Source organism: Dendrobates tinctorius, unplaced genomic scaffold, assembly GCF_039654945.1.
Source record: "Dendrobates tinctorius isolate UK_male_01 unplaced genomic scaffold, ASM3965494v1 ptg000213l, whole genome shotgun sequence".
NCBI lineage: Eukaryota > Metazoa > Chordata > Amphibia > Anura > Dendrobatidae > Dendrobates > Dendrobates tinctorius.
In genome coordinates this window covers 7,275,463-7,403,590 of record NW_027361880.1, presented here as the reverse complement: position 1 = coordinate 7,403,590, position 128,128 = coordinate 7,275,463, and the positions used below count along the sequence as shown (strand labels likewise).

At 44.3% G+C, this 128,128-nt stretch overlaps 2 protein-coding genes across 7 annotated transcripts; one reads left to right on the top strand and one right to left on the bottom strand.

The window, feature by feature from the left end:
• Positions 1-13,504: 13,504 nt before the first annotated feature.
• SF3A1 (splicing factor 3a subunit 1) lies at positions 13,505-61,124 on the bottom strand. Of its 2 annotated transcripts, none has more exons than XM_073554816.1 (16): positions 60,894-61,124; positions 52,776-52,891; positions 52,438-52,639; positions 50,143-50,400; positions 31,483-31,557; positions 29,381-29,531; positions 24,351-24,544; positions 18,790-18,907; positions 18,508-18,693; positions 17,751-17,872; positions 16,458-16,751; positions 15,433-15,643; positions 14,494-14,648; positions 14,242-14,343; positions 14,061-14,132; positions 13,505-13,886 (listed from the first exon to the last, which is right to left on the bottom strand). In XM_073554816.1, exons 1-16 carry the CDS (start codon positions 60,945-60,947, stop codon positions 13,785-13,787), a joined length of 2,412 nt encoding a protein of 803 aa, XP_073410917.1. In that variant the 5' UTR covers positions 60,948-61,124; the 3' UTR covers positions 13,505-13,784. The 2 variants fall into 2 exon arrangements, with proteins under 2 accessions (XP_073410917.1, XP_073410916.1); XM_073554815.1 differs by having other exon boundaries at positions 52,776-52,894; positions 60,894-61,121.
• Positions 61,125-61,314: 190 nt separating this feature from the next.
• On the top strand, positions 61,315-123,221 carry CCDC157 (coiled-coil domain containing 157). Of its 5 annotated transcripts, XM_073554819.1 has the most exons (12): positions 61,315-61,466; positions 64,942-65,194; positions 66,732-66,983; positions 68,091-68,253; positions 69,209-69,803; positions 69,874-69,951; positions 86,959-87,146; positions 93,351-93,527; positions 93,693-93,855; positions 109,788-109,927; positions 120,838-120,935; positions 122,717-123,221. In XM_073554819.1, the coding sequence occupies exons 3-12, from the start codon at positions 66,736-66,738 to the stop codon at positions 122,916-122,918; spliced, it is 2,052 nt and encodes a 683-aa protein (XP_073410920.1). In that variant the 5' UTR covers positions 61,315-61,466; positions 64,942-65,194; positions 66,732-66,735; the 3' UTR covers positions 122,919-123,221. The 5 variants fall into 5 exon arrangements, with proteins under 5 accessions (XP_073410920.1, XP_073410919.1, XP_073410921.1 ...); XM_073554818.1 differs by lacking the exon at positions 64,942-65,194; XM_073554817.1 differs by lacking the exons at positions 61,315-61,466; positions 64,942-65,194 and having other exon boundaries at positions 65,210-66,983.
• Positions 123,222-128,128: the final 4,907 nt, after the last annotated feature.

Sequence of the window (128,128 nt, the reverse complement as noted above, 5' to 3'; positions counted from 1 at the left end):
GGGCCCGGGACTGAGGGAGAAGGCTGGCTGTGCCCTATGGATGGGGTGGGCCGTGTGCCATACACACTGTTAGGATGCCACTTGTGTCCTAAGCCCAGCGGCCGTCATGTGCCTACAGTGATGTGCAGACTGAGGTAACCCCGACTGGCCTTGCGCTGATGACACCCAATTATACGCTTCTTCTCCTGACATCACGCCAGCCTTTCTAGAAAACACTGGCGCTTGTCTAAACGCTGTGTCTAATATCATGTCCTCACTATATCTGAAACTGAACCTGTCAAAGACTGAACTCCTGGTGTTTCCTCCCTCTACTAATGTACCTATACCTGACATTGCCATTTCCGTGTGTGGTTCCACTATTACTCCCCAGCAACAGGCCCGCTGTCTTGGGGTCATACTTGACTCCGAGCTTTTCTTTGCCCCCCACATTCGATCACTGGCTCGCTCTTGTCATCTGCACCTCAAAAACATTTCTAGAATTCGACCTTTTCTTACTTTTGACTCGGCAAAAACTCTTACTGTTTCTTTTATTCATTCTCGTCTCGACTATTGTAACTCTCTTCTAATCGGTCTCCCTCTTACCAAACTCTCCCCTCTCCAATCTGTCTTGAATGCTGCAGCCAGGATCATATTCCTCACCAATCGTTACACCGATGCCTCTACCTTGTGCCAGTCATTACACTGGCTACCCATCCACTCCAGAATTCAGTATAAACTTATTACCCTCACCCACAAAGCCCTCCATGGCTCAGCACCACCCTACATCTCCCTTGTTTCAGTATACCACCCTACCCGCGCTCTCCGTTCTGCTGATGACCTGAGATTAGCATCCTCAATAATCAGAACCTCCCACTCCCGTCTCCAAGACTTTAGACATGCCGCGCCAATTCTTTGGAATGCACTTCCCAGGTCAATACGATTAGTCCCAAATCCCCACAATTTTAAGCGTGCCCTGAAAACGCATTTATTCAGACAGGCCTATCGCCTCAACACATTAACCTAACCTATCCCTGTGTGGCACAGCCAAAAGTTTTACCATAACCAGGTTCCCCGCATCATGTTCCCACATGCTTTATGCATCCATTAGCCCTCTGTGTCTGTACTGTTACACACTTAACATTATGGCTGGTCCATACAATCAGAGCAACTGTTACCACCCACCTTTCGTGTCTACCTCTTTCCTCATAGACTGTAAGCTTGCAAGCAGGGCCCTCACTCCTCTTGGTATTTGTTATAATCTACTGTATGTGATTATTGTTATGCTGTAATGTCTATTGTCTGTACAAATCCCCTCTGAAATGTAAAGTGCTGCGGAATATGTCGGCGCTATAAAAATAAAATTATTAGTCTCTCAGTATTCAACTGTGGTGAGACTAGTGTGCATGTGACCGCCCTGTCACAATGGTACGAGCGTGGAATCGCGACAGCATGCCTACCACACGCCGCCATCAGTCGCTAGATGCAGTCACATAGAATGGCTGCAGACTTCTGCACCAAGACCTGACATCCCCTTTAAGGCCATGCTCACACCTCATGGAAACGCCGCTTTTTTTTTGGACAGGAAATCTTTTGAGTTTAACAGTTCAGACAACGTGGATGTGATTTCATGAAAGCTTGAGGCCACCGTGTGTTTATAGACGCGGTTTGTGGATTTGTTTGGGTGCAGTTTCCTCCCTATAGGCTTTAATGGCGAGCAGAAAAATACAGCTATGGTTCTAAGTGCGGAACGCCAAAGCCCCTGGATTAAGGAACGCGGCTTCAAATCTGCACCAAAAACAATAGGAAAACCTGCTACAATCCGCGCCGATTGTTATTTGGTGCAGAAAAAATACAGCGGAGAAAAAGCCGCATTTACCCATGGTCTGAAAGGAACACAAAAATCTAATATATGCAAGTGTTGGACGTATCACGAAGTGTGGCAGCCACGCGGTACAAGCACGATGGGCCAGCTCACCACATGGGCAATCTACCCAACAGAATGGGGGCTTTTACTGGCAAAACGAGGGTGGAATAGGAAAGTAGCTAAGCTCTTCCCAATATAAGGTCCCAGTGTAAAGGGGCTCTCATGTCTAAAATTCCACAACTGTGAACTCTCACGTCACGCACTGAGGATTCTCCCGCAAGTATGCGATAGGCACAGTCTCCGGCCTCACTGAATACACTCGTATCGAGCGACACCATGCCGATCGAGTCAGGAGTGTACACATTGCATTCTTGTGGTCACCGGACCACCATGGTGGCATATAGGCCCTGGTAAAATTCTGATCACATTATCCAGAGCAAGACGAGAAATGCCCCAAACAGCTAAACAACGCCCGAGAGCCATGTTACCAACCAACAGCCTCATGGTGCCCACATTGTTGTATGGGTGAAGACAGAGCAATAGGGTGCTCAGCAAGTGTCGAACAATGCCCAAATGGAGACCAGTTCTATGGCCATATAAAGATGCAAAAAGCCAAAGCATGGACCACAAAACAGTCACCACCACATAGCCACAAGTCTGTTATCCTGTAGAGATCGATGCTGCCCCCTGCTGGATGCACCTAATATCAGTGCCAGTTACTGTATGTGCAGTCACTTGGTGGGAACCTGGAGGCATCGGGTTGGAGCCTTTGTCTTTGTTCATACAAACACAGAAGCTGCTTGTTATATTCTAGGAGAGGAAAGAAAAAAAAAAAAAAGAACCACAGACTGGGCAAATTGACAGCATTTCACATGAAGAAAAGACACTAAAAGCTGCCCATATATGGCCTAATTTATCTGCCTGATCCGACATCTACTCCATGTAGGGAGCTAATAGTGAGCGGGAAGGCTGACAGCGCTGGTCCCCAAAGGGTGTGGGGGCAGGAGGGGGTCAGAGATTGGGAGGAGGCCGGCTCTACTCATATACACTTCCTAATAGGACACCAATGGTACAAGGGCAGGTACATGCAAAGATCAGTCATAGGAGACTTCTTGCATTACGGTTGGTCCTGCGCGAATATAAGGAAGCAGCTTGTGATAGAAATCATCAAAAGCCTACACATCATACACATGGAAGCTGTGAGGGTACGTAGCAATGTGTTCCTTTACAGGATTAGGGATCATACCAAATACCGTGAAAAAAAATGTCGAGCATTCGGTCCTGAAAAGTGGGATGAGTGTCATGCGATTTTCATGCGAGTACAATCACACAGAGCATCTGATTTCCATGCAAATGGGATCTGATTTTAACATGAGCTTTTACATAGAGCAATTCTGTCATTTACACATCGTTTTCCAAGGAAATAGTCAAGATATAGACTAGAGATAGGAGATATATATGTGACTGACATCTTTATATCTATCTAGTCTGTGTGTATATAGCTATTCTGTCAGGTCACGCTGTGATTTCACTGTCCCAGCAGATGTGTTGCCGGTTTTTCAAAGGATATGGGTGTGTAAAAAAATCGCACAGCACTCGCACGTTCCGAGTGTCGTATGATTTTTTTTTTTTTTCTCTCGCACCCATTGTCTGACATTGTTGAGTCTTGTCCAAGTTACAAGGACAAATCGCAGCATACTGCGATTTTTTTTCTGTCTGATTACTGAAAAAAAAAAAAAAAAAATCACAGATGAGCAGGGACTCCTAGCTTAACATTGGTCCGAGCGCAATCTGATTTTTTATCAGACTTCACTCGTTCGTTTTCCTCACAGATGAGCATGAGCAGAAGATACTCTGATAACGCCTAGTGCACGTGCAGTCTAACATGCATAGAAGTACAGATTTCTCTGCAACAGATCGTACAACACAGGGACTCGTCATATTATTAAACGGTGACGTATACATCACTACATCCGCCTGACCCTTTCAAATGCCACTGATATTGCACATATAGCAACAAGGTTTTTCTTGCTTGGTAAGGCTGGTTTCACGCGTCATTGTCTCCGGAACGTGTGGTCCCAGTTTTCTCATGCACCGGAGACACTGACACACGTTAACCCATTCAAATGGGTCTTTTCACTCTCACTAAAATAAAAAACTCATCCATACTAGACAGATCAATCTCGGATCACTCTCCCATTTTGTCGGAAATTTGGGTTGGCCCATTCTTTAAAAATTCCACGGTGTGGAGGTGCAATAACTTTCTACTGAATATCCCAGAATATAGAAACGAAATTGTCACGACATTAAAACAATACTTTAAAGAAAACGACACAGGGGAAATGAACCCACTTACAGTCTGGTGTGCACATAAGGCAGTAATAAGAGGGAAACTGATCCAAATTACAGCAAGACATAATGCGAAAAAAAGAGAAAAAATTAAAACTATACAAAAACAAATTCAAAAGGAAAATTATCTCGCTAAGACTAACATAAAATCTCAGCAAATTTACAGGGAAATACTTAATTTGAGACAAGAATTAAACAGGGCTATTCTTGACGACTTTGATAAAATCGTTAAAGTATCAAAATTTAAAGTATACTCTGAAACGAACAAGCCAACGAGATTCATGATGTCCAAACAGAAGAGTGAGAGAATCCGTAGTAGAATAAATAAAATAAAAAATGCAGCCGGAGATATAAAACATCACCCAACCGATATTGTAGAGGAATTCGCATCTTATTATAGGAAACTATATAACCTAAAGAACGTGATCCCTCAACCAGACCCCCAAAAAATAAATGAGTTTATTAAGAAACTACAACTTCCTAAAATCAATCCTCCAGACCTATCACAACTTAATTCACCTATACCAATTTCAGAAATTATAGAAACGGTAAACTCACTAAAACTACAAAAATCACCAGGCCCAGACGGACTAACAAATGAATACTTCAAAAATTTTGCAGATATACTCATCCCTTATATGGCTAAAATTTTCAATCAAGCTTCGGAGGGTGGTTCTTTTCCGGGAGAGATGTTGGAGGCAATTCTCATTGTGATACCCAAGTCATTAAATAATCTAGAAGAGGTGAAAAATTTTCGCCCAATTTCCCTGATAAATTCAGATATAAAAATTTTTTCCAAAATACTGGCTACAAGATTAAAGGGAATACTACCAAAACTAATAAATGATGATCAATCAGGCTTCATTGAAGGCAGACAAACTTCTGATAGCACTAGGAGACTTGTCAACATTATTAACAGAATTAACTCTACTCGAACTCCTTCAATACTCCTAACACTAGATGCCGAAAAGGCGTTCGACAGGGTCAATTGGTCATACCTAAAAACTGTTCTCCTAAATTTTGGTTTCAACAACAAATGGATAGAAACGGTATTCACCCTATACTCCCAACCAAGGGCCAAAATTTACATAAATAACACCTTATCCAAATCTTTTTATATAAATAATGGGACAAGACAAGGGTGCCCCCTCTCGCCACTGCTGTTCGCCTTGGCGATAGAACCTTTAGCCGAAGCAATTCGCATAAACGAAAAAATCACAGGGATCAACACTCCATCTAAACAATTCAAAATAAGTCTGTTTGCAGACGATATGCTGCTCTCACTCACAAACCCGACACAATCCATTACAACACTGCTCGAGATAATAGAAAAATATTCAGGATTGAGAGTCCTCAGTAGTTGATACCTTTTAATGGCTAACTGAAAAGATGGTAACACATTGTAAGCTTTCGAGACTACTCAGGTCTCTTCATCAGGCTAGACTAATACAAAATCTGAAGTCACATATTTATGCACAATACAGCCTAGAAAAAATGCAATAGATAAGACAAGTGACGTGAAGCAGAACTATCAATATGGGAGAGGGAGAAACATAAATATAAACATTGGACCAGTTCATAGATAAGGAGTCCGGATGTTTTATGGTCCTCTGATTGGGGTCTAGTTCTGTGTTGTGATGCCCCCACACGGTTTTAAAAGGAAATTCCTTAATTGATGTAAAAAGACATAAATCCATGCGACACATTCATTCCAGCACTGAGAGTGTTAAAGGTCGTCATAAATTTGTACTCCCAAACTCGTCTCTCTCTCTGAGAATTGAAGTTACCTTTCAATACCAGTAATTTCATATCCACGCTGCTGTGATCAGGGATACAGAAATGTTTTGCCACAGGTAGATCCATTCTTTTTTCTCTTATTGTGTGACGATGAGCATTCATCCTTGTTCTAAGCTTTTGCCCTGTCTCCCCCACATACAGACCCCCAGTTGGACATTTAGTACAAATAATTAAGTACACCACATTAGATGTAATGCAGCTGAAAGTACCTGCGATCTTGTAGTCCTGATGTGAGTTGGGGATCTTTATCTTGTCCGTGGTCATTATAAATGGACAGGTTTTACATTTTTTCTGGTTGCAAGGAAAGGTTCCTGCAGCTGTTGGAGAGGACAGGGAGCTTCCGACAATGATGCTTCTTAAATTTGGGGGCTGCCTAAAACAGCAGTGGGGGGGGTCTGGAAAAATGGATTTCAATCGGGCATCTTTTTGTAGTAAAGGTTGTAATTTCCGTGCAGCTCCCCTTAGCACCTCCAGATTTGGGTTGTAGGTGACTACTAGAGGCACTCTGTTATTTTCTTCTTTAGCTTTGTAATTTAGCAGGTGATTCCTTGACAATCTGGTGGCTCTTGTAATTTGGTTTTCAATTGTTCTTGGATGGTAACCCTGATTCAAAAAGGTCTTTTTGAGGCGACCAAGGTGTTTGTCTCTATCCATGGGGTTGGAACATATACGATTGTATCTGATGGCTTGGCTATAGATAATAGAGTTCTTTATGTGTTTTGGATGGAAACTGTCCCATTTAAGGTATGTTGGACGGTCGATTGGCTTCTGATACAGGGATGTCTCTATTTCATTGTTTTTTAGCTTAATGATGGTGTCCAAAAAATTAATCTCAGTACTGGAGTAGTTGAGTGTTAAATTGATGGTGGGATGAAATTGATTAAACTGTTCGTGGAACGTCTTTAGCTGTTGCTCAGACTCCGTCCAGATGATTAAAATATCATCAATGAAACGGTAGTAGGCCAGGGGCCTGATGGGGCATGAGGACAAAAAGTCACTTTCAAGCTTTGCCATGAAAAGATTTGCATACTGTGGAGCCATTTTACTTCCCATAGCTGTGCCAGTCTCCTGTAGATAGATCCTGTTGTCAAATTCAAAGTAATTGTGGGTGAGGATGAATTTTATAAGTTTCACCACAGCATCAGCATCAGTCCCTGTGTTTTCCATGAAGAATTTGCAGGCATTTAAACCATCTTGGTGTGGGATATTAGAGTACAAAGATTCCACATCCATGGTGGCCAGGATGGTTCCTTCTGGTAGAGGACCTATTGCTGCTAGTTTATTCAATAGGTCAGTTGTGTCCTGAATGTAGCTGGATGTATCCTTCATCCTTCACTCCAGTACTGAGATTAATTTTTTGGACACCATCATTAAGCTAAAAAACAATGAAATAGAGACATCCCTGTATCAGAAGCCAATCGACCGTCCAACATACCTTAAATGGGACAGTTTCCATCCAAAACACATAAAGAACTCTATTATCTATAGCCAAGCCATCAGATACAATCGTATATGTTCCAACCCCATGGATAGAGACAAACACCTTGGTCGCCTCAAAAAGACCTTTTTGAATCAGGGTTACCATCCAAGAACAATTGAAAGCCAAATTACAAGAGCCACCAGATTGTCAAGGAATCACCTGCTAAATTACAAAGCTAAAGAAGAAAATAACAGAGTGCCTCTAGTAGTCACCTACAACCCAAATCTGGAGGTGCTAAGGGGAGCTGCACGGAAATTACAACCTTTACTACAAAAAGATGCCCGATTGAAATCCATTTTTCCAGACCCCCCACTGCTGTGTTTTAGGCAGCCCCCAAATTTAAGAAGCATCATTGTCAGAAGCTCCCTGTCCTCTCCAACAGCTGCAGGAACCTTTCCTTGCAACCAGAAAAAATGTAAAACCTGTCCATTTATAATGACCACGGACAAGATAAAGATCCCCAACTCACATCAGGACTACAAGATCGCAGGTACTTTCAGCTGCATTACATCTAATGTGGTGTACTTAATTATTTGTACTAAATGTCCAACTGGGGGTCTGTATGTGGGGGAGACAGGGCAAAAGCTTAGAACAAGGATAAATGCTCATCGTCACACAATAAGAGAAAAAAGAATGAATCTACCTGTGGCAAAACATTTCTGTATCCCTGATCACAGCAGCGTGGATATGAAATTACTGGTATTGAAAGGTAACTTCAATTCTCAGAGAGAGAGACGAGTTTGGGAGTACAAATTTATGACGACCTTTGACACTCTCAGTGCTGGAATGAATGTGTCGCATGGATTTATGTCTTTTTACATCAATTAAGGAATTTCCTTTTAAAACCGTGTGGGGGCATCACAACACAGAACTAGACCCCAATCAGAGGACCATAAAACATCCGGACTCCTTATCTATGAACTGGTCCAATGTTTATATTTATGTTTCTCCCTCTCCCATATTGATAGTTCTGCTTCACGTCACTTGTCTTATCTATTGCATTTTTTCTAGGCTGTATTGTGCATAAATATGTGACTTCAGATTTTGTATTAGTCTAGCCTGATGAAGAGACCTGAGTAGTCTCGAAAGCTTGCAATGTGTTACCATCTTTTCAGTTAGCCATTAAAAGGTATCAACTACTGAGGACTCTCAATCCTGAATATTTTTCTATCTACTGGCTAACACGGTACAAAGATATACATCTTTCCTGTATCGAGATAATAGAGGAATTTTCACAATTATCAAACTTTAAAATTAATAATAGTAAATCAAAAATCTTGCAATTCTACCTTTCAGATACTACAATAAACTCTATTAAAAATATATCAGAGTTTGGTTGGGAGGAGGATCAAATATCACACCTGGGTATTGTGTTCAAAAAAACATTACGCAATACAGTTAAAGCAAATTGCGAGACCTTCCTAGCCACTATCACAAATGATCTCCAACCCTGGAAAAACATAGGCCTGTCGTGGGTGGGCAGAGTGCTAGCAATAAAAACAGTGATACTCCCGAAACTTTTATACATTTTTAGGGCTCTCCCTCTTTCCTTTCCAATAACATTCTTTAATAGCTGCAACAAAAAAATCTTCTCCTTTGTTTGGGGAGAGAAGAGAGCTAGAGTAGACAGAACAATTCTCTATAAACAAATATAACGGAGGAATGGGGATTCCGAACATTCTAACTTACTACTACGCCATTCTTATCAAACAAAGCCAATGTTGGATGGGTGAGAATGCAGAACCTTCTTGGATGATGCTGGAAAGAGACCATAGTTCCCCAAACCCACTTAAAAATCTTCTCCTCAATCATATATTCCATCTAAAAAGATATAGACTAAATCACCCTATTTTTCTGGCAATTACCCAGGCTTGGGATCATTTGGCCTCACCGAACAGAGCTGAGAAGCCAAAATTAAAAGAAAATTTCCCAATATCCCTGATCGCGTCTATTTACGGATTTACTGTGCCTGAAATATGGTCAAAAAATGGCATTTGAAAGTTGGGAGACGTTCTCGTAATGGATAAATTACTCAGTTTTTCCGAGATTAGAAACAAATTCAACCTACCCTTCTCAGACTTTATGCAATATTGCATAATCAAGGAGTATATACAAAAATTTGTCAGCTTGGTCCCTCCGAAAACAGAGGTGGTTCATCTTCTTCTAAACAGTCCAAACCATAAGATTTTCTGGAGCACTAAATTCCTTTGTAGCTCTTTCAATAAGGATGGCGACTTCACAAAAAACAAATATATGTTCAAGTGGGAGAAAGACTTCCAGTTTTGCGCAACAAAGGGTCAATGGGAAAGGGCAATAAGGGACTCGTACTCTTCCAACATATCAATACTACTTCACGAATCATTCTACAAAATTTTAACGAGATGGTACCTAACTCCCTCTAGAATATCACATTTCAAAACAGATTCATCCCCATTGTGCTGGAGGGGGTGCGGGCTCAAGGGAGATTTGAAACTTATTTTCTGGTCCTGCCCAGCTCTCACAGAATTATGGAATAAGATTTCCATATACATTGGTGAACTTCTTGACAAGAACTTTACACTTTCCCCTCAAACAGCTCTTTTTTCCTTGGACTTGGAAGAGGTACATTACTCAACTAAAAAAGTTATAATACACCTTTTACTGATAACTAAAAATATGATAGCCTCCTTCTGGAGAAGAACTGACATACCAAGATTCTCTGACATTGTGGATAGACTAAAGACACAATTCCTTGGACCTAAAATTCTCAATAGCAAATGGATGCTTACATAAATATGACAATAAATGGAGCATATGGAACACTAAATACCAAGATTTAGTTTAGTTTAGTTAAGACTTTCTTGTTAATAAGTTTTTTTTCTTACCCTTAAGCTAAAGGTAGCTTCCCAGCTATTTTCGATGTACATGGTTTGAACATGGAAATTCAAAGAAGATTATCTCACTAAGACAGATAAATTTTTTTGTAGTAGATATACAAATATGTTCAGCTCTGTCTATGTTACTATCAAAACTCCTTTCTCTCCCTTCCCTACTCCTATCCCTTTCCTTCCCCCCCTTTCCCTACTTATCAAGGTGAATTATTACATAAACAAAGAGCATGTTTGTAAATTTTGTTTAAATACCTAATAAAAATATTTGAAAACAAATGAATGGGTCTATGTACATGTCAGCGTGTTTTCACGGACCGTGTGTAAAGCACGCTGACATGTCCGTTTTTGAGCGACAGCACAGATCACACGGACCCATACAAGTCAATGGGTCCGTAGTAACACATGCCGCACAAGGATGGCGTCCGTGTGCGTTTTAAAAGTCATAGGGTTAACATTGAAACATATTGTTTCAATACACGGACAGCACATGGATCACACACGGATGCCACACGAATGTGACAAATTGACACGGACACACAGACACTGATATCTCCGGTACCGTAAATATCAGGACGTGTGAAACCAGTCTAAAAGCAACTTAACTCTTCAATCCCAATTCAGCTTTCATGACCAATATATTTTCAGATATCTGATTTCCAAAAGTTTAGAACCTTCAGGTTTCATTTACCTCAATCAATAACATTTTTTGTTATTTTCCAACCAGATAAGTTTGGTTCATCCACAATACACTTACTCAGTTTAAGCATCCCAATAGATGTTTACATGCTCGAGCATCAGCACTGAGCACTTTCCTGCAGAATCCCCAAGCATAAATGGAACAGAGGTGCACATCCGGCCCCTGCCACATTCAGGCAGGTCTCATTAGCTGAAGCCTCCATCTGTTGGACCCCCAGTGATCAGCATGTTATTACCAATCTAGCAGATAGGCACTATATTTCCAAGATGCAAATAACCCTTTAATTATATATTACTTTATTTTACACTCGGGATATTACACAGTGATTTCACATGGTTAGAGATGCAGATGGGGCTTAGATTGTGGAAAAAACGCATATACAGCTCTGGCAAAAATTAAGAGACCATTTCAAAATGTTCAGTTTGTCTGATTTTTCTCTTTATAGGTATATTTGAGTAAAATGTAAAAAGCTCTTTTATTCTTTAAACTACTGACATGTCTCTGAATTTCCAAGCACTAAATTTTGTATTTTCAGAAAATAAATGGTCAAAATAACAAAAAAAAAATGCAGTGCTTGCAGACCACAAATAATGCTAAGAAAACAAGTTCATAATCATTTAGAAACAATACTAATGTTTTAACTCGGGAAGAGTTCAGAAATCAATATTTTGTGGAATAACCATGATTTTTAAAAATAGCTTTCATGCGTCTTGGCATGCTTTCCACCAGTCTTTCACACTGCTTTTTGGTGACCTTATGCCACTCCTGGTTCTTTGTTTGATGGCTTGTGATTATCCATCTTCCTCTTGATTACATTCCAGAGGTTTTCAATGGGGTACAGGTCTGGAGATCGGGCTGCCCATGACATGGATTTGATTTGGTGGTCCTTCATCCACACATTGATTGACGTAGCTGTGTGGCATGGCGCATTGTCCTGCTGGAAAAAACAGTCCTCAGTTGGGCAACATTGCCTGAGCAGAAGGAATCAACTGTTTTTCCAGGATAACCTTGTATGCAGCTTGATTCATACGTCCTTCGCAAAGATTAACCTGCCCAATTCCAGCCTTGCTGAAGTATCCCCAGATCATCACCGATCCTCCACCAAATTTTCCTCCAGGTCTCCATCTAACCATTAGACGACCAGGTGTTGGGCAAAGCTGAAAATTAGACTCATCAGAGAAGATTACCTTACTCCCGTCCGCTATTGTCCAATCCTTATGGTCTTTGGCAAACTTCAGCCTGGCTCTACTTTGCTTCTCATTCATGAAAGGCTTTTTTTCTAGGTTTACATGACTTGAGCCCTTCATCTAGAAGCCTGTTACGATCTGTTCTTGCCGTGCACTTCAACCCAGCTGCCATTTGCCATTCCTTTTGTAGGTCACTTGATGTCATCCTGTGGTTACCGAGTGACATTTGAATAAGATGACGAAAATCCCGGTCAGTGGAGAGTCCTTTTCGCCCTCTGCCGGTCTGTAGCTTTGTTGTCTGCTGCTTGACCTTGTTGTAATGGTCTGCCGTCTTAGAAATTTTAAGGATGGAGGCTCACAGTATCCCTCTGCTAGTAAAGCCATAATTGAGCCCTTCTTTTCCTCACTGAAGAAGACTTTTCTTTTCAACTCTTTTGGCATGGTTAAAAGTTATTTTTTCATTCCTATTACTTTTGGGATATTACTAGCACTTGTTTTGCCATCCAGTTTGTCCTATTGCAAGAAGATTGTGAACACCACAGCAGGGTTTTTAATACTTTCCTTCCTTAAATAAGATATGGTTCAGGTGATCACCTAATCAGAAGCACATTAAGTAGAATGAAGTGTACTCTGGTTGGAATTCAACTGACACTGGAATGGCTGTCAAACATGTAGAGAAGCTGATTTTTATAAAACTGTGCAGTGGTCTCTTAATTTTTGCCACAGCTGTACATCCCAGCTATAAATCTGTGTCCATACAAAAGAAGCAAAATGTAACATTAATCAGCCATCTAGTGTGGGAAAAGATGCGTGCTCACCAATGTCCGATTGGTAGAGGTGGGACACCTAGCACCCTTGCCGATCAGCTGTACCCGGCGTCGGCTGGAACCGCTCAGTTAAGGATTTGCACAGCTGTCGACTATAGTGGCTGTGGCCAAGTACTGCACATCTGCTCCCTATTCAAAATCAATAGGGGATGGATATGTAGTATCCTTCAGCAGCCACCAGTCCGTTGACGGAGCTGTGTAGCTCCGTAACTGAACAGTTCTGGTAGCAGACACCAGGAACAGCTGATCTGCGGGGGTGCTGCGTGTCGCACCCTCATCAGTCAGACATTGATGACCTTTCCTAAGGTTAGGCCATCAATGTTAAAGTCGAGGACAACCCCTTTAATATTGCATGCAGTTTACATTGTGAAATCCGGTGACATATGCTTTAACTGTAGAATATGGCAATTTATAGCACAATTTACAATATAAAATAATGCTATGTGAAAAAGTGTGAATTCTCTGAAACTTTATTAATAGAAATGTTGATTAGGATTTTTTTTTTTTTTTACATCAACTAGGCTCTTAGCATACACAGGCCAGCTTTAAAGTGCACAGTTATGCTTAGTAATGGCAATGATAAGCTATTGTCTCATATCCAACAATGAACTATTCTGTAGACTACATGTATGAAATAAAGACTTGAAGAAACTGAACCAGCACAACCCGTGTACTCGTGTTGTAGAGCACAAGTAATGGTCACTAAGTAACCAAAAATTTGCTACTATTAGATCTTATTTCTTTCGGCCTCCTCTCTCTTTCAAAGCCAAGTGGATTGTCGCTCCATTTTGCATGTTGTAATAAGCAAGGGAGTTCGAGTCTTTAATAAAGATACCCTGCAGAACAGTAAAGGAAAATAAAGGAAAATATTAATAAATCTGACCTCTCAATTTCAGACATCTCAACCAAATGTCAAATACTGTGTACATATGAAAACATTAAAGAAAAAATATATAAAAAATAAATACAAAACGTTAATTCAGCTAAATCTACTAGAAAAGTGCCCTTACGTCATACTGAAGCTTCTGTTTCCCAGCTGGCATGCCAGTTGCCTCATGAATTTTAACCTTTATTACAGAGACCTGTAAACACAAAAAAAAATATTTACAGTAAAGGTGTGTTAGCCAGATCATTTTCTGAAAATTGGTAATGGACATCACATAGCATTAAAGTTCCAGTGTTCGATTTTACCTGATCGGAGAAGGGAAGAGTGAATGCCAGCACTTGGCCACCCAGCTTCCATTCAGTTTTGTCTTGCATGTTGGGAACCTGTACTTTGACTGTGACAGGACCCTAAGGGAAAAAAGCAAAACATAAGGCAACATTTTGCAAAAATGTATTTGCAGAACTCTGCATTTTGCAACTCTTAACTATGTTAAAATTTATAAAAAAAAAAAAAAAAAAATAATAATAATAATAATATAGAAAAATCTATATAGGTACCTTGTTTCTGCGCAAGAATTCTTCTTCTGGAATGAGGGAATCTTCGCTCTTCATTTTCTTGGCAGATGGTTCATCATCCATTGGTGGAGGAGGATGAACTGGAGGCAGTGGCACTGGTGCAGGTACAGGGGCAACAGGTGGCGCAGAAACAAATGCTGCAATGTGAAGACATTACAAGTAATTTTTAGAGCACTATTGATTCCATGATGCTGCACATCAGGATTTGCAGATAGAGGTTAAATCCAGTACCCACCGAGGAAGTGCCTATATAAATAGTGTTTTTTCTTTAGCTCATTCATTAGGATATGTGCACACGAAGTGTTTTTTAAGCGTTTTTACCAAGCATCCCATTAATTTTAATGAATTCTGCAATTTTTGTGCATATTGATGCGTCCTTCTCAGCGAAAAAAAAACGCATCGCGGTAAAAAACACAGCATGCTCATTAATTTCGCATTTCTAGCTATTTTCTATGAGACTGGGGACGCTCCGGAAAAAAAACGCATAAAAACCGCACGTTTTCTGGGAAGGAGTCCGGTTTTCAGTCAGGAATTTTCTGCATGTGTGTGCACATACCCTTAAAGAGTAAATAAAGCTGTCTTATTTTCTCTCCCTTTGTCAGATTAGTGGTGGATCTGGATCACTCAAATAACCTGAGAACTGCGCAGCTCAGGAGACAAGTGCGCACACACAACGCAGAGTGTGGATTCAATAGAAAGCATAGACTGTTTTGGTCTCCAAGACACTGCGCACTTTCAGGTTTTTTGTGCAATCGGTGGGGTTTGAGTGAGGTTTGTCTCAAGACCCAGACCACCAGAATTGTGCTGGCAATTAAAAGGGCAAAGAAAAAAAAAATATACAGAAAGTTATTGCAGACATTTACTCTAACACATAAAATGGAGAAAAGATTGTCCAAACTACATCAGACAGGACATACTCACCGGCTGGAACAATCATGTGTGGTGCTCTCGGGGCCATCATTGGGGGTGGATTTGGTGGCATTGGCAACACGTTAATTCTAGGTGCATGCAAAATAGGTGGCATGGGAGCAGCCAGCACAGAACCCGGAGGAAGACGGACCACAGATGCCATTGGGGGCCTTTGCATTACAGGAACAGCAGACACCATAGTAGTACGTATAGGTGGTGGCATCTGAAAGGTAGAATCAAATCCATAAGTCGGTCACCAGTAGTCATAAAACCAACAAGGACAGATTTTTAAACACGTGTACACACTCTAAAAAAAGGGGTTTTCCCCCACAAAGTTAATTTTGCTTCCTGTGCTGAGATAATCTTATAAATGTGCCCCTGCTGTGTACTGTGTAATGGCTGTGTCTGACCGTACAGGAATATGGTCTGATAATATCACAGCTCCTGAGCAGGGGAGGAAGGAAAAGAGTATACAGACAGGAAGGCGTGGGATCAAAGCTTATTCTTGTGTGACGTAAAGCTTTCCCTGTATGTTTTTAAAAAAATGTTTTACTTCAAAGAAAAAATGATTTATTTGTGATCCCATGCTGTCCTGTCTGTATACGCTTGCTTTCTCCCCTGCTCAGGAGCTGTGGCATGATCAGACCACCTTCCTGTATGGTCAGACACAGCAATTACCCAGTACTCAGGGGCACATTTATAAGATTATCTCAGCACAGGAACATTTTAAACACATCCAATTGTAGAAATTATTATTCCAAGATCTATTGATTAAAATAAACTTTGTTCGTGGGAAAACCCATTTAAGCACATAAACCATCTAATCATCTGTTTCTGCTACAATATTAGAAAAGTATATAAGATAGGTAAGGGTGGGGACACTATTGCAGCCCTCTTCATTTTAAAGGCGTGTATTTATACCATGCTTATAACAGGTTTAATGTTCTAAATGTCACTTACAATTCTTATATTTTATAACTTAAATAAAACAAGCCCCTTGTTAATATTTCTACATAATAAAACATTATAGCACTCACTGATGGTGGTCGTGACACAGGAGGATTGATTTGCTGGTGCAGGGATACAGGAGGAGGTGGCCTTGGAGCAGAATTGATTGGTGGTGCAGGACTAGGAATAGTAGGTGCAGAAGAAGGTGGTGGTGGTTGGTTGACTTCATTAGGCTTGCTAGGTCCAATCTTGTCCTTGCCATCTTCCTCTGGTACCAAGCCTTTAGCCTTATGGATAGCTTCAATTTGCTCCTGCAATGTTATATTTGCCTGAGCAGCCTGTTGGGTGCGAGCCATGCTGCCAGAATGCCCATCCCATGTAACCTGCCAGAAAAAAAAAAAAGTGTGGATTAGTGGTTGGCCTACAGTCATAAATCTTTATCAATGATTTAGATGAAGGAATTGCGAGTAAACTGATTAAATTTGCTGATGACACAAAGCTAGGAGGGATAGCTAATACTAGAGAAGAGAGGATTCAAAAAGATATAAATAAACTGGAGCAGTGGGCAGCAACTAAATGTTTTTTTAACAGGGAAAAATGCAAAGTACTACATCTGGGCAATAAAAATGAAAAAAGCTTATACAGAATGGGAGGAATAGGGCTAAGCAACAGCACATATGAGAAAGACTTGGGTACACTAATAGATCACAGACTGAATATGAGCCAGCCAACAGTGTGATGCAGCAGCAAAAAAGGCAAATGCAATTCTAGGATGTATTAACAGAAGCATACAGTCTAGATCACGTGAAGTCATTATTTCCCTCTACTCCTCTTTGGTCAGACCTCATCTGGAATACTGTGTCCAGTTTTGGGCGTCACATTTTAAAAAAAGACAACAAACTGGAGCAAGTTCAGAAAACAGCGACCAGAATGGTGACCGGTCTGCAAACCCTGTCTTATGAGGAAAGGTTGCAGGATTTGGGAATGTTTAGCTTGCAAAAGAGAAGACTGAGAGGAGACTTAATAACTGTCTACAAACATCTCAAGGGCTGTCACATTGCAGAAGGGTCATCTTTATTCTCATTTGCACAAGGAAAGACTAGAAGCAATGGGATAAAACTGAATGGGAGGAGACAGATTAGATATTAGAAAAAACTTTTTGACAGTGATCAATGAGTGGTACAGGCTGCCACGAGAGGTGGGGAGTTCTCCTTCAATAGAAGTCTTCAAACAGAGGCTGACAGACATCTGTCTGGGATGATTTAGCGAATCCTGCTTTGAGCAGGGGGTTGGGACCAGATGGCCCAGGAGGTCCTTTCCAACTCTACGATCCTATAAATGTATCCTGTATGTCTTAAAAAAAAAAAAAAAAAGTAGTATACCTTCTCCTCCGGTTTTTGGATTTCTTCCTCTCCAATCTTTTTACCAATAGCAGTTTCTTCAACACCAAAAATATCAGTACGGCGTTCAGCGAGCTGTTTCAAGCTGCTTTCGATATCCAATCCTGAAATGAGGAACAAGATAAAAAGATATCATGGTTTCCTATCATCCACTTTATCATATTTCGTCCCACAGCAACTGGAGGAACTATACAAATATGGAAAACATCTGGTTTTGTGCTTTATTTTACAGTGACTTTTTCATTAACTGCAGTGGTACCCTCAATAACAAAACACCTTGTAAATTACATTTTTAAAGGGAATCGGCAGGTTTTTGCTATGTAATCTTAAGACAGCACGTGGATGGGGTTAAATAAAGATTTCAGCGATGTCTCTTATCAAGCAAAACAAAACCATCAAGCTTCCCTGGTTCTGTTTGCTTAGAATGATATATTGCTGGGACAAAGCAGCACTTGTTCGCTAGTCAGACATGCCCCCTCCTGTGATGAGCGCCTCATTGTCTATAAACATCGTATATAAAGAGCCTGGTGGGGGCGGGATTAGCTTCCTCAGCTCCGCTGTATTGCTAAATCTAAAAATTTGTCACAACTGCTGCACCCTGTCAACTAAGTGATGCATCGTTGGATTCAGGGTATCTTTGCCTACATTATGCTGCTCTCAGATGAGGTAGCCAAAAAACTGCTGATAGTTTCCCTCTGGGAAAGATTTTTGTATAACTGGCATAGGTAAACTTTCTCACCTGGGGCATATACTTCATCATCCCCTTGTTTTTCACGAATAGAGCGATCTCTCTGCTCCAGCCAACGTGGATCCAAAAGGCCAATACGCATGTGCTCCTGCATTTTGCTGGCAGGAATCTTCTCGCCAGTGATCGGTGATACTAGATATTCATCAGATGAAGGAGCAGGCGGCTGAGGCTTTGAAGCTGAAAGTACAGGGAAAACATACAGAACATAAACAAAAGGAACAATAATTGAATACTGTGTCATTTATAAGCTAAACAAGCAACATGTATATGAACCTTTGGGATCGTAATCCTTGCGCACAATCACTTGGTCTGGAGTTGGAGGTAAAGGAGGAGGCATTGGTGTCTCAGGAGGAAGAGGAGCTTTTTGTGCATAATCCTCATCATCAGAACCCTAAAAATTAAAAAAAAAAAAAAAAAAACGTTACATCGGTTAGTGGATAAACTTCCATCTGACACTAGTTTGCAAAACAAAACAAAAAAATTTCACACATTTTAACTGATGGGATTTTTTTTTGGTGTGGCGTTTTTTAAAGTGATAGAGAAGCCTATGGGAAAAAAAAAGTCTTAATCCAGAAGATGTGTCAAATTATTTGAGAGGTGTGCACCTCTTAATGTTGTGCTTTTTTTGACTGCCTTTGGCTCAAATCAGAAATTCTACTATAGTCATGGAATAGACTACAGTTTTTGCTATAACTTACGCCGCTTGTGTCAATTTATAGTGACTACATCGGGGGACACTATGCCACGTCCCTATTTTAAGCCTGTTGACTTTTCAAAGTGCTGATGGACCTTGCATAAAACAGTCAAAAGAATTTTTGCGCACCTACGTGTTACACAAAAGATATACATCTTTTTAAAGCCATTTACTGGAGTAAAATTCTTAGGCCGGAGTCACTAGCGTATATCATCCCATGTGAGAGCATCGGATGCGATACGTTAATGAACCTCGGCTCCTGCTCTGCTGCAAGCGTGAGCAGAGTTGTCAGTGCTCTAATCCAGGGGTCCCCAACCGCCGGTCCGCGGCCCAGCACCGGGCCGTTGCAGTGCCCTTGCCGGTCCGCGGACACAAGGGGAGGCGGAGGGCGGTGCAGCAGCTGATACTCACCCTGCATCCCGCGGCGGCTTCATCCAGCAGCGGCTTCATCCAGCGCTGAGCGGTCACGTGCTACCGCTCATTTAAGGTCATGAATATGGACACCACATAGGCGTGGCGTCCATATTCATGGACCTTAATGAGCGGTAACACGTGACCGCTCCGCACAGGAAGAAGCTGAAGCGCCGCGAGATGCAGGGACGTGCAGCGACGGGAAGGAAGTTCAGCGCCGTGAGGGTAAGTATGATGGGGAGGATGGGGGAGCCAAGCGGAGCCATAAATATAAGGGAGAGAGAGTGGGAGCGGAGCCATATACACAGGGGAGGGAGAATGGGAGCGGAGCCATAAACACAGGGGAGGGAGAATGGGAGCGGAGCCATATACACAGGGGAGGGAGAATGGGAGCGGAGCCATATATACTAGGGAGGGAGAATGGGAGCGGAGCCATAAACACAGGGGAGGGAGAATGGGAGCGGAGCCATATACACAGGGGAGGGAGAATGGGAGCGGAGCCATATACACAGGGGAGAGAGAATGGGAGTGGAGCCATATACACAGGGGAGAGAGAATGGGAGTGGAGCCATATACACAGGGGAGGGAGAATGGGAGCGGAGCCATATATACAAGGGAGGGAGAATGGGAGCGGAGCCATATATACAGGGGAGGGAGAATGGGAGCGGAGCCATATATACAAGGGAGGGAGAGTGGGAGCAGAGCCATATATACAAGGGAGGGAGAGTGGGAGCAGAGCCATGCATACAAGGGAGGGAGAATGGGAGCGGAGCCATATATACAAGGGAGGGAGAGTGGGAGCGGAGCCATATATACACAGGGGAGGGAGAGTGGGAGTGGAGCCATATACACAGGGGAGGGAGAATGGGAGCGGAGCCAAATATACAAGGGAGGGAGAGTGGGAGCGGAGCCATATATACTAGGGAGGGAGAATGGGAGCGGAGCCATATATACTAGGGAGGGAGAATGGGAGCGGAGCCATATACACAGGGGAGGGAGAATGGGAGCGGAGCCATATATACAAGGGAGGGAGAATGGGAGCGGAGCCATATATACAGGGGAGGGAGAATGGGAGCGGAGCCATATATACAGGGGAGGGAGAATGGGAGCGGAGCCATATATACAAGGGAGGGAGAGTGGGAGCGGAGCCATATACACAGGGGAGGGAGAATGGGAGCGGAGCCATATACACAGGGGAGGGAGAATGGGAGCGGAGCCATATATACAAGGGAGGGAGAGTGGGAGCGGAGCCATATATACTAGGGAGGGAGAATGGGAGCGGAGCCATATATACTAGGGAGGGAGAATGGGAGCGGAGCCATATACACAGGGGAGGGAGAATGGGAGCCGAGCCATATACACAGGGGAGGGAGAATGGGAGCGGAGCCATATACACAGGGGAGGGAGAATGGGAGCGGAGCCATATATACAAGGGAGGGAGAATGGGAGCGGAGCCATATACACAGGGGAGGGAGAATGGGAGCGGAGCCATATATACAAGGGAGGGAGAGTGGGAGCGGAGCCATATATACTAGGGAGGGAGAATGGGAGCGGAGCCATATATACTAGGGAGGGAGAGTGGGAGCGGAGCCATATATACTAGGGAGGGAGAATGGGAGCGGAGCCATATATACTAGGGAGGGAGAATGGGAGCGGAGCCATATATACAAGGGAGGGAGGGAGACTGGGAGCGGAGCCATATATACAGGGGAGGGAGAATGGGAGCGGAGCCTTATATACTAGGGAGGGAGAGTGGGAGCGGAGCCATATATACTAGGGAGGGAGAATGGGAGCGGAGCCATATATACAAGGGAGGGAGAGTGGAGCCATGTATACAGGATGGGAGAGTGGAAGCAGAGCCAGGTATACAAGGGTGAGAGCAGAGCCATGCATACACCATGATTAAAAAATAATCAGCATGTATACAGTACTCCAGTACAATTTTTTCTAAGTGCTCAATGCTCCATTTCCTTGTAGGTTCCAATCATTATTAGCAGTGACAGTCATCAGTAGAAGTATCCATCTTTCAGCGTTAGGGGCCCACTACGCCTCCAACTCTTGTAAAATGAGTAAAAAACAAACATTGCTAGAGAGCTTCTTTGAAAAGGGAGAAAGACCTAATGATGAGACAGATGAAGACTCCATGACTGCAAAAAAAAAGAAAGCTGCATTTAAAAGAAAATACAATGAGTCCTACTTAAATTATGGGTTCATCTCAACAGGCGATTCAAACGCCCCAAGCCCACTCTGTGTGATATGTGGTGACCAGCTATCTAATGAGGCCATGAAGCCTTCAAAACTGGCTCGCCACTTACAGACCAAGCACCCTGCATCAAAAGACAAGCCTTTGGAGTTTTTTGAAAGAAAAAAGCGTGAACATGAAGGACAGAAGAAATTATTGAAGGCCACCACATCAACAAATGTGTCTGCACTGAGAGCATCATTTTTGGTGGCTAACCGCATTGCTAAGGCTAAGAAGCCCTTCACTATTGGTGAAGAGTTGATCCTGCCTGCTGCTAAGGACATTTGCCACGAACTTTTTGGAGAGGCTGCAGTTAAAAATGTGGCACAGGTTCCTCTTTCAGCGACCACTGTCACTAGACGAATTAATGAAATAGCAGAAGACGTCGAGGGACAGTTGTTAGAGAGGATTAATACGTCACCATGGTATGCAATCCAGGTTGATGAGTCTACTGATGTTGACAACAAAGCAATGATGCTTGTTTATGTGCGATATATTTTCCAGGAGGATGTGCATGAGGATATGTTATGTGCATTATTGTTGGCAGCCAACACCACAGGTGCAGAACTATTCAAGTCTTTGGATGATTACATATCAGGAAAATTAAACTGGTCATTTTGTGTAGGTATATGCACGGACGGAGCAGCTGCCATGACTGGACGGTTTTCTGGTTTAACTACTAGGGTCAAACAGGTTGCATCTGAATGCGAGTCTACGCACTGTGTCATCCATAGAGAAATGCTGGCAAGCCGAAAAATGTCACCTGAACTTAACACCGTTTTGCAAGATGTGATTAAAGTTATTAATCACATCAAAGCATACGCCCTTAACTCACGTCTGTTTGAGCAGCTCTGTGAGGAGATGGATGCGGAGCACAAGCGTCTTCTCTTACACACTGAAGTCAGATGGCTTTCTAAAGGTAAAGCACTGGCCAGAGTTTTTGAATTACGAGAACCGCTTCATAGATTTCTTTTAGAAAAAGAATCACCACTTGCAGCACATTTCAGTAGTAAGGAATGGGTCACAAAACTTGCTTACTTATGTGACATATTCAACTTGTTGAACGAACTTAATCTGTCACTTCAGGGGAGAATGACAACTGCCTTCAAGTTGGCAGATAAAGTTGCTGCATTTAAAGCCAAACTAGAAGTGTGGGGACGGCGAGTGAGAACAGGAATATTTGATATGTTTCAAATATTAGCAGGGATTTTGGAAGAGAGCGAGCCTGAACCTTCATTCTCCCAGCTGGTGCATGATCATCTATCTCAGCTTTCAGTACAGTTTGAGCATTACTTTCCAACCACAAAAGACCCACGAACTAGGAAGGAATGGATTCGCAACCCATTTGTGAACAAGCCAGGTGAATCGACCTTGTCCGTGCTTGAAGAAGACCAACTGCTTGAAATTGCAAATGATGGTAGCCTTAAAAGTATGTTTGAGATGTCAAATCTCCCAACGTTCTGGATTAAAGTCAAGGCAGAATATCCTGAGATCGCCACAAAAGCACTGAAAACTCTGCTTCCATTTCCAACATCCTATCTGTGTGAAACTGGATTTTCTGCAATGACAGCAGCAAAAACGAGATTACGGAGTAGAGTGGACATAAGGAACACACTTCGGGTGTCGCTGTCTCCCATCACCCCTAGATGGGACCGTCTTGTTGGAGGAAAACAAGCCCAGTGCTCCCACTGATACATGGAAACAAGCCCAGTGCTCCCACTTCAAAACCTATGGTGAGTTGAGTCTCATTCACATTATAAATGTTATATTATGATAAGTATGCACTGACTACTAAACCTGTCCATAGCCCCGCCCCCTTATGACCAAAGCCCCACCCCTGACACGCCTCCATTCTCTCCCTGCCGGGCCATGGAAGAATGGTCTTGCTTGAAGCCGGTCCCTGGTGCAAAAAAGGTTGGGGACCCCTGCTCTAATCCTCTCATACGACAGGATCAGAGCACAGCTGCGGAGGAGACAGAAAATAATTTCTCACCGGTTGGAATCACACTGCACTCGGGTGACATACGAGTGCAGTGCGATGTTTCGCTTGTACCCATAGACTTGTATGGTTGCGAGTGAGCCGAGTCTCACTGCCAATCTGCAATTGTTTAGTCATGCCAAATCGGCATGAAAAAATAATCACAGATCTGAGCCGCCCCACAGTATTACCCTGAGACAAGTGCTATGCGATGTTTAATCACATAGAACTCAGCCGTGTTATACGGCAGTGTGACTCCAGCCTTAAAGTGAATTTCTCACCAGCTTTTTGTCTGAGAGCAGCATGACGTAGAGACAGACCCCGATTCCAGTGATTTCACCGCTGATGATGTAGTGTATGTCACCATATATACTTTCTGATAATATTGCACTTTGTAGGTTTTCTGATGTACATGCCTCAAGTGTTTTTATTGTTGGGTGCATTTAGTTAATACGACTAAAATACATCCACAAAAGTGAATAATCAAAAAACGCAAGATGAAGACTTACTTCATCCATATCTTGCACTTGTGTATCCTGATCCATTTGAGAAGATTCTTCAGTCTTACTTTCTTTCACTTCCTCTTCATCATCAGATTCAACCTCCATCTCCACTTCCTCACTTTCTCCAAACTTCTCGTATCGCTCTTGGATTAAAATACGAGCACCCAGTTCTTCAGGTGATGTGGGAGGAGGAAAGTTACCTATAAAACACAAACTCAAGTTACTACTATATTTTAAGTTTACACTAACACCACAATCACTAGTTTAGAGGGAGAATGCACTATTTTTTTTTTTGTGGAGAAGTCATCCATATTTTTGTTTTAAACCTTGCCTATTCATTCTGAAGACAACAGTTATTCACAAAATCTAAATCGATTAGAGGCTGCAACTCCTCTTCTGCCATTTCTCTACATAAATCATGTAACAGGTGATTACTACATAAACTGTACAGGATCTGATCGTGGTTTATTTCAGATTCCAGGATAGCAGACCAATATCTTCTCTGAATGAAAAACAATATTCCATTGATGGAACAATGCTAGTAAAGCATTGTACCAGGTACTATGCAGAGCTATACTAATCATGTAAAAACAGGATTTTTGGGTTGCTTACCGTAAAATCTGTTTCTCGGAGCCTTCATTGGGGGACACAGAGACCATGGGTGTATGCTGCTGCCACTAGGAGGCTGACGCTATGCAAAAAAAGGATAGCTCCTCCTCCGCAGTGTACACCCCACCGACCGGCAGGGAATTTCCTCAGTTAGTGAGAAAGAAGTAGAAGTAACAGAATAGATTGAGAACAGAACAAACAACTCAACTGTAACCAATCAACCAAAGTAAGAACAGGAGTTGTAGAACATGGGAGGGTGCTGTGTCCCCCAATGAAGGCTCCGAGAAACAGATTTTACGGTAAGCAACCCAAAAATCCTGTTTTCTCGTTCGCCTTATTGGGGGACACAGAGACCATGGGACGTCCCAAAGCAGTCCCTGGGGTGGGAAACAAACTTCCATCAGGCCAGTGGACTCACCACCGCTGCCTGCAGAATCCTCCTACCTAGGCTGGCATCCGCCGAAGCGTAGGTGTGGACCTTGTAGAATTTCACAAACGTGTGAACCGATGACCAGGTTGCAGCTTTGCAAAGCTGCAGCGTGGAGGCTCTGTGGCGTACCGCCCAGGAAGCACCCACTGCCCGGGTAGAGTACGCTCTGATCCCCGGAGGGGCCACTCGATGCTTAACCCGGTAGGCCTCCAAAATTGCCGATCTGATCCAGCGAGCAATAGTAGCCTTGGAGGCCGGGTGACCTTTCCGCGCCCCATCTGGAATGATGAAAAGAGAGTCTGTCTTCCGCAAGGAAGTTGTCCTAGACAGATAGATTCTCATCGCCCTGACCAGATCCAGCTTGTTCAGGGACCGCTCCCGAGGGTGAGTAGGACTCGGACAGAAGGACGGCAGAACAATATCCTCATTGAGGTGAAAGGAGGACACCACTTCGGAAGAAAAGAGGGCGGAGGCCGTAGAACTACCTTGTCCTGGTGAAGTACCAAGAAAGGAGAGCGGCAAGAAAGAGCCGCTAATTCCGACACGCGCCGGATGGAAGTGATGGCCACCAGAAAAGCTACCTTCCAAGAAAGGAGAGAAAGGGAAACATCCCTGAGAGGTTCAAAAGGAGAACCTTGCAGAACCTCAAGAACCAAATTAAGATCCCATGGATCCACGAGCGCTCGGTACGGAGGAGCTGTGCGAGCCACGCCCTGAAGAAAGGTTTTGACCTGAGGGCGGGAGGCCAACGTCTTCTGAAATAAAATGGACAGCGCCGAAACTTGACCCTTCAAGGAACTGAGAGCAAGCCCCGCATCCAGCCCTGCTTGAAGAAACGCCAGAACGGAAGGGAGCGAAAAGCACATGGGCGCGATGTTATTGGCCTCACACCAAGTGAAATAGGCCTTCCAAGTACGGTAGTAAATCTTGGAAGATGATGGCTTCCTGGCACGGATCATGGTATGAATTACTCGACCGGAGAATCCTGCTTGTTTCAAAACCTCGGTCTCAACAGCCACGCCGTTAAATTGAGCGGCCGAGAATTGGGGTGGCAAATCGGGCCTTAAGTCAGCAGATCTGCCCTGTCTGGAAGCTTCCAGGGGGCGTCCGCGAGAAGGTTGACAATGTCCGCGAACCAAGACCTTCTGGGCCAATTCGGGGCGATGAGAATGACTGGAAATCCTTCTGCTTTGATCTTCTTCAACAGCTTGGGAAGAAGGGGCAGGGGAGGGAACAGGTAGGGGAGCTCGAACTGCGACCAAGGAATGGCCAGAGCATCGGCGCCCACTGCGAGAGGATCTTGAGCCCTGGATACAAACTGTGGGACTTTCCTGTTGAGGCGAGAGGCTAGCAGATCTACATCCGGGGTCCCCCAACGACGGCAAAGCTGAAGAAACACCTCCGGATGTAGGGAGCACTCTCCTGCCGCGAAACTCTCGCGGCTGAGAAAATCGGCGGCCCAGTTGTCCACGCCGGGAATGTGTACCGCGGAGATTGTCGGTACCGAAATCTCTGCCCACTAAAGGATCTTGGACACTTCTGCCAGGGCTGAGGCACTCCGTGTCCCTCCTTGGCGAAGGAAGAGAAGATGAAAACCTGCGGAACTGCCGGAAGGTTGGGGGACAGAAAGGCAGAGTAGGGTGTCAGTCTGCAGATGCAGAAGTACTCACGGTCTGGTGACTCCGAAAGAGATGAATTAGGCTCCTGCAACTGGCCAGGGACCGACAGGAAGCACTGGTCTCTGCTTTGGTCTCTGGCTGTCAGGCTGCAAAGATGGCGACAGCCCGACGTGAGGAAGTAAAAGCGCGGTTTCTGTGCAAGAAGGGCGGAGCTAGTCGCCTCCACCAGAGGGAAAACCCGCCCCCCCTTCCCAGCCACAAGCCTGAAGAGGCGGTGGGAGGGCTTAGGAAGGCAACGGCCTATGAGAGCGGACGGGGGCGTGGCCGCGACGGCCCAAATTGAAGCCAGGGGCTAAATTAGACACAGCGGCCGCCTGTCAGCACGGGGCGGCGCGGAAGAACTGCGGCGCAGCCGCGCCCGCCCCTAAGAAGAATGCCGCCCTAGCCCTGCTCCCAGACGCCACCCTATGCAAAAATACCGGCGGTGGGGTGAAGAAAGCCCACACCGCAGCTGGGGCCAAAAGGGATGTGGCGACTGGGAAGCGCCGGCCGCTGATAACCTGCGGCGCTACTTTGATGCCGCCACCCGGCGTCCTTGTGGAGACTCTGGGAGCGGTGGTGTCTTCTTCCGGTCCAATAAAGGTACCTTCCATATCCCACGCTGTCTGTCCATTCCGTCTTCGTGCCTCGTCCAACCGACAGGCTCTGGTGGGCGAGTGGGTAGGAGGCAGGGGGCAAGGACCATCCGTCTTCGCTGGCACGTCCTGTGCGGAGCCCGTGGTCCGCCCGGAGAACTATGAGGATACGGGGCGACAGTACACGCCGTACTCATAGTCTCTTGTGGGAGTACAGTTGTGACCGTTCACACTGTATCCCGCCTAAGACCTGAAAGGGAACGACGCACATCGAGGTAGATATGGGTCCAATGAAGGACCCGTGTCCACCTCCTACTGACACTAAGCTAAACTGAGGAAATTCCCTGCCAGTCGGTGGGGTGTACACTGCGGAGGAGCAGCTATCCTTTTTTTTTTGCATAGTGTCAGCCTCCTAGTGGCAGCAGCATACACCCATGGTCTCTGTGTCCCCCAATAAGGCGAACGAGAAATACACATAAAAAAATGCAGCACATGAGCATTTTAAAAGGGGTTGCAGCAAGTTCCTATGTGGTTAAATTTGCAGTTTGTAAATACAAACAACTCTGCCTTCTACTTAAGGAAAATCCCCTGCATTCCCAAGAATTAACGGATTCTTACATTCTATAGTCTGTAGCTTGGACACTGAGGGCAGGGTGGCTGGTTACCTAGGTAAGGAAAAGTGAGCACCACTACCAGGCGATATGCCTTCGAGCCCACTCTACTCTGAAGCTCACTGACCCCGTCCAGCCTCAGTGCCCTTGCGGTTTTCCCATGTTGCAGGGGTAAAGCGGCCTTACTAACAGCCTGAGAGAGCGCACATTGTCTATCAAAAGCATGATCATGGTCCATACGGTTAATCTATAAGAGCAGAAAAACCCATGCAAAGCAGGAAGCCAGGAGTAATGCGCTCCTGGAGAAGAGAAGATGAAACAACGCCTTAAAGGGAATCTGTCATCCTTTTTAGTGATATCATGTAAAGATATCACCCAATTGTGCGTCCCATAAGGATTCTTTTAGGATTTTTTATTCCCCCCGACCCCGCAACCTTTGATATCTTGGTGAAGAGGTATGCAAATAGTCGCGGTCCGGTCGGATGGGCGTGGCTTTGTCTGCTCCCTCCCCCCCCCCCCCTCGGCTTGCTGAGCGTAATCTTCATCTGTGAATATCACAGATAACGTTGTTTGCCGCGCAGGCGCATTCAAAGAAGCCTCTGGCGCCTGCGCAGTATGCTTTGCCCAACTGTGGGCAAAGCATATAAGCGGTACAGCGCATGCGCCGGTATTTTCCAGCGCGGTCTATGCCCCGGAAGTGTGTCCTGCATGTGAAGACTTCAGGGGCATAGACCACGCTGGAAAATACCGGCGCATGTGCAGTACCGCTTATATGCTTAGCCCACAGTTGGGCAAAGCATACTGCGCAGGCGCCAGAGGGCCTTTTTGAATGCGCAAGCATATTCACAGATGAAGATTACGCTCAGCAAGCCGAGTGGGGGAAGCCGACTAAGCCACGCCCATCGGACCGGACCGCGGCGATTTGCATACCTATTCACCAAGATAAAGGTATTTTTTGCATCAATGCTGCGGGGTCGGGGGGGAATAAAAAAATCCTAAAAAAGAGTCCTTATGGGACGCACAATTGGGTGATATCTTTACATATCACTAAAAAGGGGTGACAGATTCCCTTTAAAGTACTCTGGTTGAACAAGTCCCTGAGATTGCCTGTAATATTTATTTTCTCCCTTACCTTGTTCATTGGGTTGGAAGTCAACAATCTCCACTACGACAAAATCATGCCAATCTATTTGGGCATAAGCAACACGCTCTCTTTCCTTCTCCTCCTCCTCTTTTTTTCTCTCCCGCTCCTGAAACTTTGCCCACTCTACACGGTAACGAACCTAAATAATGTATAATTGAAAAGTGAATCTTAAACGTCTATTCATACTTCATACACAAGATAGCATAAATAAGGTTTCTAGAAAAATATGTAAAAAAAAAAAAAAAGGTTAGTTAGCAGAAGTAAATACAGGTTTTCATTGAAGGGGTTACATCAACTTTTTAAATAGGCAAAATTGCAAATAGTTTATTAAAAATCCTCTTTCAATGACCAGAAGAACTAGTATCAGCAGTGGCCAGTTTCCTATACATACAGCTACTGGTTGCAAGCTATTTGCTATACAGCTAGCAAGCACATCACTGGAGCTTGATGGATGGATTGCTGAATCCCACACTCCTTTAAAGAAGTTGTCCACTACTTGGACAACCCCTTCTCATATCACAGGCTTGGCCCCGTTAAAATAAAAAAAAAGCCCATACTCGCCAACCATTTTGGGGCCGTTCCAGCAGTGTCGGCACCTAGTTGTGGAATTCGCATGCGTTTTCCCACAAAATACATGCGTTATGCAAGCGTTTTTAGCTTGCGGAATTCAAGTGCTTTTCCAAGCGATTTGAAGCATCGCTTGGAAAAGTGATTGACAGGTTGGTCACACTTGTCAAGCATAGTGCTTGACAAGTGTGACCATCTTTTTACTATTGATGTTGCCTATGCAGGATCAATAGTAAAAGATACTTTTAACATTCTAATTAAAAAAAAAAAAAATATGGATATACTCACCTTCTGTCGCGGCCCCCGATCTCAGCGGCGCTGCCGGCAAGTTCTGCTCCCAGGACTGTTTCACGAGAATGACCTCTGATGACGTAGCGGTCACGTGACCGCTACGTCATCATAGGTCATTTTGCCGCTAAGCATGCCTGGGAAGCACCGCTGAGGACTGGGAGGACTTCGGGTGCCGAAAGAGGGTAAGTATATCCATATTTTTTATTTTAATTCAATTTTAACAGGAATATGGTACCCAGGGCATGGGGAAAGTCTCCTCTCTTCCAGGACCCTGGGTACTATCCGCACATGAAACCTTCACTTTACACATGTGACTATGCCCACCATGCGTAAAGTGAGCGTTTCAATGCAATCCTATGGCGGAGGAATCGCCCGATTCCGCAAAATTAATGGACATGCTGTGTATTTTTCCGCAAAGCAATTTTGCAGGAGAAAAATTCTCAGCATTGGCACAGCAACTGTGGAATCCCATAGGGTTGCATGGAATGCGTTTTATCTAGCGTTTTTAAGCGTTTCCGCAGCAGCCTTGCAGCTGTGTTAACGCTTAAAAAAAACGCAACGTGGGCACACAGCCTAATAGTTTGCAGACTCCATATACAGGGACCCAACATGCTAGAAGAGCAGAATCCCCCTCAAGTAACCCCGTTTTGGAAATTATTTCCCTTTGGGAATTTATCTACAGGTGTAGCGATGATTTTAACTCCATGGTGTTTTCCAGAACCAAGCAGAGGTGGACGTTGCTGAGTGTAAATTGCAAACACCCGCTGTAGTGCCCAGTACACTGTAGTGCCCCTGTACCCTGTGCTCAGCTCCCTTTCACAATGACCATAAGCTCAAAAGATGCTTCAACATAAAAAGGTAGGGTCAAAATGTGATCATTGTGGTGCATGTATGTGAGGTCTCCTGAAAAAAAAAAAAAAAAAAGTCTAAAAAACAGCCTACTTAGCCAGTGTGAAATAAAAAGCATTTCTTAAAATATTAATAACTTTAAAAGCATACATTTTACATAAACTTAATTTAAACAGTAAGTCACTTTCTGATGATAGCTTCCCTTTATAGAAAAGTACTATCCATCATCTATTGTCCACACGTAAGAAATGCTGATTGAGGCTTGCACATTTGTGTTCAAGTTTGTTTTAAACTTACTGTAGCGCTCAATTTTTCAGCAAGTAATTAATTCTACAACAAAAACCATGTAAAAAAAAAAAGTAAAGAGTGGTGTTTTTAATTACCTGATCTAAAACCTCGGTGGGGTTCTCAGCCTCTTTCTTCAGTTTGGCAATTAATCCCTTTGGAGGAATCAGGATCTGAAACAGACAAATAGGATCGCTTACCAAGTGCTATCGAGTGTCAGGGCAGGCGCACTCACAGTCATCTTTATTAATAACTTTGTAATAAAGCCAGTCACTTGCAGAACAGCTAAATGACTCACACAGCTTAACCAGCTGCCTCCCGAAGCAGACCAGCAGAAATAATGCAGGGAAACCGATGAACAGGCATGGTTTTTTTTTTTCCTTAAAAGCCTTTTATTTAGCAAGAATCATAACAAAGAGAAGTTGCAGTTTCATACTCTTAGGCTGTGTGCCCACGTTGCGTTTAAGCGTTTCCGCAGCGCTTTTAGACAAGCGTTTCTGCTGCGGAAACGCTTAAGAAAAGCATCTAATGTAATAGAATGGAAAACGCACATGTATTGCTAATGGTGCGTTTTTTTCCGCTCTGGAAACGCTTAGCGGAAAAAAACGCAGTATGTTCATTAATTGTTACACTGTAATTGCAAAAACGCATAGGAAAACGCATGTCAAAACGCTTGACAATCGCATCAAAAACGAGTGTCAAACAGCGCATGCGTTTTCCCTGGCAAGGGCATGCGTTTCTGCTCAGGAAAAAAACGCTTGAAAATCGCTACGTGGGCACATAGCCTTAAAGATAAAAATCGCTAACGCGTTTCGGTTATATGACCTTATTCATTGCATGTTAATTAGACAGTAAATTACACGATTTCCAATGAAACGCCTGATAACAGACAGCCTATCCTAGGTAAAAACCATAAAGGGGTGACCTAATTGCATAAGGCACTTCCAAAATATCATTAAACCTATAAATTACAAGGAAGTATATGCCAAATAAATTTTAAATTCAATCTTTATTAACATTATCAACAAACAATTGGTAAAAATTAATTCTAATAATATAGTGGGTAGACACACAAATGGACCTGAAAATCCGGATCAGACCTACCCCCTGTAAGAAGAAGCTAACGCGAAACGTGCGTCCAGGGAGCCCTCCTGCAACCAGGTCATGTATACCCTCCCTCTCTAATTAGAATATAATTTATCCTCCTCTGCCCTTCCGCACAATGCTGTTTCACTATTTATAGTATTCCTGAGTAGCATACTTGCACATTTATCATTATATACTATGGTTTTTTCATGTCATTATTGTTTAAGCGGATATATATATATATATTTTTTTGCTTGTGTCAGGAATACACTAAGACACTAAGTACTATTGCATTAATTTATCTGATTTTTTTTTTTTTTGCAATTTGAGGAGTGGTATTTTTGTATACCAAAAATTACAGCTTTTTCATGAGAAAATATATTTATCATCCTTATGGTTCATTTAAGTATCTATAGTGTAATTTAGCATTAGTGCTCATATTATGGATACAATGTCCTGACATTTTATAGATGCTTTCTAGTTCAGTTTGAAAGTTAGGATTAATCCATTATTCACACATTGATTGGAAAATATGGATTTTTGTGTACTCACCGTAAAATCCTTTTCTCCGAGCCAATCATTGGGGGACACAGAGACAGTGGGTGTTATGCTGCTGGCCACTAGGAGGACACAGTGAAAAAAGCAGTAGGAGCATAAACAGTCAATAATAACCACAAACAAGTCAAAGCCTAAGAATGCTACAGTGAGCCAATAGGTTAAAACAGGGTGGGTGCTATGTCCCCCAATGATTGGCTCGGACAAAAGGATTTTACGGTGAGTACACAAAAATCCCTATTTCTCCTAGGCCTCATTGGGGGACACAGACAGTGGGACGTCCTAAAGCAGTCCCTGGGTGGGGAGCATATATCTGCTAATACACCATGCACCACTGAGTCAACAGTGTGGTACTGCAGAGACATGAGAAAGAATTAGGCAATGTTTGTAAAGGTATGCAGGCTGGATCAAATTGCAGCCTTGCGGACAGGCCCGGGAATGAAATTGGCAATATTTTGTAAAAAGTATGCAGACTGGACCAAGTCGCAGCCTTGCAGACCTGTTCCTCCGAGGCCTGGTGCCGAATGGCCGAAGAGGCGCCCACTGACCAGGTAGAGTGCGCCTTAATCCCCACTGAGACAGGCGCGTTCCTGATACAGGACTACTGAATCGCCAGGGGAATCCACCTGGCTAGCGTTGCTTTGACACGGCTAGACTCGTCCTATGCCCCAAGCATGAACAGGGCATCTGACTTGTGGAAGGGTGCTGTCCGCGAGATGTACCGTCTCAGCGCCCTAACCACATCCAGGGTGTGGAGGGCCTTTTCAATGCGATGGACTGGCGCCGGACAAAAGGAAAGGCAAAACAATTTCCTCGTTGAGATGGAAAGTAGAGACGAAATTGGACAGGAAGGACGGGGACGCCCTGAGAACTACCAGAGCTGCCAATTGCAAAACTCGTGTGATTTACGTAATTGCCACTAAAAAGACCACCTTCCAAGAGAGGACGGACAATGACACGTCCTGCGGCGGTTCGAAAGGAGACTCCTGTAAGGCCCCGAGAACCAGGTTAAGGTTCCATGATTCCAACGGCCTTCTATAAGGAGGCGCCACATGGGAAACTCAATGAACGTCTTGACCTGAAGTTTGGTGGCAATGACCCTTGCACCACGAAAAGAAGGTTTTCCAGGTGCGGTGATAGATGCACATGGACACAGGCTTCCTAGCACTAATCAAGGTTGAAATCACGTCGTGAGAGAACCCAGCCTGTGCTAAAATCCAGGATTCAACGGCTACGCCATCAAAGACAGGGCCCTGGAGTTCTGGTGGTAAATCGGGCCCTGAGAAAGGAGATCTGTGCGATCTGGAAGTCGCCAGGGGCCGTCTGCGACAAGTTGTGTTAGTTCTGCATACCATGCTCGGTGCGGCCAATCTGGTGCGACTAGGATCACTGGTACTCCCTCAGCTCTGATCTTCTTGATGACCCTCGGAAGCAAGGGAAAAGGGGGAAAGATGTACGGGAGTCGGAACCGGTGCCATGGCAGAACTAGAGCGTCCGCTCCGATGGCGCATGGATCACACGATCGGGCAATGAACCGAAGAACCTTGTTGTTTAGTCTTGAGGCCATGAGATCCACATCCGGAGTTCCCAAACGATGACAAATCTGTTGAAAGACTTCCGGATGAAGAGACCACTTCCCCGAGGCAATGCCTTGGCGACTGAAAATCTGCCGCCCAATTTTCTATGCTTGGCCCAATGGAGGATGTGACTCGCTTCGTGTATGGCCATCCTGCTCCGGGTACCTCTCTGGCGGTTGATATACGCTACAGCCGTGGCGCTGTTGGATTGGATCCTGATGTGACCTGCGAGGAGACGGTGGAAACTCCGTAGAGCTAATCTGATCGCTTGCATCTCCAAAATTTTGATGGGGAGACTGACTCTCGGGTTGATCAATGACCCTGTGCCATGTGGCGACGAAAGACCGCTCCCCAGCCGAGGAGACTTGCGTCGGTGATTACTACCAACCATCTTACAGGGAGTAAAGACGTCCCTTGATTCAGGGAGGACCTCAGTGTCCACCACCTGAGGGGTTGCCTGACCCGCAGGGACAGAGGGATCCGACGGTCCAGGGAGAACGGGTTCTTGTCCTAAGCTAACAGCGACGCGTGTTGTAAGGGACAGAGGTAGAACTGTGCAAATGGAACTGCTTCCATCGCTGACACCAACTTTCCTAGAACTCTCATGCCGATATGAATGGAGTGAGAAAACAGTCGCGCTGCCTGTTGTAAGGCTTGGGTCTCTCCTGGAGGGAGAATGACCAACCCGCGGGAAGTGTCCAAGATCATCCCTAAAAGGGAAATCTGCTGAGCCGGTTTTGGGAAAGACTTTTCAAAGTTTATCTTCCACCCCAGGCGAGAAAGTGGATTTACTGTTATCCAAGGATTCCTCGCAGGCTGGAAGAGACGGACCCTTGATGAGCAGGTCGTCCGGATACGGTAATACCACCACTCCCCGAGAGTGGAGAATGGCCATGACAGCTGCCATGACTCTGGTAAAGACCTTGGGTGCGGTGGCGAATCCGAAGGGCAAGACAACGAACTGGAAGTGTTCCTTGTGGATTGCAAAATGCAAGAACTCCTGGTGGGACGGGCACATCCGAATGTGAAGGTAAGCGTCCTTGATGTCGATGGATGCTAGGAACTCCCCTTTTTCCATGGAAGTGACAACTGATCGGAGAGATTCCATTCGGAATCGCCGTACCCTGACAAACTGATTTAACAGTCACATCGTCCCGTCCTTTTTAGGAAACACAAAAAGGTTTGAATATAATCCTCTGAACCTTTCGTGATGAGGGACCGGAATGATGACTCCGACCCTTAGCAGAGCCTGAACAGCCCGAAGGAAGGATCTTGTCTTTTTCTTGGGGGGAGAGGAAGGGAAAAACCGAGTTGGAGGGGGAGAAGAAAATTCTCTCTTGTATCCGGAGGACACCAGCTCCCTGACCCACTTGTCATTGGGTAGATCCAAGAGATTTGGCTCCCCTAGATCCAGAAGCCCTAGGCCTTGGTTTCCATGAGCGGTTAGGTCTGTATGAGACTTGGGAGCCTGTCTCCGCGCGGGGACAGACCTGATCCGGAAGAGAAGGTAGAGGAGGACCAACCAGAATTGTTGCGAGAAGATCGAAAACTCGTCGGCTGTTGGTTGCGAAACGGCCAAACAGCCCCTATTGTTGAGGAAGGAATTTACTTTTTCCCCTGGTAGTATTAGAAATGAGTTGGTCCTGTTTCTCTCCAAAACAACGACCCGTTTGAAAGGGGAGAGAAGACAACGATCTTTTAGGTGTGGCATCCGCCCGCCAACCGCGGAACCATAGGGCTTTTCTAATGTAGATCGCATTAGTGGCAGTTTGAGCCGCGCAATAGGCAGCATCAAAAGAAGCGTCTACTACAAAGTCAGCTGCGTGAATTATCTGCCTGGTGACAGTGGTTGCCTCCGGAAGATTGGTTCCTTGGAAGGAAGTAATCAGAACTTCTGCCCAAGCGGCCATTGCCTTAGTGACCCAAATTGCCACGAAAGATTGAAAAAACGCTGCTCCTGAAGCTTCAAAAACTGAACAGGCAAGGTAGTCAATGCGACAATCGGAGGGGTTTCTGACTGAGGAACCTTCAGAAACAGATAGGAGCGTTTTAGAAGCAAGACGCGATACAGGAGGGTCCACCGGAGGGGACTGTAACCAATCCTACATTGGTCTGGCTGAAAAGGGTATTTAGCCTGAGTAGACACTTGCCCTGTGAACCGCTCATGGCCGATCCCTATGTTTTTGGACAGCTAGTAAATAACGTGTACACACGCTAGGTTTTCTTAAATGAGCTAGGGTGTGCTGGAGCGGGAATATTTTCCTCATCCAACCTCAGAATCCTGTTGACTGATTCTATAAGAGAATCAAGCGACTTGATCAGTTGGGGGATTCTGAGGGGCTGAAGTGTCAGATTCGAATTCAGAGCCGTGCTCGCTGTGATCCTCAAGAGGGCGAGCGAGAGACAGGAGTCCTGACCGTCCCTTGGACGAGTATGGCCCCTGCTGGGGGACGGTTCTCGGCCGACGCCAGAGCCCTCCTCAGGAGGTAAGGACGCTTTCTGCCTGGTTCAGAGACTCCACCGACCGTGACAGGGACGCAGCCCACTCAGGGTTACTAAACGCAGGAGGCCCGTGTCAGCAGCGGCGGCAAGGGACATTGGAGCGCAGGTCAGGGTGCAGTCCGGATCGCAGTCCGTGCATAACGGATTAGTCTGTGCATTGGGTAAGGCAGACTTGCAAGTGGTACACACAGTAAAAAACGCAGTGTGCTTTTTAAGAGCCCGTATAGCCTCCTTAGATTGAGGCATAGCGCTCCTGAAAGTGTTAATGGCAGAGTGTCTGCAGCTGCAGGGAATGTGCCGTGAAGGGGTTAAGCTTTAATCTGAGGGCAGATATAGCTTACCCGGTCCTGTGCTGGGTCCCCCGGGAAGGGGGGGGGGGGGAACGGTGGCCCTGTGGTGTCACCCGGTATCCGGCTGTCCAGAGCAGGCATAGCGCTCATGAAAGGGTTAACAGCTGAAGACATGGCCCCCGAGAATAGAATTGCACGACTCTTAAGTAATGAGAGGAGCCAAGAGGAGGGGGCGGCAACGTTAGCGCTGGCAGCGCTAATCAAATTGCGGCCTAGTAGGCCGGAAAAGCCGGGGACTAAATTTTTGGCCTACCCGCGGTAGGCGCCGGGGGCAGAGAGAGGGCAGCGCTAGTGGGCGGCGCCATTCAAATTGCTGCCTAGCAGGCCGGAAAAGCCGGGGACTAAATTTTTGGCTTACCCGAGCGCAGGGGAGGGGGGCAGCGATGGAGCGCCGCTGCACCGCCGCTGACGTTAAGTCAGCGCTTCTCCTGGGGGGGCAAGACCCGACCTCATACCTCCACTCCTGTGCTCAGGCAGGTCTTTGCTGTCCGGGGTCTTTTTGTCTCATCCTCCAGGCGATGTAGCAGAGCTGGAAGAGGCCTTAAAGGGGTATGCTCAATCGATCCACCCTGTGGTAGGGGGATGGAGAGCTCTCGGGCTGATTCAGGGCATCCGAAAAAAGCGCTCCTCAAGTCCTTCTCCATGCACTCCTGTGCTACGTCCTGTTGCGCTTGCCCTCGTATCCGTGGAGTACCGACCGTAAGGGAACCATCGTCAGACGAATCAGCCCCATTCGTCGCAGGAAAGTGTACGGGGAGGTATACTCCGCGTGCTTGCCTGTTGTTGGTTCGGGAGAGAGCGGGCCGTAGAAAGGAACCGTCGCCCCCTTCACTCCGTTAATTAAAAAAATAAAAAATTTACAGAAAATTCAAAAATAAAATAAAACCGGTGGGGTCTGAAACCAGACCCAAGTGCTTTCTACAGACACTAAGCAAATAACTGGAGAAATCTGTATACTGTATACTGCAGGGGAGGAGCTAACTTTTTTTTCTGGTTTACTCAGTGTTCTCCTAGTGGCCAGCAGCATAATACCCACTGTGTGTCCCCCAATGAGGCGTAGGAGAAATAACTGTTTTCATATACATTGAACCATATAAGTAGCAATTGTAGCAGACAGTACTTTTTTGTATTAGTATTTATTTTTTCATGTTTTTTTTATTTTTTTTTTTTTTATTTACTTTGATCATTAGCTCATTAATTGGCTATTACTGATCCGGTTGTTCAGGTCCATTTGTGTGTCTACCCACTATATTATTAGAATATATTTTTACCAATTGTTTGTCAATAATGTTAATAAAGATTGAATTTTAAATTTATTTGGCATATACTATCCTAGGTAAGTCTAAGGCTATGGTCACACTCAGTATTTGGTCAGTATTTCACATCTGTATCTGCAAGCCAAAACCAGGAGTGGGTGATAATGCAGAAGTGGTGACGTGGTCTTGTCTTACAAATAAAGATGTAAAAAACTGACCAAATACTGAATGTGTGAATGTGGCCCGATAGTGAACAGAAATGCACCACTGAATAGCTTAGTTACTCACCGATAACGGTGTTTCTCGGAACCCATGACAGCACCACGGAGAGAGGGGGTCCGCCCATCAAGGACAGGAACCTACAGACAAAAGAGCGGCACCTCTCCTCCGCCCCCAGTTGGTTACAGAGCATCAGAGGGTCTCCCGGTTAGTTAATAACAAAAGTATATACATAACATTATAATTTGCATACTTATAGAGAAACCTCGTGACTAAGAACACACTCTACACACATTAAATCGTGCTCACCGCACACGTGAAAAAAGGGGGGGAATTAAGCGGGTGCTGTCATGGGTTCCGAGAAACACCGTTATCGGTGAGTAACTAAGCTATTCTCCCTCACCCATGACAGCACCACGGAGAGAATTTCAGAGATTGGTAGCTTAGGGAGGGACCACCGCCTGAAGGACCCTTCTCCCGAAGGTCAGGTCAGACGCAGAGGCTAGATCTAGGCGATAGTGTTTGAAAAAGGTAGAAGGTGTTGACCAGGTGGCCGCCTTACAGATCTGTTCTATCGATACCTCTGATCTTTCTGCCCATGAGGTCGCCATTGCTCTTGTAGAGTGGGCTTTTAGACCCTCCGGGATGGTATTCCCGCTGCATGAGTATGCCAGGGCAATCGCGTCTCTTATCCATCTTGCCAGGGTACTTTTGGACGCCCCGAGCCCCTTACGAGGTCCCTGGAAACACACAAAGAGAGATCCTTCCTTCCTACATCCCTTGGTGGCCTCTAGGTAATGCACTAAGCACCTCTTCACATCTAATGTGTGAAATTTCTCCTCTCCTCTATTCGTAGGGTTTGGGCAGAAGGAAGGAAGGACTACCTCCTGTGATCTATGGAAGTGTGTTGCTACCTTGGGCAAATATGCAGGGTCAGGTTTCAATATAATTCTATCCTCCATAATTTTAATGAATGGGGGTATTGCTGATAAGGCTTGAATGTCACTTACTCTGCGGGCCGATGTTAGGGCCACTAGCAGTATCGTTTTTAATGATAGGGTCTTTAGTGGAGCTGACTGAATAGGCTCGAATGGGGGTCCTGTTAGGGCTGACAACACTAAGTTCAGATCCCATGATGGTACTTTCTGGGTAGCTATTGGTCTAGACCTGGCTGCGGCCCTCATAAACCGTGCCACCCAAGGGTCGCTCGCTACCTCCTGATTATAGAGGGCGCCCAGGGCCGCTACCTGTACCCTCAGTGTGTTAGTCGCTAGTCCCTGTTCTAACCCCCTTTGGAGGAATTCCAGGATTTTATCCATTTGTATTCCATCCTGAACCTTTGCCCCCGAACTGGATAGGAATTTTCTCCAGGTTCTACCATAGGCTTTGATTGTAACTGGTTTTCTACTTTTTTGTAACGTGGAAATTAGATTTTCTGAAAATCCTTTCCCCCTCAGCAGTGACCTTTCAAATTCCATGCTGTTAAATGGAGGTTCACTGCTTGGGGGTGTAGCACAGGGCCCTGCGATAGAAGGTCGGGGAGATCTGGTAGAACCCAGGGGTCGGTTACTGACATTATTCTGAGCCATGAAAACCATGTTCTTTTTGGCCAGAAAGGGGCTATAAGTATTACCCGAGCCCCCTCTTCCCTGACTTTCCTTATCACCGCCGGAAGGAGAATGGTCGGTGGGAAGGCATACTGTAAACCCCGTGTCCATGGGAGCATAAATGCGTCCAGGGTGTGAGGATTCCCTTTGGGATTTAGAGAACAGAATGTTTCCACTTTTTTGTTTTTGTGGTCTGCAAATAAGTCTATGTCTGGGGTTCCCCACATTTCCACAATCTTCTGAAAAACGGACTGATTTAGAGCCCACTCCCCCTGATGTAGTTGGGTACGGCTCAGAAAGTCTGCCGTTTGGTTCTCTACTCCCCGTATATGTAGCGCCGATAGGGACAGTAAGTTTTTCTCTGCCAACCCGAATATCTCGAAGGATGCCTCCATTAGCGTTCTGGACCTGGTTCCCCCCTGGTGGTTTATATAGGCCACTGTTACTCGGTTGTCCGAGAATATCCGGACATGATGGCCTTTTAATGCTGGCAAAAAGTGACTCAAGGCATAATTTACTGCTAGCAGTTCTTTTTGATTCGAGGAGGCTTTTAGTTCTTGACTTCTCCATCCCCCTTGAGCCACGCTGATGCCCATGTGTGCTCCCCAACCCACAGGACTGGCGTCGGTGGTAATTACATGTGTGATTTTGGCCTCCCAGGGGATCCCTTTGGACAAGTTGTTTTTGTCCTCCCACCAGGCTAGGGAAAGAATAGTTTTTGAACCTAGCGTAATATGATGTTCCAAGTGGTCTCCTAAGGTCCGCTGGTTGGTCAGGATATCCCATTGCAGATCCCTCATATGTATTTGTGCCCACTGGACCGCCGGCAAGCATGCAGAGAGGGACCCTAACAGGGACATTGCTCGTCTTAGTGTCATAGAGGGGTTTTGCCTCGCTTTTTGTACTATATGAATAATTCTGTCCCTTTTGTGATCTGGCAAGTAACACACTTGGATGTTTGAATCCAGTGTCAGGCCTAGGAACTCCTGGACTCTCTTTGGTTCCAGCCTTGACTTTTTCAGGTTCAGAAGCCACCCGAGGTTTTTTAGAGTGCTCATCACTCGGTCCCTCTGTTCTGTGCATTTCTGGCCTGAGTTGCTCGCTATTAAAAAGTCGTCCAAATAAGGCACTATCAGAACATCCTGTTCTCTTATGTGAGCCATCATCTCTGCCACCAATTTCGTAAAGACCCGTGGAGCCACTGAGATCCCAAATGGCAGGGCCTTGTATTGGAATTCTCTTATTTCTCCTGCTATCGAGACTGCTAGCCTGAGGTATTGCCTGGATTCTTTGTGAATGGGGACATGGTAGTAGGCATCGCTGAGGTCTAGGACCACCATAAAGCATTGCGGAAAGAGAATTTTGATGGTCGATTTGATCGATTCCATCTTGAATTTTTCGTTCTTGATATAGCAATTCAGTCTTTTTAAATTTATGATGGTGCGGAAGGTGCCGTCTGGTTTGGTTACCAGGAAGAGAGGCGAGTAGAACCCCCTGCCTCTCTCCTGTGGGGGAACCTCCTGTAGGACTTTTTTGTCCAACATACTCAGAACCTCCTTTTCGAGGGCGTCCTGTTCGTTTTTTGACGACCTTATCGGGGTAATTATGTATTTTTGCGGCGGGAGAGAATAAAAGTTTATCCTTAATCCCGATCTTACAAGATTTATCAGCCAGGGATTGTTGGATATTTTCTCCCAGGCTGGGAGGAAAAACCTTAGTCTCCCTCCCACCCTGGGCCCACAGTCACTTGGCGGGTTTTTTATCCCGGGACGAGTTACCGAAGATGAACCCCCTGTCCCTTCTTCTGTCTTCCCATTTTTGGTCTCTCGGGGGTCTCCTCTGGAAGAACTTTTTGTTCCGAAAGGACCGTTTAAAGCCTGTGGCGGTCACAGGTCCTAGGTTTGGGAAGCCTTTCTTTTTGTCGCCTGCCTTTTCGAGGATGTCATCCAAGGTTTCCCCGAAGAGGAATTTTCCTTCACAGGGAATGGCGCATAATTTTATTTTTGTCTGGAGATCCCCAGGCCAACATTTTAACCATAAAGCTCGTCTAGCTGCATTCGACAAGGCTGCTGTTTTAGATGACAATCTTATCGAATCAGCCGAAGAGTCGGCCAGGTAGGCTGCCGCCCCTCTTATCATTGGCATGGATTCCAGGATTTTATCTCTGGGAACCCCTTCCCTTATCTGTCTCTCCAATTGGTCTATCCATACCATAAGAGCTCTGGAGGTACAGGTTGCCGCTACCGCCGGCCTGATGTTTCCCCCTGCTGATTCCCAGGTGCCCTTAAGTAGGGTATCCGCTTTTTTATCTAACGGGTCTTTCAGGGTACCCATATCTTCAAAGGGGAGTGCAAACTTTCTTGAAGCTTTGGCTATCGCCACATCTAGTTTGGGGGCCTTATCCCATGATGTGGATGCTTCCTCCTCAAATGGGTACTTCCTTTTGATGGAAGGAACTGTGGAGCTTTTCCTATCCGGTTTTTCCCATTCTTTATCTATGAGGCCTTGGACGTTCTTATTTAACGGAAATACCTTCCGTTTTTTTTGACTCAGTCCCCCGAACATAATGTCCTGGACTGATCTATCAGTCCGGGGTTCTTCCACCCCCATAGTGGATCTTACCGCCTTTACTAAGGCATCCACTTCGTCCAGGGGGAAACAATGACGACCTTCCGTCTCCTCATCGGAGGATGACGAGTCGGTATTTACAGTATGGGAGGTGACTTCCCCTGACGATAAGCTGTCTGATTGGGACTCTATCACCACGTCCCCCTTCCTTCCCTTCCTTTCCCGTTTTCTGGATGAAAGGGCACTCTGAATTTCTGCGCGGATTACCGCCCTTAGGTCTGCGGCATGATCCGGGGTTTCACCGCCGAGGACCTCCTGTATACAGGAGTCACACAATTTTTTCTCCCAGGGCGTTGGTAATGGTTTCCCACAGGTGGGGCATTCCCTGTTCTTGGTCTTTTCTTTCTTCTTTCCCTGATAAGGGAAAGAAGTCTATTACAATGGGGAACATTCACGAAGATCCACTTACCCCTCATGCGCGGTTGCAGGTACCAGTTCTGGAAGTGGATCCAAATCCCTCACTGGGCGATCCACGGCAGGTGACTTGCTCCTTGCAGTAGACTGCTGCGTGGAGTGGCTGCTGGACCTGCTCCCCCGTCCGTCTTTATCCTTTTGGCGGCGCTGGTGATGCTGCCTTTGTTGCAGCTGCTGCTGCTGCTTAGGCTGCTGTAGCTCCTCATGCTGGTCGCTATCCATCGCGCCTGAACGCTTCCAGCTCTGAGGCTGCTTTAGCGTTCCCAATTTGAATAAGCCGCCCTGGCGTCACCTGTCTTCCCGGCCTGCACCGCTCTTCCCCCGGGGAGTGCGTACTGCGCATGTGCCGACCGCGGGGACCCGGAAGTTCCTCATTCTACTTCCGGGGCAGCGCCATCTTGGTACACCTGTGTACCCAGCGCTGCCCCTATCCGGCGTCCCTCGGCCCCTACTCCTCCCGGAGCGGCGGCCCGGTCCTCCCCGCCCGCTCACCCTGGACAGCCCCTCAGCTGCAGCGGTGGCGGCTTCGGCAACCGACCCCGCCGCGACAGGGGCCTTCCCGCTGTCTGACCGCGGACGGGGCGGTCCCGGATCTTCACCTCCCGGTAAGCGCTGCGCTCTTGCTGCCGTGGTTCACCCGTCAAGGACAGGAACCCAACTGGGGGGCGGAGGAGAGGTGCCGCTCTTTTGTCTGTAGGTTCCTGTCCTTGATGGGCGGACCCCCTCTCTCCGTGGTGCTGTCATGGGTGAGGGAGAAAACATTTATACACTGATAATAATGCTAAGACGATTGAACGGTAACTGTTTTCAGGTAACATTTTAGAATAAGGTGTCCTGTGTGCGTAAATGAGGAATGACAATTTGTGCCCATTATGTGACTTAAGGCCCCGTCTCACACAACTAGATCGTTAGAGAGATCGCCAAAATGTCACAGGTTTTGTGACGCAACAGCGATCTCCCTACGTGTGACACAGCGGCGACCGGCCCACCACTGGATTTCGCTGATCGTGCTCGAATATCCTAGGCCATTTTTTGATCATTGGTATCCCGCTGGCCAGCATGCATCACTGTGTTTGACGCCGACGAGCGACCTCGTTGACGACGCAGAATTTAGGGACGCAGGCGTGAGTCGTCAGAATAGCTGCTGTGTGACAAGGTGCCAACAACCGCCGAGGTCACTATACGGCTCTCCGTATCGTTGCTGCGTCGTTGAATAGATCTGCCTGTTTGACAGCTTATTAGCGACACACCAGCGATCCTTACCAGGTCGTATCGTTGTCAGCAGGGCTGTGGAGTCAGAGTCGTGGAGTCGGTGCTCATTTTGGTGGAGTCAAGAGTCGGTATAAAATGGACCGACTCCTAAAATAATAAATTGGGTACAGTATTTCAATGCAGAGTGTGCTGAATATTTTTTCATAGGAATTTTGGAAAGTTATGAGATGTCCTATAAATGGCTGTTCTATTCCTGATCTAAGGCTACATTCACACACAGCGGTTTTCCTGCGTTTTTTGAGGATACGTTTTTCAGCTGCAAAAGCAGATCAGCTTTTTAAAAAACTGCATCATCTGAAAGGTTTTTGAGCTCATAGATAATGTATTCAATAGCAAAAGCAGATTAGAAATCTGCTCTATCCATCCATTTATCCATGTCTGTCTATCCATATCTTATCTGTACCAAAAAGAATGAAAGCCGGGTAGCACACAGACTAACACTATTTTTTTTTAGCACCAGTCAGGTACACTTCATAGCTGCCCAGGACAGGCATTGCACGTCTTCAGTAACACATCAACTGATAGTTGGAATAAATAGACTGCATTCATCACCACATCTTCTTAAGGTGCAGGCTTTATTTTCAAGTGTAGGGGTGTGCAGTATGAGGTTCTGCAGCAGCTGAGGTGTGAGGTATGAGGTTCTGCCCCCTCCTAGGCTTGATCCTGGCTTCGCCCATGGTGTGAATGTATCCTGAGGATCTAGGCTTTGTCTAATTGATATAAGTCATAGTGTTTTTATAATAAATTATATTATATATATATATATATATATATATATATATATATATACACAAACACAGTACTGACCAAAAGTTTCCACACATCTCATTGAAAGAGCTTTCTTTATTTTCATGACTGAAAATTGTAGATTCACTCTGGAGGCATCAAAACTATGAATTTACACATGTGGAATTATATAATTAGCAAAAAAGTGTGAAACAACTGAAAATACTGTACAGTCATGGCCAAAAGTTGAGAATGACACAAATATTAATTTTTACAAAGTCTACTGCTTCATTTTTTCTAATGGCAATTTGCATATACTCCAGCATGTTATAAAGAGTGATCAGCTTAACAGCAATTACTTGCAAGGTCAATATTTGCCTAGAAAATGAACTTTATCCCCCAAAACACATTTCAACATCATTGCAGCCCTGCCTTAAAAGGACCAGCTAACATCGTTTCAGTGATTGCTCCATTAACACAGGCGTGGGTGTTGAGGAGGACAGGGCTGGAGATCAATCTGTCATGATTAAGTAAGAATGACACCACTGGACACTTTAAAAGGAGGCTGGTGCTTGGCATCATTGTTTTTCTTCTGTTATCCATGGTTATCTCTAAAGAAACACGTGCAGTCATCATTGCACTGCACAAAAATGGCCTAACAGGGAAGAGTATCGCAGCTAGAAAGATTGCACCTCAGTCAACAATCTATCGCATCAAGAACTTCAAGGAGAGAGGTTCCCTTGTTGCCAAAAAGGCTCCAGGGCGCCCAAGAAAGACCAGCAAGCGCCAGGACCGTCTCTTAAAAGTGTTTCAGCTGCGGGATCGGGCTACCAGCAGTGCAGAGCTTGCTCAGGAATGGCAGCAGGCAGGTGTGAGTGCATATGCACGCACTGTGAGGCGGAGACTCTTGGAGCAAGGCCTGGTCTCAAGGAGGGCAGCAAAGAAGCCACTTCTCTCCAGAAAAAAACATCATGGACAGACTGATATTCTGCAAGAGGTACAGGGAGTGGACTGCTGAGGACTGGGGTAAAGTAATTTTCTCTGATGAATCCCCTTTTCGATTGTTTGGGACATCTGGAAAACGGCTTATTCGGAGAAGACCAGGTGAGCGCTACCGCCAGTCTTGTCTCATGCCAACTGTCAAGCATCCTGAAACCATTCATGTGTGGGGTTGCTTCTCAGCCAAGGGAATGGGCTCTCTCTCAGTCTTGCCTAAAAACACAGCCATGAATAAAGAATGGTACCAGAATGTCCTCCGAGAGCAACTTCTCCCAACCGTCCAAGAGCAGTTTGGCGATCAACAATGCCTTTTTCAACATGATGGAGCACCTTGCCATAAAGCAAAGGTGATAACTAAATGGCTCAGGGAACAAAACATAGAGATTTTGGGACCATGGCCTGGAAACTCCCCAGATCTTAATCCCATTGAGAACTTGTGGTCAATCATCAAGAGAAGGGTGGACAAACAAAAACCTTCAAATTCAGACAAAATAAAAGCATTGATTTTGCAAGAATGGACTGCTATCAGTCAGGATTTGATCCAGAAGTTGATTGAGAGCATGCCAGGGAGAATTGCAGAGGTCCTGAAGAAGGGTCAACACTGCAAATATTGACTTGCTGCATTAACTCATTCCAACTGTCAATATAACCTTTTGTTACTCATATGATTGCAATTATATTTCTGTATGTGATAAAAACATCTGACAAACACACATAAAAACCAGAGGGCAGCAGATCATGTGAAAATATAATATTTGTGTCATTCTCAAAACTTTTGGCCATGACTGTATGTCTTCTATTCTAGGTTCTTCAAAGTAGCCACCTTTTGCTTTGATTACTGCTTTGCACACTCTTGGCATTCTCTTGATGAGCTTCAAGAGGTAGTCACCAGAAATGGTTTTCACTTCACAGGTGTGCCCTGTCAGGTTTAATAAGTGGGATTTCTTGCCTTATAAATGGGGCTGGGACCATCAGTTGTGTTGTGCAGAAGTCTGGTGGATACACAGCTGATAGTCGTACTGAATAGACTGTTAGAATTTGTATTATGGCAAGAAAACAAACAGCTAACAGTCTATTCAGTAGGACTATCAGCTGAGTATCCACCAGACTTCTGCACAACACAATTGATGGTCCCAACCCCATTTATAAGGCAAGAAATCCCACTTATTAAACCTGACAGGGCACACCTGTGAAGTGAAAACCATTTCCGGTGACTACCTCTTGAAGCTCATCAAGAGAATGCCAAGAGTGTACAAAGCAGTAATCAAAACAAAAGGTGGCTACTTTGAAGAACCTAGAATATAGGTTATATATTTTGTTGCTTCACACTTTTTTGTTAATTATATAATTCCACATGTGTTAATTCATAGTTTTGATGCCTTCAGAGTGAACCTACGATTTTCATAGTCATGAAAATAAAGAAAACTCTTTGAATGAGGTGTGTCCAAACTTTTGGTCTGTACTGTATATATGTAATCGATATTACATAGTGTATTACATATTTACAATTTATTACAGTTATGTGTTCTAAAGTTGTATTCCAATAAATATATATTATGTTCTATCTAAATATCTTGATTATTGTATCATAAAAATTATTAAATGTCTGATGTTCACATTGTACTACAATACATTTTTCACTTAAATATAAGCAATATATGTGGGAGTCGGTCTAAGGGAAATTGAGGAGTCGGAGTCGCAGGTTTGGCTTACCGACTCGACAGCCCTGGTTGTTGGGAATCGCTGGAGCGTCGGTCGCTATGTGAAACGGGACCCTTACCGTATATCCTGCATTCTCACCAGTTTTCCCTATCTGCATCCTGCATCTGTAATCAAGTGAGTGAAGGCGAGGAGCTGCTGTGATTTTCCCCATAGATAGCACAGCACAAAGAGAGGGAGATGCCTGCTCTTCATTTACTTTTTAGCTCACAGAAAAACTGCAGCAACATGGAGGATATTATGCAGCCTTTATCTGCAGCAACTTCTAATGTGAGATAAAACACCTGCTACAGAGCTCTGCATTTCTTTTGGCTACCCCTTGCCTACCCTGCTGACTCTTGCAGGGATGGCGTTAGGGGAAGGCATACTAGGCATCTGCCTTGGACCCTTTCTCAGGACCCCAGCCAGTGGCATGCCACTATGGGTCCCGTGCAGTCAGGGGGCCCTGGTGCCAGCGCGCCCCCCCCCCCCAATCACACATTTAACTGTTTCAGCATCATAGATGCCAATAGATTTGAAAGCAATGACAGAGGAGAGAGCGTCACATGACGGTCCCTCACACATCATCCCCTTCTGACGCAATGGGCGCGATGACATCACTTCATCGCGCACCACGCTGTGCCAGGCAGTGGAGCTGCAGAGGTGAGGAGACACGCTGCAGAGGGGGAACGAGGAGAGCAGAGTATTGTATTTATTAAATCCGTGAGTAAATATGTGGTGGCCATAATACTGTGGCACCATGGGGAGTGCATTGTACTGTACGGAGCACCATGGGGAGTGTATTGTACTGCATGAAGCACGATGAGGCATGTATTGTATTGCATGGAGAACATTATACTCTATGGAGGACTATGGAGCACATTATACTATATGGAGGACTATGAGGCACATCACACTAAACAAGAAAAAAGCTGCCTATTGATCAAGTGATTATTAATGATAATAAATTTTATTTCTATAGCACTGACATTCCGCAGCACTTTACATTTCATTGGATTGTTTATGCCGGAACAAAAAAAATTCTTCTCAACAGGATAGATTAATCTACAAGCGATCGTTCTGTGCTCATCATTCTTCTACAGCCGGTGTAAAGAGACCAGGAAATAAGCAACCAATTTCAATATTGTTGATCACTCATTTAACGGTCTGAACGCAGCGCATGTAAATACAACCAAAACGTTTCTATGTAATGGTGCAATATGCTAGCATTTGGGGCCCCACTTTGTTTAAAACCAGCCCTGGACACTTGCAATCCGCTGATTTTTCATCATGGATAAGCAGAGGAAGGGTAAAGGCCCCTTTACATTTAGCGATGCATCAGCGATCCCGACCACGATATGACCCGGTCAGGATCGCTGGTGCATCAAATGGTCGCTAGTGAGCTGCCACACAGGCAGACTTCACAGCGATGCAGCAGCGGTCGTTACTTACCTTTCAGACGCGGCGACCATGACGTCCTCCGTCCGCGTGTCGCTCGCCGGCATCAGCAGGAAGCGCCCGACGAGAAATGGACCTGCGCGATCAGCGACAGACAGCGGGGGAGCCGGTCGGAGGTAAGTATCACACACAGCGATATCGCTAGCAATATAGCTGCTGCGTCACAAAATCGGTGACGCTTCAGCGATATCGCTATGTGTAAAACCCCCTTAAGAAATGTCTGATAAGTGAGAAAGGAAGCGGATTATCTGATCAGATATTACGTTTCTTAGAATTGCCTGTACTATTGATTTATGCAAAAGTTTATGGAAAGTATAGATCCGTTCTAGCACAAATTCAACTAACAAGAGAAGTGCTACAAAATGAAAGTACTTTGCAACCCAAAATCAAGAAGCATATGCCACTAAGTACCTTGGTGTACTGCTCCACAAGCTTGGTGAAGTAATTGAAAAGACTGTGTTGAGGTCGAAGGAAATCAAACTGGTAATTCCGCTGTTCCTTTTGCATCAGTTGTGTTAGAAACTGTCGACCATTGCGAGCAACAAACTGAGCTGTCAGTTTCACCACATCAAGATCAAAGGCAGATATGGAAGGCGGATCAGCCACAAACTCAAACTCTGGAGGGGGTTCCTTTGGAATGATGGTCTCTTGGACAACTTGAGCCTGGACCTGGCAAGAAATTAAGTCAAAATTAAAATTACTGAGGCTACTTTCAGACTTGCATTAGGAGGTGCAGCGCAGGGTCGCTGCTAAGCTCCGCCCTCGGCCGCGCCTCCTCCGGTCAGCTCCTCCTATGGGCGCATGATGCTGCATGCGACCATCGTACCCTATATTTAGCAATGGGTATGCTGGCCATGCGCTGGTATGATTTTGCCGGAGCGTGCGCCCTTTTGGCGCTGCGCCGACATGCGCCAAACGCACCGCGTTGTATTTTTGTGCGCTCAGCACAGCGGCAAAAGGGCGCACACGCCAGCAAAATCAAAGCAGCGCACGGCCAGCGTACCCAACGCTAAACATAGGGTACGCTGGTCACATGCAGCGTTATGCGCCCATAGAAGGAGATGACCGGAGGAGGCGCAGCCGGGGGCGGAGCTTAGCGGCAGCCCTACGCCTCCTAACGCAAGTCTGAAAGTAGGCTTAGATGTTATTACCGCTTCATTTCAAATATTTGATAGAGATTTTGCGTTTCATTTAAAGGGTTAAATTTTACTTGATTGCTAGCGCCATATCATGTGCATATGGGGGTCAGTAAATGATGTACAGCGCCTTGAAATTTGCTACCAAAAGATTAGAATGGCATTCACTAAACAGACTACTACTCACCGATTAGTCTCTGTATCATACTTCTAACAATGACACTTCGACATTGACATGTAAATACTGCAAGAAGTGACCATAAAGGGGATATCTGGGACTTTGTGAAAAACAAAGAACGTGCCTAAGCACTAACCGGCAGGTAGTTGCTACTTACCTGTCTGTGGTGTACAGTGCAATTCTTCCCCATCAGCAATACAGCTGCCTCTGCTGAGGTCAAGTCGACAGCGTGGAGATTATTTTCCACTCCATTCTTGACAAGGCAGGACTTCCAACGTCATTCTGATTGTCAGTCAGATTCCTGCTGCCTAACTGGGCAAGTCAGCTGTCAATCAGAATGACATCGGAAGTCACGCACCGTCAACAGAGCAAAGTGGAAAAGAATCAGCTGCTCTTAACGTGTCATCAGAAGAGGCAGCTGAATAACTGGCAAGAGCAATCTGATGGGGAAGAACAGTGCCATGAACAACAGGCAGGTAAGTTGCAACTACCTGTCTGTTAGTACTTAGGCACATTGTTTTTCAAAAAGTCCCGGCTATCTCCTTTAGATAGAGTTTGGTCACGTTCGCACCGAAACTTCATTGATGCCAGGATAGAAAACTGCATAGGACCCTGGAAGCGGAGGACAATTGGCAAGATGAGTATTTAGTTCCATTCTAAGATGTTGGTGAAAAGCTTCAAGGCGATCAATAATCCCTTCAAAAAGGAAACATATCGGTCAGGCAGAACAGCATAAACATGCCAATTTCACCGCTCTGTCCTGAGGACCACTGAAACCAGCTTGTAAACCACAACTGTCAAATCTCGTTTAATTCCGCACTGTGAAGCAAAATAGTAGGACCCACCCTACAGTAAATAAATCCTCCATTTGGGCAAGGTGGCTTGTAAAGGTAAAAAGGAAATTGAAACATGTTTATCATTTTCAGCTGCACTGAAACCACATTACAATATAAAACTGTGTTAAATCACAGTATGTGAAAACCATCTGATAAGTAGGAAGCCAAAGACTGGTACTGTGACCAAGAGAAAAAGAAGGTCTCATGGGACAGTTTTGCAACACAATGCAGTATTTGGTCAGTCACTTCTACTACTTCCATATACTTTAATGGAGAAAGCCACCTACACCCATGAATGGCCAGCTATGTCAATTTTCTCCTCTCTGCAGCTACTGTTAACTGCACCGGAACAAAAATAGAGCCATCATCTTCCAGTTGAGTATGATTCCCTTTTATCAGATTCTTATGGTATTCCCTACATACAGGTATATTAATGTTTGTGTGTGGAATCCACTTGTAAATGAATGTAGCCAAAGTGTGTCATCCACTTTGCAAACTAATTTTTAGAAAATGTCTAAGCTGCGGGTACAAGGTATCACTGGCTATGGCTGCTTACCTTTTGAGGAAGTTGCTGTATGGACTGTTGCTGCTGCATGACCTTCGGAATGGCTGCAGATGGTTCCTGTGCTTTTCCCTCTTTGAATTCATTGACTTTGTGACGGTAGTAGGCATGATATGGATCATTTGGGTTTAGGAAGTTAAACTTAGGGTTGTTGATTTCATTCTGGCGGATTCTGGCCTCAAACTCTGGGCCATTCCTGGAGAATGATAAATTTCATACTACATTTAACTATTAGAAACCAATCGGGTAGTCACAACATTATGAAGACATGGCACAACACATGTTCATACGTTAAGTAGTCAGAAAGGTCAGCCAAATAAACACTCATTTACCTTGCCACAAAGCTTGCAGTCTTGTCAACAATATTCCTGACTTCTGGCGGCGGGTAGATAATTCCCACAATGGGCTTAGATGGAATGACCTCTTCCTTCTTTTCCTCCTCCATCTGCTGCTATAGAAAGTGTAAAAACAGTGAGTAACATCACCAACTGAAGTCTATACAAAGGTGACGTGAGAACTACAGGATAGTCTGTCTGCCTGCCCATCTGCACAGTGTGATAACTTGGCAATGTCAAGATATTTTTTAATGTGGAAACAAAAAAATAAATAAATAATATATATATACATACATACACACACATACACATATACACACTGTATATTAACATCTACAAAAAAAAAAACCAAAAAAAAAAAAAACACACTGACAAATGTAATTTTCTGATGACATGGCCTTTAAAAGCTTCTGCTGACTCCTAATCAAAAGGCGAGCAGACATTAATTGCTTAGAAAGATGAGGTCTTAAGGGTGTGTGCACACGTTGCAAATTTTTTTATGCAGAAAAATTCGCATCGCTTGGCATAAACCACAGGGCAAAACGTATGCAGTTTTCCCTGCGGATTCTTATACTTTGTCCAACGGAACTGATGCAGATTCTAGCGCGGTTTGGGCTGTGCGGAACTGATGCAGATTCTAGCGCGGTTTGGGCTGTGCGGAACTGATGCAGATTCTAGCGCGGTTTGGGCTGTGCGGAACTGATGCAGATTCTAGCGCGGTTTGGGCTGTGCGGAACTGATGCAGATTCTAGCGCGGTTTGGGCTGTGCGGAACTGATGCAGATTCTAGCGCGGTTTGGGCTGTGCGGAACTGATGCAGATTCTAGCGCGGTTTGGGCTGTGCGGAACTGATGCAGATTCTAGCGCGGTTTGGGCTGTGCGGAACTGATGCAGATTCTAGCGCGGTTTGGGCTGTGCGGAACTGATGCAGATTCTAGCGCGGTTTGGGCTGTGCGGAACTGATGCAGATTCTAGCGCGGTTTGGGCTGTGCGGAACTGATGCAGATTCTAGCGCGGTTTGGGCTGTGCGGAACTGATGCAGATTCTAGCGCGGTATAGGCTGTGCGGAACTGATGCAGATTCTAGCGCGGTATAGGCTGTGCGGAACTGATGCAGATTCTAGTGCGGTTTGGGCTGTGCGGAACTGATGCAGATTCTAGTGCGGTTTGGGCTGTGGCGGAGCTGATGCAGATTCTAGTGCGGTTTGGGCTGTGGCGGAGCTGATGCAGATTCTAGTGCGGTTTGGGGGTGGGGGTGGGAGAGATGTATGTATGTATGTATGTATGTATGTCCCGGAAGGGAAACTGCAGCAGCGGAACCGCAAAAAAGAAGTGACACCCTGCGGAAAATAAAACGCAGCAAATCTGCAGCAAATTCCACAGCGGATTTGGTTTTCCATAGGTTTACATGGTACTGTAAACCGCATGAAAACCGCTGCGGATCCGCAAAAAAAATCTGCAACGTGTGCACAAACCCAAGGAAAAAAAAACAAAAACCTTAAACTGTTTTTCTTGTTCAAAATCTCAATTTACAAAACCAGTTCAATATTTACAGAACAAGTAACACATGAACACATTCAGGAACACTAAGGGTATGTGCACACTTTGCGGTTTCTGCTGCGTTTCCGCAGCGTTTTTGGCTCTGCAGAAACGCAGCAGATTCTGCTGCGTTGTACAGTACCTTTATTTCCTATGGAAATAAAAAAAAAAGCTGTGCACATGCTGCGTTTTTTTCCGCGCGGTTTTGCTGCGGTTTTCAAAACGCAGCATGTCAATTGTTTGGTGCAGAAACGCTGCAGTTTTACACCTCATCCATTATGAGGTGTAAAACCGCAGGGCAAAACCGCAGAAAAACCGCAGCACTTTGTCCTGCGGATTTCCTGCGGTTTTCTCTACAAAATCCGCAGAGACGAAAAACTATGTGTGCACATACCCTGAGGGTAAGTGCACACGTAGTTTTTTGGTTGTGCAGATTTTGATGAAAAATCCGAAGGACAAAAGTCCTACGGTTTATCTGCGGATTAGCCTGCGGTTTTGCCCTGCTGTTTCACACCTCATAATGATAAGGTGTGAAACCGCACAAAGAATTGACATGCTGCGGATTGTAACCCGCAGCAAAACCGCACGGAAAAATCCACAGCATGTGCACTGCGTTTTTTTATTTCCATAGGAAATAAAGGTACTGTACAACACAGCAGAATCTGCTGCGGACCCGCAGAGCCAAAACCGCTGCGGATCCGCAGCAGAATCCGCAGCGTGTGCACATACCCTTAGGCTATGTGCCCACGTATGCAGAGAATTTCTGATAGAAAACCGGACTCCTTCCCAGAAAACGCACGTTTTCTTCCGAGCGTTTATGCGTTTTTTTCCCGGATCGGTCCCAGTCTCATAGAAAATAGCTAGAAATGTGGAATTTTCCATGAAATTAATAAGTATGCTGCATTTTTTTGCGCGATGCGTTTTTTTCCGCAAATATGCACAAAAAGTGAGGAATTCATTAAAATGAATAGGAAGCTTCTTTTAAGCATTTTTAAAGCGTTTTATTTGGTAAAAACGCGAAAAAGATGCGAAAAAAAACGCTTACGTGTGCACATACCCCTAGGGTATGTTTCCACGATCAGTAAACGCTGTGTACATCCGCAGTGTCAAACCCGCAGCGTCCAGATATTACAGTATAGTGGATGGGATTTCAAGAAATCCCATCTCCACTATGCGTTCAGAGATGCCTCCGGCTTCCCTACGTAAACAGACATGCGGCACGTCTTTCCAAACCACAGCATGTCTATTTATGCTGTGGAGATGCTCAGTCTCCGGAGAGTAAATTACCCATAGGATTGATTTAGATGCGGTAAAACCGCATTATCTTTACAGTCACATGCGTATTAAGTGCACGAACGCAGCTTACTACGCATGTGAACTAATTTAAATAATGTCTTACCTTGTGCCACAGTTGGAAGTTCGCGTCCACTGCAGTTCTCTCGATGAGTTCAGCTGACCGCAAGAGCTGCTGTGCATGTGACCGCCGGGGACATCTCCAGTCACTAGCCAAGCTCTCACGATCAGCTGACCACAAGTATTGCAGTGCAGGTGACCACCGGTGACCAAGTTGTCTCCGGTGAACACCTTCAAGCTCCACTGTGTCTGGATGTCAGGCTGGATGGTGGCATAATGCCACCGTTCAGCCAAAGGCATCCAGGTGTAGCAGAGCTGGACTCGTCGTGGGACAGTAAATATATATCTTCTCGGTGGATAGATATGGTACATTGTTGCTTTTTTATTTTATTTCTCTTACAGGAGAACGAGGGCTTCAGTGGAATAGGCGATGCAGTAAGTATGATTCAATTGAGAATATTATAGGAGTCTGTGTGATTATTTCGAATAAAGGACAGTATTGTAGCTGTGTCTTTATTAACCATTTAACTATAGGATTAGTAATAGCTAGATGTCTTATAGACACTTCTCCATTACCAAATCGTGGGCTTGATGTCACCAGACAACACAAAGGTGACATCAACCCCACCAGCCACCGCCACAGGGCAAGTGGGAAGAGCCGGGTAAAGTACCACAACTGGCACATCTTTGGATGCACCAATTGTGGGGCAGCTACGGGCTGCTATTTTTAGGCTGGTGGGGGCCAAAATCCATGGGCCTCGCCAGCCTGAGAATACCAGGTTGCAGTTGTCTGCTTTTTCCTTGGCTGGTTAACAAAAATAGGGGGACCCCAAGCTATTGTTTTTGGAGGGGATCTTACTATTTTTTGCTAACCATCCAAGGTAAGCAGACTGCTGTGGCCTGGTATTATCAGGCTGGTAAGGTTCATGGATATTGGATCCTTACCAGCCTGAAATACCAGTCCCAGTAGTCTGCATTACTCTGCCTGGTTAGCAAATATAGGGGGACCAAACGCCTTTTTTAAATTATATATTTATCAAAAAGGAGGGGACCTCTCTCTGTGCTTTCCTTCAGTTCCTGTGCCGTGTACCTCCAGCTATGTCACAAGATTCACCATTATGTAAATTAGTACACATGCATAGTAAGCTGCGTTCCCGACCGATCTGACCGACTCAACTGAAGTCAATGGGTGAAAAAAAACAGCGAGAACACACGAAGAATTGACATGCTGCGGATTTAAATGAACAGCAATTACTGAAAAGAAAAATACTGATCACGTGCACAACACTTCAGGATTCTCATCGACTTTGCTAGAATAAGGTATTCCTAGCATTTTTGGGCCAATTCCGAGAAGAAAAAAAAAAAACTGCACCATATGCACACAGCCTTAGGATAATGTGTACATGTCAAGTATTTCCAGCAGATATTTCTACATAAAAATGTGGCACAAAATATGAGCCTTTGAGTGCATTTTTATGTTTTTTCTCCCCCATTCATTTGAATGGGTGATAAAATGCTGAAAGAATTCACGTCACAAATGCAAAAAAAAACAAAAACGCTTTGATGGTTCAAAACTGAACGGAAAAATTAAGCAGCGTGCGTATGACATTACAGAAATCTTATTCACTTTACTGATAGTGTAAAACGCTGTGTTTTTCCACCGCAAAAACGGAGCGTGTAAGCAAGCCGTTATTTTCAGGAGTGCTATTAAAAAAAAAAAGATGAAACATTGGCCACGTGTCTAACTCTATGTATTGATATGATTAATCTTTTAATCTTATATTGTTGCTGGATTACTATTTTAGCACTCTCCAGTCTTACTGTATCCACCTGGGAGCTGGCCCACTGACCCAGGCACAGTCAGGAATGCAATCCATAGATGCGGACCTAGACAAGTGGCAATAGATGATAAACGCTGGGAAAATGTACATTTCTACACATGCAGTATATGTATGATCTGCTACTGATATCATGTAATAAGTGGACAGAGCTCGCTAATACACCATTTACTTACACACACATAAGTGAGGTGTGGGAATTTTTTTCAGCCCTAATCTTTGGTGTTTGGGGCTGTATTGGCACACTTGCGGAGGAAGGATTAATATTTACCTGACAGAATATTCTCTTCATGATTATATTACAAGAAAAAGCAAATTACTCAATCCCCCTCCATTTGGACAATTGTCAGTCACATTAGGACACCACCCACTTGGGACCCCTTCCGGAGAAGCAGCCGACTATGCCAAGCGGCTATTCATCTAATTGTAATATATATTCCCTGCAGTCATTGCTTCTGCAGAAATGTTGAGCTGCCAAATCTTCTCCATTTAGGCTGAGTTCACACGTGGCGTTTTTTTCCCGTTTCCGCGGCGGTTTTAACCGCGCGATGTTGCCGCGAAAACGCGAAAAATAAGCATCCCATGCATTCCTATGGGATTCCGCAATGCTGTGCTAATGCTGCGGTTTTTACCGCAGCCGATTCGCTTCACGGTAAAAACCGCAGCATGCTCATTAATTTGCGGAATCGTGGCGATCCCGCACCCATAGGAATGCATTGTTCCGCTTATTTCCCGCATGTGGCTGTGCCCACCATGCGAAAAGTAAGCAGAACATCTGCGGATGGTACCCACGGTCCGGAGGAGAGGAGACTGTCCTCCAGGCTTTCGGTACCATATCCCTGTAAAAAATAGAATTTAAAAATAAAAAATATTGTTATTCTTACCTTCCGGCGTCCCGCGCAGGCTTCCCTCCTCTCTCCACGCTCCCGTTCCCAGTAATCCTTTGCGAAAATGCCAGCGATGGCATCTGTTCTCGCGGGATCGCGAAGTCTCGCGGTCATTCGCGCAACGTCATCGCGAATTACCGCGAGACATCGCGATCCCGCAAGAACTGACGTCATCGCGGGCATTTTCGCAAAGGATTACTGGGAACGGATGCGCGGGACGTCGGAAGGTAAGAATAACACCCTTTTTTATTTTTTTTTTTACATTCTATCTTTTACTACTGATGCTGCATAGCTAATTACGCTTGCAAAATGCTAGTTTTTCCGCGGGAAAATCGCGGGAATTTAAAATGTGATTTTCCCGCGGACTGGAATTCCGGAATTCTCGCGGTAATTTCCGCGAGAGTTCCGGTACGTGTGCACTTAGCCTTACAATCCCTGGAGCCATATCTGCACCGTTCATATTAACCACTGAAAGTTAGAATGATTTTTTACATCACAGCATTTGGTGAGAAATAACCTTTTCTGTTGTTGCACTGTATTTATTTATTTTTACATTCAAGATTATTTTATTTGTTTTTGAGATATATATATATATATATATATATATATATATATATATATATATCCCTTTTCACATGTAAAGCCCCATGGAATAAATGGCGCCATAATAATAAATGAGAATATTGTGATCTGTATGCCAGTATGTCCATTAGGGATGTGGAGTCTGTAAACCAAATCACCTACTGACTCCACAACTCCTCAGCACTGCCTCACTACTGAGCATGTACATAAAGTGCAGCACAGATTCATCTCACCTAAACCTCAGACCCCCCAGCACTGGTCACTACTGAGCATGTACATAAAGTGCAGCACAGATTCATCTCACCTAAACCTCCGACTCCACAGCACTGCTTCACTACTGAGCATATACATAAAGTGATATACATAAAGTGCAGCACAGATTCATCTCACCTAAACCTCCAACCCCACAGCACTGGTCACTACTGAGCATGTACATAAAGTGCAGCACAGATTCATCTAACCTAAACCTCCGACCCCACAGCACTGGTCACTACTGAGCATGTACATAAAGTGCAGCACAGATTCCTCTCACCTAAAAGCTGAGATCTTTAGATCAGGAACAGGACAGACATTTATAGGACATTTCACAACTTTCCCAAATTATGAAAAAAAAATGTACAGCACAATCTGCACTGAACCCAATTTATTATATATTTTAGGAGTCGGAGTCAGTCCATGTTATTCAGACTCCATATCCCTGGTTCCTATCCTGTACATCCATGTGCAACACCACTTGTGCTGTCCGTATGGTATCAGTACCGCACACGGACATAATACGTTAGTCTTTACAAGCCTTTAGGTTTATCCCGGAGTGTCTATCAGCCATATCCTCTTCCTTCTCCTCTCACTTCCTCAAACTCAATGTGGACAAATCTGAACTCATCATTTTCCCCCATCTCACAGATCTTCCTGACCTATCACAATTAACAACATAACACTTTCCCCCGTACCAGAAGTCCGCTGCCTCGGAGTAACTCTTGACTCTGCCCTGTCCTTCAAACCGCACAAACTCTTTCTACCTCCTTTTGTCGCCTCCAGCACAAAAATATTTCCAGAATCCGTCCTTTCCTCAACCTGCTAAAATGCTTGTGCATGCCCTCATCATCTCCAGCCTCGACTACTGCAACATCCTTTTCTGTGACCTCCCTAAGAACACCCTCGCACCTCCCCAGTCCATCCTTAACTCTGCTGCCCGACTCATTCATCTCTCTCCTCGCTACTCCTCCACTTCTCCCCTCTACAAATCTCTTCAGACTCCCATTCCCTCAGCGTATCCAGTTCAAATTACTAATACTGACCTACAAGGCCATCTAACCTGTCTCCTCCATATGTCTCTGAACTAATCTCCCGATATCTTCCCTCACGTAATCTCCAGTCCTCCCAAGACCTCCTCTCCTCCACACTTATTCGTTCCTCACCTAATCGCCTCCAAGACTTCTCCCGAATAGCCCCCATCCTCTGGAATTCTGCGCCCCAACACATCCGACTATCAACCACATCTGGATCCTTCAGACGGAACCTGAAAACCCATCTCTTCAGGATAGCCTACAGCCTGCAATGACCCCGCTGCCTCCTCATCACTACTGGAGCTACCGCCTCACCATCACTGGAGCTGCTGCAACCCCCCAACCTACTGTCTCCTTCCCCACCATCCTGTAGCATGTAAGCCCGAAAGGGCAGGGTCCTCTCCCCTCTGTATCAGTCTGTGATTGTTAGTTTACTGTGATACCTGTAATTTGTATGTAACCCCTTCTCATGTACAGCACCATGGAACCAATGGTGCTATATAAATAATAATCACGTGTGAAGTAATGTGCTCCTCACACACTGCGCACGCGTGGCCCTATAGAAACACTGAGGTGGCGGCCGCGACACTGACTGCCACAATAAATGCTACCGTTATACAAAGCTCATATACCTGTCCGCCATCCGGCGCCTGGGGCGCTAGCAGCTGTACGGGTCCCGCCGGCATGTTGTCGTTATCGTCCTCCTCCTCTCCCGGTGCGCAGGCGGAAAAAGTCCAACCAAAAACACCAAAATGGCGGCAACGCCTGCGCGATAGGAGCTGGCAGAGAGGAGGAACGGGGGAAGGGCAGTGGAATGTACCACTATGAAGCTACAATGTGCAGTACAGAAAAAAAAACGTTCCTAATCAACATATAAACAGACTGCTAGACTACGTGTACCTATCCATGTGCATGCGCTCAGTAAACCGATATCACAAGATGGTTTATAAAGAGCTTACAACAAGGTGATATCACTCCACCCTCTATGAAAATGGAACGTTCCAAACTGCAACCGTACAGAGGTGTTCTGCGCACGCGCACGCCATCGGTCGCCAATCGCAGGGCGTCGTTGTCATGGCAATGGCTGTGGTTTATGGCTGGAGTAGAAGTCTTCGATCCCAACTGTCGTGCGGATGTATGTCGCATGATACAGCTAGCAGCGACAATTAGTCGGGGCTGTGTGCCGCGTCCTGTGCCTTTCCAGTGTAAGTGTGGGTTGTGTCCGTGGTCATCCTCGGCGCGGCGCTGTCTGACCCCTGCTGGCTTGCCTTCCAGTTCTCACACTGATCTGCTACTATTGGGGCACAATGGGCCAGATTACATGATACACATCGAGCTTAGACTTGGTGAGGCTGGTGTACTGACTCTGAAAATCCATGTTCCAATAGCTATATAATTAATTAATTAAACAAATGAGGTAGAGAACAAGCAGACAGCACACATACACATCCATACTATTACCCAGGCAGCGCTCTGTATGTATACGCACGCAGCACGCCTGCTGGGTATATTGGGACGACCTATCGGACGACGTATCAAACCAGTGCGACAAAAAAAAGCTGAATTAATAGTCCAACGTACAAGATGTAATGGATCAATGAGATCTCTTTATCACAAGTGGGCGCATACTATAAGAATCGCAACAATCAATATATAGAAGGAACAAATTCTGCAGATGGAGCCCACAATCATTGTGGAAGGTGTAAGTGTAAAGGAGAAGTGGGTTGCTGTCAGCTGAGGGCCACCCCGTGCCCAGTGGGTAACGGGCAGAGCAGGCATAGTGCCCGTGAGATGTATACATACTAGGCTATAGATAACGCAGACTTCCACCATGGCTGTAATAGCGTCACTAGTTCGTGTTACATGAGATGCATTGGAAGACCAGCTGCCCGCAGTAAAACACATTGTGGACCTTCTCGAGGTTCCTGCAGAGAGTGCAGCTCTCACCCCTCACGCCCATCATTGATAAAGGGGTTTTATTCATCCATTACATGGGATCATTCTTTGAGAAGGCTTCCCTGCCTGATATTAAAATGAGCGTTTTACGAGTTCAGCTCTGGCTGGGTGAAAAATGCTCAGCTAAATTGAGGATTGTATGGCCATTTCTGAGAGGGGTTTTTAGACTAAGTACACCAGCTTCATCTGGTCCGGGAGATCTCTTTAGTAATGCGGTTTGCTGTCTTATGTTTTGTACTTCATAATGGTGGTCTCGATCATAGCTCTTAAAGGGATTGTCCCGGACTTTAACATTGATAGGTCATCAATGTCTGATCCGTGGTGGTGTGACACCCAGCACCGATCAGCGGGTACTGCACACACCGGGAGCAGCTATCTGCTGCAGACTCAGAGCGATCACTGACCGCTGCTGCCGGCGACTCAGCTGCTCCACGTCTCCAGTGTAGCTCTTCTTCTTCCAGGCTGCACTGTTGATGAGCGTGACTTTCGACATCATGCTTATTCACAGTCCGCAGTTAGGCAGCGATGAGCCAGCTGTCAATCAGTGTGACGTCGGCATTTGTGGTCCATCAGGAAAGCGGTAGAGAAGCCGCTGATCTGTCGACATGACGTTAACAGAAGCCACTGAATCGCTGGAAGGAGCTGTCGGTGCCTGTTCTGAGCTGGCAGAGATCGGTGCCAGGCTCAAAGGGCAGTTAGTTGGCAACTACCCCTGCCTGTTAGTTCTCAGGCAAAAAGTAAAAAATAATTAGTTCTGGATCCCTCTTTTAAGTGGTGAGAAAAATTTGGTTTGTGATAATCTTTTCCGAGACCTATATATTTTTTTTCTTCTGCTGTTGATGGAACCGGATAAGAGCTTGTTTTCCAAGTTCTGAGCTGATGGTTTATTGGTACCATTTAGGGGTATGTATGACTTTTGGTTGCTTTTTGTTGTATTTTTTAGGGAGGGGCGGTGTACAAAAACCCACAATTCTGATGTTTTGATTTTTTTTTCTCCTTATAGGTAACTTAATTTTATATCTTGATAACCAAGACTTTTAAAGATGCAATGATGCTAAAAATATTTTTTATTCCTTTTATTTCTTTATTTTTATGAAGGGTAATTGGGGGGTGATCCTTTTCTTATTCTATATATACTGCAATAATGGGGTAAAATCATGGTCTTCTATGAAGCCCAACCATTTGTATTCTTAGGAGTACCGAGTTGGCAGCCATGGGCGTCTCTGGCAGGGTCATGGCTGCCATGGTAACCCACTGGTACCCCTGTGATCTCTCCATTTAAGTGATGCTGTTGCAGATTGACAGCAGCATCTAAACATTTGGTGAAGAATTAATTGATTCAACCACGACATCATAGTAGCTCAAAATGTATCGACGTAGAATCCAAATGTAACCAGTGTATATAAATATCAGCACCGTAAAAGGAAGACGTGCCCATCACATATGTATGGATAAAGGCACTCTGTACGTATGGCAAATATACATGTAACAAAAATCAATAAAGTTTAATCCGCCTAAACAACTCCTGTCGCGGCGACATTGTCACATGCTGCAAAGTGCTCTCCACCCGGGAGGATAGCACTTAGACAGGGAGGATCAGTGGCTGCAGATGTAACCTTCTTGTCAAGTCGTTAGGATAGGTAATTTATAATGTAAGTCTTTAAACCCCTTTAGGAAACCTGTCACGCAATTCACGCTCACGAAACCGCTGGCAACATGATTCGCAACCAGGCATAATATTCTCTGAAATACTTAAAGATACTTATACTTTCAAGATCCGGCCAAGTGACTATTACCGCAGACAAGACTAGTCTGGCCGGCTTCTCCCAGCTCTGCTAGAGGTTATTGACCAGCCTTTCCCTCCATAGGGAGAGATCTGTCAATCACCTCTAGTAGAGCTGGAACGATCCTGCAAGGGACGCAACCGGACTCGCCTCCGGCCAGATCTTCAAGGTATATTTTCTCTAAAACTCCAGATTATTTCAGAGAATATTGTAGTACTTTCATTCATGCTGCCCGAATATTGGGCACCGTGAATCTTATGTTATCTTTACATAACCGCATGGTTCTCGACTGCAATGTGTGAACAAAACTTTCAAAATCCCTTTGAGTATAATGTAAGACATCTGGCTGCAGCTTATAGATGAAAAATCCAGCGCTGATATGGGCATCCATTCATGCATGCTCTGCCTCTGGTACAATGAACGGGGAACATAAGATGTTAGTCTCGCAGTGCGTATCTATGCATTTTATTTAGACAAATCCCAGAGTGCACAATAAAAGGAATTGGAAGCAAAATATAGAAAATTATAGTAGTTGTAGTGGGGAAATTTTTCTTAAAATTTTGGAAAATGTTTATTTTTTGTTTAGGACGTGTGCAGATTTCAGACGGTGTTGTAGATTTTTTTAATCCATGGCCTGCCTACTGTTCTGCAGATTTTCCATGCATTGTCAGAGGCGGACTGCATCTTCCTGTCCAACTCCGATAGCTGTATACTGCCGAAAATGATGCACGACAGAGCACATGGTGACTGTGTCTGCACCATTATAGAAGAATATTTAGAATTGAGAGTCTTCAGTGGTTGATACCTTTTAATGGCTAACTGAAAAGATGGTAACACATTGCAAGCTTTCGAGACTGAGTGAGGACTCTCAATTCTAAATATTCTTCTATCTACTGGCTAACACGGTACAAAGATATATATCTTTCCTGCACCATTATAGTCAATGGATCATCAGCGCATACGCCAGATTCCTGTTTTGCGGGGGCTTCAGACGTAAGTCCCAGCGGGACCACTGAATGTGGTAGAAAACTCAGTGTGAAATTGCCTTTACAATGAGACGTAAGCCCCCTTCACACATAGCGAGATCGCGCAAGATCGGCCTGGTCCTTTTCTCGTCTTCGACTTCCTGCTGGCGCCGACAAGTGACCCCATGGACGCGGGAGGAAGTAGTCACCAGAGCTGCTGTCTGACAAGTAAGTTACGACCGCCGACCGCTGCTACGTCGCTGGTGAGATCTGCCTGTTTGGCATCTCACTAGCGACCATTTAGCGATACACCAGCGATCCTGACCGGGTTGTAGCGTTGTCGGGATCGCTGGTGCATCGCTGTCACGATCCAGATTGGATCCTGACAGATTAAATGCACAATGTAACCTTTTTTTTTTTCCCTTGGCTGTGTGCCAAAGGTGGTTTTGCCCCCGGTGGCCATTAGGGTCATTGCACTGTGGTGATTTCAGTTGCAGTTTTCCCCCCCGGTGGCCATTAGGGTCATTGCACTCTGGTTACCTTAGTTTGTGCACGTAATTATGTAACAGGTGTGATTGCTCTATAAGAGAGTATCAGGTGTGTTAATCACTGTTGGTGATAAGTTCCTCATTTGCAAGCAAGCCTGGGTAAAGAATGGATCTGAAGGAGAGTCACGGGCAGCCAAGTCAGAGTGCCAGAGTAGCAGCTATGGTGTCTGCAAGGAGGGCTGGCATGGATTGGTGGAGTGTCAGCTATGGTGTCTGCAAGGAGGTCTGGCATTGCTTGGTGGAGTGGCAGCTATTGTGTAGAGCTGCACTCAGAATGCTAGACTCGGTTGCTGAAAGCTGGACTTAAAATGTTGGAATCTTTGGCAGAAAAGCTGGACTCATTTGCTGGACTCTGTTTTGGGACAGCTGCACGCAGGTGTGGACTCTGTGCTGCACTATGGTGCTGAGAAGATCTGTTTCTGGACAGTGCACCCAGATGTTGGACTCAGGGGAGGAAAAGATGCACGCAGGTGGTGGGCTCTGTTGCTGGGAGCGTAAGCAACAGAGCAAAGCTAAGTGGTGTTCCCAAAGTCACTTTTCCTTAGGTGTGTTTAGTGCAGTGGTGGGATTAGTTTCCGCACCGACCAATTCCCTAGCGAGGGTTTAGGTGCAGGGCGAGTCAGGGTTTTTAGGTTCCTGATCAGCACCCGGTGCGGAACCGGCCTTGGGAACGTTAGGAGTGTAGAGATACTAACTCAGGGGAGTGCAGGAGGTGTCCACTTCCCCGTTCCCTATCGCAGGCCACCATTGTTATTGTTACCCAGGTTTTCCCTATTCCTTTGGTTGTATTAGTTACCGGCCTGCGGGCCGCGTCACACTGGACAGTTACATGGGCCGCGTCCTGTTGTATCAGTTACTGGCCTGCTGGCCGTGTCACACAGGACGGGGCACGTGATTATCGCTAAATGTAACGGTACCTGTAGCACCTCCTTACAGTGGATGACACAGGATCCACCAACTGATCCTGCTCCTCCTCCATTCACAATGACATCTCGTTGGTCGGTGTGAAAATCACAAGATTTCCTTTTTTTTTTCCTTTTTTCCGAAAGATTATATACGGAAAAAATGCCCTCCTCAAATCCCTGCCCCCCACAAAAAAATAACAGAAAAATCTTTTTTCAAACAGTAGATAATTTCCTGATTACACATTCCCTTTACTTGTTCTTTCTGTCTGACTGTATAAATATATATCGTATATGTATCTGCTCTTATTCTAGAAACATGACCTGCTTGTTGGGAGATCGTACGTGCATGGAAAGTCTAAGAAAGGACATTACTGATCTTCAGGGTACTCTGATCGACGTGTTCTCCAGAGTTGGTGCGGTACGGTTCCCGTCCTGGAAATTCCCCGATAAGACGTCCTGTGATCTAGACCTGGTGCAGCTGTTGGATAGATATGATTATGTAGAGGATGATACAGACTACACGCAACTCTCGCACATGGTATTATTGGAGCTTGTGATTGACAGGTATGGGAAATCCTCCTTTATGTCTCAGTGAGTTACTTGAATCCTAACGGTTTAGTAAGCCTAGTTTACAAAAATCTCCTTAAATTGGATTAAAGTAACAAGTCCCTAGTATGGGTGAATTATCTCACCTGATTGGATCTAACGATACCCACTCCAGGACCTGGTCCCCACAGCTTCCCTACTGACTTGTGCTTGACACCGTACAGCATTTTCTGTTCTGGCACATCATCAGTAGTGTATGAAGGGGGCTGGCTGACCGGCTCATTTTAATAGCTAAGCTGCCTATGCAGAGAGTAGCGGGGCTACCTTAGCTACTTAACTGACCAGACAGCCAGTGCCCGTGATGATATGCTGACACAGGAAAAACCGCACTCAACGGCTGGTAGATAGAGTACTTGTTTTATTTCTCATGCGTCGGCATAAGCGGCTCCAGTACTTGAAAAGAAGTTAGCCAACAATTCGTCCCCCTCCAGACCTTGTTCGTAGCAGATGAGCACATGTAGCAGGAGCAGCTGATAGACGCCCATGTCAGCCACAAGCCGGTAGGGGACCTTCCAGGAACGGGGGTCACAACCAATATATGAGATCAAGGCATCCTGGATAATTGCCCTATATTAGTAACTTGTTCTTTTAAACACATTGAATTTGTTAACTGGACATCACCTTTAATGAGCAGCTACTTATATACTAAATCTGGACAGCTGCCTTTATTATATGTACATATTGATTCCATTGGTCATGTAAACCACAGCTCCTAAATCATTTATTGGTGGCCTCACATCTTAGGTAACTGTCAGATGAAAGATCATTTGGCCAAGAGCTTTTTTCCCTTTTCATCATACACAACTCAAATGAATATGTAATGAGTTCTCCATGGGGAGAGAGGAGTAAGCCACTGTCAGACATTTCCATTGGCGTTTTTATTCTCTCTGAGAACGAGTGATCAGAATTGTTGAAAGGGAAGAGATTATGGCGGCCCCATCAGCGATCAGTCATTTCTCACTTTCCTGTGGATTAGATGTAACTGTCTACTGTAGATTTTATTTTACTATAGGCACAATGTTTAGCTTCTAACCTCGATTGATAGCCCTGGGTTTCTATGTCCAGATTGTTGCTGCTCCTTCAGAGCTTTGAGGTGTACACCGAATTAGTAAGAAGTGATGGCAGCTTCACACCGACCCAAGATCCTGGACCCTCAATGTCAATAGGACTGACAGTCCGGAAGTATTGGAACAACATGCTGAAGTTGGGAACACTTTATCAAAAAGCAGTGAGTTAAACCTCAATCCTTCATAAAAATATATATTTAGTACTAGCTTGGCTCTTGCGAAATTTTCACACATTGGTCGCCGGGGGCACAGGCAATTTCTGAAAAAGCAAGCTGGACAAATGTAAATGTATTTCATGAGGTGATGAACACAGACAGGTATTTATATATGTAGATTGGTAATATAATTGTTTTGATAAGTAGAGGCCAAAAAATGTCTTCCGGTTGAGGTGCCACCTGCAGGTCATTGTTTCTTTCTGCAGGTTTATGAAAATGAATTTATAAACTGTATTTAGTGATAAAATTGTGAATGTGTGGTTTGTTTGACTCTTTTCTTGCTGAAGGGAGCAAGTTTACCTTTCAAATGGTGTATCATTTGTGTGTGTGGGGCAAAGTAATGAGCGAAAAAGCAGTGCTTATTTACAAATGTGTTTGCATATGTGACTCGCCTGCAGTGAAGTGGGCAATCCTCCAATTTGGCTGAAATAGGCTGGGCAAGCAGTTCGGCAAGCTGGAAAACCCTCAAAGGAAATGTTTGTGATGTTTGTAAGCAGCTTTGTGGTAGTATGCTTTGGGGTAATGTGGTGCCACCTGCAGGTCATTTTTCCTTACTGCAGGTTTGTGAAAATTAATGTTTAAACTGTATTTTGTGATCAAATCATGGATGTGTGGTTTGTTTGGCTTTTTTCTTGCTGAAGGGGGCAAGTTTACCTTTCAAATGGTGTATCATTTGTGTGTGTGGGTATACAAAGGAATCACCGAAAAACATTGTTTAGAAATAATAGAATAGATTCTACCATCTAATTCCAAGCCCAGTTAATAATATAGGATCCATTTTTACTGTGCAGTAGAACTGTTAGTTTGCATTTTGTAATCAATTTGCAGTTTTTCTGAAGATTTTGATAACTGTGCTTAGATTTGAATTCTGCTGCCGATTCACAGTTACTTTAACCTCCAGAGCCCAAGGACCCCAAAAGAACGGTTTTCTTCACAGAAGGCTCAGTCAGCCCTGACGCATGCAGAAATCAGCCATCCTCCCTTTACCCCACAGGAATCGGATGTTTCTGTTGCTAAAGACACGTGCACCATTGGCTCTCAGACATTAGAGTCAGCTCTTGTTCCCTGCGATGCTTGTGCCATTGTCCAGAGTAGTTTAAAAGAGGTCAGTGATGCCATTGTTGGGGTATGCACTAGTCAGAACTTGCCGTCCTCTCTTATAAAAATTCAAGAAGTTTTGCCACCTGAGGGCATCCTGTCTCCTTCAGAAATGCGGTATTGGGCCAGCGAAGAAAGCAAGGATTTAGTCCGTATTGGCAAGCACCTGTCCGAGCTCACGCAGCTCATTCAGCCTCTGAGAAATCAGTGTGAGGCTGCTAAGGTAGAGAATCAACGGCTACAACAAAACGTAGAGGAGTACAAGAACCAGCTAAAGCTCCAGAACGAAGAGCTGCAGCGACAGGCCAGTGTCCATGAGAAGAAGCTACAGGAGAAAGGGCAGCAGAACCAGGATGTAGTGGACAGGCTGGAGAGGGACAAAGATGAGCTCAGGAAAGGTAAGGGTTCACTTACTTATTTCATCCTGATCTATAGGAAGACATTAATATGTATTTATGCTTTATTTAGGGTCCGCAGTCCTAGAAGAAAGGGTCTCCATCCTGAAAGACGAGTTAATATTTCAGCACTCTACCATACGAGATCTGGGTAAGGTGGAGTCAAAATATATTTTACATAGGGGTATTTACAGATTCCTTAACAAATGTCACCCAGTATATAATGTGTTTTAGACGTTTTTACTCATCGCTAGTAGGGTAAAGTTTCTGTGACTTGGGACGTGAACTAAAATAGTCAAAATGCACCAAAATATTGTCCAGAGCAAGGGTGGGCAATTAATCTTCTCAGGAAGGCTACATGAGAGACCGTGACTGATGTGGGGGACCAATATGCTGAAAGTAATTCTGCTCATTATTAATATTAAACCTTATTATTTTATATTAATTTTAACACTTAAAGGGAACCTGTCATGGCAGGTAACCCTATTAACCTGCAGAGATAGGGGTTAGTCTGCAGGGTAATAGTGTTAGAAAGGTGCCCATTTGCCTTCCTGTACTGTTGCCGGCTGTCAGTCAAAGTTCTGCTCATTATTAATATTAAACCTTATTATTTTATATTAATTTTAACACTTAAAGGGAACCTGTCATGGCAGGTAACCCTATTAACCTGCAGAGATAGGGGTTAGTCTGCAGGGTAATAGTGTTAGAAAGGTGCCCATTTGCCTTCCTGTACTGTTGCCGGCTGTCAGTCAAAGTTCTGGGGCATACGGACAGCGCGTGAGCGGTGACTGTATCTGCGCCGCCATTCCTTTATGTCTGAAAACTGATCCTCACTGCATCTTAAAAAGGATGATTCCAACACGCCTCAATCTTACGGATACTTAAAAAGAATATGGACACTTATGGGGATATAAATTCAATACCTCCAAAATGGAAGCCTTACCTTTAAACATTCCCCTAGTACTTTAGAGATTTAATATCAAACTTTAAGTTTAAGTGGAATACTGAGGCCATTAAATATTTAGGGGTTATTTTCTCCTCTTCCTATAATAACATATACAACAACAACTACCCATCTCTCTTTGCAGAACTGAAGAGGCTGCTAAGTAAGTGGATGCCATTCTCATGGCCGGATAGCTTCAGTTAAAATGTCTCTTCTTCCCAAACTAATTTATTATTTTGAGACTCTCGCCATCAGAGTCCCTCTGGGGGAACTTAGGTCCGTACAAGCTGCTATAATGAAGTTTATTTAGAATGATAGCCAACATAGAATTCCTAGACAAGTTCTCACTTCCCATAGATCACAGGGAAGACTGTCGGTCTTGGATATTATTAAATATTATTGGGCGTCTACCCTAAGAAGGATTCCTTCGTGGGCTTCATTATGGGCCTACAATAAATGGACCGAAATTGAAGTTATGGCTGGCATCTAGTCACCCGAACTCCCTTTTGTGGACAACTAAGACTATTACAATACCATTTACCCTATTGGGCCCTATGCAGTTTCGAAGAGAAGTTTGGCTCTCATGTATGAAGTGCTGTGGTCTGGCTTCTCCTAGTTCTCCAATGATATCCTTTATCAACTTCTGATCCCAAATAGCTTAGAACCAACAATGGTCCATCCGTGGGATTTCTTCTGGACTTTTTCAGGTATGCGAACTTGGTTAACGGACACACTGGACATTATCTCGTTTGACCTTATTAAATCTAAATTTTCTGTAACCAATGGAGAATTCTTCCAATTCATGCAGATTAAACCCTTAGCGTCTTCACTATTTTACTCAATGAATGTCTCCCAACCAATTGAGTTTGAGAAGTTATGTAGAAGAGGCCCATCAACTAAGGGGTTGATATCTGATATTTCTAAGGTTATAAACTCTACTCAGGAGGTCCTTTCAAAGAAACACCCCTAAATGATTAAATGCACATTGATAAAGAGAATTACCATATATAGTCGTGTATAAGCCGACCCGTGTATAAGCCAACCCCCATAATTTTGCCACAAAAAACTGGGAAAACTTATTGACTCGCGTATAAGCCTAGGGTGGAAAATGCAGCAGCTACTGGTAAATTTCAAAAATAAAAATAGATACCAATAAAAGTAAAATTAATTGAGACAGCAGTAGGTTAAATGTTTTTGGATATCCATATTGAGTCAGGAGCCCCATATAATGCTCCATACAGTTCATGATGGCCCCATAAGATGCTCCATACAAAATACACTCCATATAATGCTGCATAAAGGTTAATAATGCCCCCATAAGATGATCCATAGAATAATATGCCCCATATAATGCTCCATAAAGGTTTTGGCCCCATAAGATGCTCCATAGATTATGCCCCCATAAGATGCTCCGTAGATTATTCCCCCATAAAATGCTCCATAGAGTATGCCCCATAAAATGCTTTATAGATAATGCCCCAATAAGATGCTCCATAGATTATGCCCCCATAAAATGCTCCATAGATTATGCTCCAGTAAAATGCTCCATAGATTATGCCCCCATAAAATGCTCCATAGATTATGCCCCATATGATGCTACATAGATTATGCCCTCATATGCTGCTCCATAGAATATGTCCCCATAAGATGCTCCGTAGAATATGCCCCCCATATGCTGCCCCATAGAATATGCCCCATATGTTGCCCCATATGCTGCTCCATAGAATATGCCCCATATGTTGTGTTGCTCCCATATACTGCTCCATAGAATATGCCCCCATATGCTGCTCCATAGACTATGCCCCCATATGCTGCTCCATAGACTATGCCCCCATATGCTACCCCATAGAGTATGCCCCCATATGCTGCTCCATAGACTATCCCCCATATGCTGCTCCATAGAATATGCCCCAATATGCTGCTCCATAGAATATGCCCCCATATGCTGCTCCATAGATTATGCCCCCATATGCTGCTCTGTAGGCTATGCCCCCATATGCTGCTCCATAGAATATGCCCCCATATGCTGCTCCATAGAATATGCCCCCATATGCTGCCCCATAGAATATGCCCCCATATGCTGCCCCATATGCTGCTCCATAGAATATGCCCCCATATGTTGCCCCATAGAATATGCCCCCATATGTTGTCCCATAGAATTGCTCTGTAGGCTATGCCCCCATATGCTGCTCCATAGAATATGCCCCCATATGCTGCTCCATAGAATATGCCCCCATATGCTGCACCATAGAATATGCCCCCATATGCTGCCCCATGTGCTGCTCCATAGAATATGCCCCAATATGCTGCTCCATAGAATATGCCCCCATATGCTGCTCCATAGATTATGCCCCCATATGCTGCTCTGTAGGCTATGTCCCCATATGCTGCTCCATAGAATATGCCCCCATATGCTGCTCCATAGAATATGCCCCCATATGCTGCCCCATAGAATATGCCCCCATATGCTGCCCCATAGAATATGCCCCCATATGCTGCTCCATAGAATATGCCCCCATATGCTGCCCCATAGAATATGCCCCCATATGTTGCCCCATAGAATATGCCCCCATATGCTGCCCCATAGAATTTGCCCCATATGCTGCCCCATAGAATTTGCCCCATATGCTGCCCCATAGAATATGCCCCCATATGCTGCTCCATAGACTATGCCCCCATATGCTACCCCATAGAGTATGCCCCCCATATGCTGCTCCATAGACTATGCCCCCATATGCTGCTCCATAGAATATGCCCCAATATGCTGCTCCATAGAATATGCCCCCATATGCTGCTCCATAGATTATGCCCCCATATGCTGCTCTGTAGGCTATGCCCCCATATGCTGCTCCATAGAATATGCCCCCATATGCTGCTCCATAGAATATGCCCCCATATGCTGCCCCATAGAATATGCCCCCATATGCTGCCCCATATGCTGCTCCATAGAATATACCCCCATATGTTGCCCCATAGAATATGCCCCCATATGTTGCCCCATAGAATTTGCCCCATATGCTGCCCCATAGACTATGCCCCCATATGCTGCTCCATAGAATATGCCCCCATATGCTGCCACATAGAATATGCCCCCATATGCTGCCCCATAGAATATGCCCCCATATGCTGCCCCCATATGCTGCTCCATAGAATATGCCCCCATATGCTGCCCCATAGAATATGCCCCCATATGTTGCCCCATAGAATATGCCCCCATATGCTGCCCCATAGAATTTGCCCCATATGCTGCCCCATAGAATTTGCCCCATATGCTGCCCCATAGAATATGCCCCCATATGCTGCCCCCATAAGATGCTCCATGTATTATGCCCCCATATGCAGCTGCTGCAAAAAAAAAATGCCATGCTCACCTCACCTGCTCAGGACCCGGCACCTGAGATATTCACTTGTCCGGGGTCCATCGCTGCTCACCACTGTCTGTTGCTTCCTGTGTCGGTGACTGTTCAGCCAGCAGAGGGCGCAGCGCGCACTAACCACGTCACCGCGCCCTTTGCTGCCTAAACGTCACTGACACAGGACGCAACAGACCGCGGTGAGCAGCGATGGACCCCGGACAGATGAATATCGCTATACTTTCCCCCTCCTGGCATGGTCTCTGCAGCCCCGCTTCTCCATGGTATCCCTTCCTGCCTTCAGCGATCACGTGGTATTGCTCATTACACTCATGAATATGCGCATATTCATTGGTTTAATGAGTGGTGCCACGTGACCGCTGAAGGCAGGAAGGGAGACCATGGGAGAAGCGGGGGGGGGCTGCAGAGACCACGCCAGGGTAAGTATGATCTCTGACACCCCCGCTCCCCTTCCCCTGCTGACCCCCAGGTATATGGCTCGTGTATCAGCCGAGAGGGGGACTTTCAGCCCAAAAAATGGGCTGAAAATCTCAGCTTATACACGAGTATGTACAGTAATATAACATTTTGATGTTTTGGTACCACACCTCAGAGCTCCTCCATACACTGAACCTCCAGTATCCAAATATTTGCTGACATGGCTCAGCATCTGGTTCTCAATATTGCGTCTTCTGGTCTTGCCCTGGGCAGGTCGGATTTTGGGAATTAGAGAAAGTTTTAATACAAAAGGTGGTTTTCATGGAAGTTGAGCTATACCCTGCAACCCATTTGCTAAATGATTCTCTTAGAGGGATAGGGAAGAACTCGCCGAAATTATTATTGCATATGTTAACCGCAGCTAGGTGTTTGACCGCTCTCCAATGGAAAACAACCACTGCTCCCTCTTACCAAAATGTATTAAATAGAATCGCTCATATTCATAGAATGGATTACTTGGCAACTTTTAATGAAGGCAAAGGTGGACAGATTTGATGTTATCTGGGCTCCCTGGGATTATTTCTGAGCTCAAAACAATAGCTATGACACTTTTTGGACTACTTCACCCTTTTTCCCACCCCTTAAATGTATGTGTGTGTGTCCTGTCTTCTCTTTGTCGATTGTTAAATAAGAAATTTTAATTTAGTGAGTGGATGGGGGAGGGGGTTATTATGGCATTGGGTGTAAGGAATATATAAAGTTTTTTATTTGGAACTTGAGACTTTTATTGTTTGAGTTTGCAATATGTTTTATTGCCACTAGAGGAAAATGTTTTCCAGCAGCTAAACTGGAATGTACACTATCCTCATTGATTTTCTTCTTTTTCTATTTTGCTTGTTAACATCTGAATATTTTGGGCTTATTTTAATTATTAAAAATTTGAAAAACTTAATAAAAATTACAGTTATAAAAGAAGACGAGAGGTGAGTATTTTTTATGTTTGGAGCTATATATGGGGACCATCATACACTGTAGCATCATATATGGAGCAGTATGTGGGGCCCATTATATATGGAACATCATATGGGGCCCATTATATATGAACATCATATGGGGCCCAATATGTATGGCGCATCAGATATGGAGCCCATTATATATGGAGCATCATGTGGGGCCCATTATATATGGAGCATCGTATGGGGCCCATTATATATGGAGCATCGTATGGGGCCCATTATATATGGAGCATATGGGGCCCATTCTATATGGAGCATTATATGGGGCCCCTCATATAATGGAGCATCATGTGGGGCCCATCATATATAGAACATCATATGGGGCCCATTATATATGGAGCATTATATGGGGCCCATTATATATGAACATCATATTGGTCCCATTATGTATGGAGCACCATATATGGGGCCCATTATATATGGAGCATCGTATGGGGCCCATTATATATGGAGCATCGTGTGGAACCCATTATATATGGAGCATTATATGGGGCCCATTCTATATGGAGCATTATATGGGGCCTATCTCATAATGGAGCATCATGTGGGGCTCATCATATATAGAGCATCTTATGGGGCCCATTATATATGGAGCATCATATGGGGCCCATTATATATGGAGCATCATATATGGGGCCCATCATATAATGGAGCATCATATATGGGGCCCATCATATAATGGAGCATCATGTGGGGATCATCATATGGGGCCCATTATATATGAACATCATATTGGTCCCATTATGTATGGACCATCATATATGGGGCCCATTAAGTATGGAGCATATTATATGGGGCCCATTATATATGGAGTATTATGTGGGGCCCATTATATATGGAGCATCATATGGGGCCCATTATATATGAACATCATATGGGGCCCATTATGTTTGGAACATCATATGGGGCCCATTATGTTTGGAACATCATATGGGGCCCATTATATATGGAGCATTATGTGGGGCCCATTATATATGGAGATTATATGGGGCCAATTATATATGAACATCATATGGGGACCATTATATTTGGAACATCATATGGAGCCCATTATGTTTGGAACATCATATGGGGCCCATTATGTTTGGAACATCATATGGGGCCCATTATATATGGAGCATTATGTGGGGCCCATTATATATGGAGATTATATGGGGCCAATTATATATGAACATCATATGGGGACCATTATATTTGGAACATCATATGGAGCCCATTATGTTTGGAACATCATATGGGGCCCATTATGTTTGGAACATCATATGGGGCCCATTGTACATGGAGCATTATGTGGGGCCCATTATATATGAACATCATATGGGGCCCATTATGTTTGGAGCATCATATATGGGACCCATTATGTTTGGAACATCATATGGGACCCATTATATATGGAGAAATATATTGGGACCATTAAGTATGGAGCATCTTATATGGGGCCCATTATATATGGAGTATTATGTGGGGCCTATTATATATAGAACATCATATTGGGCCCATTATATATGGCTCATTATATGGGTCCCATTATATATGAACATGACATGGGGCCCATTATATATGGAGCATTATGTGGGGCCCATTATATATGAACATCATATGGGGCCCATTATATATGGAGCATTATGTGGGGCCCATTATATATGGAGCATGTGGGGCCCATTATATATGGAGCATTATGTGGGGCCCATTATATATGAACATCATATGGGGCCCATTATGTTTGGAACATCATATGGTGCCCATTATGTTTGGAACATCATATGGGACCCATTATATATGGAGCATTATGTGGGGCCCATTATATATGGAGCATTATATGGGGCCCATTATATATGAAAATCATATGGGGCCCATTATGTTTGGAACATCATATGGAGCCCATTATATTTGGAACATCATATGGGGCCCATTATGTTTGGAACATCATATGGGGCCCATTATGTATGGGCCATCATATATGGGGCCCATTAAGTATGGAGCATATTATATGGGGCCCAATATATATGGAGTATTATGTGGGGCCCATTATATATGGAGCATCATATGGGGCCCATTATATATGAACATCATATGGGGCCCATTATGTTTGGAACATCATATGGGGCCCATTATGTTTGGAACATCATATGGGGCCCATTATATATGGAGCATTATGTGGGGCCCATTATATATGGAGATTATATGGGGCCAATTATATATGAACATCATATGGGGACCATTATATTTGGAACATCATATGGAGCCCATTATGTTTGGAACATCATATGGGGCCCATTATGTTTGGAACATCATATGGGGCCCATTATACATGGAGCATTATGTGGGGCCCATTATATATGGAGCATTATATGGGGCCCATTATATATGAACATCATATGGGGCCCATTATGTTTGGAGCATCATATATGGGACCCATTATGTTTGGAACATCATATGGGACCCATTATATATGGAGAAATATATTGGGCCCATTAAGTATGGAGCATCTTATATGGGGCCCATTATATATGGAGTATTATGTGGGGCCTATTATATATAGAACATCATATTGGGCCCATTATATATGGCTCATTATATGGGTCCCATTATATATGAACATGACATGGGGCCCATTATATATGGAGCATTATGTGGGGCCCATTATATATGAACATCATATGGGGCCCATTATATATGGAGCATTATGTGGGGCCCATTATATATGGAACATGTGGGGTCCATTATATATGGAGCATTATGTGGGGCCCATTATATATGAACATCATATGGGGCCCATTATGTTTGGAACATCATATGGTGCCCATTATGTTTGGAACATCATATGGGACCCATTATATATGGAGCATTATGTGGGGCCCATTATATATGGAGCATTATATGGGGCCCATTATATATGAACATCATATGGGGCCCATTATGTTTGGAACATCATATGGAGCCCATTATATTTGGAACATCATATGGGGCCCATTATGTTTGGAACATCATATGGGGCCCATTATACATGGAGCATTATGTGGGGTCCATTATATGGGGCCCACTATATATGAACATCATATGGGGCCCATTATGTTTGGAGCATCATATATGGGACCCATTATGTTTGGAACATCATATGGGACCCATTATATATGGAGAAATATATTGGGCCCATTAAGTATGGAGCATCTTATATGGGGCCCATTATATATGGAGTATTATGTGGGGCCTATTATATATGGAACATCATATGGGGCCCATTATATATGGCTCATTATATGGGTCCCATTATATATGAACATGACATGGGGCCCATTATATATGGAGCATTATGTGGGGCCCGTTATATATGAACATCATATGGAGCCCATTATATATGGAGCATTGTGTGGGGCCCATTATATATGGAGCATTCTATGGGGCCCATTATATATGAACATCATATGGGGCCCATTATGTTTGGAACATCATATGGGGCCCATTATGTTTGGAACATCATATGGGGCCCATTATGTTTGGATCATATGGGGCCCATTATGTATGGAACATCATATGGGGCCCATTATGTATGGAGCATCATATGGGGCCCATTATTTATGGAGCTTCATATGGGGGCCCGTTATGTATGGAGCATCATATGGGGCCCATTATGTATGGAGCATCATATGGGGCCCATTATACCGCTCTGGCAAAATTTAAGAGACCACTTTCAAATGTTCAGTTTGTCTGATTTTTCTCTTTATAGGTATATTTTTGAGTAAAATGTAAATTGTTCTTTTAGTCTATAAACTTCTGACAACATCTCTCCAAATTTCTAAGCAATAAATTTTGTATTTTTTTTCTGACAAAGAAAAATGGTCAAAATTAAAACAAACAGTGCTTTCAGACCTCAAATAATGCAAAGAAAACAAGTTGATAATCATTTAGAAACAACAATAATGTTTTAACTCAGGAAGAGTTCAGAAATCAATATTTTGTGGAATAACCATGATTTTTAATCACAGATTTCATGTGTCTTGGCATGCTTGCCACCAGTATTTCACACTGCTTCTGGCGCAAAAATTTAAGCAGTTCTTCTTTGTTTGATGGCTTGGGACTATCCATCATCCTCTTGATTACATTCCAGGGGTTTTCAATGGGGTTCAGGTATGGAGAATGGGCTACCCATGACAGGGTTTTGATATGGTGGTCTCTTAATTTTTGCCAGAGCTGTATCTGGAACATCATATGGGGCCATTAAATATGAAACATTATATGGGGCCCATAATACCGTAAGAAGCACTATGTGGTGCCCATAATACTGTATGGAGGACTATGTGGTGTCCATAATACTGTATAGAGAATTATATTGTCCAGTTTCTGCGCTGTTGTAGAATTTACAATAGATATCACTCATGTAATGTAAGAAGTTAGTGAAATATTTGGCATTGTACTATACCTATATTTGTGCATCATGAATCGTTGTATGTGTTGAAGAGGCCTACTGAGACTCTTTTGCCCGGGGCCCTCGAGAACCTGGAGCCGGCCTTGCCCGCAACCCTCTAAATGGTCTGGTGGCCCTCACATTATGATCTCCCACAGCCAAATATTCCCCACCACAAGTGATTGATAATTAAAATAAACCCAAATGATACTCGCCTCATCATGTTCCCCTGACATACTGCTCCGGTCTGTGCACTGTGTACTGAGGCTCTGCAGAGCAGGCGCTATGTAGTGGCTTCTGTTGTGCTCAGTATCAGTCGCACAATTTGAATAGTGGAAAAGGGAGCTGACTGCTCCCTCCTCCACCATCATGTTCATGGTTATCTGCTTACTGAGGATGCAGATACTGGTGAAATTGAGACGGGGAAGGACTGCCAAAGAGCCGGTTAGCAACAGCCAAAGGGGCAGATGTGGCCTGTTAGCCTCACTCCAGTTCTGGTCTAGAGAAGGCTAACTAAGAGATGGCATAATCTGTTTTGTGAGAGTCATTGAGCTTTGCTAAAAGCTATACGCCATGACATGCCTCCTACTTCTCCTAGCCTTTCTTATTTTCATGAAAAGATTTACTCAAGGGTGGATAAAAATAAAACAGTACCACAAGATCAGAGCAGAATGTTCAGCATGAATGATGATACAATGATGATACAATGATAAAGTAATAAAGATAATAATAACAAATGGCAAAAAATTTTTGTGAAAAAAATGCCTTTATTAAAATATATTGGCACAACAATTAAGTGCATTAAAATTATATATATATATAATCATAAAAAAGAAAAAATAATAATAATAATAAAATATAAAACCACATATGCGGTGTACTTATGTATATTGGAAAACCCGTTCCATAACAAAAGAGGCTGAATTAATAATACAGGTAGAAAAGTGCATAATTATAGTGACACAAAAAAATAAATATACATTAATAATTGTGCCAAAAGTGCAGCTGTGCAAATAAGTAAAAAACGCCCTAAGGCGTGTGCTATTAAACCAAAAAAATACCTGTAAGCCAATGACCGCAATGTGGATAATATAGTAACGCGCCCCGACGAGCGTTTCGGAAATAAAATCTCCTTCGTCAGGGGGATAGATACATCATAGTGTGGACGGACGATTATTTATAGGGGAATCAATTAAACCCAAAATACCACACCAGCGCATGCGCCGCTACTAAAACCCGGAAGTCAAGGACTAATCCAAGTCATGTGATCGAGTACTTCCGGGTATGGTCAGACGCCGTTGCCATGTAAATCAACAGCGTCATCAATGACAAATACATGTAGCTCAATGCTCGTTAAAAAATAGCAATAGTAGCTCACATATGGCTAAACAACGGCTTATTTAATAGCATCCGCGGGTGGTATAATAATATAATGAGGGAGAACACAGGAAGAGAACATGGCGGCGCATGCGCAGACGCAGCAACACGGAAACCGATTGGTGGCAGGCTACAAAACGCCGCCACCATGCAACTCACCGGTGCCAGGACCGCGCACGCGCACAGTTCAATGCAAATGACTGCCTCAAATAAATGGAAGGGGAGGAATAATAATAATGATGAGAAAAATAATAATGTGTAAAAGATATGACGTGATAAATAGAAGAATATGTATATATAAACATATAATGGTAATTTCATGATAAAACATGAAAATTGCAATGGTGCATAAAAAAATATAATGTGAACATACAAGCACAATGATAAAAACAACCATCCAATAAAGAAAAATAAATATAAAAAATAATGTGACGATTCTTCATTGCTTCCTCTGTCCAAAGATAAGATAGATGAAATGATCCTCATAAAGTCACATCCATGGTAACTGAAAATATAAAATATAAAAAAGTTAAAATGCACAAAAATTATAAAAATGGAATAAACGAAAGACTCTCATTGAGACCAAATGGAGACACAGTACCTAGTGTCCATATCCATTGTGTCTCAAGTTGCGCAAGCAATTTACTGACATTACCCCCCCCTATCACCCAAACACACCATGTCAATGCCAATTACTTTCAGTAATGAGGAATCACAATCATGGTGCATTTTGAAGTGTCTAGGAAGGGTTTTGAGTGAGGAAATATCTTCAACGTCGACAGCTGCCCTTATGCCTAAGACATGCTCCCGCACCCTCACCTTGAGCTGGCGGGTGGTAAGGCCAACATAGATGAGGGGGCAGGGGCATGTAGCATAATAAATGACAGCAGTCGATGAGCAGGTTATGGACTTCCTAATATTAAAAGTGTGAACATTGTCAGAGCTATTGAATGTACTAGCCCTGACAATATTAGGGCAAGCTATACACTGCCCACATGGTTTGCAGCCCATAGTTTGTTTAACCTGTCCAAAAAAATTTTTATTGACTGGTTTCTTGACATAGTGGCTTTTCACTAAGCAGTCACCTAAATTGCGTGATCTCCGAAATGTAATATTGGGATGATCTCCAATGTAATTCGCAATAATGGGATCTGCCTTCAAAATAGGCCAGAATTTATTCAAGCAAAATTTGAGTTGTTCATTTTGGCCATTGAAGTTAGTAATGAATCTAACTACTTCCTTGGAACTAAGTTTAGCTTCATTACTATCATACAACACACCATGTCGAGATTGATGTCTTGCTCTATTGAAAGCCCTTTTTATAGCACGACGGCTATAACCCCGCTCAATAAATCTTTCTTTCAAAGATTCTGCTTGTCTTAAAAAATCTATTTCTGTAGAACAAATGCGTCTTAAGCGTAGAAATTGCCCAATTGGAATAGAATTGATCAAACTGCGAGGATGTGAAGATGAAGCGTGAAGAAGGGAATTAACTGCCGTTTGTTTTCTAAATAGATCTGTTTGCAAGCAATCATCACCATCCCTCACCACACGAACATCCAAAAAGTCAATGACCTCACAACTACACCGGAAGGTAAGATGCACATTGATATCATTCGAGTTAAGTATTCCAATGAATTTAAATAACTTGTCGATGGAATCTTGCCAAATAAAAAACACATCGTCAATATAGCGCGTCCAAAATGGGATGCTCTCAGTCGATGTATAATTACCAGATAAAAATAGGTCCCTCTCCTACAGACCCAGGGAACAGCGATGGGTGCTTCTTTTGCCCCATCGTATGCCAACCTGTTCCTGGGTCTGTGGGAGAGGGACCTATTTTTATCTGGTAATTATACATCGACTGAGAGCATCCCATTTTGGGCGCGCTATATTGACGATGTGTTTTTTATTTGGCAAGATTCCATCGACAAGTTATCTAAATTCATTGGAATACTTAACTCGAATGATATCAATGTGCATCTTACCTTCCGGTGTAGTTGTGAGGTCATTGACTTTTTGGATGTTCGTGTGGTGAGGGATGGTGATGATTGCTTGCAAACAGATCTATTTAGAAAACAAACGGCAGTTAATTCCCTTCTTCACGCTTCATCTTCACATCCTCGCAGTTTGATCAATTCTATTCCAATTGGGCAATTTCTACGCTTAAGACGCATTTGTTCTACAGAAATAGATTTTTTAAGACAAGCAGAATCTTTGAAAGAAAGATTTATTGAGTGGGGTTATAGCCGTCGTGCTATAAAAAGGGCTTTCAATAGAGCAAGACATCAATCTCGACATGGTGTGTTGTATGATAGTAATGAAGCTAAACTTAGTTCCAAGGAAGTAGTTAGATTCATTACTAACTTCAATGGCCAAAATGAACAACTCAAATTTTGCTTGAATAAATTCTGGCCTATTTTGAAGGCAGATCCCATTATTGCGAATTACATTGGAGATCATCCCAATATTACATTTCGGAGATCACGCAATTTAGGTGACTGCTTAGTGAAAAGCCACTATGTCAAGAAACCAGTCAATAAAATTTTTTTTGGACAGGTTAAACAAACTATGGGCTGCAAACCATGTGGGCAGTGTATAGCTTGCCCTAATATTGTCAGGGCTAGTACATTCAATAGCTCTGACAATGTTCACACTTTTAATATTAGGAAGTCCATAACCTGCTCATCGACTGCTGTCATTTATTATGCTACATGCCCCTGCCCCCTCATCTATGTTGGCCTTACCACCCGCCAGCTCAAGGTGAGGGTGCGGGAGCATGTCTTAGGCATAAGGGCAGCTGTCGACGTTGAAGATATTTCCTCACTCAAAACCCTTCCTAGACACTTCAAAATGCACCATGATTGTGATTCCTCATTACTGAGAGTAATTGGCATTGACATGGTGTGTTTGGGTGATAGGGGGGGTAATGTCAGTAAATTGCTTGCGCAACTTGAGACACAATGGATATGGACACTAGGTACTGTGTCTCCATTTGGTCTCAATGAGAGTCTTTCGTTTATTCCATTTTTATAATTTTTGTGCATTTTAACTTTTTTATATTTTATATTTTCAGTTACCATGGATGTGACTTTATGAGGATCATTTCATCTATCTTATCTTTGGACAGAGGAAGCAATGAAGAATTGTCACATTATTTTTTATATTTATTTTTCTTTATTGGATGGTTGTTTTTATCATTGTGCTTGTATGTTCACATTATATTTTTTTATGCACCATTGCAATTTTCATGTTTTATCATGAAATTACCATTATATGTTTATATATACATATTCTTCTATTTATCACGTCATATCTTTTACACATTATTATTTTTCTCATCATTATTATTATTCCTCCCCTTCCATTTATTTGAGGCAGTCATTTGCATTGAACTGTGCGCGTGCGCGGTCCTGGCACCGGTGATTTGCATGGTGGCGGCGTTTTGTAGCCTGCCACCATTCGGTTTCCGTGTTGCTGCGTCTGCGCATGCGCCGCCATGTTCTCTGCCTGTGTTCTCCCTCATTATATTATTATACCACCCGCGGATGCTATTAAATAAGCCGTTGTTTAGCCATATGTGAGCTACTATTGCTATTTTTTAACGAGCATTGAGCTACATGTATTTGTCATTGATGACGCTGTTGATTTACATGGCAACGGCGTCTGACCATACCCGGAAGTACTCGATCACATGACTTGGATTAGTCCTTAACTTCCGGGTTTTAGTAGCGGCGCATGCGCTGGTGTGGTATTTTGGGTTTAATTGATTCCCCTATAAATAATCGTCCGTCCACACTATGATGTATCTATCCCCCTGACGAAGGAGATTTTATTTCCGAAACGCGCGTCGGGGCGCGTTACTATATTATCCACATTGCGGTCATTGGCTTACAGGTATTTTTTTGGTTTAATAGCACACGCCTTAGGGCGTTTTTTACTTATTTGCACAGCTGCACTTTTGGCACAATTATTAATGTATATTTATTTTTTTGTGTCACTATAATTATGCACTTTTCTACCTGTATTATTAATTCAGCCTCTTTTGTTATGGAACGGGTTTTCCAATATACATAAGTACACCGCATATGTGGTTTTATATTTTATTATTATTTTTTCTTTTTTATGATTATATATATATATAATTTTAATGCACTTAATTGTTGTGCCAATATATTTTAATAAAGGCATTTTTTTCACAAAAAATTTTTGCCATTTGTTATTATTATCTTTATTACTTTATCATTGTATCATCATTCATGCTGCACATTCTGCTCTGATCTTGTGGTACTGTTTTATTTTTATCCACCCTTGAGTAAATCTTTTCATATACACCGGATGGTCTGCCATCCTTTTCTTGGGAGATTGGTTCAATCACACTTTTTTATATATTTATATCTTTATTTATATTAATGTGATTATTACACTTTATATTAGTATTTTGTGTGTTTGTATTTTTTCTCCTTGTTCACTCTTTCTTATTTTCATGTCCGATAAATATACTGCTCAAAAATATAAAGGGAACACTAAATAATACAATGCATTGTTTAGTGTTCAAGAAAGTAGACCATTCCAGCTCACCCGTGATTGCTTTGCACTGTCTTCAGGAGCACGGACCCGCTATGTCCAAGCGTTTAACCATCCAGAGAAAAGAGAAATGTCCAGCTCAACTGATTCCATGAAGATCAAATTTTATTTACACGAATTGTTACATAGAGGATAAAATCTTCAATGCAGTAAATGACAGACGCTGATATCAACGCATTTCTGGAGACTAGGCTTCCTTAGGCCAGGTTCACATAGCGTTAATGCAGTCCGTTCAACGCATGCGTTAACGCTACTGTCATATTCTGATCGCGTTAGCGCAGATGCTCCATCAGCGCTAGCAGTGACGGACCCTCGAACACTGCAGACCGCATCCGAGGGTCCATCACAGAATGACGGCACATTGCTAACGCATGCCGCTTATGACATGCGTTAGCGATGCGCTACATAATGCAGTCTATGGGTGCGTTAACGCATCCGTTACATAGCTTTAATGCCGTTATGTAACGGATGTGTTAAACGCAGCGCATTAACACAATCTGTACCCAGCCTTAATCATGATCAATAATATCAGCACTATATAACAGCATTGTTGTTTAGCAGCTGGAATACAAATCCCATCAAGGACAGCATCTGCAAGGAGTCTGTATGTTCTCCCCGTGTTTGTGTTTGTTTCCTCCAACTCTCCACACACATACTGATATGGAATCTAGATTGTGAGCCCCAATGGGGACAGCAATTATCATGTCTGTTAAGTGCTGTGGAATATAATAACGGTATATAAGCTAGTAGAATAAATATTAATGAAGAATACATGCTGTACTGCAAGTGATGCTGCAGTACTTGTTAAAACACACAGGGGGCACTTTGTACTCTGCCATTAATAAACAGTGTTCCCTGTTTTCTGCAGAGTATCCTGCTCTAGACTCCGTTCCTATAATAAACTAGCATCATATTAGCTGTGAAGTCAAAAAAACCTACAAGAATGTTGCATACTTCTATTTGTGATTCCTATTAATATGTGTAAGCAATAAATAAGTGGACGCATGTGTAATATTCCCGGAATGTCTACTCGTCTTAGAACTGGCAAGACAGAAACTTCTAGGAGAGATGCAGAACATGGTGCGCAAGGAAGAAGTGTCTGTATTGGAGAAGAAAATTGGTGACCTGAGAGTCCACCTAGAAAATACATTAACGAGACTTCAGGCATTTGAGACGGCTGTGTCTAAAGAGAAGGCCTATGGGGAGAGCCTTCAAAACCACAAAGAGGTGAGTCCTGCAAAAGTCATTAGGCAGCAAAGGATCAAAAAATACCCACTATCATTATATACTACACTACCGTTCAAAAGTTTGGGGTCACTTAGAAATTTCCTTATTTTTGAAAGAAAAGCACAGTTTTTTCCAATGAAGCTAACATTAGTGATTCAGAAACACACTCTATACATTGTTAATGTGGTAAATGACTATTCTAGCTGCAAACGTCTGGTTTGTAGTGCAATATCTTCATAGGTGTATAGAGGCCGATTGCCAACAACCACCACTCCAGTGTTCTTATGGTACTTTGTGTTTGCTAGCTGTGTAAGAAGGGTAATGGATGGTTAGAATACCTTTGAAAACCCTTGTGCAAGTATGTTAGCACAGCTGAAAACAGTTTGGCTGATTAGAGACGCTATAAACCTGACCTTCCTTTGAGCTAGTTGAGAATCTGGAGCATTACATTTGTTGGTTCCATTAAACTCTCAAATTGGCTAGAAAAAAAGAACTTTCATGTGAAACTCGACAGTTTATTCTTGTTCTTAGAAATGAAGGCTATTCCATGCGAGAAATTGCCAAGAAACTGAAAATTTCCTACAACGGTGTGCACCACTCCCTTCAGAGGATAGCACAAACAGGCTCTAACCAGAGTAGAAAGAGAAGTGGGAGGCCCGGCTGCACAACTGAGCAACTAGACAAGTACATTAGAGTCTGTAGTTTGAGAAATCGACGCCTCACAGGTCCTCAACTGGCAGCTTCATTAAATTGTACACACAAAACACCAGTGTCAACGTCTACAGTGAAGAGGTGACTCCGGGATGCTGGCCTTCAGGGCAGAGTGGCAAACAAAAAGCCATATCTGAGACTGGCTAATAAAAGCAAAATATTAATATGGGCAAAAGAACACAGACATTGGACACAGGAAGATTGGAAAAAAGTGTTATGGACAGACGAATCCAAGTTTGAGGTGTTTGGATCACACAGAAGAACATTTGTGAGACGCAGAACAACTGAAAAGATGCTGGAAGTGTGCCTGACACCATCCGTCAAGCATGGTAGAGGTCATGTTATGGTAAAAGGGATTTTGAATAAGGAAGGCTATCACTCCATTTTGCAATGCCATGCCATACCCTGTGGACAGCGCTTGATTGGAGCCAATTTCATCCTACATCAGGACAATGACCCAAAGCACACCTCCAAATTATGCAAGAACTATTTAGGGAAGAAGCAGGCAGCTGGTATTCTATGTGTAATGGAGTGGCCAGCGCAGTCACCATATCTCAACCCCATTGAGCTGTTGTGGGAGCAGCTTGACCGTATGGTACGCAAAAAGTGCCCATCAAGCCAAACCAACTTGTGGGAGGGGCTTCTGGAAGCATGGGGTGAAATTTCTCCAGATTACCTCTGCAAATTAACTGCTAGAATGCCAAAGGTCTGCAGTGCTGTAATTGCTGAAATGTAATTGCATTCTTTGACGAAAGCAAAGTTTGAAGGAAAAAATTCTTATTTCAAATAAAAATCTGTTTTTCGAACTTTGTCAATGTCTAGACTAGATTTTAAATTCATTTGGCAACTCATTTGATTAATAAAATGATGAGCTTTCATGGAAAACACACAATTGTCTGGGTGACCCCAAACTTTTGAACCGTAGTGTATGCGATAGTTTACTACTTATTACATTCCTCTTCATTTCTAGAGGTCTGGTGATAATTAGTATCTTAAAGAGATTTTTCACATTCATTTTTTTAGTCTACCCCAATGTTTTATTTAAAATATAAAAAGAAAAAAACAATAAAACCAACCTTAGTTACCCCATGGTGCTTCAGCTCTGCTCCTGGTCTTTGTGGACATGGCTGCAGTGGTGACAGTTGTGACCACTGCAGTCAGTCATTGGGCTCAGCGGTCTCATGCCATCTACCTTAGCATCATCACTGAGCTCGGTGATTAGCTGAAGTGGTCACTTGCTGAAATCATGTCAGCGCTACAGCAAGGTCAACAAGGACCACACACGGCAGCAAAGGAAATGTATTATCTCTGGGATAAGTGAATAATATGTTAGTGTTCCTACTGCTGAGACTCCCACTGATCAATGAAATGAGGGTCCTAAGAGTACGTTGTAGAGGTGTGGTGAGTTTCCACATACCAATGCCGCTTTGAGCACGCATGGCCACTTTCAGAAAGCTCATAGAAGTGAATGGGGGTCCTTGCAGTTAGTATTGTAGTCACTGTTTAAGACAAGGTGCACATCCCACCTCTAAGACCAGAGATCACAAATGTATGCCATAGGTATCGAAGATGGAAATACGCCTTTAATCCTATATCTGTGCCTTTTGTCCATCCACCGTCAGTGAGGATGTCATTTAATGCTATGGCAAATTTGTAAAATGAACACTGATGACCCGGAATATCATGCTTTCTTTTATATACATTAGGCCGGTTTCACATTTGCGCTTTATAGCGCAGCGACGGCCTGTGCACGGCCGCCGCTAAGCCCCACCCCCTCCCGGCTCCCTGCCCGCCCCATCCGGTCATCGCCGCCTACTAGCGCACATGGACGCTTGCGATCTGCGCACCCTATCTTTAGCATAGGGTGCGCAGATCGTGCGCTGGCCGTGCGCTAGCAGGATTTTGCCGTACGCTACGCACTTTTGAAGGTGCGCCCGTGTGCGCTGAACGCAGCATGTTGCATTACGGCGCACCTTCAAAAGTGCGCAGCGCACGGCAAAATCCTGCTAGCGCACGGCCAGCGCACGATCTGCGCACCCTATGCTAAAGATAAGGTGCGCAGATCGCAAGCGTCCATGTGCGCTAGTAGGCGGCGATGACCGGATGGGTTGGGCAGGGAGCTGGGAGGGGGCGGGGCTCAGCGGCGGCCGTGCGCAGGCCGTCGTTGCGCTATAAAGCGCAAATGTGAAACCGGCTTAGTGTTGGAAATACTCTGTGCTATCAATTGTTTGTGCTTTTAGAAGGGCATGAACTTCAGAGAACTTTGGCAGTAGTGAACTTTGCGGTCAGAAAATTCAGACATGGTTGTTTATGCACAATGTAAGGCCGAGTTCACACGTGGTGGAATTATCAAAGTTTTGTGATTTGGATTCCACTGTGAAAATAGGTAACCATTTACAGTCCATGTGGAAAAAATCGGAATGAAAATTCTGGCCATGCCCGCCCGTACTGTAACATAAATGCCTTTATTTTTTACTGCAGATTTCACCTTTTACGCTCGTTTAACCCTTTACTGTAACACGTGCAGCAGGTATTGCTAACAGAACGTTTAATCAAAAAGTCCACTGGGTTTCAATGTACCCCAAAAGAAATACTCTTTATAACTGTAGTGAACACCTAGAATCTAGCCCCACTATATAGCTGATATTGGGATACATGCAAAAGTAATAAAATGCCGATCCACAAATTGATGCATACCAGGCAACAAAGAGTTTAAATACATCAATTCTTTATTATGACATGATTGCCGTAATGTTAAAAAAAAAATAACAGGTAAGCATTAGGAAAGAAGAAAAACTGCAATATAATGGACCGGGAACCAAATATTACATTATGCAAAAATTGTGCTAATGCATAGTAATTAGACTGGAACCAATCTAAAAAGTGTGTTACATCCCTAATGAATATATACTGTATATTTTTATTACAACTTTTGCAATGCAAATGCACTAAGGTCCTAAAGTGCTAGATGCATTAGGAACAAGGAAAATGAGTGTCTTCCCAATATAGTAGTTGCACAAAGCCCAGATCTATAGGCCAACGAGTATGAAGAAAGTAGCAATATGTTATTAAAAAAAAACACATAATGCAATAACATATATGCCATAAAGCGCTAAATGTATGGCTGGAATAAACAGACTTCTACTATATTTAATGAATGATTGATTGCCCAGAGAAACACATCATGCAATGTCTATACACTGATGCCATAAAGTGCTAGGTGCAAAGTGTCAAACATATATGGGTGGAGAAAAAAAAAAAGATTCCTGCAGCACAACTCAGACCTTTAGAGCAGCAAGTACACATAGAGTAATGGCATTACATGGACAGTCACATTAATAAACTGGCACCAGAGTTCCGGCCTGATCCCAATGCTTGAGACACTTTATCAAGGGAATCCTTGTAAGGCCGGGGTCACACTTGCATGTGCAATGCGAGAAGCTCGCATCAATACCCGGCACTGACGCCGGGAATGGAGTGTGTGGCTGCATAGAAATACATACAGTCACACTCTCCGTTCACGAGTGCTGGCGGCAGTGCCGGGTATTGATGCGAGCTTCTCGCATTGCACACGCAAGTGTGACCCCGGCCTATAGTAGATACTTAGAGTAGAGGTGGTGGATACTAGGATTCTCTTTTTGTTTTTCTTGTGTCATGCACCATCCCGTAAGGGCCCGTCACACTAAGCGAGATCGCTAGCGATATCGCTAAAGTGTCACCGATTTTGTGACGCAGCAGCGATATTGCTAGCGATATCGCTATGTGTGATACTTACCTCCGACCGCTCCCCCGCTGTCTATCGCTGATCACACGAGAACGTCCTGGGCCGTTTCTCGTCGGCCGCTTCCTGCTGGCGCCGAAGAGCGACGCGTGGACGCGGGAGGACGTCTTCATTGCCTCGTCTGACAGGCAAGTAATGACCGCCAACCGCTGCTATGTCGCTGGCGAGATATGCCTGTTTGGCAGCTCACTAGCGACCATTTAGCGATGCACCAGCGATCCTGACCCAGTAGTATCGCTGTCAGGATCGCTGGTGCATCGCTAAATGTGACAGTACCTTAAGGTATACCCCAGTTCTATTACTTTACCTGTAGTGGACCTCAGGGGTGTGGGGCAGAGACTGCGCGTCACTAGCTCAGTATATGTATTCTAGTGCTGGATTCATAGTGTCACTGCTCAGTACTTCTATTTAATGTCCTTCATGTTGCCCCTGCTTATCTGTGATGTATATGGGAGTCATGATCGCAGCTAGTTTTCTCTCAATCTGGAGCCGAGCTTAGACACAACTAGAATTTTAAAAATGGAGGCTGAAGTAAGTTAAAACTTTTAAAAAAATCCAGGTTACAAGTTATATATTGGTGAAAAATAGCGTTATCCTTTAATGAGGTTTTTACAAAATTGCAGGTTATACCCTATTCTCTGATTGGGGGATAACTTGTTGAATGCATTGGGGACCCCAGTTATTCTGTGAAAGACGATTCAGAACCCCAAGAACAGAGCCGCATTCTCGAATGAAATATAGATACGCTTGCTCGGCCTCTGTCCATTCTTTGTCAGTTTAAAGAGTAACCATTGGTTTAATTTTAATTACATACATCAAATCACACGAAAATCAGAATCTTTGTAACATATTGTATCAGGTAAGTAACTCTTTACCTGTCTGAAATAACTGAGCGCTCTACTCTACTCCAGTAGCCCCATAGACAGTGAAGAGAGCAGAAGTAGAACATGCACATCTTCGCTCCATTGGAAACAAAGCTCTGCAGAGCCCCAATATTGGTGTTCTGAGGCCCCGTTTTTGGGTTCTCTATGGTACCAGTGGTCAAACCCCCAGCAATCAACCAATCCGGATAGAGTCTAAATTTCTCTTTTAGTGTTTACAATCAATTGTTTTTTGAAAAAGTCAGCTAAGATTCGCCTTGTAGCCTCCTTGATATTATTTTTATGCTTTTTCCTAAGTACGTTTATATTTAATCCATCATAATATGTGGGATGGGGGAACTACAATACCCAGAGATATTATCAAAATTAGGATTATTTAGTCTAGAAAAAAGATGACTGAGGGGTGATCTAATAACCATGCATAAGTATATAAGGGGATAATACAAATATCTCTCCAAGGATCTGTTTATACCAAGGAAGGTGACGGTCACAAGGGGCATTCTCTGCGTCTGGAGGAGAAAAGGTTTTTCCATCAACATAGAAGAGGATTATTTACTGTTAGGGCAGTGAGAATCTGGAATTCTCTGCCTGAGGAGTTGGTGATGGCGAACTCAGTCGACGGGTTCAAGAGAGGCCTGGATGTCTTCCTGGAGCGTAACGATATTGTATCTAACAGTTATTGTTAGGTTCTTTAGAAGGACGTAGATCTGGGGATTTATTCTGACAGAATTTTATAGGCTGAACTGGATGGACTAAGGTCTTTTTTCGGCCTTACTAACTATGTTACTATGTGCATAGCGTTAATAAACTAACTTCTCCTGCTGGTCCTAGTCCCTACAGGCAAAGCAAAAATCTCTGTCACGGCAGTTAGACAGATTGTCCCAAGAGTGTGAAGGCTTGCGTGGTAACCTGGTTGAGGCAGATGAAGACAGAGCCACGTTAGAAAAACAAATACAGCAAATAATGGGGGAAGAAGAAAGGCTAAGGCATCAGATGAAGGAACAACAGGTAATGCAAAATGACTTTATTCTTCAAGTAAAAGTAGAATGCTATACAGAGGTCTGAATAGGAATATTGTTCCAGATCCGTCATCAGCATTTTACTAATCATTTCTGATCAACGGGCTCAAATTCATTGATCTTATTGTCTGCTCTTCCACCTTACTGCATGTAGGACACGATAAAGACACTTGAGCAGGAGAAGGCAACATTGGAGACGTCTGTCGCAGATGTGACCAGACGGCTCGCAGAATTACAAGGTTGCCTGCAGGAGCAAAAGGAAAGAGAGAAATTACTGGTGTGTTACCCAGACTTGCACCCACTGCCAGAATTTCAGAGTAAGTCCTGAGAATGTGAATTGGCTTTTCCTACAACAGATCCAGATCTCTCGCTCTGGAAGGCTGATTCTGTCCAGTATTAAGCAACCCATTGATGCGAATATGAAAACTTCATTCCTTCCATGATGGAGCTGCAGGAAATTGATCACTTACTGCCAAGTTTAGTAAAAATCTGATCACTGAAGGCCTTAGTGGGAGAAGAACTTGGGATCGTCCTATTGTCAGTGGAGCCCTCTAATAATTAGGGAAGGTTCAAAGGAGAGAACTTCTTTAATGGCTAACAGTTTTCATCTAATCTAATCATTTTTAAATTAATTACACCGCATTAAAGCACTAGTGTAACCTGACCCTTGCCCAGTGTGATTGCCCTAACAGCACAGCATGATAGATTCCTTAGAAAGATACTGGGCTACACTGATAACCCTTTCTTTCCATTTTTGCAATTTCATTTTTTTCCTCTTTTTTTTTTCCCAAGCGCAAAAACTTTTTATTTCTCCATTGACATAGCCATATGAGTTCTTTTTTTGCGGGCTGAGTTGTACTTTTGAGTGACACCATTCATTTTATCATGTGATGAACTGTAAAGCAGGAAAAAAATTTCAAGTGCGGCAAAACTGCCAAAAAAAGGGGCAATTCCACAATGATTTTTTTTATTTCACTATTTGGTAAAAATGACCTGGCAATATGATTCTCCAGGTCAGTTCGATTATTTAGTTATTAAGCATGTATAGTAGTTTTGTTTTATTTAACCTCTTCACGGCCTATGAAGTATACATACAGTGGGTACGGAAAGTATTCAGGCCCCTATATTTTTCACTCTTTGTTCATTGCAGCCATTTGGTAAGTTAAAAAAAAATCATTTTTGTTTTCATTAATGTACACTCTGCACCCCATCTTGACTGAAAAAAAACAGAAAAGTAGAAATTTTTGCAAATTTATTAAAAAGAAAAACTGAAATATCACATGGCCATAAGTATTCAGACCCTTTGCTCAGTATTGAGTAGAAGCACCTTTTGAGCTAGTACGGCCATGAGTCTTCTTGGGAATGATGCAACGAGTTTTTCACACCTGGATTTGGGGATCCTCTGCCATTCTTCCTTGCAGATCCTTTCCAGTTCCGTCAGGTTGGATGGTGAACGTTGGTGGACAGCCATTTTCAGGTCTCTCCAGAGATGCTCAATTGGGTTTAGGTCAGGGCTCTGGCGGGCCGGGTTAAGAATAGTCACAGAGTTGTTCTGAAGCCACTCCTTTGTTATTTTAGTTGTGTGCTTAAAGGGAATCTGTCACCCCTTTTTAGAGATATCATATAATATCATTCAATTGTGTGTCACATAAGGATTCTCTTAGTACTTTTGCTTCCCCCTGACCCCGCACCTTTCATGCATAAATACCTTGTTTATATCGGCTCAGATGTATGTAAACTGCCGCGGTCCGGTCCGCTGGGCGGGGCTTATTCACCTGCCCCCCCCTCCCTGTCTTGCTCTACACCTTTCTTCTTGTGTAGAGCAAGACAGGGAGGGGGGGAGCAGTTGAATAAGCCCCGCCCAGCGGACCGGACCGCGGCAGTTTACATACATCTGAGCCGATATAAAAAGGTATTTATGCATGAAAGGTGCGGGGTCAGGGGGAAGCAAAAGTACTAAGAGAATCCTTATGTGACACACAATTGAATGATATCATTATATGATATCTCAAAAAAGAGGTGACAGATTCCCTTTAAGGTCATTGTCTTGTGGAAGGTGATCCAGTAAGAAAAAACGGATCCTTTTCAAATGAAAGAAAACAGGATGGCTAAAGAATGCATCCGTTTTCCATAGTCTTCACTGTTAGAAAAATGGATCCAGTTGAAATATTTGAAATTTAGTTTATTTAGCTGTAAAAAAAAAAAAAGTTGTTCCTGCACAACTTTTTTTTTACGGATTGCTGCTGGATCTGTTCTAATTGATAATTACTGGAGATGTGAACATAGCCCTAGCTCACAGACATACCCCTTGTGTGTTTCCAGCCTGATTTGCATATACCACCTTTGGCTAAAGGCCCCGTCTCACTAAGCAATCTCGGTAGCGAGATCGCTGCTGAGTCACAACTTTTGTGACGTAACAGCGATCTCACCAGCGAGATCGCTGTGTGTGACAGCGATCAGCGAGCGGCCCCCCTGCAGGTATCGCTGATCGCTCTGGGAAATCTCTGGACATTTCTTTGGTCGCTGGTCTCCCGCTGGCCAGCACACATCGCTGCGTGTGACAGGCGAGAGACCAGCGATCAGCTGTAAAAAATAATAAAAAAAATAAAAAATATTGTTATTCTCACCTTCCGATGTCCCGCGCAGTCTTCCGGCCTCTCTCCACGCTCCGGTCCCAGTGATCCTTTGCAAGAATGACCGCGAGACGTCGCTGCCGCGAGACCGTGACATTCTCACGGTCATTCTCGCAAAGGATCACTGGGACCGGAGCGTGGAGAGAGGCCGGAAGACTGCGCGGGACATCGGAAGGTGAGAATAACAATATTTTTTATTTTAATTCTATTTTTTACAGGGGTGGCCAACGATGCCGCACGCTCGGCATCGCTGTGCTGATCGCTGGTGAAGCTGTCTGTGTGACAGCTCACCAGCGATCACATAGCGACTTACTAGCAATCCTGACACCTTGAGATCGGTGTCGGGATCGCTAGTAAGTCGCTTAGTGTGACGGGGCCTTAAGGGCGCAGGGCTTCAGTCTGCCACCAGCCCAAGATGGAATAGATAAGCAGTTGATTAGCCCTTTTTCTCTCTACAGGATTTTGAGAAAACTGACTGGTTTAGGATCATGCAGAAAATTCTGCAAACTAAAGAGTGAGGTCAACTTTCTTGCTGAATGTAAAGCACCGATCTAGCGTTTATTTGTTTTTTATTGCAGCGCAGGAGTTTTGCTTCAAATCTAACATCCCTGTACCTAGTCATATACTGTACATACCTGCCGCCATCTTCACCTTGTGTCAGCGCTGCCTCAGTCTTTAGAAGTTTATGACCTGCCAGATCTCTACAGCAATGTAAGTCTATGTGAGCCTTGTTCTGTGTATCATAGACTTGCAGCCATAAAATGGGGCCACGGGACCGCAGCGCTGATAAAAGGTGAAGACGGTGGCATTGTTTGTGTTTTTGTACCTCACAACCTGGAATTTCACTGTTTTTTGAGGGTTTGCATCAGTTCATGTAAAGAATATGCCTACAGCTGTGAACATTTGATTTTTCTTTTTATTGTGAAAGCAGAGAACAAATAGGACAAAATTAACTAAAGTGTACATAACTATTCACCCCCTAAAATCAAAACTTTGTAGAACCTTCTTTTATGGCAATTGCAGCTGCAAGTCACTTTGGATAAGTCTCTATGACCGTTCCATGTCTTGCCACTAGAATTTTTCGCCATTCCTCAAGGCAAAACTTCCACAGCTCCTTCAAATTAAATGGTTTCCTTTGGTGAACAGCAATCTTCAAGGTTGACCACAGATTCTCAATTGGATTTACGTTTGGGCTTTATAACACTGTATTTTGCACCATCTAACTTCCCCTCTACTTTGACCATTTTCCCTGTCCCTGCTGCGAAAAACATCACCACAGCATAATGCTACCACCATCATGTTTCATTGTGGGGATGGTGTTCTTGGAGTGATGAGCTATGTTGGTTTGGCGCAGACATAGCGTTTACCTTGGTGGCCAAAAGTTACATTTTGGTCTCATCTGACCACAGTACCTTCTTCCTTAAAATTTGGGAGTCTCCCACATGTCATGTAAATTACATTTTTGCCTATATTTTTCTCACTTCACTCCACCAACTTAGACTATTCAGTGCTGATGCATCATACACAAATCCGATTACAAACCTATTTAAAGAACTGTTGTAATGTAACAAAATAGGTAAAAATTCAAGGGGGTGAATACTTTTGGCAAGCCACTGTATAATACTAGGGTCAGAGACCTTAGATTAATAACACCACCAGCGATAAAAAAAACAAACAAAAACATTCTGTAGTGGTGCTTTAAGGATTCGCTTCTAGATTTAGTGTTCCTTTGATACAGAATTATAGTTGTGGAATGTAGGCACTGTGTAGTCTTGGTGGATTAAGGAAATCTTGAGTTTCAAATTTCCGCAACAATAGATAATACTTTAGAGATGTGAAAAGATATTCATGGTTACTTGTAAAACCTATTATATGGTATGTTGTCCGACCAGTCAGATGACTGTTACTGTGTAATGTCACGTGTGACTGGATACACCACCTCCAGCAGGGCAAATTTCTATAACACCCGTGAACCTGGATACACCGCCTCCAGCAGGGCGAATTTAAATAGAGTTAAGGGAAACACCAGGGAAACCGTTACAATGGAGGGCCCTGCAATAGGGAACGGGGACGTGAAGACCTCCTGCACTCCCCTGAGTCAGTGTCCCTACGCTCCTGACGATCCCTAGGCAGGTTCCGCACCTGGCGATGAGCTGGATAGCTCAAATCCCTAGCTCGCCCTGCACCTATCCCTTTCTAGTGAATTGGACGGTGCAGAAACTAATCCCACCACTGCACTAATACACACACAAGGAAAGTCACAAACGGAAAAACACTACTTAGCTTTGCTCTGTTGCTATTGCTCCCAGCAACAGAGTACAACACCAAAGTTCAGCTTCACCCCTGAAGCTCAACACCTGAATTCAGCTTCCGCCTGAAGCTATTACACCAGAGCTCCCCTGAGCTGCCAGAAACTCCTCTCTGTAGTTCCTTCCTTCACCCGACTTGGTTGGAAATGAGCAATATCACCAACAGTGAGTGAGACCACCTGCTACTCCTTTATAGATAGGAGCCAGGGAATCACAAATGCTTCATTATCACGTGCAATAATACTAGCGGCCACCGGGGGCAACTAAACTAAAGTCACCAGAGTGCAATGACCCCAACGGCCACCGGGAGCAAAACTACAACTAAAACAACCACAGTGTAATGACCCTAATGGCCACCGGGGGCAAAACTAACTTTAAGCAAACAGCTTAAATGGAGAAAAAAAAGGTTACTTGTGCAAAATCTGTCATAATCCCACCTGGATCATGACAGTACCCTCCCTCAATGAGGGGACTGCGGACCCTCAAGACCGCTCTTCACCAAAAAAAACCCACCTACAGTGGGGACGCCCAGATCCAGAGTTCACCCCAACAACTACCTGAACTTCAGGTTTATGACAAACGAGCACCGTTGGTATTGGCAACGTATGTTCCGGAGGCACCACCCATCTACAAAGCGCCGATCTGGGGAACAAGTGGTGTCTGGGCAAGTTTGGGGGTAATTCCAACTGGCAAAATCTGTCATAATCCAACCTGGATCATGACAGACTGTTTTTCACTATTTTAGTCCTGATAATATAGTGTGTACAGTACACCAATCTAAATGAAGCTGCGCTGTTTGGCTGCTCACAAATGCTAAATAATGCATCAAAATTTGACACAGTAAAGAAGTTATCCACTATTTGGACAACTTCTCATACCTCTCACTTGGCCCCAATAAAATAATAAAGCTTATAATCCCCTCCCGTGCTGGCGCCTTTTCCGCGGTGTCTGCACTCACTCTCCCCAAGACTTTTGTGTGATGTTGTGACACGTGACCCCGGCGCCCAATTAGTACATGTGTCACTGTCCCTGCATCCTGTGGAATTGAGCATGATGAGGAAGTCAGAGGTCATCAGCTGCAGCTTGGACTTCCTCTTCTTGTTCGATTTGTCCGAAGGTGGAGACAGTGACATAAGTGCTGATCGGGCGCCGGGGTCCCGTGTCATAACACCGCACGAGAGCCCCGGGGAGAGCGAGTGCTGAGACTTCGGGAACGGCGCCAGCACGGGAAGGGATTATAAATTTTAGTTTATGCTGGTCAATCATTTTTATCAAGGAGTTGTCCAATACATATTTTTATGATAAAATTGGGACCAAAGGGGCATTAAGACCAAAATAAAGAGCAAATACCTATCATAACCCCACTGTCAGCTGCATATGTTTCCCTTCATCACGTGACCACTGCAGCCAATAAGTAGTCACTGATCGTCTGCAGCCTTCACAATTTATCTGAGGCTGAACAAACAATTTCTCCTCCAGCAAGCCATCAGTTCAGGGAAAAGTAAGGTGTCCATTATATTTCTCATTCACCTCATTGGGGGACACAGGTACTGTGGGTGTATGCTACTGCCGCTTGAAGGCTGACACTAAGTGAAAAAAAGAGGTTAGCTCCTCCTCCGCCGTATACACCCTAGCCCCGGTTGCGGGCGGAATCAGTTTTTGCTTAGTGTCCATTGGAGGTACACGTCTGGTCTTTTTTTCCAGACTCTGTCATTTTTTCCATGAAGATAAGACAGGGGCAACGGATCCTATTGAAAGGGTCTGATTTCCCCAAACCAACAACGGGCGAGCACGTGCGAGTGTCGCCTCCACGTATCCTTTCCCGCTACTTGGGACATGATGCCGGACTGAGCCCTGACTACACTAAGGTAGTGAAACCCTAGGCTGTACAGAGGCCTGCGAACAGTCCGTGCGGCCCCCACTGCATCACCAATGCCAGACAGCGGTGATGGAAGATGGCAGACGGTCCCTCTCCTCATCCCCTATAAGGGAAGATGGAGCTAGGGTGCCTGCACCGTCCTTAAACTTTTTTTCGGCCCCCCTTCCTAACTAACCTGAGGATGAAGATGGACATCGAGGGGTGAGGTATGGAAGGAGGTGGGCTGGGAGGGCTCCTGCGGACCCCCGTGGTCGGCGCTCCTGGCGCCGTTCTTAGGCATCGCCGGGCTCCCTGGGTGCGCCACATAGCGTGGCAGCCGGCGGCGCAGGCTCCTTGCCCGGTGTCCGGTGGTCCCGCCCCGAGTCCGGGCGCATACCGGAAATTTAGTCCCCGACTTTTCCCGAGGCCATGATGGCCTGGTCAGAATCATTGAACAGAGCCCTGCAGGGTATGGACCTACCAGCAGAGGTATCAGAGATCGCAATTCAGATCACTTTGGCCGGGGACTACCTAATTAATGCATCTTTGGATGCAGCCAACTGCGCGGCTTTCACTGCGGCGAATGCAATCTCCATTAGGAGGGCTTTATGGTTGAGGACATGGCGGGCAGACACAACTTCCAAGAAATCCCTGACTTCCTTGCCTTATCAGAGCGGTCGTCTGTTCGGGGAGAAGTTGGATCAGCTCATCTCTGATTCCACAGGTGGAAAGAGCAGTTTCCTCCCTCAACAAAGGGTTAAGCAGCCGTTTCGCCACCAACCTCAGACACGGTTTCGGGCCTTTCGCAACCCCGGGTGGGCTGCAGCGACCAATCCCGCCGCTTCAGGTCGTCCCAGCCAGGACAGGGACCGGCAGGTCTCATATAGAGCCAACCCATTTGGGAGAATGCGTACGCACCAGCACAGATCAAGAGGACCTAGGTCCCAGAGATCTGCAGCCAAATGATTTGAGGCACTCTCAAAGCGACTTCAGCAAGGTAGGCGGCCGCCTGCTTTGGTTTTGCCACACCTGGCTCTCCGTCTCACACGACACATGGGTAACGGAGCTGGTGTCCTCGGGGTACAAGATAGAATTCATCAAATACCCCCCAAGACGGTTTTTTCTTTCTCGTCTTCCAAAAGTAATCGCCCGAGCAGGGGCTTTACTCAAAGCCATAAAATTACTCCAGCACAACGGAGTCATTGTTCCCGTACCGGAGAACGAAAAATATCAGGGGTTCTACTCCAATCTGTTCATGGGCCCAAAAAGGATGGGGCCGTCAGGCCCATTCTGGACCTAAAGCTCCTAAACAAGTTTATTAGGATCAGACATTTCTGGATGGAGTCTCTCCGTTCAGTCATATCTGCCATGGGGCGGGGAGAATACTTGGCTTCTATCGACATCCAAGACGCCTACCTACACATCCCTGTTGTGAGTTCATTTTCCCCTTCATTACTGAGGCCCGAGGAACTCCCTCTTCTGGTAAAGAAAGGTAGTGAGCCTGATTATCAAACACCTGAGGCTGATGATGATGACTGGCTGAGTGGAGTTACTGACTGGATATAAGGCTGCCGACGCCCTTCTGCCCTGCGGGTGATTTCTCTGTGGGATCCTTGGAGACCAGTCTGAATTCCTGCTCCTCTAAAGCTAAGTTTGCTGCTCGGCCTTTTGCTTTGGTGCTTTGACTTTGTTTTGCTTTGTTTTTCTGGATTTCTGCCATTCCCTGCTGGGGTGTGCTAAATTCATTTAGCTCTGTCTTCTGAAAATACCTGAGTGCTGATTTAGTTTTTGAAGCCTAGCTGCTTCAGGGCCTTTTTCATATCAGCTTGTTGGCTTATGTCTTTGATAGGGTTTTGGCAGATTGCAGACAGCAGCCTTCCTGTCCTTTCCTATCTAGGTAGTTTTGGGCCCCGTCTTTGCTCAGTCTATCTTTCTGTCTGTGTTAGTATTTTCATCTTGCTTCACCGTCATTATATGTTGGGGGCTGCCTATTGCTTTGGGGTCTGCTCTGGGGCAGTTTAGATTCCCCCTTTCTTTCTTTAGGCCTATGTAATTCTCCGGCTGTGATCGAGGGGTCTAGGGCATCGTAGGAACCCCCCACGGCTACTGCTAGTTGTGTTGATAGGTTCAGGGGTCTGCAATCTGATAGTTGCCAACTTCTCTGGTTTTCTGGACTTAGCTTGTATTTCTGCTTTTGCCTCCTACGGTGACTCATTCATAACAGAATCACCCGCCATACCACAGATCCTAGGGTACTCAATTGCAGGAAAGAATTGTAAAAAAAAAAAAAAAAAAAAAAGGTGTGTATATTTTTTCCTCTATATCTCTGAGGCCGTAGGGGGAATTTTTTTTTCTCAATTGAGATAAAGCAATTGTCTGATCGTGTGGAGCAGCTCGCGGCGGAAGTGCGGGGAATTTCCGCCTACCTTGCTCATTCACATGCTGCTGAACCAAAGATTCCTACACCTGATGTATTTTTTGGGGATCGGTCTAAATTTTTGAATTTTAAAAATAATTGTAAATTATTTTTTGCCTTGAAGCCTAACTCGTCAGGGAGCTCCGCGCAGCAGGTTAAAATTGTCATCTCTATGCTGCGTGGCGATCCCCAGGATTGGGCGTTTTCTTTGAAACCAGATGATCCTATTCTGACTAATGTGAACGCATTCTTTCAAGCTTTGGGGTTGTTGTATGACGAACCTAATGCCATTGATCAGGCTGAAAAGACCCTGCTGGCATTGAGCCAGGGTCGTGATTCTGCAGAATTGTACTGTCAAAAATTCCAAAAGTGGGCAGTACTTACTACCTGGAATGATAATGCCTTGGCTGCTCTCTTTCGGAAGGGGTTGTCAGAAGCCGTAAAAGATACTATGGTGGGATTTCCTGTTCCCTCTGGTCTTGACGATTCTATGTCATTAGCCATTCAGGTTGATCGGCGTTTGCGCGAACGCAAAACTGCACGAGAGGTGTTGCCACCTGTTGAACAAATGTCTGAACCTATGCAATGTGATAGAGTTTTTTCCAGAGAGCAGCGTCAGGAGTTCAGAAGGCGTAATAAGTTGTGTTTTTTCTGTGGAGATGCCTCGCATATTATTTCTGTCTGTCCTAAACGAGAGAAACGCTTTGCACACACGTTTTCTGTTGGGGGTGTTCAACCTAAGTTTCTTCTGGCTATTACTCTGATCTGCTCCCTGTCCACATTTTCCGCCAAGGCTTTTGTGGATTCGGGAGCAGCCCTAAACCTAATGGACTTGGATTTTGCTAAACGTTGTGGATTTCCGATGACACCTCTGCAGACGCCTATCCCTTTGAGGGGGGATTGATGCTACTCCTTTGGCTAAAAATAAACCCCAGTTTTGGACCCAGGTGGTAATGCGGGTCGCCCCAGACCATCAAGAAAATTGCAGATTTTTGGTGTTGCATAATCTGCATGATACTATTGTTCTGGGGTTTCCCTGGTTACAGATTCATAATCCAGTGTTGGATTGGAAATCTGTGTCTGTGGTGAGTTGGGGTTGTCGGTGTGCCTTTAGTGAGGCTCCGGTGTTTTCCACCTCTCCTCAGTCGCATGATGTTCCTGATTATTTGGCGGACTTTTATGATGTATTTAGTGAGAATGAGTCTGCGTCTCTGCCTCCTCATAGGAGTTATGACTGTGCAATTGAACTGAGCCCGGGGTGTAAATTTCCCAAGGGTCAGCTCTTCAATTTATCTGTACCCGAGCACGAAGCTATGCGATCCTATATTAAGGAGGCGTTGGAGAAGGGTCATATTAGACCATCCTCGTCACCCTTAGGTGCCGGGTTTTTTTTGTAGCCAAAAAGGATGGATCATTAAGACCTTGTATTGATTATCGTGCACTCAACAAAATTACTGTTAAATATCAGTATCCGCTACCCCTGATTTCTGATCTATTTTCCAGAGTTAAAGGTGCTTGCTGGTTTACCAAGCTTGACCTCAGGGGGGCGTATAATCTTATTCGCATTAAGCATGGGGATGAATGGAAGACGGCGTTTAATACTCCGGAGGGACATTTTGAGTACCTGGTGATGCCTTTTGGGCTCACTAATGCCCCTTCTGTCTTCCAGTGCTTCATGAACGATATTTTCCGAGATTTTGTCGATAAATTTTTGATTATCTATCTGGATAATATTTTGATCTTCTCCAAGGATTGGGATTCTCATGTGGAACATGTTCGGACTGTGTTCCGGATCTTGAGGGAGAATTCCCTGTGTGTCAAAGGATCTAAATGCCTTTTTGGAGTACAGAGGATTTCTTTTTTGGGATTTATTTTGTCCCCGTCAACTATTGAAATGGACCCGGCCAAGGTACAGGCCATTCACGATTGGGTTCAGCCCACTTCTTTGAAGGCCCTCCAGAAGTTTTTGGGTTTTGCTAATTTTTATCGGAAATTTATAGCAAAATTTTCTAGTATTGCCAAGCCATTGACTCATTTGACTAAAAAGGGTGCTGATGTGTTAAATTGGTCTCCGGAGGCTGTTTCTTCCTTTCAGGAGCTGAAGCGAAGATTCACCTCCGCCCCGGTTTTGCGGCAACCTGATGTCTCACTTCCATTCCAGGTAGAGGTGGATGCTTCTGAGATTGGTGCAGGAGCTGTTTTGTCCCAAAAGGATCCTGTAACTTCTAAAATGAATCCCTGTGCTTTCTTTTCCCGAAAGTTCTCTCCATCTGAACGTAACTATGATGTGGGGAATAGGGAACTGTTGGCCATGAAATGGGCATTTGAGGAGTGGAGACATTGGTTGGAGGGAGCTAGGCATCAAGTCGTGGTCCTCACTGACCACAAGAATTTGATTTACCTAGAGTCGGCTAAGCGCTTGAACCCTAGACAGGCTAGGTGGGCCTTGTTTTTTACACGTTTTGATTTTGTGGTTTCTTTTCTTCCTGGAACAAAGAATGTCAAGGCAAACGCCCTCTCTAGGAGCTTCTTTGCTGATTCTCCTGTAGTGACCAAGCCTGCTACCATCTTAGGCGAAGGGGTAGTTCTTTCTGACATCTCGCCCCATTTGAGACGTGCTCTGGAAGAGTTCCAGGAGGACAAACCTGAGCGTTGTCCCAGTGGAAAGTTGTATGTTCCTGACCAGTGGAAGAAGAGAGTGATGTCTGAAGTTCATTGCTCTGCTTTGGCTGGTCATCCAGGTATTTTTGGTACTAGAGATCTGGTGAGTCGGTTTTTTTGGTGGCCCTCCTTGTCTCGTGATGTCAGGAATTTTGTGCAGTCCTGTGGGACGTGATCCCGGTCTAAATCGTGTTCTCGCTCTAGTGGGTTGTTGATGCCTTTGCCTGTCCCCAAGAGGCCATGGACCCATATTTCAATGGATTTCATCTCTGATATGCCTGTCTCTCAGAGGATGACTGTTATTTGGGTGATTTGTGATAGGTTCTTTAAGATGGTTCATCTTGTACCACTCCCTAAGTTGCCGTCTTCCTCTGAGTTGGTGCCCCTGTTTTTGCAACAGGTGGTTCGTTTGCACGGGGTTCCTGAGAACATTGTATCTGACAGAGGAGTCCAGTTTGTGTCTAGATTTTGGAGAACTTTCTGTTCCAGGCTGGGAATTCAGTTGTCCTTCTCCTCTGCTTTTCACCCTCAGACCAATGGGCAGACAGAGAGAACAAACCAGACCTTGGAGTCATATTTGAGATGTTTTATTTCTGCTGATCAGGATGATTGGGTTTCATTTTTGCCCTTGGCCGAATTTGCTTTAAATAATAGAGCTAGTTCTGCCACTTTGATGTCACCTTTTTTTGTAACTTTGGGTTTCATCCTCGATTTTCTTCAGGGCAGGTGGAGCCCTCTGCCTGCCCAGGTGTTGACACTGTGGTGGAGAGAATGCACCAGATCTGGGACCAAGTGGTGGATAAGTTATCTCTCTCCCAGGAAAAGGCCCAGCGGTTTTCCAAACGACATAGGACCATTGGTCCCCAGTTTAAGGTTGGTGATATGGTGTGGTTATCATCAAAAAATATTGCTATGAAGGTGGCTTCTCCTAAGTTTAAGCCTAGATTTATTGGACCTTACAAGATTGTGGAGATTATTAATCCGGTCTCTTTTCGTTTGGCTCTTCCTGTCACATTTAAAATCCATAATGTGTTCCATAAATCTTTGTTGAAGAGGTTTGTTGAACCTGTTGTTCCGGGGATGGCACCTCCAGACCCTGTATTGGTTGAAGGTAACATGGAATATGAGGTAGAGAAAGTACTGGATTCCCGTCTGGCTAGACGGAGACTCCAGTATTTGGTTAAGTGGAAGGGTTATGGTCAGGAGGATAATTCCTGGGTCTCTGCCTCTGATATTCATGCCAGAAGATTGGTGCGTGCCTTTCATCGGGCTCACCCTGATCGCCCTGGTGGCGTAGTTGAGGTTTCGGTGACCCCTCCTCAAGGGGGAGGTACTATTGTGAGTTCATTTTCCCCTTCATTACTGAGGCCCGAGGAACTCCCTCTTCTGGTAAAGAAAGGTAGTGAGCCTGATTATCAAACACCTGAGGCTGATGATGATGACTGGCTGAGTGGAGTTACTGACTGGATATAAGGCTGCCGACGCCCTTCTGCCCTGCGGGTGATTTCTCTGTGGGATCCTTGGAGACCAGTCTGAATTCCTGCTCCTCTAAAGCTAAGTTTGCTGCTCGGCCTTTTGCTTTGGTGCTTTGATTTTGTTTTGCTTTGTTTTTCTGGTTTTCTGCCATTCCCTGCTGGGGTGTGCTGAATTCATTTAGCTCTGTCTTCTGAAAATACCTGAGTGCTGATTTAGTTTTTGAAGCCTAGCTGCTTCAGGGCCTTTTTCATATCAGCTTGTTGGCTTATGTCTTTGATAGGGTTTTGGCAGATTGCAGACAGCAGCCTTCCTGTCCTTTCCTATCTAGGTAGTTCTGGGCCCCGTCTTTGCTCAGTCTATCTTTCTGTCTGTGTTAGTATTTTCATCTTGCTTCACCGTCATCATATGTTGGGGGCTGCCTATTGCTTTGGGGTCTGCTCTGTGGCAGTTTAGATTTCCCCTTTCTTTCTTTAGGCCTATGTAATTCTCCGGCTGTGATCGAGGGGTCTAGGGCATCGTAGGAACCCCCCACGGCTACTGCTAGTTGTGCTGATAGGTTCAGGGGTCTGCAATCTGATAGTTGCCAACTTCTCTGGTTTTCTGGACTTAGCTTGTATTTCTGCTTTTGCCTCCTACGGTGACTCATTCATAACACATCCCTATTTTTCCCCCGCACCAAAGGTTCCTGCTCTTCGCCATCAACGGCCTACACTTTCAGTTCGCAGCACTGCCGTTCGGGTTGGCCACCGCTCCCAGGGTATTCACAAAGGTCAAGGCAGTCGTCATGGCCACCCTGCACTCCCGGGGCACAACCAATCTAAAGCCCCGTTACACACTGCGATATCGCTAGCAATATCGCTGTAAAGTCCCCGATTTTGTGACGTTGCAGCGATATTGCTAGCGATATCGCTGCATGTGATACTTACCTCCAACAGGCTCCCCCGCTGGTTATCGCTGATCGCACGAGAAGCTCCTGGACCATTCCGGAGCCGGGCGGGAGGACGCAGGATCGCCGCGTCTGACAGGTAAGTAGCGATCCCCGTCCCCAGCGATGTCGCTGGTGAGATCTGCCTGTGTGGCAGCTCACTAGCGACCACCTAGCGATGCACCAGCGATCCTGACCGCGTCATATCGCTGGTCGGGATCGCTGGTGCATCGCTAGGTGTAACGGTACCCTAAAAAAGTCATCCCCTTTGCCAGCTCAGAGGATCGCCTTCTTAGGAATGATCTTCGACACTTTCCGAGGGTTGGTAATTCTCCCTCAGGACAAGGCCTTAGCTCTCTGGCAGGGGGCATGCCTCCCAGTCAACTTGTTGGAAATACGGGCAATCCGGCTAGCTCTGCGATAGTTTCATCCCCTTCTAGCAGGCCGGCCCGTTCGGATTCAGTCAGACAACGCCACGACTGTGGCTTACATAAATAATCAGGGGGCACCCGCAGAAGGGCAGCCATGCGCGAGGTAGGGCATGTGCTTCATTGGGCTGAGAGAAACCACTCGGCGATATCGGCAGTCCACATCCCGGGCGTGGAGAACTGGGCGGCAGACTTTCTCAGCCGGCAGGGTCTCGCATCCGGGGAATGGTCACTTCACCCCGAGATCTTCCAGCAGATCTGCCCACGATGGGGGACGCCGGATGTGGACCTAATGGCCTCCAGAGTGAACGCCAAGGTACCGGCGTTTGTCGCTCGATCCCGGGATCCGCAGGCAATTGCCGTGGATGCGCTGGTTCTGCCATAATTCCATGCCCCTCAGGGGGCGTGGAATTATTTCCGAAACGCGCGTCGGGGTTGGCTGTGTATGCTGTGTAGTACCCTCTCTCCCTGGTATGTGTCTTTCTATATTTTCAGAGATTTTGGTGGCTTCATTTTGTGTGGTTTAGCCAGGGATTTTTCCCTTTACTTTTGTTATGTGCTCTCCACCCCACTCCCTCTGTTTATATATGCCATCACTTACCCTGCCAGGGGTGTACTTTATCCATCATATTTATTATGTTGAGGTGTGTTGTTCAGCATTACACTGCTTTTTTCTGTAGTGTCACTTTCTTATTCCACAATTTTACTTTACTTGGTATTTCAATAAAGATTTGAATTTTTACCTATATGTACGCTGGACTCTTTGCACTGGTTTTCTCTGTGTGGTATATTACATGTGGATTACTGTAGCAGTAGGGCCTCGTGCACACTACTCCATTAAGATTTTACACATCCTCTGAAACACATGGAGCTATAATACAGCACTAATAAACTTTCTTTGGTCCTGTGTATACCTCACATTTCCAAAATATTCGTGACATGCGCCATTGCGTGTTGCATTACGGATCTGGTGGGACTCCCTGACTCCGATTACTTTGCTCTGTCATCACCCATAAACACTTCTCATGTCACATCGGTTATTGAAAATCCTGGAAGATCTGTTTTACTTTTTCAAACATTTTTCACTGTTTGCTCCTTTACTGATGGACATCCTTAAAATTTGAGAAAAGGTTTCCAATCTGTGGCCAGCTTTAAGACATAACTATTATCTCTTGATGTCTTTTATTCTTAATTTTTTTGTATTTTTTCCAGTTGTGCCGGTCTGGAGATAATGCATGACAAATGCAGAAATAAGTGGGAACTCTCCTCCTGCATGGTCCTTCTGCATTTCCTTCAGAAAGATAAACATACAGGGGAAGATTAATTAATACTGTTTCAGCGATTGTTTTCTTTCCTGTATGATGCAAGTAACCTACAGTGTTCTTTTCTGAACTCTCTTGTGCCAGTTTTTCAATTACAATACCATAAATAAGTCTGCCCACATGATGGTTTTTCAGTATAAATTGTTAAACACCACAAATGTTTGATTGTTAGGCTTCTATTACACAATAAATTATCTAAACTATATTGTCCTGCATTGTAGGCTCTGGGGACATTACGGAAGACATGGAAAAACAGCTTCAGGCAAACAGTATCCGTATAAGTATTCTGGAGGAGGAGAATTCCAAATTAAGAGTAAGCCTGCACAGACTGGGGGAGAGAGGCAGACAAGGGGCGCTGAAGGTAATCAAGAAAGGGACCAATATCAATACTGTACAAACCATAAGAACATACAAAAAAAGAGCATATTCTGAACAAAAAATTATTAATCTTTATTAATACATTAATACCATTTCAAGATTACATAAAAAAATGCCAATAGTGCATATTGATGAGCCCAAAACTCCCCCTGATGAAGGCACGTCACCGAAACGCGCGTTGGGGAAGTGACACCATCACTTGAGTTCTGGTAGGTTTCAATATGTATTATTTCATGTAACTGTAGTTCAGTAGTGGTAACTAATTACATTGCAGCACTGCATTCGGCTCATATTATACTTAGTGTGTATGTATTTGCATCAGATAACTTATTTTTTTGTTAGCACTGTGCTGCCCACTATATGTTTGAGACTTCAGTACTTACTGGTTATTCTATCCTAATTTTCCTACCTACCATTTGATGGTGCCACTTATTGCGTTTTGAGCTCATCAGCATGCACTATTGGCACTTTTTTCATGTAAGCTTGAAATGGGTTTAACGTATTAATAAAGATTAATAATTTTTTGTTCAGAATACGCTCCTTTTGTATGTTCTCATATTCTCTGCGCAGAACAGTTGTTTATAGTCCCATTTGGATGCCATTAATATATGTATTTGGTATTTAGTTTATAATCATTGGCATCATTTTCTGCTAGGGATATAGAATTTTGTGGTACTATACAAACCATACTTTTTTTGCCTTAATTTTTGCCAAATTTTTCAAATCTGACTTGTCATTTTATATGCTCCTGTCTCAAAGAGGTTAACACTAGACAAAAAAAGAGTTTGCTCCTCCTCAGCAGGGTACACCCACCGATTGGAACAAAGCTTAGTGTCAGTAGGAGGCAGACCTGGATCTTATTCCAGATCCGTCTTTTTCTCCTTTTGCTTTTCAGGTTCTTCCATTCAAGGTAACACGGTGTAACTTCTCATCCTGTTTTCCCTAAAATAAGCGACCGAGAGACCAGTGTGGTGCCGTCGACATCGTACCCTCTGGTCTGCGGGGCATGATCTTACCCCCTGATACTTCATGCGTCTCTCAGGGTGGTTTGTGGCAGGTGGTCCTTGCCTTTTCTCCACCCCAGCTCTCTCATCGGACCGGGGCAGGAGGAAGATGATTGTTACTCCTCAGTGACACTCCCCCCTAAGGGTCGACACTGTCTTCGGCACCATCTGGGACTACGACTGTGCAAGAAAGAGGACGCCTTTCCAAGTTACCCCCTCCTCACCTGGGGGCTCCTGCCTGATACCGTCCTATGGTTTGTGAAGAATGAGTCGGGACCTCGGACCAGCTAGGTACTGTCTCTTTTTCCACAGTCCCTCTTCAAGGCAGTGGGTGGCATCAGAAAGGATAGAGGAGAGCTCAGCTCCCCTTCTCTTTCCAGCTCGTGAAAATTACATATAAATTTAGGCCACAGCTTTCTAAGGCCTCCACTCTTTTGTGCACATCCCCTTCTCGTGCTCACCGGCCAATGAGCGTACGAGACCTCTCCCTGCTTGACTAATTTCTCAACGCGCAAACTTTCAGCTCCCCTTGTCTACTTCCCCCTTCCTTCTCAATAACTCCGTCTCCGATGGTATTACAGCGCTAGACACAGCTTCACTGTGTCGCTTCTGTAAGACCTGTCTCTTCCCAACGGTCGCACAGATCCGCTCAGACAAAGTTCTCTGCATCCAGGACCCGGTAGGCTCCGTCCAGGCTGTTTTATTCCCTCCTAGGCTTAGCCCTCTTCAGCATCCCCCACTCAGCCACAGGTCTATACATATGCAAAGACTTAGTGAGTCTCGCTCTCGTCCCTACCCACTATCATTCACTACACCTGTTCCCTCTCTAAAAAGAAGTAGCCCACAGGTCAGGCTTCGACTTTGTGCCCAAATTGCAGCACTTCCATCATGCAAGTTTCACAGGAGCCCCCCACGAGAGCATAACCCCCCTCCCCCCCGCAGAGGACTGTTGCTATTTCTCAGTAACTGACCTAACCATGGTGTCCCAGTCCCTGGTACAGGTCCTAGGAGGATAAGGTCCAAGAAGTGGGCACACTCCAGTTCCTTATCTGTTTCCACCTCTCCTCCACATCCTCCAGGATGCCCTCTGTATCGCACTCCTCCTCTCCTGAGGTGGCCCTTGGATCTGAACTTGCTTCCAAGTCAGAATCTGATCCTGACACTGACTTCCAAACTCCAGGATATGGTCAACAGCTTCATCTCTGCCGTCAGTCAAACGCTCAATATTAAGGAGGATTTTCCTCCCCTAGATCACTCAGTATCAGTCAAAAATGCAAAATGCCCTTGCCGGGTGTTTTCCAACCACAAGGAATTTGAGGGAATATTTACCAAACAATGGCAGCACCGAGAAAAGTGCTTCCCAGGTGGAAAGCAGTTGGATATTTTATATCCTTTCAGTCCTGATCGCCTCAACAAATGGGCAGAATCCCCAGTTGTGGACCCACTAGTCTCACGTCTGTCCGCTTAGAATGTCATGTCACTTTCTGATAGTTCTTATCAGATCGAAGCTCTAGCCACGTCCGCCTTTGAAGTTGCTGGCACCGTCGCTTCCACATCGGTAGCTGAGACTGTTTCCGCCTTAGCAAAACTCCTTCAGCAGGGTATCTGATCAGCAGCCTTGCCGGACGAAATGGCTGATCTTGCTGACCAGACTGCCCATTCAGAAAAATTTCCTCTCCGCGTCTCTTAACACCACCAGCTCTTCCACCTGTATCACTAGCAACGTTGTAGCCATACGCAGGCTTCTCTGGCTCAAGGTGTGGAATGCGGACCCGGCATCCAAAAAGTCCCTTACCAACTTCCCCTTCCAGGAATTACGACTCTTTTTATCTAAGCTGGATCACGTCATCTCGGAACCCAGTGGTAGTAAGAGTGCCTCTCTTTTTCAGCCTAACTGTAAACACTCATTCACTAGGAGACATTCTCTTCATTTTCGCTTCTTTTGTCATTTCTCTTCTCCTGGGACCTCCTCTCAGCGAGATCAATCTCCTGCTCAGCGAGAAAGAAGGAAGTCGTCTTCAAACCCCCCAGGCATGATTCCCAAAGGGTCGCTTTGCCAAGCCATCATGATCCCGATCTGATAGATTCTCTTCTGCATGATGGGTCACCCCAACCTGGTAAATCCTCTTTACTGGAATGCATGGCTCTCCGTAGTCGACACCTGGGTCAGGGAGATCGTTTCCACAGGCTAAAAGATAACATTTTCTTCTATCCCATGCAGACATTTCTTCATGTCCAGGCCTCCAAGGGTCCAAACCTAAGTCTCCGATTTCTGTCAAGCCACCTCCTCTCTCCTCCAAATAGTGGTCATCATAGATAATAAAAAAAATTTGGAGTCCAGCTCAACAGGACTGGATCTTCCTTTTCTTTTTATTTTTCAAAAGAAAATATAGTGCATACAAAATAAAAAGTTACATGGTCGACATGACCCATTACACGCATTTCGACTGCACTAAGCAGTCTCATGGCGAGGCCGGCATCTGGGCCCCAGGTGGATGGGCATTGGGCATAGAGCAAATGGGTGAGCTGGAATCAAGATTTTATAGTGGTCATCATACCCATTCTCTCTCAGGAACACTTCTTAGATTTCTATTCCAACCTCTTCGTGGTCCTAAAGAAGGACGGCTCACTCCGTTCGCACACTTCCATACACGTTCCCTCCAATGGTCCCTCCTCTCAGCCTGGGACAAAATTATCTCTTCCCTGGATTGTCCCATACTTCTGCCTCTCCGAGTAAGGTATTCATCGGTATGGTGGAGTCTCCATGGACGCCAATCTTTTTGGATGGGGGGGATGCGGCTTTCCTTCAACACACTGTCCAGAGTCACTGGAACTTTCAGTAAACTTCTCGTCCCATCAACCTTCTGGAAATCAGAGCCATCTACCTCTCTCCACTTGCAGGACATTCTAGCAGGCCGACCAGTTCGCATTCAATCCGACAATGCCACGTCCGTGGCATACATAAACCACCAGGGCGGGACATACAGCAAGTCCATCATGTTAGATTTCTCACGGATTCTAGCTTGAGCCGAGGGACACAAGCCAACAATATCAGCAGTGCATATTCCAGGCGTGGACAACTGGGCCGCCAACTTTTTATGTCATCATGACCTTTTTCTCAGGCGAGTGGTCCCTTAGCCCCTCCAACAAATCTGTCAGAGGTGGGGCACTCCCAACGTCGATCTGATGGCATCCCGAATTAATCGCAAGGTTTCTTGTTTCATGGCCAGGTCTTGAGACTCCTTGGATTTCAGTTACAATGCCCTGATCAATCCATGGTCTCCGTTCCAACTTCCGTACCTTTTTCCTCCTCTTTCTCTTATCTCCACACTCGTCAAGAAGATCAAGACGGAAGGAGTTCCAGTCATCCTAGTGACTGGACTAGCCTAGAAGAGCCTTGTATGCAGAGTTAGTCAACCTACTCTCAGATGTACCCTGGAAACGCTTGGACCAACCAGCAAACTGACCAGACCTACTATCTCAGGGTCCCCTTTTCTACCAGAATTCTTGGTGTCTCAGTTTAATGACATGGCCGTTGAAGCTGCAGTCCGGAGAGAGGTCATATTGATAAAGGCAAGGAAACCTTCGTCCCTATATATTTATCATCAGACATGGAAGGCCCTCTTTGGCTGATGTGAAGACAGCCACATAGCTCCTATGTCTTCTTCCCTTCCATCCATCCTAGTGTTTTTACAGTCAGGGTTAGAGTCCGGTTTGTCTCTTTGTACCCTCAAGGGTCAGGTCTCAATTCTGTTTCAACGGAATTTGGCCTCTCATTCCCAGGTCAAGATCTTGCTTCAGGGAGTTGCTCGCCTAGTGCCACCTTATCGTCCTTTGTGTACACGTGGGACTTTAACCTAGTTTTGAGTGTTCTTCAGAAGCATCCCTTCAAACCCATTCAGGACATTACATCCTCCCTTCTTTCCTGTAAGATTGGCTTCTTGGTTGCGATTAGTTCTATCAGAATTTGCAGCTCTCTTGCCAATCTCCTTTCCTCGTCCTTCACTAGGACTAGATGGTTCTACTACCTGTTTCTTCGTTCCTTCCCAAGGTAGTCTCCCCTTTCCATGTCAACGAGGATATTTTCGTCCCTTCATTCTGCTCGTCTCCTGTCCATCCCCTGGAAAGGTCATCCCCTGGAAAGCTGGAGTCAAAGCCTTATGTCTCTACCTGTCACCGGTGTGTCAGAAGCTGCAGACAGTCGCTCTGCATCTGGCTGCAGAAGGTCTCTGCGTTTGGCTTTGCAGACATCTTCTTAATCCTTCTGACTCTTGGACCCAGTGGCAACCTCCTTCTGGCTCTAATTGACACACTTGGACCTGGGTGTTTATAGACTCCCAGTCTGCTTCTGGGAATGACCAGTGATATACACATTTCTCCCTTGTGAAGGCTTGGAGCTAAAGATGTTGGCTATCTTCCTCCCCTCTCTGGTGCTGTTGGAGGTCGTCTGGTGTTCCTTCTCTGAGTCTGTTCAAGATAAATGTTCCCCTTGTTTGTTTACCCTCTCTGTCTTTAGTTGTAGTGTGGACTGACTAGTTCTACCTCGTCCTCTACCTAACCAGGGCCTATCGCTAAGGGTCAGACAGGGATTAGGTTCCTGCTCGGCGATAGGTGCAGAACCTATATAGGGACATTTAAGGCAGACAGGGTGGTGTTAGAGCTGCCTAGGGGTCTCCACTCCCCATTTCCCTAGCGTTTTGGCTCCCCCACTCTTTCCCTCGTGTTGCACTTGGTCTTCCCACACTGTGCGTGACACTACCTCTCAAGGACCGCATCCTTCGGAAGTTTGGATGCGTTGTTTATGATTCCTGAGGATCGTCTTAAAGGACTCCATGCCTCCGAGTCTACTATCGCCCACTCGATCTGCTCGGCTATACTGGAGGCTTAGCTAATTAAGGATAGACAACCCCCTCCGGCAGTGAGGGCTCACTCCACCCGTACGGTGTGGGCCTCCTGGGCCGTTCGCCAGCAGACCTCTGCAACCCAGAGTTGCAAGGCCGCCACCTAGTCATCCCTTCAGACATTCGCGAGATTATACAGGGTACATACAGTACAGACCAAAAGTTTGGACACACCTCATTCAAAGAGTTTTCTTTATTTTCATGATTATGAAAATTGTAGATTCCCTCTGAAGGCATCAAAACTATGAAGTAACACATGTGGAATTATATAATTAACAAAAAAGTGTGAAACAACTGAAAATATGTTTTATATTCTAGCTTCTTCAAAGTAGCCACCTTTTGCTTTGATTACTGCTTTGCACACTCTTGGCATTCTCTTGATGAGCTTCAAGAGGTAGTCACTGGAAATGGTCTTCCAACAGTCTTGAAGGAGTTCCCAGAGATGCTTAGCACTTGTTGGCCCTTTTACCTTCACTCTGCGGTCCAGCTCACCCCAAACCATCTCGATTGGGTTCAGGTCTGGTGACTGTGGAGGCCAGGTCATCTGGCGTAGCACCCCATCACTCTCCTTCTTGGTCAAATAGCCCTTACACAGCCTGGAGATGTGTTTGGGGTCATTGTCCTGTTAAAAAATAAATGATGGTCCAACTAAATGCAAACCGGATGGAATAGCATGCCGCTGCAAGATGCTGTGGTAGCCATGCTGGTTCAGAATGCCTTCAATTTTGAATAAATCCCCAACAGTGTCACCAGCAAAGCACCCCCACACCATCACACCTCCTCCTCCATGCTTCACGGTGGGAACTAGGCATGTAGAGTCCATCCGTTCACCTTTTCTGCGTCACACAAAGACACGGTGGTTGAACCAAAGATCTCAAATTTGGACTCATCAGACCAAAGCACAGATTTCCACTGGTCTAATGTCCATTCCTTGTGTTCTTTAGCCCAAACAAGTCTCTTCTGCTTGTTGCCTGTCCTTAGCAGTGGTTTCCTAACAGCTATTTTATGAAGGCCTGCTGCACAAAGTCTCCTCTTAACAGTTGTTGTAGAGATGTGTCTGCTGCTAGAACTCTTTGTGGCATTGACCTGGTCTCTAATCTGAACTGCTGTTAACCTGCGATTTCTGAGGCTGGTGACTCAGATGAACTTATCCTCCGCAGCAGAGGTGACTCTTGGTCTTCCTTTCTTGGGGCAGTCCTCATGTGAGCCAGTTTCTCTGTAGCGCTTGATGGTTTTTGCCACTGCACTTGAGGACACTTTCAAAGTTTTCCCATTTTTTCTGACTGACTGACCTTCATTTCTTAAAGTAATGATGGCCACTCGTTTTTCTTTACATAGCTGCTTTTTTCTTGCCATAATACAAATTCTAACAGTCTATTCAGTAGGACTATCAGCTGTGTATCCACCAGACTTCTGCACAACACAACTGATGGTTCCAACCCTATTTATAAAGCAAGATATCCCACTTATTAAACCTGACAGGGCACACCTGTGAAGTGAAAACCTTTTCCGGTGACTACCTCTTGAAGCTCATCAAGAGAATGCCAAGAGTGTGCAAAGCAGTAATCAAAGCAAAAGGCTACTTTGAAGAACCAAGAATATAAGACATATTTTCAGTTGTTTCACACTTTTTTGTTAATTATATAATTCCACATGTGTTAATTCATAGTTTTGATGCCTTAAGAGTGAATCTACGATTTTCACAGTCATGAAAATAAAGAAAACTCTTTGAATGAGAAGGTGTGTCCAAACTTTTGGTCTGTACTGTACCTATACCTCGGCTGATGCCAACCTGGGTAGGAAGGTGCTGCAAGTGTCGTTGCCAATCTGATTTGAACAAGATATCCCTCACATGAGAATACTTTAGGGCACCCCATGGTTACTGGTGTCCACCAGTAAAGTGAAAGAGTTGGAAGGATTTTGGGTGCTCATTGTAAAATCTCTTTCTTGGAGTCTTCAGTGGGGGACACAGCACTCTCCGTTGTTTGTGCTTTTGTTGGGCTTGTGTATAGTTATTTGTTGTTGCTTGTCCTATTGCTTTTTCACTAACTGACAAGTTTTGTGCCAAATGGTGTGTACTCTGCTGAGGAGGAGCTAACTCTTTTTTTGCCTAGCGTCAGCCTCCTAGTGGTAGCAGCATACACCCTTGGTTACCTGTGCCCCCCAATGAAGGCTCCAAGAACGAGATTTTATGGTGAGTACCAAAATCGTTCTTTTTTACCACTTCATTCAAAACACCTTGTTACATGAAAGCCAAGCCCCAGCAGCTTGGCAGGTCTCTGATATTTGTGTTCCGTGTATGAAAATGTTTTTAATGACTTTGTACTAAAATATGAATACTAATCAAAACTAGTCAACCTAAAGGCATAATCCCATTTTAGCAAGTTATCACTAATCCACCACATGGGAACCCACTGCTCTGTTTTAAAACTTTTCAGAGCCATGTTCTTTCGATCTGTAGGATTCTTGGGGATCACAGTGATCAGCTAATTAAGATGGAAAGTAGCCATCATTTATGATAATACTATGTACCAATATGGTAGCCACTGCCACCATGTGGATAATGAATGCAGAGGTTACATATAGAGCCATGTACATGCGCAGCCAGGCTCGGACTGGCCCATAGGGGAACTGTCATGGTTAGGACATGGTTAATGTCCTGTTCTCACAGGGTTAACTTTTGCCGGCCTTTCTTTGGATCTGGGAGGGGTATTTATACTCACTCCAAACTAGCATTCTCTGTCAGTTATACTGCTGTTCTGGTGTGTCTGACCCCTGGTGTGCGTGTACTCTGCGTTGTTTGTTTACTTCGCGTGTATGGCCCGGCTTGTTCCTTCACTCTGTACTCCGTCTCTCGTTTTGGTACCATTGTCTTTTCTGGTTCTGACCTCCTGGCTTGGCTATCGTTACTCCATTACAGTTTACCCCTATTGTACCGTCTAATGCCCGTTCTGGTTTTCTGATCTATTGCTACGTCCTGACTATCCATTCTGTCTAATCCTTTGGTACTGTATTGCTATCTCGTGCTTTGACCTTGGCTTGATCTGGTTTCTGTCTCTGTCTATGCCCCTCGGTAACATTGTCCTGTAGTTACCTTTCTAGGAGTTTCCCTGCAGCTACTAGCTCCGTGGAGCTTAGGCCACGCCCCCAGCAGTCACGTGATTCAGGTCCTGGAGCATGCATTGTCACCACTGCTGCCCGCTCCGCAGGTATCTTTGTACACAGTCTTTGTACTCAGGACACACGCTCTGGCTCAGTGAGCAAGTGCAGTACGGTGTTCCTGACAGGAACAGGGGAATCCCCCGGTGGGCCGCTGTGCAGATCTGGGCCCCCAACCCCACTATATGGATAGTACTAGGTATAATTCACTTGATTTACTCTGTACAGAAAAAAGCAGCATCTCATCAGTCATTAACCAATCTACCTAGCTTATTATTATGTAGAGATATAGGTAAATTTGTGAATGAGGGGAGTGTAGTATTTGTATGCAGGTGAAAAGTGGGCCCCTCAAACTCAATGTTACTGGTGGGCCCTTGGCACCCCAGTTCAACACTGTGCGCAGCCACCTCTTCATTTATTCTTTTCTTGGAGCCAGGGCTGTGGAGTCGGTAAGCCAAACCTGCAACTCCGACTCCGACTCCTCAATTTCCCTTACACCGACTCCGACTCCACGACTCCGACTCCGACTCCCACACATATTGCTTATATTTAAGTGAAAAATTTATTGTAGTACAATGTGATCCTCAGACATTTAATCATTTTTATGATCCAATAATCAAGATATTTATATAGAACAGAATATATATTGGTGTACTACCCGGTTTTCATTCTTTTTGGTACAGATACGATATGGATAGACAGATATGGATAAATGGATAGATAGAGCAGATTTCTAATCTGCTTTTGCTATTGAAAACATTATCTATGAGCTCAAAAACCTTTCAGGTGATGCAGTTTTTTAAAAAGATGATCAGCTTTTGCAGCTGAAAAACGTATCCTCAAAAAACACAGGAAAAACGTATCCTCAAAAAACACAGGAAAAACGCTGTGTGTGAATGTAGCCTTAGATCAGGAATAGAACAGCCATTTATAGGACATTTCATAACTTTCCCAAACTCCTATGAAAAAATATTCAGCACATCCTGCATTGAATTACTGTACCCAATTTATTATATATTTTAGGAGTCGGAGTCGGTCCATTTTATACAGACTCCAACTCCGACCCAGACTCCACCAAAATGAGCACCGACTCCGACTCCACGACTCCGACTCCGACTCCACAGCCCTGCTTGGAGCGGGGAGCAGCTGGATACAGTGGGAGATCTGCACCTACTTATGGCTTCTCTTGATAAATATATTACATCAATAGCAATGATTTTCTCAGTATCATAAACAGTCCTGGCCGTACTAGGACTGGAGTCCTCACGTCATACACTGTATACATTTCCTATACACATTTTATTCCTTGTAATTGACTAATCATCGCTCATCTGTATCACAGACACAAAAATTACCAGGCATTTGTAAACCTGAGAAATTATTTCTCAATCTGTTCTAATCAGTCCTTCAACACAAGTGCGCAAAAATAGTCATTTACCGTCATATCATGCAGATTGCTATTAGTATGGCCACCCGCACCTCTGGTGATGATATATGTACGTTAGCATACTAATAGTGATGAGATGTTATCCGACCATGCTCGTGTGTTAACCGAGTGACTTCGGCGTGCTCAAATAATATGTTCCAGTCCCTGCTGCTGCATGTCTGGCGGCTGTTTAGACAGTCACAACACATGCATTGCCGGAAATCCCTGCATGTGTTGTGGCTGTCTAACAGCAGCGAGACATGCAGCCGCAGGGACTGGAACATATTATTGGAGCAAGCAGTAGATACTCGGTTAGCACGCGAGTGTGCTCAGATAGCACCTTATCTGAGCACGTTTGCTCATCACTAGAAACTAATTTTATTACTTGATTGTTACATTATAGGTGATTCCTCAAACTCAGCTCTGGACTCTCCCTACCACAGTTGAGCCACTTTCTCCTGAACCCCAATTACAAAGCTGTGAGAGAAGTAGTACAAAAAAGTGAGTACCGTATTTTGTCACTGACCTCCTGGAAAATGTCTTATTCTGGGATTCATTCGGTATGTTGGTTGAACACTCGTTTGTCAGATGGCTACTCTTCCTGACCACTCTGTACACAAGCACACTTGGCTAGACACAACCTTTGCTACACATATCTGCGCTACAGTGCCAGTGACCCTGTCACAATGTACGATGATTACGGAAAGTATTCAGACCCCTTTAAATTTTTCACTCTGTTTCATTGCAGCCATTTGGTAAATTCAAAAAAGTTCATTTTTTTCTTATTAATGTACACTCTGCACCCCAACTTGACTGAAAATAAAAGAAATGTAGAAATTTTTGCAAATTTATTTAAAAAAGAAAAACCGAAATATCACATGGCCATAAGTATTCAGACCCTTTGCTCAGACACACATATTTAAGTCACAGGCTACCCATTTCCTTGTGATCCTCCTTGAGATGGTTCTACTCCAAAATTGGAGCTAGGATTAATGTTATTTTCATCTTGCAATATTGTATGGTAAGTCAGACGACAACTGTTAACATGGAACCATTCAATAAATGATGACAGTAGTTTGTATATAAGGCCTCTTTCACACTTCAGTTTTTTGTGTCAGTTAAAATCCGCCAAAAAGGCGGAAAAGCGGATCCGTTGCTAACTGATGTGAACGGATGCAACAGGATCCGTTTTTTGACGGATCCGCAAAATGAGGAATTTTAAAGGAACCGTTGGCGAGAGAGAGAATTTTTTGGGTCCGCCAGAAAGGATTTCAGGGTTAATTTTCTCCCTGACTTCCTTTCTCCGGGCATGCGCAATGGAAAATGCGGATCCAACAACCAAAAAAACGTTGCAGGGTCCGTCCAGGCATGCCGGCGGACGCAAAAAATGTGGCGGATCCTCACAAAAACGGATCCAACGGATGGCCATCCGTCAAGATCCGCCAGTAATGCAACTCAATGGGGAAAAAAACGGATCCTCAAAAAAAAATGGCGGATCCGTTTTTTTCAAAACCTGGCGGATTTTGACTGATGGTCAAAAACGGAAGTGTGAAAGAGGCCTAAGGACGATCAAGTTTTCCCAATGATAATCTTGGTACGCCATCATTTATTTTCTGCCTCATCACTTGGTGATTAATATCACAATATAGCTAAATGGTTTACTTTACGATAATTGCTATGTTTATTATTACTGACACTATAGAAAGTCAATAAATGCTTATTTTCTTTCATTCCCATCATGATTATTATAAGGGGGTTCCTAAAAAATGAATGTTAGTAGAATTCATTCCCCCTTCATTTATATTGTTGTTTGCAGAACCTGCTGTCCACATAATAGATGTGATCAATGTCATTTGATCCCCTGATGATCGTTGCCCAATGTATAAGCTCCTTAAGCCCTTAGACAGCGCAGTATTCCTTCCTGTATGGAGTATAATGTACACTATAGCTCAGTAGGGTGTCCAGGTGCAGCCTTCACTGTGCCATTGACGACATCATCTGTCACTTTGCACCTACATACCATTTTTTGTGACCTCACTTCATACTTTGCACTGTCCGTTTCTTTACTATGGCTTACTATGTGAATTGTTATAGTGTTTGCCTAGTATTTCCCAAAAGACAAAAACCAACAATGATGCAATATCTTTTTAAAATGTCTTACACGATCTCGAGCTTGGCACATAAACCTGTTTTCGAATTCAGTGAGATTTATTCCAGGATTATCTTTTGATTATGCACTTTAATTTTTATGCTTTTTTTTATTATTTATTTACTTTCTGTAGACCTCCTAGTCCCAAACTGAACGCGATGACCCTACCAAAGGACACAATGAAATCTCCAAATATTGATCAGCCCGAAAGAAAAGGCTCACAACATTCTCTAAACCTTGTTACCTTCCCACCCAAGAACTCGCCCATAGCAGCGTATGCACGCATCAGGCAAGTGAAGGGGAGAAACCGAACCCCTAGTTCAGACCGTAAGTGACAAAATGCAAGTCCACCAATGGTCCATGTGATCATGACCAAGCTAAAGTAACCGGACTCTGATGTGTGTGGCTGCTGATCTGATGATAACCTTGTGATATTGTTCTAAGTCGCCACATCGCGGCCTTTAAAGAGACTGCAGTGCCTTAAAGGACGCTCACTCTAGTTAAACTTGTCGTGCAGGTATGGGCCATACCTAGCCTGCTTTTAAGCACTTCGTGCCCCAGATATCTTGTCAATAATCGATGCCTATCTGACACTTTACTCTGTACGACCAGCTTTATATAATAAAGATATATCCATTTGCTCTGTTCTGTGTAGTTTATTTGCTCGATTTCTTCACTTATACAAGTGTATTTTTTGTGTTAAATGGGTTCTGCCATTTTCTTCCTAAAAGCTTACATGGGTTGTCCAGAAATACGGTAATATTTATTTCTTCATAAGCTGGCAGATGTAGAAACTAACTAATGTAGCACTACTCACCAGTTGCAGTGGTGAAATATTGACTATTGTGCAAGTGACCGCTGCAGCCAATCACTAAGATTACCAGCTTGTGCTGTCTACATCGGACTGGATGGATGGAGAGATGGAGAGGTGTCTCTGGATCTGCAGAAGGTGAATATTTTCATTATCTTCAAACCTATGGATAGATAAAAAATATTCTGATAACCCCATTTAAATATACGGACACTTCTGGGCACTTTTTTTTTCTAAATTCATATGTTTTTGGTCTAAAATAATTTTGCCATAGGGTTTTATTAAAAATGTTAATGTGTTTTTTTGCCACCACTATGTATCAAAAGGATTCTCCGTGATAACCGTTAGTAAGTTTGTCTGATAGCTCCAGCCTTATTTCTCCTCTCTTGAGTGATCTTTAAGGCTGATTTACGACTAATTTAAAAGTTTAATTTCATTTGTTTTACCAACTGCTGTGACTTTGTAGAACGTTTTTAGTAGGTGAAACACAGTTATTTAATAATGTATCACCTGTAATAACTACACGGCCAATGGGCATATTAAAGACAGTCAGGGACTGATTGACAGTCAGGGACTAGGCACGTGACCGCGGCGGGGGAAAGGACTCGCTTAGGGCGTTAGGGGAGTTTAGGGACAGGCTCAGGTTGGAGCTCAGGAGGTGCCCCCCGTCCCTCGTTCCCTATGGTTAGGGCCTTCCTCACCCCATTCCATCCCGTTATAGGTATAAGTTGTGTCGTCCGTTGGACTTAACCTTTTCGGTCATGACAATTACACAATGATAACCACACCTGTATAAAAATATACAAATTTTATTGAGACAAAAATACAAGCACTAATATAAAAACAATTAAAACCAAGATTACACCAAAACTAACATATACATAACAAAAACAATAATATGGAACCCACAAAAATATACAGCAAGAGTTATGTGTATACATATGTATACAGGTGTGCTTATCGTGTATAATGCTCTTTTCTTTTGGCTCTGCATAGTTTACAGATCACACCAGAACACTGACTGTCTTCACTCCTAATAATCTTTCCCATTCCCAGCCTACTAGTGGAGAGGATTGTGAGTGTCTGGTACAATCTGCAGATTCCTACAGTACATGCACCTCCCCGAGGAATGACAACGATCTTGGGAAGGAGAAACCGGTCACTGAAACGAGAGTTGGTCACTGATAGGAGACAAGTGGTGGGTGGTGAATAGGGAAGAGAGGCAGAAGAGCTGCGCCCACCTGCTGCTCCTCCAGCTACGGTAATTTGCATAACAATTCAACAATAAATGTTCTCTAAAACGGAAACCCAGATTTCTAAAATAAAAGCAAGGATGTAATCAGTATTACAGAGCCTTCACATAGATGGCAATAGTATGGGGTATAAAGACCTGATGACAAGCTCCCTTTAATAAAAGAAAGTGTGGTCACAAGAACAAACCTTAACTACTTAGTCAGATGATGATAATATGATTCTTTATTGCTGCAGATCTCTGACAGTAACCGATTAGCTAAAACTCACTACTGAGTCAAATCCTTTCGGCCACTCCCCGCTCATTGCTGCTCGATTCTACTAGATTCTGGCATGGAAAGCCCTGACTGGGCAAATTTGCCTGCACTTGTTTGATTTTCTATTTGTAAAGCTGGTTTGGGGCAATTGAGTAATCAGACGCTTGATATGTCCCAGCATTACTGAAACTGAGACTGCACTATCTGTGTGTTCCCACAGCGCATTATCAGGGAATATATTAGTTACAAGGCCATAATCAATAAGTCTTGTAAAAGTTTCTCATGTATGCCAAGGATGACTATCTCAAAGTAATGTAATATGCAGAAAAGTGAAAAATACTTTTCACCGTTAGCTAACATTTCATTTAGTTTTCTCTTAGTTGTGAGAAAAATAAAACTGGTTAAGGCTAGTTTCACATACAGATTTTCCAGATATATACTATAATGCTGCCATTTGAGGGCATTGAACAGATGGGGGCGAAACGTGTTCTATCAGCCTCTGTCTGCATACCACCTGCGTAACATATGTTGTACCAATCCTCTGGAATGCTCTACCCCAAGAAACTAGGACTATCCACAACTTGCACAGTTTTAGGCGCTCCCTCAAAACACATTTGTTCAGAGCGGCCTATCACGTTCCCTAATCAGTCATTTTATGTATGTGTGTGTGTGTGTGTGTGTGTGTAGCCCATTCATAATCTTAGAATAACCCTTCATCAAACTCCACAGCGCCCAACAGCTCCACAAATACTGCCTAATGACCAGCTCATGCAGCCTGTATCTATCCCCCAACCCCTCAAGATGGCTGGACCATGATTGTAAATAAGCCCCTGTACTTTGTGTCTCCCTCCCACCTCATTGTAGATTGTAAGCTCTCACGAGCAGGGTTGTCCTATTTTGTATTAATCATTGCATTATCTTGAACATTGTTACTTATGACTTGTGTATGTTAAACTGTAAAGCGCTGCGGAATATGTTGGCGCTATATAAATAAAGATTATTATTTAACTGTATGGTGGCTTTCACATTGCGATTTGCCACCCATTCAGCGGCCTTGTCAGGGTTACGTCCGAACCCCCCACAAAATGGGATTCGAACATATGACGTGCATCATTTTCGGGCGTGTACACCTATTGGAGATGGACACTCAGACACAGTCTACTACGTCTGAGTGTCCGCCTCCAGTAGGGCATACACTCCTGAAAATTAAGAATAAATATCAATTGCAAACTCCTTTAGAAGTCAAACAAGATTGCTTTTATTAAAGTTCAAAACATAGGAGCAACCTTTGAATGTCAACGCGTTTCAGCCCAATAGGCCTTTTTCACGACAGCTGCTAAAAAATGAAACAAAGATGAAACATAACATAAGTATATACAGTAGTGTAACATGTATCGGTAGTACACATACATGTGGGTGATTTATATACATATATACAATGCAACAAGATAGTACCACGGCAAGTGTCTTAATGTCACTTGCTTGATTATATACATATCTCAGAGTATCAAATCAGCGACCAAAATGTACTGTCAAAAGCTTGAGAGCAAGAGAGATTTGCAGTTGAGAAGAGTAAGTGTTTTAGCATAGAGTACCTGTAAAAGGTACCAATGCTTGAGAGAAACTATTATTCACATATGATGCGTTCATTTCCCCAGACTTAACAAATCGCACCTCCAGGGAAGAGAAATCCCTTTCTAGAAAAGAATACCTACTGAGTGGTATGACATACCTATTTTTATGACTCTGTGCTTCCTGTATGATTCTATGCTTATTCTATGTTTCTTATGATTCTGTGCTTCTTCTATCCTTCTTTTACAATGTCGCAGGTACTCTATGCTAAACACTTACTCTTCTCAACTAGGCGCATACTACCCAAGCATATGCTCCCGACACTGGGCACAAATGTAATGTGTACGTAGCGTTATCTAGCTGGTTTAGTCAATGCGTAAAGGTACTGTCACACTTAGCGATGTACCAGCGATCCCGACCAGCGATATGACACGGTCAGGATCGCTGGTGCATCGCTAAGTGGTCGCTAGTGAGCTGCCACACAGGCAGATCTCACCAGTGACATTGCAGGGGTCGGGGGTCGCTACTTACCTGTCAGTCTAGGCGATCCTGACGTCCTCCCGCCCGCGTCGACAAGTCACTCGTCGTCACAGCAGGAAGCCCCAGAAGGAAGCTGACGATGAGAAACAGTCCAGGACGTTCTCGCGCGATCAGCGATGAGCAGCAGGGAGCCGGTCGGAGGTAAGTATCACACATAGCGATATCGCTAGCAATATCGATATAACGTCACAAAAACCAGTATATTGCTAGCGATATCGCTTAGTGTGACAGGCCCTTTAGACTATGTTTCCCTGCTAGTGTAAGGAGGACTCACATATAGGTTCTCTGTCTTGGGGGATGGAGGGTCAGTGCTATATAAGTCTTGACACATGTTTAGTTCCAATAAACTTTGTTATACTCTATTTTACATGACAAGTGGAGGCGAGATCATGGCAATCAAATTCAGTTACCATTGGACAGATTATAATATACGGTGGAGATTAAGAAAAACAGTCTTGATTGTACATAGCATCCAATCATAATATAAATTATTTTTTTCAAGGGCATAATAATAATCTTTATTTTTATATAGCGCTAACATATTCCGCAGCGCTTTACAGTTTGCACACATTATCATCATTATGAGAAATGAAAGCTCTACTATGGTTGGTAATCACATGGTTCTGAAAATGATTTCAAGAGCAATATTCCTTTTTAAATAAAAATATCATCAAAAAGTGAATTTATTTCACTTCTTCACTAGTCATTACAGAGGGATCTATTTCAAGTGTTTATTTCTGTTAATGTTGATGATTATGGCTTACAGCCAATGAAAACCCAAAAGTCATTATCTCAGTAAATTAGAATACTTTATAACGCTTGCTTGAAAAAATGATTTTAAAATCCGAAATGTTGCTCCACTGAACTGTATGTTCAGTAAATGCACTCAATACTTGGTCGGGGCTCCTTTTGCATCAATTACTGCATCATTGCGGCGTGGTATGGAGGCGATCAGTCTGTGGCACTGCTGAGATGTTATGGAAGCCCAGGTTGCTTTGATAGCAGCCTTCAGCTCATCTGCATTGTTGGGTCTGGTGTCTCTCATCTTCCTCTTGACAATACCCATACCCAGATTCTCTATGGGGTTAAGGTCAGTCGAGTTTGTTGGCCAATC

Bases quoted from the DNA above. Each gene is read 5' to 3' on its own strand.
- SF3A1 (XM_073554815.1), bottom strand. From the start codon at position 60,947: ATGCCGGCGGGACCCGTACAGCTGCTAGCGCCCCAGGCGCCGGATGGC. The intron at 50,401-52,437 runs GTAAGCAGCCAT...ATTTCTTGCCAG, and splicing joins TACAGCAACTTCCTCAAAAG to GTCCAGGCTCAAGTTGTCCA. The intron at 18,694-18,789 runs GTTCATATACAT...CTGTACTTTCAG, and splicing joins CAAGGATTACGATCCCAAAG to CTTCAAAGCCTCAGCCGCCT.
- CCDC157 (XM_073554817.1), top strand. From the start codon at position 66,580: ATGCCCTCCTCAAATCCCTGCCCCCCACAAAAAAATAACAGAAAAATC. The intron at 68,254-69,208 runs GTGAGTTAAACC...TTTAACCTCCAG, and splicing joins GAACACTTTATCAAAAAGCA to AGCCCAAGGACCCCAAAAGA. The intron at 93,856-109,787 runs GTAAGTCCTGAG...CCTGCATTGTAG, and splicing joins CCCACTGCCAGAATTTCAGA to GCTCTGGGGACATTACGGAA.